Consider the following 144179-nt stretch of genomic DNA (forward strand, 5'->3'; position numbering starts at 1 on the left):
GTCTGATCTGTCCATTAATGGTGGAAACTATGGCCGAAGGTGGTCCACATTAAACACTAGGTGCAGACCAAGCAATGGGGGAATGATGATCTAAAAAGCGTCACCTCCCACAAACTTGGTAATGGTGTAAGGCCCATATGGGAGTGGTCTGAGATTCCGATGACGTTCTTTATGAAAATGAAACCAAACTTTGTTACCCACTTGAAAATTGTGTGGCACCCAATGTTGATCATGTCACTGCTTGTACTTGGCATTGGACTTCTCCAAGATGTCATGAACCTGATGGTGGATGTGTTGGGTGCATTCAATAAATCTGGTTTTTTTATCAGCCTTAGACTATACATATGTGGATTTTGTCTGTGTAGTCGCATGAGGCATCGAAACATCAATCGTACACAATGGTTGAAATCCTAGATCCACTTGAAAGGGACTACGACCAGTTGAGCTATGGAGAACTTTGTTATAACTATGTTTCACATAGGGAAGGCTCTCATCCTATGTTCATGGATGCTTGGAGTTGTACATGTGGAGTATGTGCACTATCATCCTACTGACGACCTCTTTATGTCCATCAGTTTGGGGATGGAATGCAGTTGACTGGTGAGATTGGTGTCTGATAGTGTCCAGAGGCTTGACTAGAATGTGCTCAAGAACCTACTATCCTGATTTGATATAATTTTTTGTGGAATCCCAAAATGTACCCACACTCGTTCAAATAATAGTTTGATAGTGTCGTTTGCTATGATACTCTTTTTGCAGGTCATCAATATAGCCATCTTAGAAAATATGTACACGACCAAAAATACACAGTCATTACCATGCTTGGTCAGACGGAGGCCAGATAGATAGTCCATGGAGAAGGATTTCAAAGGCTAGTAGGGGAATAGAAAGAGGAGTGTATAAGACTATCTTCTTGATGGTTGGCTTGGCAATGATGTAGACAGTGCGGGATTTGATATATTTCCCAATATCCTATAGAAGTTTCATCCAATAAAAGTAATTTTGTAATAAAACTACAATTTTCTCCACACCAAAGTGTCGTGCGACCCGACTATAGTGCGCCTCCCAAATCAGCTTGGCACACTCTCTTGAAGGAACAAAAAGGTGGCCCAGGTAGCATAACGATGTGTCATGGAGGTGGAAATTAGGAACTTGCTTGACATCCACTAGCAGTTGATATGTGAAGGTGAACTTTAGATCATTTTTGTATAGTTGTGGCCATCGAGAGGTCTCATGGCCACAAGAGTTGAGAATAGTAGCCAGTGCTGCAACTGGGGGCCGGCTAAGGCAGTATGAAACATGATCAGTGCTACCGTTTTTGTATTCAATGCCCAAGTGGAATTGTTGCATATATGTAGACCACATATGATGGTGATCATTCTGTAACTTCCCTTGTGTCTGTATAAACTGAAGAATTTGGCGATCAGTGTGGATGACCATCTCCTTCCCCAAAATGTGATTCTTTCATTGTCAGTAAGCCTGCACGAAGGAATACATCTATTTATCATAGGTGGGGTACTTCCGATTTGTATCCGAAAATGTCTCACTATGATAGGCCACTGGATGCCCGTGTTGGGTGAGAACTACACCAGTAACATAGTTAGAGGCATCTGTCTCAATTTTAAATGGTTTCCGCAGGTCTGGAAATGTGAGTATTGGTGCAGAGAAGAGGCGGTGCTTCGACCCAACAAATGCCTTCTGTTGGGACTTGGACCAGGAAATATTTTCTTTTGCTCTTCCCTTGGTAATATGACTCAAAGGCCAAGTGATATGGGAGAATCCCAACACAAATATCCGATAAAAATTTGCAAGGCCCAAAAAGGTGCGAAGCTCTATTAGACTGTTAGAGTGGTCGGCGATGGCAAAACCCAGATTACTTGGAACTTAGTTGAATCCACATGCATGCCTTACTCATCTATGATGTAACCAAGATATTGGACTTGGCTCATGCCAAAGGTGCATTTCTCCAAGTTGGGACATAGTTTGAGTTGTCGTAGGGTTTGAAGTACCTACTGAATGTGTTGCAAGTGTTCTTCCCAACTCTTGGTGAAGATGAGGATGTTTTCTAGATAAAAAAACCATGAATGAGTTGGTGAAGGGTGACAATATGTCTTCCATTAGCCTCATAAAGTTAGAAGGGAATTTTTCAACCCAAAGGGCATAACCAACCATTCAAAAAGTGCTTCCTTAGATTTGAAGGCAATATTCTATACATTTGTGGGCTCTATTGGAATCTGGTGATAGCCAAACTTCAGATCAGTCTTGCTGAAATACTTGGACCCCTTGATTTGGTCTATAAGGTCATCAATCTATGGGATTGGATACCTATTCTTGATAGTCATTTTTTTTAGTGCCTGATAATCAATGCAGAGGCTCTAAGTCCCATCCTTCTTTTGTACAAGTACAATTGGGCTCCCACAAGGAGAGGAAATTGGTCGGATGTGCCCTTTTTGTAGAAAATCATGTATTTTCCTCTTGATCTCTTCACTTTATATAATGGAAAGATGATATATTGGCTCGTTGGATAGATGTGCTCCAGGAGTCAGATCGATTGAATGCTTGACCTAAAAGTGCAAGGGTACCCCCGTGGGTGAGAAGAAGATGTCCCTGTATTCTTCCATGACTCTATCCACCTGTTTCTATTGTGTGGAGGAACCCTTCCTAAGGGTCATGGATGTGGCTACGATCTTCCCCTTACTTTGTGAGCGAATAAAAAAGAAAACAAATTTCCTGATCTTGGGGATGATCTTACTGCATTACTTAGCAAAGATCAAAGAGATGACAGTAGATGGGGCTACCTTTGGTATCTTGTATAACTTATTTCATAAAGAAATAATAATAGTGTGAGACCTCGACTCATACACGAAATGATGCTTCCACAAGTATGTTTGGATTAATAATACATCACAAACTTCAAGACGAGCAACATCACAAAATACCTCATCCGTGAAGGGCTTCATGCTATAGGGAAGGCAAAACTATTGGATGATGCAAATATCTAGTTCTTGGTGAAGACACATAATGATGTATGACTACAGGTGTGGTGTGGTTGATAGGCCCAACCGCTTCACAACCTCTGCTAAAATTAGGTTCTTTTGGCTCCTGTCGTCGACAATGAATTGTAGCGGTGAACCCTTCACCCACATCTGTGAGTGGAAGAGACACTCCCCATCCTCTGGATCTCACTAGGGGATTTTTGAGGTCTAAAATGGGCCTCCTAAGGAAATTATAAAATAATAGTGGAAGTAATAAAATAAGATTAGATTACATCATCAAATTTTAGAGGGAAAAAAGGAAAAACTATTTTTTCAACTCGTATTTTCAACTTATCACCCTATGGGTTTACTTAAATTTCGAGCAGAAAAGCTTGTTGGATGCATAATTTGATTCCTCATCCAAGGAGTACCCATGTTGCATACTTTTGATGGACCCTATTACATGAAAAATGAGAAATACATTAAAAATGTGATTGCAATCACGTTTTTCATGTATTTCTCATTTTTCGTGTAGCAGGGTCCATCAAAAGTATGCAACATGGGTACTCTTTGGATGGGGAATTAAATTTTGTATCCAACGAGTACTCCCGCTCGAAATTTGATCAACACCTTAGGGAGATAAGTTGAAAATACGAGTTGAAAAAGCAGTTTTATTATTTTATTATTTTTTAATCTTTTTAATTTTTTACTCCAAAAATGGTGAATCATCTGCCATGGTGGACATTATCATCTTGAATCCTATTGGTTCTTATAAAGTTTGGTTTTACATTTTTCTTAGGATCTTGGTGGTGGGAACAGTGGCGCTATGTTCCACATCAATAATCTGTTTTCCTTTGTCATTCCCCTTGTCGGGTTCTGAATTTGAGTAAGAACATGTATCTGACTCTAAAACATTCAGCTCAAACACCTCTAATTGCTTGACTTGACACTCACTTTTGTTGTGAGTGGGGCTCTTACAGAACTCACACCCCTTTCTTGTGTCCTTTGTCTTCGTGGTGTTGTTCTTTTCTTGTGGCTTTGACAGTTTCTCTTGGGTCACCTTGCCTTGGATTTGTCCTTTGTTCTATCGTTTGGGGGCACCTTTCCCTTGCTTCGGATTCACATATACAAAGTCTCACTTCTTCTATTTAAGATTTTGCTCGATCTTCACAATGTATAGGTCGGCGATACCAAGCAAGGATATGTCAAGGAACTTCATCTTGTCCTGGATGTATTTGTGTAGACAATTGCAGTACTTGAGTACCAGATGTTGCTCAGAATCCCTGATACCTAACTTGGTACGAAGGGCATGAAAAATATTTGTGAACTCTGACACGTCTTGGTCTCTTCCTTGCCACAATTGGGTCTATGTTATGTACTTATCTTCATAACTCTCAATAGGGTAATACTGCTCCTTGATGACTTCTCAAAAGGAGTTCCAAGTGCGTGTGGCAGAAAACAGTAAGGGTTCCCTCTCTTCCCTCTACTCACAGTAGGTTTCCCACTAGCCCTTGATGTGGGGGGCGACTTTGAGGAGTGAAAAAGTAATCTTTTCCTTATTGGAAAAATCATGAAATGAAAAATACCCTTCCAACACTTTTAACCATCTATCTACGATGTCTACATCTATCCAACCTTCAAATATGGGAATGTCAAAGTGGACTTATACCTTGAAGGGAGTGGTGCCTCCAGAGTGGCTGCTGGATGAAGATGCCCCACCTGTGGGCATTCACTGAAGGATCTGGGAAAAGTTGTCTATCATCGCGTTCCTTTATAGCTCGAGGGAAATTTTGAGCAACATTTTGAAAGGATGTCATCCTCTCTTGTCATTATTTTCTTCATTTGGGGTTTGTGAGGCTGGTCCTGCAAAGGTTCAACTTGTTCGAGCCCTAAGTCCTTATACCCCGACCTCGTTGGGGACATGTAGAGAAAGAAGAAAGAAATAGCACATCACTCTAATACAACTGACCCAAACTTATGCAAGAACAAAACAAAATACATATGTAAACATAAACACATATATGAAACAGAAATAAATCTTCATTTCATTAATATGAAGGAATTGAAAGATGCTTACATACAAAATGGAAATAGATTGGCTCAGGCGATGATAACTTTTCTTTGAGAAGAGATGTGGTGGATACATGCTTATGAACTCTGTTGAAATGAGGCTTGAAGGCCTATTTATTATTGAGAAATAATGGAAAACCCTAAACATCCAAAAACCTAACCCTAGGAGATGAAACACCAAAACTATGGGCCTTGTTGGGGTAAGTTGGTACATCAATGTCCCGGGGTTGTACCTTTGGTATACAATCTTCATTTGACGCGCACAATACCTCATTAGAAATATCTATTTGAGGACTATAACTTTCAACTGTAAACATTAATGAATAAATTATGTTTGGCCGTTTTCCAAAAAAATGATGTTTAGGGCCTCAAAATAGATCTAGAAGTTTAGGACTTGAAAAACTCCCAAAAAAATTAAACTATGCTACAATTACGGAAACTAAAAGAAATAATGGTACAATGGTGGGAGTCCAAATGAAATAGGCGGGTGACCACTAATATCCACCTCGATCATTACTCATATTTATTGCCCCTTTAGAGACCTTTGTTTATGAGGTTGAAAGAAATATATTGCTTTAATACTAACGAGTAACATCAAAGTGAGATAATATACCTCTCATGCGTGTCATCTTCAACTATCCAGCCATGTCAATTAATTAACCAATTGCCTACCAAGTTGGGTCTCTCTAGTATTAATACTTAGTTTACTTCATAAGTCTGAAATCTTCATTAGTTTGAAAGCGTAATTCCCTAGGGTCACTGCAAGTAGTGGAGATCTACTCCCCACACCTTTTAGAAGATTCTTTAATAGAACGTTAAAAGATTCTTCAGCGAAAAGTTGGTGCAAAGTGCCAAAACACTATGTGCTTCACACAACTTAATTGTGTACCAAGTAAATCTACAACGCACAACACATTCTATGGTGCACTTTAAAGTTGCCATCTATGGTGCAAAGAAAAGGAAATAAACACATTAATGATGCCATCATCTCAATGATGCTGTGGAAACTTAATGATGTCGACAACAAGAAACATTAAATAATCATCGAATTTATTATTATATCACTCTCTATTCAAGGAAACGAAAAGATTCCACGTTCCTTTATGTGACAGCTGAGAGGGAATGGATTCCAGTTGAACGAACTGTGTCCAACACTCCTCTTATATATACATAAAAATATATGTACAAAATTCCTTTTAGCTAAGTGTTTAGGATGGTCGACAACCAGTATTATATCACTTTGGGTAGATGTTTATAGAAAATGAAAAGATTTAATGTGTGCAAAGTACGTGAAGAAATGAATTTTACTGGAAAGATTTTGAGGTTATAAACTTATAGTGAATATTAAATATATAGAGAATGTTAAAGGTCTTTTAAATATAAAAACACACTAAATTTATTTAATTATAAATTAAAAAAAAAAAAACAATAAACTTATTTAAATATAAATTCAGTTTATTTAATTAGATGTGATCTTTTTGCCTATTTATTAAGAATTAGTTTGGTTGACTATTTGAAAATAGAGATATTTATGGTTGCAGATGATATTGTATATTTCTTTGTAAATAATTGGGTAGTGTTTACGAAACTATTGACATTTCTGGTGATTACTTCACGTAGGATTATACTATTGATGTTTCACGTGATTTCTGGTTAATGTAAAACTGAGTAGGAAAGAATGAAGGAAGGATTAACAGTTAAAAATAATGTAGGAGAAATGGTTAAATTGGATTGCAATTAAAGAACTTAATAATAATTAAATGGTAATACTGTGATTGGAGTCGACTAAATCTAATAAAGATTAAAAGGAAAATGGAGACAAATTTAACAATAAAATTGTCATTGGTGTTCTATTAGGACAGTTGGCCAAAACATATTGTTTCATAATAATATACAAATGAGTAGTATTCTTGTTATTAATTTATTATGAAAATATCAAAATTATATATCATCATGTAAAATAAATATATTCTATTATTAATTATGTTAAACGAAAGAAATTAAAAACAAATTATTATAAATATTTATTAATCATATAATATTATAATAAAATTAATTTAGATGTATTTTAATTTTAAATCTATTTCTTAGAGGGATTAAACTGTTTTTAGCTCTAAAAGAGGTTTGCATGCGAAGATATTTCATCCTAGTGGGCTCTTCATAGATCGAGAGTTAAGATGGATGTAGGTTGGTTTAATTTTCCTCTTTAAATAACCTATATTCTTTTGCAGTTCTTCTTGTGAATATGCTAGGTAGTGATGGATTGTAGTTGGGCCTTTCTTCCTTTATTCAGAATATGAAGAAGAGATTATTTTTAGTTTCTTATTTCTTCTAGGGCTTTTCTTCAGTACTTGCACTTGTCATTGCTTTTGTTATTCTATTTCCAATGTCTTCTTCTATTATTTTACATCCTCTTGAAGTGAATATGACTACATGTCTTTTGTCAATCATTTGACCCATACTCAATATGTTGTGCTCTAACCCTTCAACTAGTAAGACATCAACAACTTTTGTATTTTTGACATAAAGGTTGGATTTAAATTTTTCTATCACCTTCGTTGGTGCATTATTTCCAAGAATAATGTCACCGCCCTTGGTTTTCTTGAAAGGGATACATTTGCTCTTGCCTCGAGACATGTGATGAGAGCTTCCACTATCTATGTACCAATGGTTATCTTCTTCAAATGCACATAGTACAAGGCCACACTTCACTTGTTGTTTTTCCTTTTTCTTCCATATTTTGGTTTGATGATTGCTAATGGAGGCATCTTCTTCAAGCCTTTCGATGAATGATTTTTTTTTTAGTTGCCTGTCTTGATAAGTTCTACCTATTGCCTGAAATGTCTAAAATAGTTCATTAAATTTCCCCTACACTCTTTTGCTACATGTCCAATTTTATTGCATGTATAGCACCTTATGTGACTAGAGAAGGGGGAAAAATAATCGTAGAACTTTTTCTTCATCTTCTTTTCATACGACCTATAGTCTATAGCCTTATGACCAAATAAATTGCATGTGAAGCAATAGCCTTGAAAGAAACTTGAATACATGGGAACTTATGATCTTCTTGTGGAGAGCTTATTTGTTTCAGGTCTGAATAAGTTGTTTCTACAATTAGATGCAATATGTCCCAAGTCGTGACATATAAAACACTCAATATAATCTATTGATGGAGAAAATGAATTGCCATTCCTTCTTTGTATATCATCATTTCCACCATACTCATTCCTAGGAGCAAATGATTTTCTTTAAAAAATCACTTTCCTTGGTTGTTAGTTCAACTCCTTACCAGGTTTTTTAGAATTTTCTTTATTGACCCTAGATTATCCCTTAGTTGTTTCATGAAAGCCAAGGCCTAGTTTAATGGAGAGAGACCTTTGAATGCTGAGAAGATTGTCCAACATTTTGGTATTGTCTTCAAATATCAAATGTTTGTCCTTTTTTTCTAATTTATTTTTTAGTGACTCTACCTCTATTTCTAATTTGTCACATTCATTTCCTTTTTCATTTAATTGGTTGGCTATTATTTTTTCAACTTTTTCCAACTGGATTCTCAACTTGATAATTTCCTTTTTAAGCCCATTTTCTTGTTCTTCAAATAATGAAGTGTTGTGTTATTTTGTTCATTTGACTTTTCTAGATCAACCTTCAGAGAGATGATCTCAACTTCAAGTCCTTCACAATGTCTTTTCCTTTCATTAGGTTGTTTATTCACTGCTTCATTTGTTTCTTTAACTTCCTTTGGTTGTGCTTGTAGGACTATTGTAGTTTTCTATGATTCATCATGGTGCCTGTTTTCGTATACATGCAAGTTTTCCTTGAGTATATCAATTCTTTTCAAAGAAGAAACAAATTTTGTTCTAGGATTAAATTTACTATCTAACCTTTCTTCTTTTGAATTTGTAAGTTCACCCGATATGAAAGAACTTAATTCATGGATACACTCTTCTTCAGATTGAGTACTATTTCCTTCTTCAAATATACTAAATGTTTCATCATTGTTGTTCTCTTGATCTCAAAACATAAATAAGCACTATTGTTTATCCTTTTACAAATCATCTTACTTTGTGATTGTTATCCCACACATCCTTTGCATATTCGTAGTGCATGAATTTCTCAAGTTCTGAATTGGGTATGCTATAGTAAATTGCATTTATTGACTAATAATTCTCTTGTAGTTCTTAACTTGATGGGGGATATTTAGAATAGCCATTACATACTAAATTCTAAATATTAGATCCAAGTGATATTAATGTAGTCTTCATCCTATATTTCCATACCTAATAGTTTTCATCATTGAGAAGAAGAATACCTTGATTATCTATAGTTTCATATATGACTTGTTCAGTTACTGATTGTCCTTGATCGAAAATTGTTGATACTGGCACTACATTTGACACATCACTTGCATAGTCACAGTTCTCCTCAATTGACTTCTTATTTTAAGCTATCTTCTTCTTTTGCTTACTTGCCATAATCCCTCAGATCTCATTCCAACCGTTAAACTGATTCCTAAAGGAATTGGCTATGATACTAATTATTAGAAATACTAGGGCGGGGGGGAGGGTGGGGTGAATCAACATTTCGTGATAATTCAACCTTTTCCCGGTTTTTACTCTTCTTTACAAATCACTAACTATATTATTTATTAATCAGTAGCATACATATCATGAGAAATTAAGAGAATCCATCAATACATAAACATTATCAATCATGAGCCATGAGTAGCAACATAACAAGTAAACATCAACAAATGCATAAGAAAACCATCAAGCACACATAGATGCTAAATATTAGGTGGAAAACCCAAATGGGAAAAACGATTGTTGTGGTTGTATTTGTCTTATTATTAATATTGAAAATCTTCTTTTACATCAAATGCTTGCTACTACAAGTGCGCAAGCTCCTACCTACTAGAGGCCACCACCTCCAATTGTTTCTCCATCTACCATTAGAAGGAAGCCACCACATAATGATCATGTTCTATGGTCACCAATGGAAGGAAGCTACTACTCCATTAGCAAGTTCTTTGGCTACCATAAGAAGGAAGCCACCAATCCCTAATCAAGTTCTTTGGCCACATAGAAAGGAAGCTACCACTCCTTGTGCAATTTCTTTGGCTAGCATAGGAAGAAAGCTACTACTCCCTTACTAAATGATCTATCCCTTAGACTCTTATGGACATTGTTTTAGAATATTTAACACTCGATCCACCTACAAAAAACTCAAAATACTATAGGCCATGTTTCATCCATTTTCATACCAGACCCACATATAAATTTATTCTCAAAAACGTAAAACCAAAATGCAATACAATATTTATTTAACAATCAAATATGATTCTTCTCAACATGTACATCCTAGTAACAGACATCAATGGTTGATTCTATGCTCATCATTAGTCTTACAATAACATATATTAATTAGGAAATCTTATTACCAATGCTAGGTACAAACCCTCTATGTTCCCAATAACATCAAGTTGTTAGTAATATAATATATTTTCCGTAAGTAACTATACTCTTTCATAAAAATCAATAACCAATCTAATCTTAGCGAAAAAAATCCTAGTAGTAACCTATACCAATTTCATTTAATCTCAAAATCTATCATAAACCTATGACCATTAATAACATCAAGTCCTATGTAATATAGTAATTCTATCAATCTTCTGTCAAACCCATTAAACAACAAACATAGCCATCACTGACATACTCTGGAAGCTATACAAAAGATACATTACATGACACCAACAACAATAATAACTCATACATACACCTCTACATACATCAATAATTTTGGTCAAACATACATATGTCATACCATAGACAACAAAATGAGAATAATATTTTCCCAACGAAGCATTTCTTGCAAGAACAACTTTGTTACATTAATCATTCAATTTCTACCCATACTCTATCACTACTCTCTGCCCAAAGATCTTTGCAACAAACAATATTCTGATTTCCAAGTAACAATGGCATATAACTTATATAGCCTTGTAATAATACATGCGAAGACAATCCCTGCACTCATACACTACTAGTCCTGCAATAGTAGCTCATCATAAGAAAAATACCCAACATATTTACGACATCCAATCCATCTCTATCTCACAAGTGTTATAATTAATCAACTTGCATTGAATATCTGCCAATAGTAGCATATAATGGCTCATAAACATTAAATTCCTTCACAAACCAAACAACTCAGAGTAGCACCAATATCCACTAAACATATAAAAATTTTCTTAGCATTAACAAGACTCATGGCCACATCACTCTTACTTTCCAACACATTCATCCATAACACTCTAGTTATCAACACAATTCTTAGAACACAAGCTCATCAAAATTCACAGACACCCATACATTCTTTGTTCATCAAAACCATACTATCAAAGCCACTTAATAATGACAATAACCACACTAATATACTTGCTCACACTCAACTACAGAAATTAATACATCAATAAACCAATGGTGTCATTCTGCAATAAGCATATTAGTAACCCCAAGACATCAAACTTACAATAACAATAATGTTAGCACTGCAATACACTTCTAGTATTCAGTAATAAATCTCTACACAAAGTGTTTGAAGAAAATAAGCTCTTATCATCTCTGTGAAATGTACAATCACCTACTCACTAAAGAGGATACTAACACTATCACACTTGACCAAATACATTAGATAAACATGAACCCTCACAATCAAGCCAAATTGGGTATCATGCCTTTATAGTCTATCATAAATCCAAATAAGGTTCATCATGTGGTACCACTCAAGAAAAATGTGATTACATAAGCTTTTATACACACACCATAATGCACGACCATATATTTCAACACCTAGACATCAACACTTAGGTTTCCAGACTTAGTTGTGTGTTGCATTATTATCAATCACCATGGAATCACTCAGAACTAAGGAAGAGTATTCATTATAAGTTGTATTATCCTCACACTAGTTCGAAAATCAGAAGAAATTAATCGTATTCCTTTGATCACTCATAATACATCATCATTTTAATTTAAGAAAGGGAATAAAATATATATTTTTTTAACGTGATTACTTTGTCACATAACTCCTTTGTGCACATCAGAGGAGACTCTAACTTATAATTAATCACACCAGATAATCAGTAGTGAGAAGTAAACATTGTACCCAAATATATAAACAATTTAAGAACACATTCACCATATCTATTATAGAACTAGCTCTCATGGCTCCATCATACCTATGCCAAAACATAGAATAATCAATTCAATGCATCACATCTCTGCACTATGAAATCCAAATGAAACATCCTTCCTCAAATCACTCCATTGCAAAAATCAAACACTCAACCATGCACTCCTTCGAGCATGAGAAAAGACATAATCAAAGCAAATAGATACACAAGATATATTTGACAAGTGGTGGTGCCAAATCAGAATTCTCAAGTGCACACACTATGTCACATCATCTTTCTAATTTATAACTCTCAACCCTTCAATTACCATGGGAAAAAAACCATATATTCATTTGTTGATATTTTGTTAAAATTTGACTATAAGCTTTACCTTGAGAAATTCGATGGTTCAACCCTTGGTTTTTATTTTTCTTCACCTATAGGTGTGATGCAAATTTTCCATACCTTACATGGGTTGCGGATGCAGATTTGCAACCATGAATATGGGTTGTAAGACTTTCATATGTGGGTTTTCCTCCTTTAATTAGAATTTTCACCTCTTTGTAGGGAAAATCATAAAATATCTGCCCAGATTTGAAGTTATTTCCTCAATGTGATATCCCTTGTCTTGAATCTTTTGTTTTGAATTTATATATATGGTTAGGTGTAATTGTGTTTTAACTTTAAAATAATTATTTGAAAATAGTTTATCAGTGTGTTGAATTGATAAAGGTTAAATGTAAATCTTGCATTTATAATGCTATCAATAAAATAAATATATAGAAACTAATGTTGAAGTTACATCTGGCTGAACGAGTTATGGTTGCAAGTTAATTATTGGTATTGATTACCACTCATTAAGTCCTAGGAATTTAATATAAATGATTAAATTATAAATGATCATGAAAGTAATTGATCATTAACCTCCCAAAAAGACAGGAAATTGTTTTGGAAAGTGGGGAAGTGGAGCTCATAAATGAGTTGAGGTGGACGTAGTTACCAACTACCAATTAAATGGTGGAGAGGGTAATCTAGTTTTGCTATGTTGCTGGAAAAAGGAGCCACATAAAGCTAATATGGGTGAGGCAAGATAGAGGAAAAAAGTAATACATAAAGAGATCTTCCAGTCTTAGTGGTCGGGGTGGCACTCTTGTGAATAATGTCAAAGGTTGTGTAGAGTTGGTGATATTCTACAATAGTTTCTAGGTATAAATATTTCAATTCAGGTTTTTGAACTTCTCCCATATGCACATTATCTTATGAATTATGGTATCCAAGAATATTTCAAATTAAATACACGCAGAAAAACCATCCATAATTAAATTACATAGGCAAGCATGAAATCCCAATGGCTATAAACTTCAAAAAATTAGAAGAAAAATTAACAATATAAGTAAAAAATTGTAACAAATGACAGAATCGCGAAGTTTTTTCTTAAACCCAGAAACCTTTTGCAAGATGGTAAGGTACATGAACATTTGACCTCGAAAGGGACAATGGATGTCCTGTGAGTCAAGTGAAGTGTTCTGGACTGGAAACATTGAAGGAAAAAAAGAGTTGAAAGAAAACATGATACCTGCACATACATGAGGACAAAATAGAAATTATATTAATATTCTTAAAAACAATTAACAAGAGGAATGAAGGAAAGAAAATAAGCTAAAATAATGTTGTTACTACTTGAAGGAGGGCTAAACTTTGCGGTCTCTCAAAACCCTTTGCAACAAGGTAATTATAAATTAGTAAGTAGCACAATTATTTATTGAGCGCTTGAAGGAAGAAATTAGGAAGACAAACTGATATATACAATGTTGAAAATTTTGTAAAACTACTTTCAAATGAGGATGAGAGAGAAGTAATGAATTCCGACCAGAAAATATATATAAACCCTAAAAAGGAACAAAAATCATAAATATTGTGGAAATGAGGACTAGTATACTGACAATAAAATATAGTTATGTTAGCAAAAGGGCCATAATAAGAGGGTTTGCAGACAATCCATTTATGTTTACTACTAAAAGGTCATATTTTCATGCCAAATAACCCAATTGTAATTGGAATAATCTCAATTCAATACAATGGTTATTTACAAAATCAAAAACTATTTTTACACAACTGAATTTCAAAAAAACACAAAAGGGTTTTTTTTTCCAAAAGAAGGAAAATAATTTGGATAAGTCGTAGAAGGGAAAAATCCCAAATTCTGAAACTTATACAACTTATATATGTATATAATTCCAAACCGAAAATTTGTAGCTAAAAAACTAGGACTCTATATGCACACAAGAAGAAATATGAATTAAGGTTTTATTTTTGTGACTAGCCGCAAAGGTTGTCCTCCAAATCTGCTATACAATAAAGACCATAATGATAAAGAATTTAGATGAGCTCATAACTAGAGTGTAAACACTATCAAACCAAGAAAATCCCTACATTCAAATGAAAATACAAATGTTATTTTTTCTTGGAGAAATTATATACATGAACAAAGGGATGGTGTATAACTTAATTTCAAGAAGAAAATTCACAAAAAGAGAGAAATATTACCTATGTATTAAAAAATCTGGGAACTGAGAAATAAATTATGGGTACAAGAAATAGAAACTGAAATCATTTGAGCTAGACTTCTAAGACCTTGGATTCATTTACAATTAAAGGAAAATGAGTTCTAAAAGGTGGAATCGAAACTGGTACTATCAGATATAGTAGAAGACAAGTAAGGGAAGTATGTTATGAGGAGGAGAATTTTTCATGACCGTAACAAATTACAAGAAAAAATGGAGTAGCATTGGCATCATGGCCTCCGGGGAAGACTTTGTCGGGATTACGAAAGGAGAGTCTGTCAATATCATAGGAAGGTGTAGGAATAGTTGGAGAAGCATTGACATCATGGTCTCAGGAGGATACTTTGTCAGTTGAACAAGATAGTGAAAGAACAATTTTCGCAGCATGGTATCAAGGGGAGACTTTGACTAGGTCCATAAGAAAGCATAGGAAAAACATTGGAAGCATGCTCACAGGGAAATACTTTATCACATTTAGGAACAATTTTTGAAATTAGGATAGACACATTTGCAGACGTTGAAAATTATGATAGAAAAAATAATATAAACAATGAAACTTCAAAAGACCAACCATGACACTCTACCATTCATGTCAAAGGGGGAGATAATGTAAACATTGATGCAGGTTGACTTTGAGTAAAAGTAGAGGGAGGATTGTGTTGGAAATAATACTAAGAGGGGGGGTGAATCAGTATTATCAAATTCTTTTCAATATATCTTCCTTATTTATACTTTGAATAATTCTTCAAATATTGATCATTACTTTGTATGTGAGTATCATAAAATAATGAGCAGGAACAAGAAAAGCAAATAGTCACACAAAAGAACACCAGATATAAGGTGGAAACCCAATGTGGGTGAAAACCACCTGCTGCAATATGTCTCTATCTTCTTTTAATAAGAAAATCCTTTTACAATGATTTTGTACTGGTGCAGTCCTTTACTAGTACGCAGGCTACAACCTGCAGAGAGCTACAACCCTCTTAGCTCTTGTACTAGCCAAGATACTAGTACGTAGGTGCTGGCCTACGGAAGGCTACAACCTTCTCTTTCTTCCAGGGACCACGTTTCATAAATTTTCAGACTGGATCCATGAACATCAATCAATCATCAAGTATATCTGCATCAAACAATCTCCTTTTCCCAATTAGCACTGAATCAAGTAAACACTTCTTTGACAGCTGTACCCAGAACACAGTAACAGTAACCACACACCAAATTCTAAACCCAGAATACTGCAGCAATAGACAGAGGCAGCTAGATCATAATTTAAAGATATACGCTACTTCAACAACCTGAAACCTGCGTGTAGATCTATAAAGGATAATTCCTTCTTTCAAATATTCAGACACTAATTAACCTAGATTGTCAGATTTATAGATCAAGCATGCGCCTCATATAACATATCAAAATCATGCAAAGATACTATTATTCAAGCATAAAGATTATGACCCATCAAAAGAACTTATCCTTCTTTATGCGCTAAGGTTCCTCCTTCATTCAGATCCAGATCTGCACCATAACCCAATCACAAATATTTCAGATCTAGCACTTATTAGATATTCAATTCATTCGATGATGCTTTGCCAAATGATCTCCTTCCTCTTTTATAGTCTTAGGCCTTCCACAATACCACGGTCCAAAACCATAGGATCAAAAAACTGTTGGACTAATACCATGAACCAACCATGAAAGTGCGTGAGATCAACACTTTTGGATGCAATACCACGGGCCAAAACCATAGGATCAAAAACTGTCGAACTAATACCATGAACCAACCATGAAAGTGCGTGAGATCAACACTTTTGGATGCAATACCACGGGCCAAAACCATAGGATCAAAAACTGTCGAACTAATACCATGAACCAACCATGAAAGTGCGTGAGATCAAACCTTTTCTCTACATGAAATAAACTTTTCTCTGCATAAAAGTGCATGAACTTTTCTCTCCATGAAATAAACTTTTCTCTTCATAAAAGTGTGTGAAATTTTCCCTACATGAAATAAACTTTTCTCTGCATAAAAGTGCGTGAACTTTTCTCTACATGAAATAAACTTTTCTCTGCATAAAAGTGCATGAACCTTTCTCTACATGAAATAAACTTTTCTCTGCATAAAAGTGCGTGAACTTTTCTCTACATGAAATAAACTTTTCTCTGCATAAAAGTGCGTGAACTTTTCTCTACATGAAATAAACTTTTCTCTGCATAAAAGTGCGTGAACTTTTCTCTACATGAAAGAAACTTTTATCTTCATGAAAGTGCGTGAACTTTACTGCAATATAATTTATCATCTTAGATGAGTGGGTTGCCATCAAGTACAACATATGTATCATAATGCCAACAATCTCCCCCTTTGGACTTGATGGCAACAACAACCAATCACTTTCCCCCTTTGACATCAAGGGCAAAGGGTTATGCTCCCCCTAAGAACATGCTCCCCCTGACTATAAACCAGATCTGCAAAGAAGAAACATAATCCATCAAACACCATAAATGACCATGAAAGAGAGATAGAGACGTACTGCAACAATATTTAGACCAGCATCCATGATCTCCTTCTGTACTTCCTCCATAATGCCAACAATGCATGATATGCTTCCCCTAAACTTGTGCCATTCGATCTTTGACCAATCCACAACCCAGCACATGTACGCATATACTTCAGATGAACCTTGCGTACAACCAACAATCAGAAGAGATTCAACAACAAGATGATGCATCAACAACCCCCAGCTTTTGCCTGAGGTATTCAAAGGTCTCCCTAGGCAATGGTTTGGTGAGTATATCAGCAACCTGTTCCTTAGAAGGAACATACTCCAACTTGACCTTTTGTTCAAGCACTTGTTCCCGGAGAAAGTGATACTTGATTGGTATGTGCTTGGTTTTTGAATGCATGACTGGGTTCTTTGAAATGCTGATTGCACTTGTATTATCACATAAGATGGAGATGGGTGGTGTACAAGTGATTTGAAAATCCTGCAAGGTCTGCATCATCCAAAGGAGTTGAGTGCAGCAAGATGCAGCAGCAACATATTCTGCTTCAGCTGTAGACAAGGCAATCGAACTCTGTTTCTTGCTGAACCAAGATACTAATCTGGAACCCATAAAGAATGCACCACCACTTGTGCTCTTCCTGTCATCCACGCTTCCGGCCCAATCTGCATCAGTATAAGCATGAAGTGTGAGATCTGTATCTCTAGGATACCATAAGCCATAATTTTGAGTCCCTTGAAGATATTTGAAGATTCTCTTTACTTCCTGAAGATGAGTTTCCTTTGGATTTGCCTGAAATCTTCCAACTATTCCCACTGCATGCATGATGTCTGGTCGGGTACCTGTCAAATAAAGTAGACTTCCAATCATAGATCTGTAGCTTGGTTGATGTACTACTGCTGATTCATCATTTGCACTGAGGCTACATCCTGTGACCATGGGTGTACATCCTGGTTTTGCATCTTCCATGCCATATTTCTTCAAAATCTGCTTGAGATACTTGGTTTGAGACAAGAAGATCCCTCCTTCATTTTGTTGGATTTGCAGGCCAAGAAAATATGTCAATTCTCCAAGCAAGGACATTTCGAATTCTTTCTGCATCACCAAGGCAAAGCTTTGACTCATAGATTCTTCATTGCTGCCAAAGATAATGTCATCTACATACACAACAAGTATTAGCAATTTGTCATTTTCAATTTTTATATAAAGATTGCTATCTGCTGATCCTTTTGAAAAACCTTGTTGATGAAGATATTTGTCCAAACGATAGTACCAAGCCCTTGGAGCTTGTTTAAGACCATAGAGAGCCTTTTTCAGTCTGCATACAAGATTTGGATCATTTCCAAGAATGAAACCATCTGGCTGCTCAATGTATACTTCTTCTTCTAAGTCTCCATTCAGAAAGGTTGATTTCACGTCCATTTGAAATACTTTGAACTTTTGAAAGCTTGAGAGAGCAAGGAACATTCGGATGGCCTCAAGTCTTGCAACAGGAGCAAAATTTTCCTCAAAATCTATTCCTTCTTGCTGCGCATACCCTTTACAAACAAGTCTTGCCTTGTTTCTAATTACTTCCGCATTTTCATTCAACTTATTTTTGAAGACCCATTTTGTCCCTATAACATTCTTATCCTTTGGTCTAGGAACCAACTCCCAAGTGTTGTTCTTTTCGATCTGCTCAAGTTCTTCATCCATTTCTTTGACCCAACATTCATCTTTGCATGCCTCTTTTACATTTTGTGGTTCAGTGGAGGAGAGTAATGCCAAATAGCTTGAAGCTTCTGCAATTGTTCTTCTTGTTTGTACACCTGCTTCTTTCTGCCCCAAAATCTAAGATTCTGGATGATTCTTCTGAACATACCGGGATGGAGTCTTCTCTTCTATCCTTATCTGTTCCTCTGGTGCTTCTTGAGGTTCTTCTTCTTCATCATTCTGTCTTTGAGGGTAGTCTTCATCTTCCTCGATATTTTCATGATTTACTTGCCTAGGAATGTATCCCTTTTCATCAACCACTACATCAATGCTGTCAACAATTCTTCCAAGTCTTTTATTGTAGCACTTATATGCTTTGCTATGTGGAGAATAACCAAGAAGAATGCCTTCATCTGCTCTAGGTTCAAGTTTGCCAAGTTGCTCATCAATATTCTTAATATAGCATTTGCTCCCAAAGATTTTGAAGTGCTTTACCGAAGGAGTCTCACCATACCAGAGCTCATGAGGAGTTTGAGTGCTGTTCACTCGGATATTTGTTTTGTTGAGAATAACAACCGCAGCATATGCAGCTTCACCCCAGAAAGTTGCGGGAGTTCCAGACTCATCAAGCATAGCACGGGCCATTTGTTGGACTATTCTGTTCATCCTTTCCACCACTCCATTTTGCTGAGGAGTTCTAGCTGTAGAGAATTCCCTTCTTATCCCATGTTCTTCACAGAAATCGAAAAATTCATTTGTGGTAAACTCCCCACCTCTGTCAGACCTGAGGCACTTAATTTTGTAACCTGATTCATTTTCAACCAAGGCTTTGAAGGATTTGAATTTCTCGAATGCTTCGTCTTTGTGCTTCATAAGTCCTAACCAAACAAACCTGGAGAAATCGTCAATGAATAATATCAAGTATTCTTCTCCTCGAGGTGTCCTTTTCCTAAATGGACCACATACATCTGTATGGACTAGCTCAAGAGGCATGCTAGCTGATCCTTCCTTCTCTGGAAAGTTAGTTCTGGTTTGCTTTCCAAACTGACATGATTTGCATATGGTGTTGTCTGGAATTTTGATATCTGGAAGACCACGAACAGCCTGATATTTGCATGCTTTCCTTATTTGTGAAAAGCTTAGATGCCCCAACCTCCAGTGCCATAACCAGTGTTCATCATCCTTGCTCAAATAGCATTGTTGTTGTCCTTCTTCAAATATGTATAGATTATTTGGAGTTCTTCTACCTTTGATCACTGTTTCACCTGTATCAAGATCACGAACACGACATTCGTTTGATCTAAATATCACCTTGGTTCCTTGATCACACATCTGGCTGACACTTAGAAGATTATGCTTCAATCCATCAACATACAAAATATTTCCAGCTTTGACCTTTTCTTTTAACTGAGCAGTGCCTTTTCATTTTATAGCTGCAGGAGTATCATTTCCAAAAGAAACTTTCTTTCCCTTTTCTAAAGTAGAATATGATTCAAGTTTTTCTTTATCACCTGTCATATGTTTTGAACATCCACTGTCAATGTACCATAGATTTTCTTGTCCTTCTGCATAAAATGCTATCCCACATCTTTCTGTTTGTGGTTCCTTTATTCTCCATGTTCTGGTGCTTGAGGGTTGTTCCTTTGTTTGCTGAAACCTGCTCCTGCATTCAGAATCTTCATGACCAAAGTTATTGCAAATAGAACATTCAACTTCATTTTCAAGAGCCGAAAAGTTGTTATAGGTCCTTTTTGTAATCCTGATCATACTTCTTTGTTTTTGAGCTTCTCTAGTCATGATTGTTTTATATGCAACACATTGAGCTGCTTTGTGACCAAAGTTATGGCAAGAGAAACATTGCCCATTGAAGAAACTTCTGCGATTATCAAATCTACCAGCCAAATGATTGTAATTTCTATTGTCATCCATTCTTGAAGCAAATTGAGAAGATTTTACCTGTGGCTGGTTGTAGCTTTTGTTCATCCTTAAGACAGATTGCCCCTGGTTTACCTGATAGTCTTTGCTCGGTCTTGATGTAATTCTTCCCTGCTTTACCTGGTGATCTCCATTGTGCTTTTGCTCATTCCTTCTTGCTGCATCAAGATAACTCTTTGAGGTGGATGCTTGAGATGTTTCTCCATTATACCCCAGACCTGTCTTGTTTAGCGGAGAACGTTGTACATTGATGATCTCATCCAGAGTTTCAGATCCTTTGACAAACTTAAGATTAATAGCCTTTGTTTTCTCAATTTCTTTTCTAAGGCCAACAATTTCACCTTCTAACTTTTCAAGATATTTTTCTTTTTCATCAATTTGAAATTGTAGAGTATCAATGATCATATTCTTTTCTTATATACATGTCTTAAGTCTAGAAATCTCATCATAAAAACTATCCACATCTATAGCATCCATGTAATCATCATCTTCAAATGCCATTAAAAGTTTATAGTCATTACCTCGTTCATCTTCATCACTATTTGATAGACCATCACTGTCTTCATGAGTGTAGTAGCTTTTCTTATTTGCAATCTGTTTCTTGTTCCATCTAGTAGGTTCCTTTCCTTTTTCAATCTTATCCTTATGAGGACATTTGGCATCATAATGTCCTACTCTTCCACAAGCAAAACATTTAAAAGGTAGCTTACCTCTGAACCTTCCAGTACCTCGTTGAAGATTTCTGACAAAATTTGATTCTTCTTCTTCTTCTGGCACGTGACTTGATTCATAGTAGTCTCCTTTGCCTGAAGCCTTAAAAGCAGCTTCTCTCCTGTCTGATGGACCTCCTTTTCTCATTTCATAAGCAGTTAGAATTCCGTGTAGCTGAGACATAGTAAGAGTTCGTAGATTTTCCTTTTCTTCTATTGCAGATACTTTAGATTCAAACTTGGGGGACAATGATCTTAGGACTTTTTCAACCACAACAGCCTCTTTTATTTCTTCACCCAAGTTTTTCATACAATTAACAATCTCATCTACCCGAAGGAAATAGTTAGCCACACTTTCATCATTATACATTCTGAGATTCTCATACTGAATCCTGAGGGTTTGAAGTTTTGCATGTTTTACCTGTTCATCTCCTTCGTAGATCAAAACAATCTTGTCCCATATTTCTTTTGCGGATTTATATTGCATAACCTTCACGAATTCAGATTGAGATAGACATCCTAGAAGAGTATTAACCGCCTTTGCATTTGTTTCATATTTCTTCTTCTCAGCTGAATCTGTAGGAGTAGCTGATGGAAAAGTATACCCTGTTTCTATAATGTCCCATACTTCTGTACCCAAAGATTGAACATAGGCAGTAACTCTTACCTTCTAATATACGAAGTTTGTCCCATCAAAAATCGGTGGCCTGATTGATGCTTCCCTCTCGTAGTTGCTCATGATGTTAGATCTTCCTTCAAGCGATCAAGCTTCTTCAGAAGGACCTGCTCTGATACCAATTGTTGGAAATAATACTGAGAGGGGGGGTGAATCAGTATTATCAAATTCTTTTCAATATATCTTCCTTATTTATACTTTGAATAATTCTTCAAATATTGATCATTACTTTGTATGTCAGTATCATAAAATAATGAGCAGGAACAAGAAAAGCAAATAGTCACACAAAATAACACCAGATATAAGGTGGAAACCCAATGTGGGTGAAAACCACCTGCTGCAATATGTCTCTATCTTCTTTTAATAAGAAACTCCTTTTACAATGATTTTGTACTGGTGCAGTCCTTTACCAGTACACAGGCTACAACCTGTAGAGAGCTACAACCCTCTTAGCTCTTGTACTAGCCAAGATACTAGTACATAGGTGCTAGACTACTGAAGGCTACAACCTTCTCTTTCTTCGAGGGACCACGTTTCATAAATTTTCAGACTGGATCCATGAACATCAATCAATCATCAAGTATATCTGCATCAAACAATCTCCTTTTCTCAATTAGCACTGAATCAAGTAAACACTTCTTTGACAGTTGTACCCAGAACACAGTAACAGTAACCACACACCAAATTCTGAACCCAGAATACTGTAGCAATAGACAGAGGCAACTAGATCATAATTTAAAGATATACGCTACTTCAACAACCTGAAACCTGCGTGCAGATCTATAAAGGATAATTCCTTCTTTCAAATATTCAGACACTAATTAACCCAGATTGTCAGATTTATAGATCAAGCATGCGCCTCATATAACAGATCAAAATCATGCAAAGATACTATTATTCAAGCATAAAGATTATGACCCATCAAAAGAACTTATCCTTCTTTATGCGCTAAGGTTCCTCCTTCATTCAGATCCAGATCTGCACCATAACCCAATCACAAATATTTCAGATCTAGCACTTATTAGATATTCAATTCATTCGATGATGCTTTGCCAAATGATCTCCTTCCTCTTTTATAGTCTTAGGCCTTCCACAATACCACGGTCCAAAACCATAGGATCAAAAAACTGTTGGACTAATACCATGAACCAACCATGAAAGTGCGTTAGATCAACACTTTTGGATGCAATACCACGCGCCAAAACCATAGGATCAAAAACTGTCGAACTAATACCATGAACCAACCATGAAAGTGCGTGAGATCAACACTTTTGGATGCAATACCATGGGCCAAAACCATAGGATCAAAAACTGTCGAACTAATACCATGAACCGATGATGGAAGTGCGTGAGATCAAACCTTTTCTCTACATGAAATAAACTTTTCTCTGCATAAAAGTGCGTGAACTTTTCTCTCCATGAAATAAACTTTTCTCTTCATAAAAGTGCGTGAAATTTTCTCTACATGAAATAAACTTTTCTCTGCATAAAAGTGCGTGAACTTTTCTCTGCATAAAAGTGCGTGAACCTTTCTCTACATGAAATAAACTTTTCTCTGCATAAAAGTGCGTGAACTTTTCTCTACATGAAATAAACTTTTCTCTGCATAAAAGTGCGTGAACTTTTCTCTACATGAAATAAACTTTTCTCTGCATAAAAGTGCGTGAACTTTTCTCTACATGAAAGAAACTTTTATCTTCATGAAAGTGTGTGAACTTTGCTGCACTATAATTTATCATATTAGATGAGTGGGTTTCCATCAAGTACAAGATATGTATCATAATGCCAACAGATTGGAGAGAATGAAGGTATTGATATAAGGAAGGCAATAAAGAAGGAAACATATTTGCAGTTAGATAGGGGGATTCCTCAACACTATGACATGAGTAGTTGGATACATATCAGGGCTTGGCTTATTGACATCAATGAACATCAATGTCTAATGGTGTTTCCATCGATGAAAATGGGGAATATTGTTGCACATAGTGTTGTTATTTATGAAAATAAGTGTATTAATGTTAAATAAGATTTCTCAAACAAAAACAACATCGTTCATAAGGTAGTATGAAAACTAGATATATTTCATTCTCTCAACAGGTGAAGTCAAAGGAATATTTAAGTTTATGGAGTTTTTGATCTAAACAATATAGATCTTCTGGAAAATCTAAAGTGAATAATGGCCCAACATGCATGAAGGTTAATGAAACTAATGTTCAATCATTTTTTCTCTAATAAGATCAGTCTAGTAGCTGAATGATAAATTGGATGGTAGATGATGCCTCAACTGACACCAATTTTAACACGAGATGTTGCATGTCATGCAATGACATGTGACAACCATCTATTGGCTGGAAATGATGAAATAGAAGTAATGGAATGGAGCCCTGGTTAAATGACACATGGTAGCATATTACAAGAAATGATTTTGGGTGGCATGAAATTTAATTTGATGATGTCAGTGAAATGACATGGTGCCACTAGGGCTTGCCACGTGGCAAGTACACTTGAAAATCTTTTATTGGAAAGAAGCCCAAATTTAGGTGACATGTGACACCCCTCACAGGATTTTGCATGACATGATGATTTCGTTCTAACATCATCATGTTGATGACTAGAGACCCCTAAGGACCCAATCATAAGGAATGGTCATATGGGGGACATGACATAAATATTAATTACATGCAGTTGGGTGTTGCATCATATGAAATGGTCATATGGTTCACACAAAATGGGGGCCTCAAATTTTGATTTTTTGGCACCAATGATCATAAAATCATCAGCCTTGTTGAAATGCACAATTATAGGATTGAACCACAAGCGTACGGTCGAATCCCCATATTCCCAAGACAACACACACACACACACATATATGCGCACAACCATTCATTCCAAAGGACAAGAGATGAACTTCAATGCAATCAAGTTTATACATAGGTTTTTTAGTTCAATGCAGGTTGAGTTTCTATGGAAAAGGTAAGATATTTGATTAATCCGAGCTCATTTCATGGTGGTTCATTGAACAATTAATTTCTAGCTCTTCTATTCAAGGTCAACATTTTGGTTCATTGAACAATTGATATCTTGCTCTTCTGGTCATGGCCATGATGTTTTGGTTTGTTGAACTTTCATAGTGAAGGTGTTTTATTGAAGCATGTTTATGGTTGATGAATACATGACATTTATAGTTGGTAGGTTCACCATAACCTAATTGCGAAGTACCATGGAATGAAGAACTGGTCATCGATTACATATCATACACAAATTCATGCGGGGTTGGTTGTTGATTACATGCCATACACAGTTGGTGAGGTCAACTATAACACCAAGGATTGGTAATTGATTACATATCATACATAGTTGGAAGGGTTGCCTATGGAAAAATAGATTGGTTATTAGTTACATGTCATACAAAGTTGTAGAGTCACCTATGGCATAATGGACTGGTCAACGAATACACAATTGACAAGGTCACCACAACTTGGCACATTGAATTAGTCAACAAAAGTCTGATTGGGGATGATTATGACACGTCCATCTGAAATATAGATACATAATAAAACATTTTGAGTGGTTATTGGCTCATGTCTAGCCACACCAAATAACACAATGTATATATGGTTGGTTGTTTGCTGACAAATACATTGGGCTCCATGCCCCCAACTTTGTATTAAGTCCTATTAAAAAGAACAAAGTGAGAAGGATAATGTGACAAGTCATATCACATAGCTTGATTGGTAATAGTTTGGTGGTAATTTGCTTGAGACCTGGGTTCAAGCCCTAGTGTCATCAGGTGAAAGATTATTTTTTATTCTTCCTCATAAAGTTTCTTTTTGTCGAATTATTAGTGGTCGAAACTGCACATTTTGTAGAAAATATTTTAGGAAAATGGGAATTTTGTAGAATTCATCTTGAAAGGGTCTATTTGTAGAACATATATTTGAATATGTGGTTTTATATGGTTTTTGGGAGATTTTGGGCTCATTCTTGAGCCAAATTTGATTCCAGGAGGAGCACAATTTTTAGTGTTCATAGGTGAACACTTCTAAGTGCATGAAAATCCTTTTTGATATATATTTTGATGACAAAAGTATATTTTATGTGATTTGGGGGCTTGAATGTAGGTTGCAATTGGTTTTGGGTATTTGACATGAATATGTTGTTTTATGACCAGATTGATGGGCAGGTTGAAACAAATTTTTTAGAAGGTATAACAAGATGTATACAACAATATGAAAATAGAAATTTATTCAATTTGAAGATTTATATCTTGAAAAGAGGGCCACAAGAAATCAAATAAGGAGTTGGATGCCTCTACTAAGGTTGGTGCCTCAATCGGGTTGGAGTCTAGAGCAAGTTGGAGCTTGGTAATCATTGTGGTTGGTGTCTCAATTAGAGTGTAGTATATAATGAGTTGTTTCTTGCACATTTTCAAGGATAGTGCCTCAATCAAGTTTTAGCCTACTATAAGTAGAAACTTTCATATTTTGAGGTTAGGTTCCTCCTCCAGGTCGGTGCCTACAAACCTACATAATGAATTGAGGAAGAATAAGAAAAATAATTTGTCGTTTTATCCTGTATGGGTTTCCACATAAAATTGTGTTTCCTCTTGTGTTGATATGATGACTTATTGATGTTTTATTGATGTAATGATAGCTTCATGATGCATTGTTTTATTTTTTGATATGCTACAAATTGTTATGATTCATTGGTACATAATTATTGATTGATGAAAAGTTATGAATTGATAAAATTATTTCCACATTGATTCACCCCCCATTAATATGATCTTATGTCCAACATGTTCTTGTGTAATAGAAAGGGGTTTCCTTTCCTCCGTTGGATCAAGATCTATGCTATTTGCAATAGTATCTTCCTTTTTTGAGGATTTCATCCCCTTTTTCTTGGGACTGGTCATGTGATAGAATCCTTTAGTCCCTCATTTCCTCATGTGTGAAACTCTTCTAGTCGGGGGAAGAATATTAGCGATCTCGATGTCACTATCATTATAGGTTTCTCATTGTTATATTTCCTTTGGCCATAGTGTTACAACACTTATTCTCACACTTATTTTGGTGTTACAACACTTGGCCCTTGAATCCATACAATGTCTCTCCTTGCTTCCCATTCTAGTAGCGATGGTAGAAGGATTATGAGCTCATCCCAATGGTCACCCATCTTTTCTAACACATGCACGATGAAAAGATTGACAAGACAATGGTGCGAGAGGTATTCCATCAATTGTTTTACCTTTTGTATGCTTACACATCTACTATGAAATATTCTAGAAATAAGTGGTTTGAAATATTTAATAAATACTAGCAAACAATATCATCTTTTCTTCCACATGTAAAATATTTTTTCACAAAGCATGTTATGTCATCTCATGGTTGTGGTAGATATTTTTGGTCAAAACCATTTATTCTCTTTATTAAAACCCGTCCTCCTTCTAAAAACTCATCCTTTACTTCTAGTAGCGATGATTTTTGAAAAAAACATTATTCTTACATAGGATATAACCCTTTTACCATTGTAATTGTGTCCTCATAAACTATAATTAACACACCTAAAAATTCAAGGATAATTCCAAGGATACCTCATCATTGAAGCCCTGCAACCTCTTTGCATAGATAGACCACCATAATTCTTGAAATATCCTCTAGAATTCACCATGCAATTCCTAGGCAATGGCATAGTAGGGTCATCGTAGATTAATAAGTCATCCATGGTTCTCAACATAACAATGTAGCAAAAATTTAATAGTCTAACTCTATAATGGGTAAAATATGGAAATATCTAATCCGAAGAGAAAATGGCATCAAGCCATGGTATTCATCAACCCATGGAATTTACCCATGGTATTATAAGTGGCATCAACCCATGGTATTTATCCACCCATGGTATTGTAAGTGCCATCCACTCATGGTATTAATTCACCCGTGGTATTTTCCCATGGTATTGTCACATCCACCCGTGGTATTGTAACCGAAAACGACTATAAGTAACAAGTCACATTTTGTAAAAGGACAAATTTTCCACCACAATGTAGTCTTATAGTTATTAGTCATTACAATTTTTTTTTATTAAAACACATAATAACTGTAAGGACTACATTGTGGTGGAAAATATATCCTTTTACAAAATGTGACTTGTTACTTATAGTGCTTTTCGGTTATAATACCACAGGTAAATTCCATGGGTGAATGAATACCATGGGTGGATGTGACAATACCATGGGAAAATACCATGGGTGGGTGGAACTTACAATAACATGGGTGGATTCCACTTATAATACCATGGGTTGATGCCATTTTCTCTTCAAATCAATATCGAGCTTTAAAATGCCACCATTTGAAAATGGAAAGACAATTTCAATAAATATTATGGATGGAATTAATTCCATATTCTCTGGGATGATCATGGCTATATTGTAGATAAAACATGGAAGATGTGAGGTGGTGACACAATTATGGTGTATTCCTTGTCAAATTTGACATCTAATAATTTTAGGGGGGGAAATGAAGTGATGTTTGGGTCATGTTGTTAATTATGCTACTTAAAAAAACTATAGATTGCCTTTAAATGCTTACTTATGCGGAAATGCCACTTTAGGTCCAAGATGGTGTTCATAGTGTTATGGAGTGGCCTCACGATAATAGTTTGATTCACATCCTACTATCAACATTTAATGAAAAATATGTGTTGTGTTACATGGCTTGTTATCTTGCATTGTCATAACAACAACATGTCATACATATAAAGGTGCCACAACATCAAAATGTAGCAGTTCAAGAGGTATTATAGACATCGCCTAGGTGTCACAATATTAGTGGTACCAATATTGCAAGGTGTTGTAGCTTGGCCATCACTAGAGATCTCTAGGTGTTGCAGTATCAACTTTGTGTGGGAGTTCCTCAATTAGTGTAACATCAATCCATCAAAAGATGTTGTAGCTATCGGTGTTGTAGAAACTCATCAGGAAGTGTAATAGTGGCAAGGGTTGTAGCAACAAAAGGTGCTAGAACACTTAGTTTTGCTACACTTTTTAAATTTACAATATCATTATGATTATGGTCTCTCGAATCCCTAAAACCAAAAAATAATTAGAGAAATTATATATTTTTTTTCTTTTTTTTTGAAGTATCATATGTTAGTAAGCTATTTTTCACATGATACCTGTCCAACTGTGCCCAAACAAGATTGGATCTTTATTTAGTTATTTCTTTTCCCTTTTTTATTATGACGATCCATCAAGATGAAAAATATAAATATTGTTTTTGGCCCAACGATTGCGAAGGATCTACGGATATAAAAACATCTTCAAATATTCCTTCTATTTTGATGGTGGAACAATTAGCAAGATGTAGGATAATGGGGGTATGTATTAGGCTTAATAATCCTAACATTTCCATAGACACCTGAGTCATGACATTAATGGCCACCCTTAAGTTTATCAATGTGTTAGGGACAAATATGTTATTAAATTTCATATTGACAATAGGAATACTGGGATTTTGGTATTTGGTAGTGAGAACTCCCCAACATCAAGTTTGCTAACTTTGAAATCACATAGATTGTATGTGGATCCTTCTTCTTCCTACTTATCTTTTCTAAACATAATTTCCTAACTACCCTAGAGTATATGGGAAAAACTTTAATAGTTTAAAATATTGGGATTTTGGCACACATATTTTTGGGTTTTCCTAAAAAATAAAATTTAGGATGAGTAGTAGGCTTCCCTAAGATTAATATTTTTGGATAAGGAGGAACTAAAAATTCATTGTTAAGTTTTTCAAGTACTATTAGAGTTTCATGATATTGTTTGAGTGATGTAATTTATAGAACTTCCCCATCATAATCTTCAGTTATAACAAAGGGAGGTACTTTAATTAAAGTATTCCCTAATATAAGTGTATATCCTAACATTCAAGGGAATACATAATAAGTAGGGTAATTTTTAAGGAAAAAAACATGTTTTTGAGGTGTTGGATTATTATTATTGGGGTTAGGAATTAACTGTTAAGAAGATGTGGTCTATAAGGAGTTGAGGATGATAGCTACATTTGGGATTGGGGAGGAATTGGAATTTTTGGCTATGGTGTAGATTATTGGGGTCCTCCAAAATATGGATTTGTCAATCCCTGTTGCCAAGGATAGGCTTGAGGGGGAGGAACCATACATTGAGGTTTCAATGCAAACCAACCTGGAGAATAACACTACGTAGAAGGGCAATCCCAATAAGAATTTCAATATTAAGACTAGTATGAAACCATACCTTGAGGCTAAGGCTACTACGATCATTTTTATTCAATGAAATGCAAATATTCTACTTCACCACTTGCTTCTTGGTAGAATTTCCTTAATCCCAGGAAGGATGGATAGATAGTAGTGCCATGTCCTTGTTCACCTATAACTAAAACTCATCCATATATAGCTCTTATACCCACAAGTCGCGTGCCCTTTACCCCATACAATCTCTAACTTCTTTCACCCCTAACCCATTATTAATGTAGCATTTATAATGCCTAGCACACCTACTTAACCACTATCAACTCTAACCTAATCATGCTTAACCAATATATCCACCTTAAAATATTATAATGATTAACCCTTATATTCCATCTAATCAGCATAAACCACTACAATCATTGTCTACATCCCATAACTCCTAAATCATAATCAAAGCATTCCACCACCTCTCACTTTGGATTTTTCTCTAATTCTTGAGGTGTCTATCACAAAGAATTCACATTGGGGTATAAACATTTTTCATCATTTTCTATGGCCCTTGGGCCTTATGTTAAGGCCCTAATAAGCATTCATTATTATTTTAAATGTTATAATAGGAAGTTGGCTAGAACCTTTCATGGTCCCATTATATTATAATTGTACCCTTAGTCTCCTATATATACTAAGGATTCCTATTCTTAGGATCATCAAATCATCTCTCATTCATTGTATTCATTGTAAACATTGGTTATCCCCTTGACATGGGCTATAATTATTGGTTTCTTATCACTTTTAAGGTGCAAGGTTCATAACATTATTGAAGTTGACTAATTTTTTTTATTGTTCTTGAACCCTTTCCCATAAGATTGTTGATAGGTTACAATTACCAATTATAAATGACATGATAGCTACATATGGATTGAATTATAATGATCACAAAGAAAATGTATTTTATTATGAAAAATTGTAGTCCAATAGATGAAATGGTAGATAAAGCATTATTGTAAAGATGATTTTGATGCTAGAAAAAATATGGAAAATAACATTAATACTTGTTCTTAAACTAGTTTCCATAAGGAATATAAGAAATAGTAAGAATTCAAATACCTTGGCATTTATTTATTTTCAACATATTTTTTTAGGTCTAATTTAATCATATTCTGAACATATTTGTATAGCAATAAAAAATAAGGTTGGGAAGAGAAGTTAAGTAACTAATCACTTTTATAGATATATAAATTTAAGTACAAGGGAAAGTTGTTCAATAAGAGTATAAGAAGGAAAATTTTCAATTCATATATCATTTAATACAGTTTTTAAAGGAGATTACTTTCTCTTTGTTTCATGTTGACATAATATACCAAAAATAATTATAAATAGACTCCTAAAGAAAAGGAATTGGAGCCCCTAAGCTTAATAACTTCATCCTATAATATATATAACCTATAAGCATTATGTTTACTATAATGGTTTTAAACAACAAACCCTAATTTATATAACTATTAAACCATAACCCTTGACCATGCCCAGACATCAGCCTTCATCCCTATACATTTCACAAACATTAACCATTCAACCTCTTAATCCTAACACATATAACTGCAACACATACCTCTATAGCCCCTAAACCCATAAATTGTATGCACTTTACCCTCTACAATATATAACTCTTTTAACCCTTAACCAATTGTCAATGTAACATTGATAATTCCTAATACCCTTACTTAAGCACTATCAACCATAACCCAATCATCCTTAACCAATACATCCACTCTAAAATATTATAATGATTAACCTATATAATCCATCTAATCAACATAAACCCCTATCATCATCATCACAATGCACTTGCACAACCCATAACACTTAAATCATAATCAAAGTTTTTTCCACCTCTATTTGTATTTCCCCCCTAATCCCTATATTATAATAAAATATTCCTACCACCTCCCACTCTAGCTTTCTTCCCTAACCCCTAAATCATAATCAAATCTTCCCACCACCTCCCGCTTTGTCTTTCCCCCCTAACCTATAAATCATAATCAAATATTACCACCACCTCCCACTTTGGCCTTTTCTCTAATCTTGCAGGTATTTACCACAATTAATTCTCATTGTAATGCCGCCTCCTCTCACATCTACCCACTTTCACCAACTTACCTGGGGTAAACATGAGATGAGGGTTTACTATGATATGACTCAACCTCCTAAATGAACTTAAGAAAACGGAGTCGACACAACTAGACCTTACTGACTTCTCTTAGGTGCCATAGGACCTCTAGGAGTAACCTAACCCCTCCAAGTGTCTAATTCTTGAGACAAATCACCTTTTTCCCTGACCTAGAGCCCCATTCACTCCCATAGGCTTGCATTAGTGCGATTGTGGCCTTTTTCTTCCAGTGTTATGCCAGGGACTGTGTGAATTAAGGCTACTTTCCAGGGCTGGGGCTTAGCCTCTTCCCAAAAAGCTATGAAACTTCCAGAACTCATAAAATCCATGAAGACAGTGTTTGTAGGCTGAAAAATGGAACCAGGACTTGACTTAACCATCCCCTATGGGGAATGACATTCTGTCAAACACTTGGTAGATATGCCACCTATAGGTCATGAATTCAAGTATGAAAATAAGGGACTGAAAGCTAATCTAAGGTTTAATAAGAAGGGTGTGTACATACTCACATTAGCTGTCATAATATCAATTAGGTCATACATTCATTATTTATTCAGTTCTGAGTGAAAACACAAAAAGAGACATGACTAAGATTTGTCATACAACCACGCTTATAACCAACATATAACAAAATAAATAACCATAAGATAACAATCATTAAATCCACATAATAACCAATACATTTCCTTACCAAAATCAAGATAAACTTATATTTTATTAACCATAGGTAATTACCAACTTGGTTCTAGACTCCCATGTTCTAGCCAAGCATAGATTGGCTGAACCAGATCTTTCTTTCAGCCAATCACCCCTGTGCCATATTCCAAGCATGGATGTGGGATCTCATAAGATAAACCAATCCAAAGAAAACTAAGGGAATTCAAAGGTGAAACCACCTCCACCCTCTCCATATCGTGATCACACCTAATCTGGTATCAAGGTCAAAAAACCAAATCAAGATTGGATGCCTCATAATTTCTTCCACATCATTGAGGAATTTTCCTATCTCTATGCTCAGGATTTACTGTGTATCCCACCATTACTGGTCAAGGGATTCTGTTATGAAACCAACTCACAAAAAGATAGAAAATATAGTTGAACGCCTTAGAATTCAGCCTCTTCGAGGGGGCAACCTCCTTTACATTACACAAAAGAACAATTCTTGGATGATTCAAATGATAAAACCTCCTTTCTATATATAGGAGTCTAAGGGGTCACAATATAACCAAGCCGACCTAACAATAATAATATAAAGGCATAAAAATAACAATAGAGGGATTCTATGGGGCACAATAATAACAATATGGGGACAATAGGGGCACAAAAATATTAATAAGGGATACAACTACAATATTAATGGGGGCATCACTAGTATTATAGGGACGTAACATTCCCCTCTCCTTCAAAAAAGTGTTGCCCTCAACACTTGAGTAGTTCTGGATGCTTCTATATAAAATTCTCATCCTCCCAGGTGGAATCTTCAGCTGATAAGTTCTTCCACTTGATGAGATACTCTGAAATGGATTGATTTCATAGTTATCGAGTTCTTGTTTCTATGACCGCTTCTGGTTCCCATATAATTTTTCCTTCCTCGTCAAGTTCTGGCAATATTGTTTGAATTGGGAGCTTGTCGCTTATAACCTTCATTAAACATGAAACATGGAAAACTGGGTGCACTCGAGAAGTTGCTGGAAGCTCCAATTTGTATGACATAGTACCAATCTTTTGTAACACCTTGTATGGACCATAATACTTTGGTGACAATTTTTTATCCTTCTTAGCTTGCTTGAGGGACATTTGTTTATATGGTTGTAGCCGTAGGAATAACCAATCACCTACATCAAAACTTCTTCCATTGTGATGTTGATCTACTTGTTATTTCATTCTATTCTACACCAACACGAGGTTATCCTTTAAGAGTTGGAGAACTTGTTGATGCTCGATGTGATGTTCCACTGCTTGAACCTTAGAATTTTCTCTTAAATATGATGTGATGGATGGTGGCCGATATCCATAAAGTGCCATAAATGGGGTCATTTTTGTTGCAGTATGGAAGGAAGTGTTATACCACCATTCAGCCAAAGGCAACCATTTGACCCATTGTGTCTGTTTATCAGATACAAAGAAATAAAGATATCCTTCCAAACATTTGTTTCCTATCTCCATTTGCCCATCAGATTGAGGATGATAAGATGAGCTATGAGCTAACTAAGTACTAAGACAAGATAATAATTTTGTCCAAAAATTTCCTGTAAAAATGGGATCTTTGTCACTTACAATAATCTTTGGGTTTCCATGTAGCTTTTGAATTGTTTTCATAAATGTCGTAGAAACTGTACTAGCTTAAATGGATGTAATAATGCACAAAAGTGTGCATACTTGGTAAGTTTGTCAACTACCACCATGATGACACTCTTTCCCTCAGACTTGGGTAAACCTGTGATAAAATCCATTGAAACCTCCTGCCAACGTTGGCTTGGAATGGATAAAGGTTGTAATAGACCTGGTGTCTTAATTGTTTCAGCTTTATTTTGTTGGCATACCAAACATTCCGCCACAAACTTTTGAATATCCGATTTAAGGCCATCCCAAAAAAATTCCTTCTTAACCCTGTGGTAAGTTTTTAAAAATCCTGAGTGCCCTCCTAAGGGAGAAGCGTGCAATTCCAGAAGAATCTTTTGTTTGAGTTGGGAATTCTTACAAAGGTATAAGCGATCTTTGTACCATAACGAATCATTTTTCCAGCTAAATGTATCAGATGTACTGGAATCTTGTTGTAACTTTCGAATAAGTTCCCACACTTCTTCATCATTCTTCCATTCCTCCCTTGCTTCGTTTATCTAATCTGGTCGGATAATAGAAATGGCGCACAATAATGCTTCCAAATCCTCATCCTTTCTTGAGAGTGCATCTGCCACAACATTTTGCTTCCCTTTTTTGTATATGATTTCAAAGTCATAACCCAACGTCTTTGTGACCCATATTTGTTGTTCTTCAGAGGATAATATTTGTTCTAAAAATTATTTAAGGCTATCATGATCTGTTTTTACGTTGAAGTGTCTTCCCATTAGGTAGGGTCGCCATTTATTAAGTGCATGTAGTATTGCCAACATTTCCTTCTCATAAATAGCTTTGTGTAAATACTTTCCCTTGATTGGACGACTTTCGAAAGCAATGGGTCTTTCATCTTGCATTAAAACAACACCAATTCCATTTCTGGAAGCATCACATTCCATAACAAAGGTTTTTGTGAAGTCTGGTGTAGCTAAGACCGGTGCTTGGCACATCCCCTCTTTAAGATATTCGAAGGCCTTTGTTGCTTCTGGAGTCCATGAAAATGTGTCTTTCTTCAACAATGTTGTTAGAGGTGTTGCTATTTTCCCATAATTCTTAACAAACTTGGGATAATACCCTGTCAACCCAAGAAATGCTCGCAAATTCTTTATGGATGTGGGGATTTCCCATTCCTTAATGGCTTTAATTTTGCTAGGGTCTACCTTAATTCCATGAGATACAATATGACCCAGATATTCCACCTCTTGTACTCCAAAGAAACATTTGGATATTTTTGCATATAATTGTTTCTCCTCCAATAGTTGTAGCACCCTGTAAACGTGTTCAACATGATCCTTCCAAGACTTGTTGTAGATTAGTATATCATCAAAAAATACTAACACAAATTTTCTAAGGAAGGGTTTGAAATTGGAATTCATCAAACCTTGAAATGTAGAAGGTGCATTGGTAAGGCCAAAAGGCATGACCAAAAACTCATAGTGACCCTCATGAATTCTAAATGTTGTTTTCAGAATGTCTTGAGTCTTCATTCTGATTTGATGATATCCTGAACGAAGATCTAACTTGGTGAAGTAAATTGATCCATGCAATTCATCCAATAATTCATCAATGACAGGGATGTGAAACTTATCTTTAATAGTGAGCTTGTTGAGCTCCCTATAATCCGAACACACGCGCCATGATCCATCCTTCTTGTGCACCAATACTACTAGAGAAGAAAAAGAACTTTGGCTAGGTTGAATTATACCAGCCTCAAGCATTTATGCAACCATATGTTCAATTTCACTCTTTTGGGCATAGGGATATCTGTACGACCTGATGTTTGGAGGAACACTTCCTGGAATCAAATGAATAGCACGATCATGATCACGAATAGGTGGGAGACCTTTGGGAGTCTCAAATGCCTTGGAATGATTGTCCAAGACATTTTGGAGATCTAGAGAAATATATGATTTCGATGTGGAAACATCTAGCAAACATAATTGTGCATTTAGACCTCGTTGTTCCTTTTTTAGAAGCCTTGTCATACCGTTAGAGCTTATTATCTTTCCCGGTTTCCCTACAATACCCCTTAATTCAACTTCCTTTCCTTCTGCATAAAATTTCATGAAAAATTCTTGAAAGTTAAAAGCTATTGTACCCAAGGATTGTAGCCATTGGACTCCTAGTACAAAATCAGCACCTCCCATTGGAATGGAAAGCATTGGGCTTTTCAATACATATTCTCCCATGGATAGCTTGATATTATGGCACTTTCTAGAGAAATTTATCATTCCTCCATTTGCAACCATCACCTGACACTCCGGTGCTGGATATAGGAAGCAATTCAGTTCTTTTGCTATCTTACAATGAATAAAATTGTGGGTAATTCCTGAATCAATCAACACTATTACCTTTTTCTTCTTGATTTGTCCTTCTATCTTGAAGGTTTGAGGAGTGGTAATTCCAGCAAATGCATTACAAGATATGGTCGGATTCATTTCTTCTTTATATAGGCTTTATTCCTGGAGTATATCCTCTTCTTTTGACCTTTCTTGCTCCCTTTCTTCTTCCTCTTCACAATCTATGTAGAATAATTTATTCTTAGCACACTTATGACCGTTAGTGTATTTTCTATCACAACTGTAACAAAGCCCTTTTGCTCTTTTTTCTTCCAATTTTTGTGGTGTCAACCTTATTGGTTGTGGAAGGCTAGGGGCAACAACACTTCCATCTTTATAGTTGTGAGTGTTATGCTTCCTGGTTGCCATAATCTTGCTTTCCATTTTTCTTGCTAACCTGAATGCCTTCTCTAATGAATCAGGTTCCCAAAGGAAAACATCATGTTGGATATTATCCTTTAAAGTCCCTATGAACACATCAATCCTATGCTCCTCTGGAATATTTTTTACCCTTATGTTCAATTTTTGGAACATCTCAATGTGCTCCATTATTGAACCCTTTTGTTTGAGACTCATCAATTGGCTAAAAAAAGTGTTGCTTTTTGTATCCTCATAATGTGCTGTCAATTCTACGGTAAAAATTGCCCAAGTGATAATTTGTTTACGAGAGCAAAGCCATTGATACCATACAAACTGATTTGGTTCCAAATATAAAGTTGCAATACATACCTTTTGTGTGTTTCGCACATTATTGAGATCGAAAAATTGCTCCATCTGTAATATCCATGTTGAGGGATCCTTGTCATCAAACTTCCTCATATCGATTTTTGAAATATGGTGGGTCTTCGATCCAACATTAGAGTCTACGGAATCATGATTAACATTTCTTTTGTTCTCATCATGAGTTTCCTTTACTACCATTTCACCATTAGTGACCATTTCTTGTAGCAACTTATTCAAATTTATCTTCAATTCTTCCATCTTATCATCCATGCCATCCATTTTAGCATCCACGCCATTCATCTTAGCATCCATGCCATTCATCTTAGTTTCCATGCCATCCATCTTAGCTTCTACGCATTTCTTTAAACAATCCATCTTGGCTTATACACCTTTCTTTAAACCATCCATCTTAGCCTCTACATCTTTCTTTAAACCATCCATCTTAGATTCTGTCACTTTTTGTGCAAGTGACACTTGTTACACTTGGTCTTCTAATTTTGATATATCATGTTGCATTTCTTCCTCTTCTTCATGAGTCATGCTAGAGCTTTCAGGTTTCTTACTAGGTGTTTGCATTTTCTTTCCTCGGGGCATCAATTACTGATAATAATGCTTTACTATGCCCTTTTAATTCCTTCAAACTAATTTTTGAAACCAAGCTTATGCTAAGATTTAAAAAAAACTACACATTTTTTTTCACTTTGTAGGAGCTTGATATTTAATCTGATGTATCTCTATAATTTCAGATCATCCAATTCTGAAATTGCGACCTGTAGTAGCCCTTTGCGTCCTCTTTCCAATGTCACTAGTCTAATCCAAATTGTATTCTCCAAGGAAGAGTTATGCACAATCTTCCAAGATGACCTGATTATAGACCTTTCCAGAAGAGCGAACTTGTATGAAGTGTGACGTGTCACTGTTTCGACCTTTGGTTCCAAAAAATATATACAAGAAACTACAGTTCGTCCTCTCTCTGTACCTTCTTACAAAATTTCAATCCGATGCTCAAAGAGAAAGTTATGATGATTTTCCCCAGGTCACCTGTTTGGAATGTAATTTAGGAGTCTGCAAAAAGACCAACTTCCTCAGATCATATCTCCGCCAATATAGCACAAAAAGCTCTGAAATTTGGACCCAAGGTTCAGAGTAATTTTGTCTCAAATGGGTTTTTTTTGCTTCTAAAACGTCGTAGAAAAAATTTATAGCGAAAATGCCACAATGACCTATTTGGAGTAGTAAAACCCTAGAATCCAAAGCTCTGATACCAAATGTTATGAAACCAGCTCACAAAAAGATAGAAAATATAGTTGAACACCTTAGAATTCAGCCTCTTTGAGGGGGCAACCTCCTTTACATTACACAGAAGAACAATTCTTGGATGATTCAAATGACAAAACCTCCTTTCTATATATAGGAGTCTAAAGGGTCACAATATAACCAAGCCGACCTAACAATAATAATATAAAGGCACAAAAATAACAATAGAGGGATTCTATGGGGCATAGTAATAACAATATGGGGACAATAGGGGCACAACAATATTAATAAGGGATACAACTACAATATTAATGGGGGCGTCACTAGTATTATAGGGACCTAACATATTCCTAGGCTTTTGGGAATTTTCCTGAGACTGCTTCACCCCAGATTTCGAAACCATCCGAGAATCCAAAGATCAAACTGAGAAAAATACCATCACACCATGTCTATTTGAAAATGGAAAGGCTAGGATAAAATCCACAACTGAATCCTAGAAAAATCCATGTCAATGATAGCAAAAGAATCATATACCAACATGCACATACAATGCATGTCAAAACTAGCTAGGAAATCACACATGCAATCTTTTACCTACAATTGTTCCTGCTAAAGCTCCTTGATCCTTTCCTTTGCTTTCCTTTTCCTTATTTTTGTTTCCCTTCCCTTCCTTTCCTTTCTTGTTCTTTTCATTTTTTTACTTTCTTACTTTCTTTCTCTTCTTGGTGATTACTCCTCTTTGAGACAAACTCTAACACTAAACTGAAAAATGCTGACAAAAGCTACCAATTGATTCTTTGAGGTCCTTTTATTGATTAGGCCTCTAATTCTTCAAATTTCCAATATTTTCCTTCATTTTCCTCCTCACATGAAACTTGTGATCATACACCTTCCTTTTCTCCTAATTTCCATTATTTTCATAAATAATGTGCGAAAAATACATTTTTTCCCTTCCAAAGCCTTAACCATTTCCTTTTTCAATTTCGCCTTAGCCATAAAACACAACAAGTGATACCCACTAGGATATTTTTCCCAACATTCAACTTGGAATAAGTGTCCCTTTCCCATGGTCTTATTTTACCTTTATTAACTTTTATTACATGAAATTTTAACCTGAGGCTATTACAGACCCCTCCCGCATAGGGGAACACTGTCCTTAGTGTTAATCCACCCCTAGACCCAAAAAAAATGTTGAAGAGAAAAAACACACTACCTATGGAAAAACATAATGTAAAACATGACAACATGAAAACCATACCGCTTATTGGAGCTTTATATATTAGCTCATTATGGTATTTAAAATAGAAAAAATACATAAATATGTATGAATACTAAGACTCATTTGCCTTCACCAACAAACAATGAAGGATAAATAGCCCACATGAGTTGTTTCTGCTACAATATGCACTGAGGTTCCTGCTAGAATTTGCCTTCCGGTTGCACCTGAAATACATACCAATCAATAACATGATCAACATCTTTCACATGTATTTTAAGTAATGAAACATGGAAAACATCATGGACTTTCACTTTCGGAGGCAATGCATGTTTGTAGGCCACTGGTCCATTCCTCTCAAGATCTCAAAAGGCACGTAATACCATGGTGCCAACTTAGCACATGATCGGATCCTTAAGGAGATATTCTTGGGCTTCATGAGAAAATACACATGCTCCCCAACCTGAAACTCCTTAAATTCCCTGCGTTAGTCTGCATAACTTTTATGCATGTCTTGTGCTGCCTTTAGATTCTTCTTTATAACCTACATTTCTTGGTCCATGTTTTCCAACATGTCCGGTCTAATAAGTACCCCATTCACTAGATCACTCCAACCGATGGGAGTATTGCAACTCCGCCAATACAGTTCCTTAAACAAACTCATCCTTAGTGAATCCTGAAACTATTGTTGTAAGTAAACTCAACCAATGGAAGGTACTCCTCCCATCTCCTCTGTTGATGCATGGAATACATCCTCAACAAATCCTCCAATATCTTGTTGACCCTCTCTATATTTCCATTTGTCTGTGGATGATAAGATGTGCTAAAGGCCAACTCTATCCCCAATCCTCCAAACAACTCCTTCCAAAACTTGGAAGTGAACTTGGCATCCATATCCAACACAATCTTCTTTGGAACACCATGTAATCTCATGATCTCCCTGATGAAGACCTATGCTACCTCACTAGCTGAATAGGTAGTATTTACTGGAATGAAGTGAGCTACCTTAATCAACCTATCTACCTAAACCATTATAGAATCATGTTTCCTTGATGTACTTTGAACTCTTGTAATGAAATCCATGGAAATGACCTCCCATTTCCACTATGGAATTGGAATCGTCTGAAGCAACCCACATGGATGCTTACACTCTGCTTTGACCTGATGACAGTCCAAACATATCACCACGAACTCTGTCACTTCCTTCTTCAGATTCAGCTAGTATTAGAACTTATTCATTACTGTCAATGTCTTCTAGTATTATGGGTGACCTGAATATGGTTTTAAATGAAACTCCCTCAAGATAAGATCCTTCAGTTCACTGTCATTCGACACATAGATCATGTCCCTAAATCTCAATAATCCATCTGTTGTAAGATGATAATCCACATCCTGATCACTTTTACCATGTTTTAATGTGAGCATAAGATCGTTGTTCCTCTCATCTTGCTATCTTGCCTGTAAGATCTGATCTTGTAAATCTATCCCATATGAGCTGACTGATGCAACATGGTTCAACTACACTTTTTTGCTGAGAGAATCCATAACCATGTTCTCCTTACCCTTGATGTATCTTATCTTAAAGTAAAACTCACTAAGGGTAGGCAACAATCTAGCTTACCTGGAATTCGAATTCAGCTGGTCAAACAAATATCTTAGTCCACTATGATCGCTCATCAACAAAAACCTCCTTCCAAGAAGATAATGTCTCCACATATTCAACGCATGAATAATACTTGTGAACTCAAGATCACGAGTCACATATTTCTGCTTGTTCTCATTCAATTTCCTGGACTCATAGCATATCACTTGTCCTTCTTGCATCAGAACTTCACCAAGCCTTCTTTTGTAAGCATATGTACATATTGCAAACTCTTTATCCAGATCTGCAATATTTAACACTCGAGCATTTTTGAACAACTACTTCAACTTCTCAAAATTGGTTGCACACTCCTCAGTCCATTCAAACTTCCTACCTTTCCTCTGTAATGATGTAATATGATATGCAATGTGTGAGAATTTTTGGATGAACCTCCTGTAGTAACCTAATAAGCCCATGAATGATCTGAATTCCTCCACATTTCTATGAGCTTCCCACTCCATGATAGCCTTTATCTTTTTCGGATCTACTTCTATGCCATTCTTGGAAACAACATGTCCCAAGTAGTGTACTTTTGTTTGAAAGAAAATGCAATTGCTAAGCTTAGCATACAACTAATGCTCTCTTAGCAATCTCAACACTGCTGCTAAATTCTCAACCTGCTCTTCCTCATTCTTAGAAAATATCAACATGTCATCAATGAATACAATAAAAAAAAAATTTAGATAATGAAACAACACACTATTCTTCAAACACATAAAAATAGTTAGGGCATTAGTCAAACTGAATGGAACTATAACAAACTCATAATTCCCATACCTGGTCCTGAAGACAGTCTTGTAGATATGTTCTTCTTTGATGCATACTTAATGGTATCTTGATCATAGATCTATCTTTGAGAACACTGCTTATCCCTTCAACTTATCAAATAAGTCATCAATCCTCGACAATGGATAGATGTTATTGATCATTACCTTGTTCAGCTCCCTATAATCAATGCACAATCTGAGAGTACCATCTTTCTTCTTTACGAACAATACTAGTGCACCCCAAGGGGATGCAATTGGCATAATGGATCCCTTGTCAAGAATTTCCTTCAACTGCAACTTTAACTCTACTAATTCTAAAGTGCTCATCCTATAAGGTGCCTTTGATGCTGGTGATGCCCTTGGTACTAATTCAATAGAAAATTCTACTTCCTTGTGTAGAGGAAACTCCAGAATATCTGTTACAAACACATCTTGAAACTGATGCTATACAGAGTACCTCTTGAATATTTTTGCATCCTCAACATCCTTACCTTTGTCACTGGAAATATGAACTACAAACATCACAAACCATTTTTTGCAACAACGCTTAGCCTGCATAGCTGTGACCATCCTCACTGATGTAGGCTTCTTCTCCCCCTATAATATTCTCTTCTCTCCATTATCAACCAAGAATTCAATAACCTTGTCATAGCAATCTACCTTGGTCCTATGAAGATACAACCAATCCATATTAAAGGCATACTGTGTGATCCCAATGGTAGTACATTCAAATGTGATGTTGTAGGCATACCGCTAAGCTCAAATGCACAAGATCTTACCTAGTGATGAACTCTCTTCTTTGTACCTATAGCCAATTGCACCACCAAGAGTCTACATGCACTTCTTTTCTCAAGCCACACTTATCCACCAGGTCAGGATTAACATAAATCTATTAGATTAGGATCAATCAAAATATAAATAACTTGATCATAAAGCTTACCATCCATCTCAATCATAGATGTCTGGTGATATGCCTACCTATTTTACACAGCCGCATAAATCCGAGGAATATTATGACCAACATCCCAAACTTTCTGCACCTCTTGAGACCTATAGATATGAGGCCTACCTCCTTGGTACAATGGACAATCCTTATTATGATGATCTTTTCCACATATCCAACACTACAATGGTGCTCTACTGATCACCTCTAGTATGCTTCTCTCCAGGTTGTGACACGTGTCCCTTCTCAACCACACTGAACTTCTTGTAAGGAGTAATATTTCCTTTCTCACTTGCATCTTGAGGTCTTCCTCACTTTGGTGGCCATTTTACCTTTTCTTTCTCATTTCCCTTCCAGTCACGTTTAGGCTCATATTTTCGATTTGACTGCTCATAACAATGCTTTAATTTACATATGGCTTCCTCTAATGATCTAGGCTTATCAACTCAATCTTGTCTTTATATGTTGTTGGAAATCGACTGATGAACCTATGAATATTATCCTTCTCATCCTTGAGATATGGAACATACCTCAACAGCTCCAAGAATTTGCTAGTGTACTCGTCATTTGTCATAGAACCGACCTATAGCTCATAAAACTCCTTAGCTCTATCATCATAGTACCTCTTCGATAATTACTTCTTCTTGAATAGCCTCTTGAACTCATCCCAAATTAGGTCCTCTTCATGAATTCCCTTGGCATTCCTCACATCTTCCCACCAGATATTTTATTTCCCTTTAAGACTGAAGGTGGTTATCTTGGCTTTCATGTTCTCTGAATAGCTATGCAATCTGAAGATTTTTTTCATTCCAAGCAACCATGCCTCTACATATTATGACTTATTCTTCTCTCCATCAAATGTGGGAGGCTTCACCCTATTGAACTCCTCAGCTAAATACTCCCTCCTCATATAAGGATGATGACAGTAATGACTGTAATGATGTCTCCTGGATGAGGAACTAGAATGATGCCCATACATACTAGTCTTCATGTGAGGTGTATCCATTGATCTGCCACCTTTAACTATGTCTCCTCTATCCAACCTGTATCAGGATGGAGACCTGCTACCATAGGCTCCATTAGTTTTCTCTTCCTGCTCTTGACTGATCCTCAGTCGTCCTTGTCTCTGTAACTCTAACAATATTTGAAGGATTGTTGCATTAACCTCTACCTTCTTCTCCTAAGCAATTACAAGTCTTCCTTGAGCCTCAACCAACTTATCATTATATTCTTTGCAACTTTTGATTTCTACCCTCAAGCTCCTTAATGTATCTTCTATACCAGGAGAATACACTTCTCCTTGATACCCAACTGATCTATAGGGAGAGTCACAGGAATTGTAGTCTACCATCTTGATTTTCATCTTGAATTTTCTTCTTCTTCCAAGTATACCATGTCAGATAAACTAAATAGATACCAAATCCATAACTTAGTGATGTTCATGGGATGCTTATCTCATCTGCAAGATCATTCCACATTAGCATGTACATGTATAATCATAAACATATATGTGTAATAATATAAAATCAAAACAACATCATGCATGATCATACCAACTCCATACACTCATCCCATGCATGACAACCATAATGTTGACAACATCAGACTTACCTAAAGAGAGTGACACCACACTCTGATACCATCCTGTGGTATCGGATATGACACAAAGAGAGTGTAACTCTCTCTAATACCACCCTGTAACATCGCCTCCTCTCACATCTACTCACTTTCACCATCTTACCCGGGGTAAACATGAGTTGAGGGGTTACTATGCTATGACTCAACCTCCTAGATGACCTTAAGAAAATGGAGTCAACACAATTAGACCTTACTGACTTCCCTAAGGTGCCACAAGACCCCCAAGAGTAACCCAACCCCTCCAGGTGTCCAATACCTAAGACAAATCACCTTTCTCCCTAACCTAGAGCCCTAGTTGATCCCTTGCCAAGGCCTCCATGCAACTATGGATATCCAGTCGCTCCCACAAGCTTGTATCATTGCGATTGTGGCCTTTTTCTGCTAGTGTTGTGCTAGAAACTGCGAGAACCAAGGCTACTTTCCAAGACTAGGGCTTATCCTCTACCCAAAAAGTTATGAAACTTCTAGAACTCATAAAAGACATGAAAAATTCTTATAGACCAAAAACTAGAACCAGGACGTGACTTGACCATCCCCAACTGGGATTGACATTCTGTCAACACTTAGTAGATATGCCACCTACAAGTCATGAATGTAAGTCTGAAGATAAGGGACTAAAAACTTTTCTAAGGTTTAACAAGAAGGGTGTCTAGATTCTCACATTAGCCTTCATAACATCAATTAGGTCTTTCATTCATTATTTATTCAGTTATGAGTGAAAACATGAAAAGAGCCATGACCAATATTTGTCATACAACCATGCTTATAACCAACATATAATTGAATAAATAACCATAAGATAACAACCATTAAAGAAAAATAATAACCAGTACAATTCCTTACCAAAAGAAAGAGAAACTTATGTTTTATTAACCATACGAAATTACCAACCAGGTTCAGGACTTCCATGTTCCACTCGACCATGGATTGAATAAACCAAATCTTTCTTTCATCCAATCACCCCCACGCCATATTCCAAGAATGAATGTGGGATCTTATGCGATAAACCAATCCAAATACAAGCAAGGGAATCTAAAGGTTAAACCACCTCCACCCTCTCCATACTAATCACACCTAAACCAATACTAAGATCAGATAACCAAATCGAGCTTGGATGCCTCAGAATTTATTCACCATCCTTGAGTAGTTTTCATGTCTCCACCCTTCAGGGAAAATTTTAAGGATGCAAATTTATCTTAAAGTTTAGAAACCTTAGTGAATCCCACTAGTCCATAATATGTAATCTATAAAATGTTTGGAGATATTTTTGTAAAAATATTCAAATTTATAATATTTTTATATAGTATATATATAATTTTTTGGCGATTTTTAGGGTAAAATAATTTCTTTCTATAAAATTTGGGCGAATCATTTTTACAAAAAAATGGAAATTAGTGAATCTTGTTTTTTGGAAAAAGTATAGAAAATTAGCCCATGGGCAAATATTAGACCCTAAAATTTTCCCTACCACCCTTAGGCTTTACCGTGTATCTTGCCATTACCAGTCAAGGGATTCCTAGGCCTTTGGGAATTTTCCTAAGACCACCTCACCCCAGATTTCAAAACCATCCAACAATCCAAATCTCAAACTGAGAACAATCCCATCACACCATGGCTATCCAGAAATGGAAAGGCTAGGATAAAATCCATTGTCGAATCCCGACAAAATCCATGCCAATGACAAAAAAAGAACCATATACCAACATGCACATACTATGCATGTCCAAACCAGCTAGGAAATCAGACATGCAATTCGCTACCTACAAGTACTCCCACTGAAGTTGCTTGATCCTTGCCTTCCTTTGCTTTCCTTGTCCTTCTTTGATTTTCCCTTCCTTTCCTTTCGTTGCTTTCTTACTTTCGTTCTCCTCTTGGTGCTTCCTCCTCTTTGAGACAAACTCTAACACTAAACTGACAAAAAGGCTGACAAAAGCTACCAACTGATTCTTTGTTGGATTTTTATTGATGATGCCTCTAATTTCTTCAATTTTCCATTGTTTTCCTCCTCACATGCAACCTGTGACCTTTCACCTTCATTTTCTCCTAATTTCCATTATTTTCATAAATAATGTGCCAAAAATACCTTTTTTTCCCTTCCAAAGCCTTAGCCATTTCCTTTTCCAATTTCCCCTTAGCCATAAAACACAACAAGTGATTCCCACTAGGATATTTTTCCCAAAATTAAGCTTGGAACAAGTGTCCCTTGCCCATGGTCTTATTTTTACCTTTATTCAATTTTATTACACGAACTTTTAACCCGGGGCTATTACACTCATCATTTTTCTCAATGGAAGGAATTCTCTTCAAGGTGTATACCTTGCTCATTGAACCCAACTGAACGCCTACACAATCTTTGAACCTCTGCTTGGAAGATTCTTGTAGCTTGGAGGATTTGTACCAATTGATGACATGAATTCAATTATTAACCACTTTTTTGGTTTAATTTTTAGACAATTTGGTTATGAAGGTTTTATCTTGTGATATATTATTTCTCTAGTCTTGGCATATTTTAGGTCAAATAATGGTGCAATTTTTCTAATTATGCATGTGGTTATGTTTACATTTTTAGGCTTCATCTATTTTTAATCTACTATTTTATTCATGTATAAATCATCATCTTAATCTAGAATTTCATTCTCAGAATCAATATTAAATGTGGTTTTATTTATGTGAATTATTAAAGGAGGTTATTCAAATACATATGTTCAATAGCTATTTCTAATCATTTATTTGCCCAGATATTCTGTCATCATCTCGTTCATTATCATGTCAAGTTCTCAAATATTCTTTTGATTGATTCCTTCATTATCATTATGTACAAATTGCCACCATTTTCTTGGATACTCGTTCCATGTTAAAAATCTTCTTAGGTTCCCTAATGAGCTTGTTATGCCCTTTGAACATTTTTAAATTCGATTCCCTCACAAGAGAACCAAATAAAAAAAATTATTTTTTCTTTTATTAATATTGGAGAGTAAGATTAAAGATAGTTTTCACATAATGTTATCTTGGGCCTAATATATATTAATTATCTATTCTCCTAGAGTTTATCCAATAAATGTGGTTCTTCCATAGAATTTCAAACTTTGAGAGGCTTCATCAAAGATAACTATGACAAAATAGATCATATAATTTGTATTCTAGACTAGATTTTCAGTGCGTGAACCATTTTTAAAAGAAAAAACATTTCTTTGATTTCAAACTTTTGTGATCCATATTGAATTTTTGAAATTTACTTTCAGATTAATCACATAATCACTATTTGTTAGTTGACGCTTCAAACCCTCTAATGTGGTTCTAGAGTTAGCCATTAAGAAATATAAAATATTTTAATCAAAATCAGAACGTTAAGGAAGAGTTTAGGTCAATATTTAATAAAATATTAAAAAGTTGGTCAATATATAAGAAAAATTAAAAAAGGACTAAAGAGGTTAGGGAAACTAAAAATACAAAAATCAAGAAATAGGGAAAATTAATAAATTAAAAATAAGAAAGGATAAAAAAGTCTTACCTAAATTAATAAGAAACTATTATATTATATAATAAATTAAGGACAATAATGGCCCAAAAATAATAATTTTAATGTTAAATTAGCATAAATAATTATATAATATTATTACATAAATTTTTAAATTCTAAAGAAAGGATTAATAATTTTACTACGGTCAAAAAATATTTTGGTTAATTTAGAGATATATAAGATTAATAGGTAAATATAATTCTTAAGGGTTAAAATAAAATATATTATGTTCATTAAAAATAAATTATAACAAACCCATAAAATAATGAAAAGAGTTAGAGATAGAAAACTTGTAGGGGAATAAAATAGTAAAATATTTAGGTCAATAATCTATATGAAAGTGTCAAGAAATTTTTTAATGAAATTTTCATGGAAGGAGTTACTGCTCCATGATCTCTTTTCTGAATAAGATCACTAGACAAGAAAAGAAAAATGATCGATGGATGGACAACCAAATCCCAACCCAATGATCATGCATGCAGCAAGAAAGTGGCTTTAGATGCTATAAAGGAAAGAGTGTGCACTTGGCCTCCTTGCATGTCGGTGAAGGGTTTTCAATTCGTAGCAGAACTCTCGTGCTCCACTCAAATGATCTGCTTCATCTTCACTAAATATCAACATCTATACACAACCACAAACACTCAAGGAAGACAAATGATCTTCCTTAGAAGATCGTCAACTCAAACATCATAGAATTAACATATATAACCACTGCAAACATGTAAATATAGGGAAGGAACTATTGTATTAGCTACAAGACCCTCCAAAATTTTGGCCTACATTCAAATTTTGAAGCCTACTATGGATCTTGTGATCAATCGTTCCCTAGTCACTTATTCATAAGCTGATGATCTCAAGCTCCCCTTTTTTTATCTTAAGAGTCATGCATGCTTTTATCTTTCTATAACATGTGCCATCTTCCAGCATGGGGTTTATCGCTTGTCATGCAAGGGGAAGTTTGTTTTTCTTCAAGGGGAAATATTTGTGAGAATGAGTTTGTCTCATCATATGGACATGTTTCTCACTCATTTCAAAAGTTTCACGCACTATTACAAAAGTATCGCCATTATCCTTACAAAGCCTATCGTTGGAGACATACTTATCGTAAGCTGCCACAAAGGTTGTTGCATTAAGAAAAGTATGTTTTCATATGTTTTGGATGGTCTAGGTTGTAACACTAAGTATTCAATTGTATGATCATAGTCAAGTTCTATCACTGTTCACATCGGTTGCACTGATCTCACACTTAGCCAAATTCTAGAGTATTCCTAGCAACCTAGCCTCATTCAGCTTTCCTGAACTGTGCACCTCACATCTGCAACCCTCAAGACTGTTACTTGCCTGATAGAACTGCATAATGTCCAGGAATCCCAACCTCCCTAGCATTCAAAACTGAACAGATGCTTCCTCCATGTCCTTCCCTCAGCCAAAACCCACTATCTCTAAGAACCATGCAATTTTGTCCCTCAAGCATTTCAGTTGCCCAGCCCATCTTGCCTCCTTAAACTACAGATAGTTTTCCTCCTAGGGCCTTATCCCGTAGAAACCACTTCCTTCTTAAACTGTGCAATTTTGTCTCTTAGTGGCCACTACACAATTCTTTCCCTTAGTGAGGATTGTGCAAAAATTTCCCTCAATCTGGCCCGAGTTGCGCACTGCACAGTATTACTGATCAAGCATGACCCTTGACTATTTGAACTATGAAATTGCATAGTCACTAAGCCTTCTCCCCTAACTCGTCACTAATTCCCAACCCAATTTATGAATCCAAGTGCAGCATCTCAGACTAGGGGTTTATCAGACTGATATCGTCTTGTCAAGAGTAGGTTACAAATATAAAAATTCTAACAGCCTATGACAAGATGATGAAGAAGCATATCAAGAAGGATGACATGCTAGACGACTCTCAAGGAACTAAGGAGAAAATATAGTTATCAGGTAAGAAGACCAAGGAACCCATGGTATGTTAGAATATTGGGACCGCATGAAGACTCCATTTGATGCATAGACCTTTGGAGGGTAGGTATGGAAAAAATGCACATCTCTTTTCAAATACACCTCTTAGTGTAGCATGAAGAACCACTTATCACTGTCATATCATTATGTGTTGGGTCCCTATAATATTAGTGATTACCCCATTACTATTGTAGTTGTACCCCTTATTAATATTGTTGTGCCCCTATTGTCCCCATATTGTTATTACTGTGCCCCATAGAATCCCTCTATTGTTATTTTTGTGGCTTTATATTATTATTGTTAGGTCAGTTGGGTTATATTGTGACTCCTTAGACTCCTATATATAGAAAGGAGGTTTTGTCATTTTAATCATCCAAGAATTGTTCATTTATGTAATGTAAAAGAGGTTGACCCCTCGAAGAGGCTGAATTTTAAGGTGTTGATCTATCTTTTCTATCTTTTTCTTTAGCTGGTTTCATAACATTTGGTATCAAAGCTTTGGATTCTAGGGTTTTGCTGCTCCAAACAGGTCATCGTGGCATTTTCGCTATAACTTTTTTTCTGCGACATTTCATAAGCTAAAAAAAACCCATTTGAGAAGACATCGTGCTGAAGCTCGGGTCTGAATTTTAGAGTTTTTCGCGCTATATTTGCAGAGATATGATCTAAGGAAGTTGGTATTTTTGCAGACTCCTGAATTAAATTCCAAAAAGGTGACGTGGGGAAAAACATCATAACTTTCTCTATGCGCATCGGATTGAAATTTTGTAAGAAGGTACAGAAATAGGATGGAATTTAGTTTCTTGTAGATATTTTTCAGAGCCAAAGGTCAAAATAGGGACACGTGGCACGTCGTACAAGTTCGCTCTACTGAATTAGTCTATAATCAGGTCACTATGGGAGATTTGGCATAACTCTTCATTGGAGAATCCAATTGGGGTCAGATTGGTGGCATTGGAAAGAGGATACAGAGGGCTACCATAGGACACAATTTCAGAATTGGATGATCCAAAATTACAGAGATACATCAGAGGCAATATCGAGCTCCTGCAAAGTGAAAAAAGGTGTGTAGATTTTTTAAATTTTTGCTTAAGCTTGGTTTGAAAAGTTATTTTGAAGGAATTCAAAGGGCATAGTAGAGCATTAGTATTGGTAACTGATGCCCCGAGGAAAGAAAATGCAAACACCTAGTAAGCAATTTGAAAGCTCTAGCATGACTCATGAAGAAGAGGAAGAAATGCTACATGACATATCAAAATTACAAGACCAAGTGCAACAAATTTCACTCTCACAAAAGCTAAGATAAATGGATTGGAATCTAAGATAAAGGGCGTGGAAGCCAAGATTGACGATTTGTAGATAGATTTGAAGGCAGATTTGACAAATTTTCTACAAGAAATACTTACTAATGGTGAAAGGGGAGGAAAGGAAACTCATGATGCAAACAAAGGAAATGTTAATCATGATTTCATAGACTCTAATGTTGGATCGAAGACGCATCATATCCCAAAAATCGATATGAGGAAGTTTGATGGCAAGGATCCCACAACATGGATATTATAGATGGAGCAATTTTTTGATCTCAATAATGTGCAAAACACACAAAAGGTACGTATTGCAACTTTATATTTGGAACCAAATCAGTTTGTATGGTATCAATGGCTTTGCTCTCGTAAACAATTTATCACTTGGGCAATTTTTATGGAAGAATTGATAGCACATTATGAGGATACAAAAAGCAACACTTTTTTTAGCCAATTGATAAGTCTCAAACAAAAGGGTTCAATAATGGAGCACATTGAGGAGTTCCAAAAATTGAACATAAGGGTAAAAAATATTCCAGAGGAGCATAGGATTGATGTGTTCATAGGGTCTTTAAAGGATAATATCCAACATGATGTTCGCCTTTGGGAACCTGATTCGTTAGAGAAGGCATTCAGGTTAGCAAGAAAAATGGAAAGCAAAATTATGGCAACCAGGAAGAATACCACTCACAACTATAAAGACGGAAGTGTTGTTGCCGCTAGTCTTTCACAACCTATAAGGTTGACACCACAACAATTGGAAGAAAAAAGAGCAAAAGGGCTTTGTTACAGTTGTGATAGCAAATACACTAAAGGTCATAAGTGTGCTGAGAAGAAATTATTCTACATAGATTGTGAAGAGGAAGAAGAAAAGGAGCAAGAAAGGTCAAAAGATGAGGATATACTCCATGAACAATGCCTAGATGAATAAAAATGAATCCGACGATATCTTGTAATTCATTGGCGGGAATTACCACTCCTCAAACCATCAAGATAGAAGGAAAAATCAAGAAGAAAAAGGTAATAGTGTTGATTGATTCAGGAAGTACCCACAATTTTATTCATTGTAAGGTAGCAAAAGAATTGAATTGCTTCTTATATCCAGCACCAGAGTGTCAAGTGATGGTTGAAAATGGAGGAACAATAAATTGCTCTGGAAAGTGCCATAATATCAAGCTATCCATGGGAGAATATGTATTGACTAGCCCAATGCTTTCCATTCCAATGGGAGGTGCTGATGTTGTATTAGGAGTCCAATGGATACAATCCTTGGGTACAATAGCTTTTAATTTTCAAGAACTTTTCATGAAATTTTCTGTGGAAGGAAAGGAAGTTGAATTAAGGGGTATTGTAGGGAAACCAGGAAAGATAATCAGCTCTAACGGTATAACAAAGCTTCTAAAAAAGGAATGAAAAGGTGTAATTGCACAATTATGTTCGCTAGATATTTCCACATCGGAATCATCTATTTCTCCAGATCTCCAAAAAGTCTTGGACAATCATTCCAAGGTATTTGAGACTCCCAAAGGTCTCCCACTTATTTGTGATCATGATCATGCTATTCATCTGATTCCAAGAAGTGTTCCTCCAAACATCAGGCCATACAAATATCCCTATGCCCAAAAGAGTGAAATTGAACGTATGGTTGCAAAAATGCTAGAGGCTGGTATAATTCAACCGATTCAAAGTTCTTTCTCTACTCCAGTAGTATTGGTGCACAAGAAGGATGGATCATGGCGCATGTGTCCGGATTATAGGGAGCTCAACAAGCTCACTATTAAAGATAAGTTTCCCATTCCTGTCATTGATGAATTACTGGATGAATTGCATGGATCAATTTACTTCACCAAGTTGGATCTTCATTCAGGATATCATCAAATCAGAATGAAGACTGAAGACATTTTGAAAACAACATTTAAAACTCATGAGGGTCATTATGAATTTTTGGTCATGCCTTTTGGCCTTACCAATGCACCCTCAACATTTCAAGGTTTGATGAATTCAATTTTCAAACCATTCCTTAGAAAATTTGTGTTAGTATTTTTTGATGATATACTAATCTACAGCAAGTCTTGGAAGGATAATGTTGAACATGTTGACAGGGTGCTACAACTATTAGAGGAGAAACAATTATATGCAAAAAGATCCAAATGTTTCTTTGGAGTACAAGAGGTGGAATATCTGGGTCATATTGTATCTCATGAAGGAGTAAAGGTAGACCCTAGCAAAATTAAAGCCATTAAGGAATGGAAAATCCCCACATCCATAAAGCATCTACGAGGATTTCTCGGGTTGACGGGGTATTATCGCAAGTTTTTTAAGAATTATGGGAGAATAGCAGCACCTCTAACAACACTATTGAAGAAAGATGCATTTTCATTCACTCCAGAAGCAACAAAGGCCTTCGAACATCTTAATGAGGCAATGTGCCAAGCTCCTATCTTAGCTACACCAGACTTCACAAAAACCTTTATTGTGGAATGTGATGCTTCAGGAAATGGAATTGGTGTTTTTTTAATGCAAGATGAAATACCCATTGCTTTTGAAAGTCGTCCAATCAAGGGAAAGTTTTTACACAAAGCTATTTATGAGAAGGAAATGCTGGCAATACTCCATGCACTTAAGAAATGGCGACCCTACCTAATGGGAAGACACTTCAAGGTAAAAATGGATCATGATAGCCTTAAATACTTTTTACAACAAAGATTATCCTCTGAAGAGCAAAAAAAGTGGGTCATAAAGATGTTGGGTTATGACTTTGAAATCATCTACTAAAAAGGGAAGCAAAATGTGGTGGCAGATGCACTCTCAAGAAAGGATGCGGATGTGGAAGCATTGTTGTGCGCCATTTTTATTATCCAACCAGATTGGATAAACAAAGGAAGGGAGGAATGGAAGAATGACGAAGAAGTGTTAGCACTTATTTGAAAGTTACAACAAGATTCCAGTACGTCGAATACATTGAGCTGGAAAAATGATTCGTTATGGTACAAAGATCGCTTATACCTCTATAAGAATTCCTAGCTAAAACAAAATATTCTTATGGAATTGCACACTTCTCCCTTAGGAGGGCACTCGGGATTTTTAAAAACTTACCACAGGGTTAAGAAGGAATTTTTTTGGGATGGCCTTAAATCAGATATTCAAAAGTTTGTGGTGGAATGTTTGGTTTGCCAAGAAAATAAAGTTGAAACAATTAAGACACTAGGTCTATTACAACCTTTATCCATTCCAAGCCAACGTTGGGAGGAGGTTTCAATGGATTTTATCACAGGTTTACCCAAGTTTGAGGGAAAGAGTGTCATCATGGTGATAGTTGACAGACTTACCAAGTATGCACACTTTTTTGCATTATCACATCCATTTAAAGTGAGTACAGTTTCTACTGCATTTATGGAAACAATTCAAAAGCTACATGGAAACCCAAAGATTATTGTAAGTGACAGAGATCCCATTCTCACTGGAAATTTTTGGACAAAATTATTTTCTTGTCTTTTACTCAGTTAGCTGATAGCTCATCTTATCATCCTCAATCTTATAGGCAAACTGAGATAGTAAACAAATGTTTGGAAGGATATTTTTGTTGCTTTGTATCTGATAAACGGACACAATGGGTCAAATGGTTGCCTCTGGCTGAATGGTGGTATAACACTTCCTTCCATACAGCAACAAAAATGACCCCATTTATGGCACTTTATGGGTATCAGCCACCATCCATCACATCATATTTAAGAGAAAATTCTAAGGTTTAAGCAGTGGAACATCACATCGAACATCAACAACAAGTCCTCCAACTCTTAAAGGATAACCTCGTGTTGGCACAAAATAGAATGAAACAACAGGTAGATCAGCATCGCAACGAAAGAAGTTTTGATGTAGGTGATTGGGTATTCCTACGGCTACAACCATATAAGCAAATGTCCCTCAAGCAAGCTAGGAAGGATAATAAATTATCACCAAAGTATTATGGTCTGTACAAGGTGTTGCAAAAGATTGGTACTATGGCATACAAATTGGAGCTTCCTGCAACTTCTCGATTGCACCTAGTTTTCCATGTTTCATGTTTAAAGAAGGTTATAGGTGATAAGCTCCCAGTTCAAACAATATTTCCAGAACTTGACGAGGAAGGAAAAATTATATTGGAACCAGAACCAGTCACAGAAACAATAACTCGACAGCTACGAAATCGATCAATTTCAGAGTATCTTATCAAGTGGAAGAACTTATCTGCTGAAGATTCTACATGGGAGGATGAGAATTTTATACAGAAGCATCCAGAACTACTCAAGCATTGAGGACAACACTTTTTTGAAGGAGAGGGGCATGTTGGGTCCCTATAATACTAGTGATTACCCCACTACTATTGTAGTTGTACCCCTTATTAATATTGTTGTGCCCCTATTGTCCCCATATTGTTATTACTGTGCCCCCTAGAATCCCTCTATTGTTATTTTTGTGGCTTTATATTATTATTGTTAGGTTGGCTGGGTTATATTGTGACTCCTTAGACTCCTATATATAGAAAGGAGGTTTTGTCATTTGAATCATCCAAGAATTGTTCATTTATGTAATGTAAAGGAGGTTGCCCCCTCGAAGAGGCTGAATTTTAAGGCGTTGATCTATCTTTTCTATCTTTTTCTTGAGCTGGTTTCATAACATTATGTATTCAATGACATGCATGGTTTCAGGCACTGAAAGTCATTCCATATGTTTCCTCTAAGTGTTTCTCTGCCTTTCGCTTATTGGCTCAATTGTCATCTTTGGCATGTTTGGCTATTATGTCCTATTTGCGAACCTTTTCTGGTGATCTAGAAGGTTGGTATTCATGTATACGAGTTTTCCTAGCCATGTAAACACCTTTCACACTCATATACAAAGTCTTGAATGTTTTCGCACAAGTGTCGTCACAATCGTCCTAAAGTCTATCTCAAGTGTCACACTTGTCATTTCTTGTCATGAGATAGTCACTCAGAGGGAAATGCTTTGTTGTTTATCTAGGTGGTCTATGTTGTCATATCATCAAAGTATGTTAAGTGTATGATCATAGTTCAAGTTCATCACAAGTACATCCTCCTCTCACACTTAGCCCTCAATGATGTATTGTAGCCCCGACTCAATCATGAACTGTGCAATATCAACCTCAATGTTGTGACTTGGCTAACTGGAACTGCATAGTGCATAGTCACTGACCTCTAGGGAAGTTGTACTACATAATTCCAAAGTTTCGCAACCTTCATTGACTCCTAGGACTACTTAGCAGTTCATTTCAATCTGTTTTGAACTACAGATTGTGCACTTTCAACCCTCGAGATTTCCCCTTGCCTATTGGAATCTCATAATGTGCAGAGAGACCAAACTCCCCTAGCCTCCAGAACTATGTAGAGGTGTCCCCCAATGTCCTCCCTTAGCTAGAGCTCACTGTCCTCAAGAACTGCGGAATTTTGGCTTTTAGGCCTCTCTGCTGCCTGGTCGTCCTTTCCTTTGAAAACTGTATAGAAATGACATCCCTTTGAATCACCTTGCACTAGCCACTACTAACTTGAACTACACAATCCTATCTCATAGTGGCCACTGTGCAATTTTTTCCTCAGTGAGGACTATGCTCAAAAGTTCCTCAATCAAGTCTACGCTGTGCTCTGTGTGGTCTCAATGATCAAGCTCTCTCCCTGCCAATTGGAACTCCGCAATGTGTAGTCACTGAGCCCTATCTCCCAGCCTGTGACTTATCCCAAGCTTAGTCCATGGATGATAATGCACCATCTTAGAGTAGGGAGTTTCTGGATTTATGTCATCTCGTCATGAGTAAAATGCAGGAACATGTACATTCTCAATTCATGGCGAGATGATGAAGAAGGAAAAGTAGTAGGGAAGCATGCACAGAGACGCACTTGTATATGAACCATTGGGTGAACCTATCAAGAGAAAGAAAAGAAACACAAATTTGCAACCATCACCCAATACCAAATATCATTGAAGATCCTACACCATTAAGCTATGTGGGGAATAAAGGAAAGCACATCTAAGAACACATCTATCACTCAAAAGAACCAACGGCTTAACATTTCCACCTCAACAAGCCAGTCCATGTGAACAATGTCATGTCAAGTCATGTCATGAGTTTTCAAAGGCCACATCACCATTATGAGCCATGTATATTGTAAATAAAATGTAATGTAAAGTGGAAGTCCAATGGACACACATGAATATGAAGAGTCATGTCAGTTGAAAAGTCATAGGAAGTTGAACAATCATGAGGGTATTCAAAGAGTCACAAGGTTCAAGCATGACCCTTTCGTTAATATACCTACCTTATTGTATGAGCAAAGGCATTTTCACCTTGGCTCCTCCCACAAAGCATAGAGAGTTTCAGTCAGTTCTTTGAGGAGAAAGGAGTGGCTCCAATGCCCCACTATTGGGGCTAGTAATGTACAATGTAAATATGCATCTTGGATCTTTTGGTTAATTACAAAAGAATTTTCAGGCCAACATGTTTCCATGCATGACTTATGGATGTTAGTAAGACTATTGTATGAGAATTTATATTTCATGTTTGTTTTCACATGTACTAGGATAGATGAAGTATTTCGATTGTTTTAATGCTTATCTTGTTGGGAATGTGTTATAATAGTTGTCACTACTGTCTCATCGTTATGGATTATTCCATAGGATACTAGAAATACCTTTCCTTATTGTTTATAATGACTGTCACAGCCACTGTGGACTATTCCACTAGATGTTAGATGAATCTTGCCTTGTTCATTGGTTGTAATGAGTGCCAAATCCGTTATGGACTATTCCGCTGGATGCTGGACAAGACTTTCTAGTTCATGTGTGTCTCTTCCTCGGTGATACTATTACCTCTCACTTAGAGGCTCACTTTTCTCCCCCCTTTTGCAGTAAGAAAACTTAGACACAGTTGCATTGCACACTCACCAAGCACACTCACATTATTGTTCAAAGACACCATTGCATTACTCTATTGTGTTGACATCTAGAGCCAAGGCATATCTTTGAGAACTTGGCAACTGGGTCTTTATACTGGATGATACTCCTACACCAAATGGTGTGAGGTATAATTGGGATTTCATATCGAGGAGATCCCCTTAGTTGATGGATTTCGATCACCTTCAACTAAATGGTGCTAGAAGGAGGGCTAGATGATAGGTTGTTCCCGTATATTTTGGTTTGAGTCTTCTATTTAAAATTAATCTTCCCCAAATCATAATTCAAGAATTTTTTTCTAAAGAGCTTAATTGTACCATCCTTGCGGAAGTTATTCATGACCTGTCCGAATTTATGTTCGATGGTGAGGGTGAATCAACTTTTCATGAACATTTGTTTCAAGTTATTTGGCTTTGTGTTTGTCACGGAATATGTTCCAAAGATGTCATTGCTAGATTACTCACCCTCACATTTGAATTTTTTGTTAGTCAATGGTGTCATACGTTACCCATTACTTCTATCCATTCATTCGATCACCGTGACAAGATGATGCATAAATCTTTTGATAAGTATAACCACCAAGATTTCTTCGAAAGAATCAATCATTTAAGAATGAAGCTTGATGAATCAATTGAGGATTTTTCTCATCAGTTCCTTCACCTCTATTGCAAAATTCTTGAAAAAAAATTGAACTCGTATTTCTTGAAATGAGAGTTTGAATGCTTGGTTCATGTCTCCTTATATGGTCAGCCTAAACCTCCTGTTTTCCCTTCTCTCCCAACTCTTGTGGCTCATGAGGCACCTAAAATTGTGGAGGAGGAGCCTACTACCCATTTTTTTCTTTGTCCTCCTCTTTTTTCAGTCCCAATGTGGGTGCCTCCTTGCGGTGATCGTAAGACTAGGAAATCTGCGAATCAAATCTCCAACCCATATTCTCATTATTATCTCACTTCAATGGAGGAAATTTCAGAATGGTTCATGAATGCTACAATGAAGATTCACTCCATTTCACAAGAGAATGTCACCATTCACAACTCTAATCTCAAGGCCGATCCATATTTCTATTATCCTCTATCTTCTTCACATTATGACTCTTTTTACCATGACCTGCTTGATCAATTTGCTTCACCAGCTAGTTCTTTGCATTCTCTTATTTATCAAATTGTTCGCTCAAATAGTGATCAGGTACAAGGAAATCATATTATGCAAGTAAATGAGAATAAAGATGAGGACACTTTCAATATTTTCTCTCTGCTTCAAAATATTTGGTGTTAAAACAATGAGTTTCCATTCTTGAATGACTCTTAATCTTCTAAGCTAGGTGGAAAATCCAGTACAATCAATTATTTCAATCAACCCCCAACCTTGGGCAGTAATCATTCCAATTATGATAAATTTATTTCTATATGTCGTGCAAATTCCCAAGCATATCATATGATCTTCCAGTTTTTGATAAAGATTTTAATTTAGATCTAGAATATACTTCGGTCAAAGAAGATGTTCATATTGAAACTTTCCCTACACTTCACTATCCCTTGTGTCCTACCATTCACAAGACAACTACTTGTGACAGATATACTCCATGCTCTTTAGTTTCTTCATCTGATGAGTTATCCCCTCGATTGACAGAAGATGGAGAGGTTTTCCATGACAAAATTTAAAATAGTCAAATCATAGATAACTCTTCCCACCCCTCATCATATCTTCTTTTACATGATTACAACTCTTCAAATCAGCTTATTCATGACATCTCACCAATGCATTTATCTTTGAATGTGATATTAGAAGAGCCTCTTCAATTGATTAATTTGATTGCTAAAGCTGAAAATTCCAGTGAAACCTGAGAGATGGTTGCCATCTTGTAAGAAGTTTTGAAATTAGCAACAATAGTTATCCTCAAACCATGCATGATCTAGTTCAATCTTGAAAATGTGATTTTACAATCTTGGAAAGTTCCAGGACCTGCCAGGGAGTCGAGGCACTTCAACTTCTGTTGATGGTTATGTTAGGATCTTGTGACTTTGGTAAGCCCACCGAAATAAATTAGATTTTGTTTCTCTCACACAATCTGTCTATCGGCATGGTTTCACTCGATGTGGATTTTTGTGTGGAAAATGTTTGGTATTTCGGGTGTAGTCTTTTGTGTTTTCAAGATTTTACTTCTAACTGAATTCAAGAATCTGTCACAGTTCATTCATCTTCATGCAAATCTATCACATCAAACTTGGGTTGGGAATGTCCATCTCTCATGAAGTCATGGAGTTGTGAAGTCGATCATCTCAAGGACTATCTTTGCCTGCAAGAATCATAATTATCAAATTTCTTCCTTAATGGTTAGCTTCGTGGTCTTCTTATGAATCTTGTATTGAAAACTTTTCCTCTCATCACACCTGAAATCTCCCTATGTGATAATGAATGCACAAGTTGTCACACGAATCAAGTTCTTCTCCATTCACCATGCCTCAACTGGTTTCATGCATTCATGGTGCTAGCATCCTTTTTAAACTCTTTTGATGACTATGATTCTTGCACAATTTGTCACTAGTTGCAGGAAGGTGGTCTGTCATATCTAGCTCGCAAGGAACTTGGTTCAATTGTTCAGAGAATTCTCAAGATTGTTCAAATTGGTTTTTCTTTGTTTATTGCAAATTGGTAATTTGATGCTTCAAGAAACTCATCTGACCAATTCTCTATCTTTGGTGACTATCATTCGGCTTATCATTTTCCCATTAGCACATCCAATGATAGTTGTTTCACACTCTTTGATATTCATTATTCAACATCTCTCTATTCAGATTTATGTCTAGCAGGTGAGGAACTTCAGCCTTTGCTAATGGTTATGGCAAGTCCTCATTATCTTGGCATGACTGCCAAGAATGATTATATCTATTTTCCCTTACAAGATTCCCATTGCGATCTTTCTTCTCAAATAAAAAAAATTATCTTTTCAAAGATCGTGAGGTTTCCAAGAGGGCCATCATGAATTTTATGATCTAATTGCTGAATGGCTGGAACGATATTACTTGGTAAGATCTGGCAAACAACAATTTTGTATTTGTCCTTGTGCTTTCCAAGGAGCTTAATGTAGATGAATACATATTCACAAGAGGCTTCCGAGGTTTGTTGAAAAATGGTATTCATAAAAAAGATAAGCATGTGAATTGGATAATAGTAGTGGGTGTGACACACCTGTCCACCCACAAGAAATGCCTTCCTTTTCTTGTGTAAGTTTTTCAAGTTTTTGTATCTCTTGTATCACATCACCTTACATCTATTTTAATCAATCTTATCTTTGTGGATGCAGGTCAGGAAAGACTAGGGTGGATTCACAAGAAATTTCATTACATGTAACCCCAACTTTCTAGCTGTTAGGTTAGGAGTAGGATTAGGTGCATCATTATATTTCCTTTTCTTGCACTCATTCTGTACTCATTTTCCATATTCTATCCTTGTTTCCTTATTCTGATTCCACAACGTGTTCCCTTTAGCCATTTTATTTTCTTGTCTTCTAGTTTTGTTTCCCTGTTGCGTGTTTCTTTCTTCCCATCTTGTTTCCCTTTCTTGTTTAGTTTTCTTTGTGATTTATACACATGAATAAGTGTTGTTCCTAGACTTGTGTTGGCTTCTTAGTGTGTGTGTGTGCCTCAATTTTAAATATTCTTGCGACACTTCAACGTTTGGCCAGTCTTGTGTCTATCTTCATTGTAATTGGTTGTATCTTCTGGCCGATGAAGTTCTGACGGAAAATATGATCCATCTGTAAGGATATCTTTGGTCCAACCATGAACCTGTGTCCAATCTAAGAACCTCATGCCTATACTTAGTTTTCTGCTTTGGTGTTCTCAAGCTTATCCTACTAATAAATATGTAGAAGGGGAAAATCTAAATGAGAAAACCTAAATCAAATGTCTTTATATGCTTCTCTGAAGGAACAACCTCTCCTGATCTCAATAAGTTGGGATCCCTCTTCCACCCCAAAATAAATAAGTGTCGATTCACAGTTCTCTTTAAATAAATATATAAATAAAGGCGAAATAAGAGAAAGGATTCCTGCATAGAGAGGTGAACCAGGTAGCTCCACTGGGGTACTGTCCAGGCTTGCTGGCAGTGAAGCAATGCTTGTGTTTCTACATGACTCTATCGGGGTAATATCCAGGCCTTCTGGCAGTGGAGCAACATGAGAGATGTGAAACTATACTATGAAAATCTTAAGCTCACGAGCTAAACTACCCTTCCCAATTCGAAACACTATGAGTATGTTGAATCTTATGCCATGTTCAACTGAAAAGGTACAGAGGGGACCGTGTCTACCCATGGGGTAAGTGGGGAAGGAAAAGTGATCTACATGATGATTCAATATGCCCTAAATGCCCAAGGCCCTGCACTAAAAAATAACCAAGACAAAGAAGTTGGAATTCAACCAGTGTGTCACCAAGTGTTGTAGCAACTGCAACACCCTCCAAAATTTTGGCCTAGATTTAAATTTTGGAGGCTACTATGGATCTTGTGATCGATCGTTCCCTAGTCACTTATTGGTAAGACGATGATTTCAAGATCCCTTATTATCGTAAGAATTGTTCACGCTTTTATCCTTATATAGTGTGTATCATCTCCGGGCATGGGGATTATCGCTTGTCATGCAAAGGGAAGTTTATTTTTATTCAAGGGGAGATATTTGTGAGAATGAGTTTTTCTCATCATATAGACATGTTTCACACTCATTTCAAAAGGTCCATGCACTATTACCCAAGTGTTGCCATTATCCTCACAAAGTCTATCATTGGAGCCACACTTGTTGTAAGATGCCACAAAGGTTGCTGAATTAATAAAAGTATGTTTTCATATGTTATGGATGGTCTATGTTGTATCACTAAGTGTTCAAGTGTGTGATCGTAGTCAAGTTCTATCACTATTCACATCGGTTCCACTGATATCACACTTAACCAAATTATCGAGTATTCCTAGCAACCTAACCAAATCCAGCTTTCCTAAACTGTGCATTTCACATTTGCAACCCTCATGAATTTTTCTTTCTTGCTGGAACTACATAATGCATAGGAAGACAAGGCTCCCTTGGCATCTAAAACTACACAGATTCTTCCTCCAGTGTCCTTCCCTCATCCAAAACCCACTGTCTCCAAAAGCTGCATAGCTTTGTCCCTCAAGCATCTCATCTACCCAATCCACCTTGCGTCCTGTAACTATGCAAATTTATCCTCCTAGGGCCTTACCTTATAGCAGCCACTGCCTACTTAAACTACATAATTTTTTCTCTCATTGGCCACTGCACAATTCTTTCCCTTAGTGAGGACTGTGCATAAATTTCCCTTAGTCTGGCTTGAGCTGTGCACTGCGCAATATCTGTGATTAAGCTTGACCCTTGAATTCTTGAATTACTCAATTGTGTAGTCACTAGGCCTTGTCACCTGATCTGTCACTAAGTCCCAACCCAGTTTATGAATCCAAGTGCAACATCTTAGACTAGGGGTTTATCGGACTGATATCATCTTGTCATAAGTAGATTGCAAATATAGGAATTCTACAAGTCTATGAAAAGATGATGAAGAGGGAGATCAAGAAGGATGTCATGCAAGATGACTCTCAAGGAGTTGAGGTGAAAATATAATTATCAAATAAGAAGACCAAGGAACCCAGGGTATGATAGAAGATCGAGACCACATGAACACTCCATGTGATGTATAACCCTTTGGAGGGTAGGTATGGAAAAAAAAGCACATTTATTTTGAAATACACCTCTTAGTGTAGCACGAAGGACCACTTATCATTGTCATATCATTATGTCTTCAATGACATGCATGGTTGCAAGCACTAAAAGTCATTCAATTTGTTTCCTTTAAGTGTCTTGCTCCCTTTCACTTGTTGGATCAATTGTCGTCTTTTGACATGTTTGCTAGATGTTATGTCATGCTTTTAAACCTTTTCAGGTGATCTCAAAGGTTGGTCTTCATGTATATGAGTTTTCCTAGACATGTAAATGTTTTTCACACTCATACACAAAGCCTTGAGCGCTGTCTTACAAGTGTCGTCACGATCGTCCTAAAATCTATCTCAAGTGTCACACTTGTCATTTCTTGTTATGAGACAGTCAATCAAAAGGAAATGATTTTTTTTTGTCCCAATATTCTATGTTTTCATTTCATCGAAGTATGCTAAGTGTGTGATCATAGTTCAAGTTCATCAAAAGTACATCCTCCTCCCGCACTTAGCCATTTTCAGAAAATCATCCCAACTAGGAAACTCAACTTCATCGGGCCCCAACTGAGTTGTGCATTGTGTAGTCTCAACCATCAATGATATGACCTTGCTGACTAGAACTGCACAGTGCACAATCACTGTCCTCCAGGGTAGTTTTACTACGCAATTCCAAAGTTCAACAACCTTCCTTGACTCCCAGAACTACATAGCAGTTCCTTCTAGTCTAGTTTGAACTTCGCATTTTGTACTTTCAATTGTCAATATTTTCCTTTACTTGTTCGAACCCTGCAGTGCTTAGAGATCCCAACCTCCCTTGGCCTCTAGAAATACATAGAGGTTCCCCTAGTGTCCTCCCTTAGCTAGAGATCATTTTCCTCAAGAACTATGCAGTTTTTGCTTCTAGGCCTGTCTACTACCCAGTCTCCTTGTGTCTAAAAATTGTACAAAACTAAGCTCCCATTGCTTGAACTTGCACTATCCACTACTGACTTGAACTACCCAATCCTGTCTCCCAGTGGCCACTATGAATTTTTTCTCCTCAGTGAGGAATGTGCTCAAAAGTTCCTCAATCAAGTATGAGCTACGCTCTTCACAGTCTCAGTGATCAAGCTCTCTCGCTGGCAACTAGAACTGAAAAATTTGTAGTCAATGAGCTCTGTCTCTTAGCATGCAACTTGTCCCAAGCTCAGTCCATGGATGATAATGCACCATCTTAGAGTAGGGAGTTTTCATATTGATATCATCTTGTGATGAGTGAATTGCAAGAACATGTATTCTCTCAATTCATGGTGAGATGATGAAGAAGGAAAAGTAGCAGGGAAGCATCCCTAGATACTCACTTGTAGATGAACCGATGGGTGAACCTATTGACAGCAAGAAAAGGGACACAATTTTTCAACCACTGCCAAAGACCGAAGATCATTGAAGATACTGCACCATAAATATATGCAGAGGAGAAGAGAAAGAACATCCAAGAATACATCTATCATTCAGTAGAAACAACGACTTGACATTGCCATGTTAGCAATTGAGCCCATGTCAGCAATGTCATGTCAAGTAGTGTCATGAGTTTTCAAAGACCAAATCACTATTATGAGCCATGTATATTTTAAATCAAATGTAATGTAAAGTGAAATTCCAATGGACACAGATGAATATGAAGAGTCATGTGAGTTGAACAGTCATGAGGGTAGTCAAAGAGTCACAAGGGTCAAGCATCACTCTTTGGTTATATATACTGCCCTCATTGTATGAACAAAGGAATTTTTACCTTGGCTCCTCCCGCAAAGCATAAAGAGTTTTAATCAGTTCTTTGAGGAGCAAGGAGTGGTTCCAATGCCCCACTACTGAGGCTAGTGATGTACAATGTAAATATGTGTCCTGGAAAATTTTCTTAATTACAGAAGCCTTTTCAGGCCAACGCGTTTCCATGCATGACTTATGGATGTTTGTAAGACTATTCGGTGAGCATTTATATTTCATATTTGTTTTCACATGTACTAAGATAGTTGAAGTATTTCAGTTATTTTAGTGCTTATCATGTTGGGAATGTGCTATAACGATTGTCACTGTTGTCTCATCCTTGTGGACTATTCGACAGGATACTAGACAAACCTTTCCGTACTTATCATTTATAATGACCATCATATCCGTCGTGGACTATTCCTCTAGATATTATATGGATCTTCCTTTGTTCATTGGTTGTAATGATTTTCGAATCCGCTATGGACTATTCCACTGGATGTTGGATAGGCATTTCTGGTTCATGTATGTCACTTCGTAGGTGGTACTATTACCTCTCTCTTAGAGGCTCATGTTTCTCCCCCCCTCTTGTAGTAAGAGAACCTAGACATACTTGTGTTGCACACTCACCAGGCACACTCACATTGTTGTTTGAAGACACCATTACATTACTCTCTTGTGCTGAAAGCTAGAGCCAAGGAAAATCATTGATAACTTGGAAATCTAGCCTTTATACCAGATGGGACTCCTACACCAAACAGTGTGAGGTCTAATTGGGACTTCATATCGGGGACATCCCATTGGTTGATGGATTTCCAACACAGTCAACAGGAACATAAATTTATTTTAATCCAGAATCAAAGTACAAGTATACCTTCGCCAAGTCGCCTCTCGAAATCTTGGTAGAGTCTCCCCACTACAACAGGAAATTATCCATGAAGAAAAATAACTCTAGCAACATGTCACTCATAAATTTTGTCTCTCAACAAAAATCTGATGCCAAAGCATACACTCCATATCCAAAAACTACTCTCACCCTCTCAAGTGGTCCAGTATAAATAGGGTGAAGAGAGATCCCAGGAGGATGAATGTATATGCTCAAGATGACGGGAATATATTTAATCTTTGCAATGATAAGTCATGTATATCTTGAATAGGTGATTAGTTGAATTGATCTCCTAGGAACCACAAAATTCTAGAAATATTCCCTTGTCACAGGCACAAAATAGGGAAAACTTAGCTGCAGTCACATGCATAAGGCATGCTGCCATTGACCAGAAGGCTCCCATTGCATGTATAAGCCATCATCCATGCGACTAGGTGTATTGAGTGGAAAAAATATGGTCTGAGACCCAGCAAAAGGTCAACCTACACAGTGTCTTAGAATTACTAGCCCTAGGGAGAAAAATAGGTTGATAATAAATGCCCCCTAATGTATGAGTTTAAAAGAGAAGTTGATGACCGGAATACATTACAACATAGATCAAAGTTCAAAACAAGAGTGAGGAGACAAACCCAAAGACTTAGATCAGAAGACACTAGACCTCAAGTCTCATATGTGTTGATAACACCCCCAAGGTGGGCATACCCATGCTTGGTGACAAGAAGATACTAAGCATCGATGGCATAAAATACAATGTGGATCCATGACATGAAATGTTAGAAGATGGCCATGAAGACATACATAGTGGATCCATGTGACTCAATAGATAGAGCATAGCCACCAGCAAATACAATGTGGATCTATGTCATTGTATACATCAGTAGGAATATTGACACATGATAGATAGAGAAGTTTCTTAGATAGCCCTCAAAGTACATAAATGATACATAAATCCAATGCAGCCTAGGAAGGATTCCTTATAAGAGTGATATGTCCCTAAGCCAGGGTCTTCGACATAACCCAATTGTACAAATCTACGACATGAGAATAGATGAGATGATGTAGAGCATGGTAGAAACCACCTTACTACTGTCCAATGAGGCAAACCAGAAACAAATGTGAGGGAATCCACCAATGAGGAAAATGGACCCCAAGGTACCTAGTATAGTCCAACAAGTGTGACTAAATGAGCTAACATCAAACATCAGTGAACTCAACCAATCAAGAGCCAATGATATAAACCCAATGTCGATTGTGAGGAATCCTTCCACTAAGGTTTGCGAGCTCCAAGGTACTACTAGTTCGTAGATCAGCCTACTGGATAATGAGCTAAAGTTGACAGGAGAATATTCAAAGGAGGGCATTGATGTATCCCCCATCAGTTGACATAGAACATGATATGATGATGTGATGTATGGATGAAGTCATGAAGTGATGAAATACAACTAACAAAAGGATGGCCAACTCAAAAAGGTCAATAGACTACCACAGACGGCAAACATAGGCGAAGACTTCCCTTAAACACATAGCAAAATGACACAAGAGTGACTTGGAAACATGACTAATGAGCACCATATGATATCATGGAATGATGCAAGATCCATTGAAAGACACTCCATATGACTGGAAGAGTAACCAGTGAGAAGAGTGAATAGACATATGTATGGTATGACTCTTAGGCAAACTAAAACCCAACTTTGAGATAATGAAACATACAGGTGTTGTGTTTAAGGGAGATGCAATGGATGCTATCATTTGATGATTAATGGAAATAGATGTTCCCCCCATTATCTTTTTATAAGTTCCTTTTTCATAGAGTTGTCCCCCAAGCCCAAAAAGAGATAAAAGCTTACAAGGGAGAACCTCCTATCTGTAGTAGACTAGGGTATTCCTTTTTTGTAACTAGTCTATCTCAGTGTGGAAAATGGTTAAAATTATACTAGGTATACAACCCTTTAGGTAATTTTACGAGTGTGAAGGAGACAACTTCACTCAACAATCTTTTCTAATTTAAGGAGTCTTAAAAGAGCTTAAGGGAAACTCCTTCTGAAGGAAAAAGTGGTATAGAGGATAGCAAATGGTTCTAGTAATGATGGAACTTCTCATGACATAATGAGGACAAGAGATTGGCTAATAAGACCACTCATCATAACAGTTCCTCTAAGAAAGTGTAAAACACAAAGTGAAAGAGAATGATAGGCCAAGTAGATGATGACAATGGAATAGAGAAACCAAGGCTCATCCTATAAAAAGATGCCAATAAAATGTGGCAATCGCAAGGGATAAATATTGTGGAATCCCCCTGGGGTATAGCTAGAAAAGAGATGAAGAAGAGGACATGAGGATTAGATTCTAATTCATGGTGGGTCAGAAGGAGGGATTCCAAAGAGACTAAAATTGACTAAATGAAAATCATGACAAAATGGTGCTAGCTAGGGTATCCATGATCAGATAAGTTCTACCTCCAAGCTACAACATGCATAGAGAAGAGATGGCTAAAGTTTCAACTTGATGGGGTCAAACCTAAGGCATTAAAGTGGCACTAAAGGTCATAATGAAATATGATGGCAATAATGAACTACCCCTATATGTCAGTAGATGAATCATACCTCATGCCCATTTTGTTGTAAACAGGGCCCCTGAAAATGATACTAAAAGATCTCATCAACCTCCTGAAAAAAGTAAACTAGAAAAAAATTATAAAATAAAAACCCTTTCAAGCCCAAAAATTAAAAATGGAATATTCTCAAAGACACTATTTTTTATTATAAAAGCAACCGATACCACCTCAGGTAGTCATTGTGCTTTGGGGAAGAGAGAAGGAAATAACTTCCAAGCTTGTTGGTGTTAGGGTAAGGAGGAGAAAGAGGAGCCAAGGAAGGACCATCTACATCAAGGTAAGTTGAGCTCATCCCTCTATTAAGTAATAGAACCGATGGTTTCTCTAGCCGTGGTATAATTGTAGGGATTTTTTTAAAAAAATTTGTGTAAAAACACCCTTAGTCGCATGCATACAATGGGGAATTTTCGACTATAAGTGGTTGGTCACACACATGCCACAACATTCCTGTGACCATGGCTAAACTTTCTTAGTTACAAGGGCATGGTCAGGATCAAGATTTTAATTTTTTGCTTGAGGTTGATTTTCATGTTTTTACAGGGATTTCGTTGTTTAAATGTTGCGACCATGATTGGTACTTTTAGCTTGTGGATGTAGGAGAAACCATCTTGGAATGGAGGGAGACATACCATGACCTAAATGAGATTTAGGAAATGGGACATAAACTAACACTAAATTCCCTTAGGAATTATGGATTCTTAAAATTATACACTCTTCCTAGTTTGATAAACCAACCCTTTATGCTAGGTAAAATCATTTGATGGTGGGACGTAGACACTTAATGGTTCATTGTGGGGCCAAAGTCATTTTCCATAAGAGTGGATGAAATTTATTTCCTCACAGGGTTATCAAGGAGAGGTGCCCCAGTGGTGTTGTCAGGGGCATGCAGTACCAGCGGAGAGAGTTAAAATTTTTATGGAGTAGCACAACAGGATAGAAAATGAAGAGATAAAGATAAAATTCATATTGAGGACCTCGAAGACCTGACTTTTTAGACATTGGCATACACTATAACTTGGGTAGCTAGCACCAAATATCCCCATATTATGACTAAACCACATATGTAGCTGTGTATAAGATGTTTGGAACCCACCATGTTTAACTAGTGTGGAGGGATGCTGACTAATTGCAAAGATCAACTTACAAAGATAAAGAGAGGGAGAAAAAAAACTTTGGATATGGGAGTATGATTTTGTTATTTTTCTTGGAGAAGACCCCGACCATGTGGCCAACATCACTTGACTATGTGGTGTATCTGCCACCAACAAAGCTTCACATGATAACGCGATGTTTGACCATGCCTAGAGAGGATGGAGTTCATAGTAGTTACTAGTTTCTAGCCTCACAGTTCAAATGTTTGAACACAACACCATTAGTTGTGGAAGACTACCCATATGATGGAGTAGATTTCTATGGAGATATAGACAAGGTCTTACCCTCTGGCATGGATTTTGATGATTGAGGTAAAAAAATTTTTGGTTTATGCCTTTTTTGATATTTTGTTTTTTTTTTTATGGGTACATGGTTAATAACAGATATTGTGTATGGTATGCAAATATGGGACCAATAGACCCTGTAGGATATTCCCCACTTAGGAGAGGCATACCACTGGCTATGGCTCAAGTGACAATGGAGGACAAGGGTGAGGAGCTACATGATTTTACACGCAATGTCAAGGTATTGAAATTAGGGGTTCCTTTGAGGAGTATTTTAGATACCCATCGACATATGCAGATGAACATCTTCAGAGTCACTTCAACCCGTCGTCGGAGCCTTCTCTGTCGCTTTCTCAATTTAGTTTTATGCTGTCACAAGAATCACTAAGCTGAGACAATGGTGTATATAGGGATATTTGTTTTTGATGGTCTAAATATGTATTTTGTGTAGTCAGGGCCTCTGATGCCTGAATTTAGAAATATGTACCCAATTTCTTAAAATGATGTGTTTATTGTATCATGCATGGTTAAAACTATTGATGTGACAAATGCCAATCTAACAAATAGTTAGCTAATGAATCAACCAACATGTTTTTCTCTCGGGGAATATTAACATAAGAAATATAATCAAATGAATGTTCCAAGAGATGTAACCTCCAAAAATAGTGTAGAATAGTAGAGTTCCTTATAGAATAGAGATAGTTGAGCTGAGACACTACACGATGGGAGTCAAATTAAACAACTAAGTAGCATATACCAAGGCAACTAGCCTTGTCAAGAGCTCAATCATAGCACTATATTCAGCCACATTGTTGGTAACTGGGGGAAGGCAGATACCTCCTGAACTCACAATCTTGTCAGTGGGAGAAAATATGAGCCAAGCAATGGAAGCAACATTCCGAGTGTAATTGCCTTCACCATCAACAAAGACTCTATAAGGAAGCGAGGGTGTCGACATATGTGCATCAAATACCATAAACATGAGTCACACATAGAGACTGTAAAATAACAAAATAAGTAAAGACACATAATGTATGGACACCTATATCACGAGGGCTTCACTCAATAAACCTCTGACATATCACGTGTGTTCATGGAATGCTAAAAAATACCCATAATTTGACTACATACTGGAAAATACCTCTTAAAGTCACATTATTTAACCCCCTACCAATATGAACCCAATATACCAAACCAATTTAAAAAACCCCTACATTCACTAGATATTGCAAGTATCCATTTTTTCATTAACTTTGACCTCCATTTTTTGTACCTGCCAATATAAAAACCATTAACCTCCTAATATATGCTCAATATATTGTATCATTTTCTCCTCAATATATATTCCCCAATATGAACACATGTGGTATGTTATTTCTCCCTCAGTTAAGCCCCCGTGACCTATATGCATTATGTACAAGCACCATGCAATGAAACAAAGCATAATAGCATTTTAGATAGAGCCTATTGTTACATAGTAATTTGTCACTCTCTTGTCACTCCTTGTTCCTGATCCCATAGAACCCTAGTACTGACTACTATGTTATACTTTCACCATGAAACCTAATCTCTTGCATCCCTTGAATTTTGAAGAAAGTAGTCCCCACTCCCTTCAGAACATTTCCAGAGAATCCTTCTTGAAACCCAGTTTTTAATATCAAATCTCTTTCCCAGTGTGCCACCCGCGTCGATGGTAGAGTTTTGCACTGTGAACCCCACTGATTAGTGCTACTTTTAACCCAACACCCATGCCAGTATACTTCTGGAAAGTTTTTATAAGAGGAAACGAAGTTTCACAGCTAGAAACTTCTAGTGGCGATGTGCTTGATATTCGCTTGGTTGGATAAGGGTTGAGAACTCCATATGAGGTTCTTTCCCACTTAAAAGTGGACCTTTTCAAGGAGATAAGACCTTCTTCCCCCTTGAGTGGATCTCATTCTTATCCTCCTCTCCCTATATAAACCACTTCCTCTTACCCTTTTTGGTTAGACAGTACAACAAATAGTGAAAGTGGTGGAGAGATAGAACCAGCTGAAAAAATTCTAAAATCTTTAGCTTTTAATAGAAGAAGATTAGTATTAGATGACAAAAGACTAGTATTTGGTAGCTAAAGCATGAGGAGAGAGAGTTAGATATTGGAAGCCATTTCATGTCAAGCTAGAGGAAGAAAAGAGTGTTGAAAAGGCGTGTAGCAAGGCTTGGATGCTGCAAAGTAGATCTCCAACATCAAGACTTCGGTTGTATTTCTCTTCAATTTTATCTTAATACAACTAATGGTTTATTTCATATATCGGGTGTAATATTACATTTGATAGCTTAGAATGCCTTGATCTTTTAAGTAGATTGGATTTGATTTTATGCTATCATGTTTGTTGTTGTTTCTTGCATGTTTGTTTCAGGTACTTGAACAAAAGGAAGTTGGAGCAAGGAAGCAACATCACTATCAAGTGGATTAGCATTATAAGAGGTAGGCCCTCTTATTCGATTCTAATCTAAGGAAATTTACATTAGATTGTCTAGTTTGTGGCTAGACCCATTCTCTTGGGCTAGAGGGATCGTCTTTGTCCGCAGAGAGGATATTCCTACTCAACACCTATTATGTGGATCTGGCAACAGAGTCCCCTCACAATTGACTAACTCATAGGCCCCTTTCTTGAGAACATGTTTAAAAATATAGGGTCCATTCCACATGCGTTTGAGTTTACCTACCCCTAGCTTGTCATGGTCTTAGTCATAAACCAAAACGAGAGCACCTTCAGAAAAGTTACGAGGTCAAATGGATCTATCATATTGGGCTTGTTGATGGTGTTGAAAATCCGTCAACCAAGGGGATCTCCCTGATATGTCCCAACTAGACCTCACACTGTTTGGTGTAGGAGTCCCTTCTAGTATAAAGGCACGGTCGTTGAATTCTCAAATATATGCTTTGGCTATAGCTATTAACACGGGAGAGTGATGCAATGGGATCTTCGAATAGCAAGGTAAGTGTGCTTGGTGAGTGTGCAACACAACTGTGTCAAGGTTCTCTTATAGAAAAAGGGGGAAGAAAAGTGATCCTCTAAGTGAGAGGTAATATTACCACCAAGGAAGAGACACACACGAACCAACAAGTTCTATCCAACATCCAGCTGAATAGTCCACAATGGATGTGGCAGTTGTTAAAACCAAAGTACAGGGAAAGATATCTCCACCATCCAATAGAATAATCCACAACGGATGTGCCGGTCATTATAACCAATGAGCGAGAAAGGTTTGTCTAGTATCCTGCGGAGTAGTCCACAAGGATGAGACAACAACGATAACGAATACAACACATTCCCAATAAGGTAAGAACTAAAAGAACCAAAGTAGTTCAAATATCTTAGTACATGTGAAAAAAACTTGAATTACAAATTCTCAATGAATAGTCTTACAAACATCCATAAGTCATGCGTGGAAACGTGCTGGCCTAAAAAAGGTTCTGTATTAAGCCCTAGTAGTAGGACATTGGAGCCACTCCTTGCTGCTCAAAGAATTTATTGAACCTATGATCCAGGTGGATGTTGGTGGCCACCCACCTATCCCACTTGGACCGCCATAACTATCTCTCTCAGTTTTTCATTTTCCTTATTTGTAGCACAATTTACTATTTTTAGCAGTTTTTCGGGTCCTGAACTTCCAGAGACGTTTTGAGGCCCTAAATGATGTTTTTTGGGAAACCTGGGAGCAACATGGGTACTTGGATTGATTTTTCTCTAACCAAAGTTGTAGTCATCAGATAGATCTTTCTAACGAGCTATGATGCACGTTAAACGAAGATCGTATGCCAAAGTTACGACCCCGAGAAGTTGATGTACGAATTTACCCAAATGGGGCCCATAGTTTGGAATTTCACCTCCTAGGGTTAGGTTTTTGGATGTTTAGGGTTTTCCATTGATTCTCAATAATAAATAGGCCTTCGAGCCTCATTGTAACACAGTTCAGAGGCATGTAGCCATCACATCTCTTCTCAGAGATAAGCTACCATCGCCCTAGCTGGTTTATTTCCATTTCTGTTTGTAAGCATATTTCAATATTTTACATTAATGAAATGAAGTATTATTTTTGCTACATCTCTATATTTATGATTATTTCTATAATTTTTCGTGTTCTTGTATAAATCCAGATCAGTGGTATCAAAGCGGTTTGCTCTTTCTCTGTCTTTCTTTGCATGTCCCCAACAAGGTCGGGATATAAGGAGTTAGGGCTTGAACTGGTCGAACCTTTGCAAGACCAGCCTCACAAATCCCGATGGCCTCCCATGGTGGATGAAAAAAAGATGAGTGGGCTGGAGATCCTATCAAAATCTTGCTTGAAGAAGCCCTTGTTATAGACATTTTTGTGCCTTACAGCTCTAAGCATGAAATGTCCATAATCCAAGGGATCCAAAGTCCCTAAAAGTGTTGTTCCTGCCCCTAAAGGAACAAGGTCAACCAATGACAACTTCTCCCAGAAGTTCTCCACCAGAAACTGCTCAAAACTAGTCAAATCAGGATCAATTCAGAAGCTCCACTAGCTGCATGCGTTTCAAAGCACCCAAATACACTAGCTAGGTGCATTGCAACGCACTTGAATGCACTACCTAGGTGCGTTGAGTGGGAAATGACAAGTGGCAGAGTCATTCAACGAGGTGGAGAGACAATGGAAGCTTCCAGAATCTTCTCCAATGACACTTGCCTCACTGAATTCGACCAGTGATGAGTAAGAGGCTCTCAGTCTCCAAGTGGAAGCAAGAACTGACAGAGAGAGGCCACAAGTCAAAACATAGGCTGACTCATCCTCTCTGCTTACATCTATATATGGATCCCTCATCCCAGAGATCTAGAGGCTGTAATTTTGTACTTTGCAGAGAATTGTTGTTGGTTTGAGATTGAGATTAGCACATTGGGTGATTTATGCTTTGTTGGAGGTGAGGAAGGGATTCCTTTGCTGGGAGGTAGATGCTGGATCGGGACTCACTTGGTTGTATCTCCTCTTGGACTTTCTTATCATATCAATAAAACTATTTGAGTTTCTCCTACATGCTGTGTATCAATGATGTTTTGTTATATTTGCATGTTTAGCTTAATCTGATCCTAAGCTTTTTATGAATGTAAATCTATATCTTCGTGTAGTTTCTCTCTTCTGTGATCTTGCAGGAATTTGGTGAAGCTGGGCCGGTAAGGGAGCAGGGAACTAGGAGCTATTGAAGAGAGGAGCGATTGGATCAACAAACTAGTGCAAGACACAAGTTAGTTTATCCTTCCTCTTTGTTTACATTTCATAAAGAAGAATACTCAAGTAGTTTTCCTTGTTTGTTGCTAAGGCACTATCACACCTTAGAGTGGGATAGGGGCATTCTGAATAGATACTTTTCCCAACAACAAATTGGCGACTCCGCTGGGGATCGTGTCTACTTAGTTTTTTTGTGTTTCTATTGTTGTTCTTCTCATAAACTTAGGAGTGGCGAATCGAACTGCATTTGCCATTTACAAATGCAAAGTAGAGATCTGCTACTCTAGTCCATTCACTAGGCCTGTTTATGATCTGAACAGCTGATCCAAAAATGCTCTAACTGCCCTTTGTGATAGCTCTTAGTCCTCCTTTAAATCATCCCTCTAATTGTACCTTACTGATAGCTTTTATCTGGCCAAAAACCATAGATTAAACTGCAAACCGTGACCCAGAACCTAGAGAAAATTCTTGTTTCTGCTTCAGCGCAGGCTCTGTGAAGAGGTTCTGCATTTCAACGCAGGTCCCGAGAGGGCTACCTGCGCTGCAATTCAGTTTCTCTATGCAACAGGTGCGCTGATCAGCCCTTGCCCTGTGCAGCTGAGGTTCTTTGCTTCTTTTTGTTCAGTTTTATCTCTGATTTTTGCAGCCTGTTATCAGTGTGTGTACCTATCTGAAAACCCCTTTTCTTTGCCTTAATTTCACCTCAGTTGTATAAAAGAAACTGTATTTGTTTTTGTGTATTTGTTACATCATTTGCAGTTTCCCATTACAAAAGTAAACTAGTCATACTGTCGCCCTTAGATCTAGACCTATTGTAAGTGTCGTTTTGATCTTAGGAGTAAGTGTGTTTGCTGTTGACAATTGATTGCGCTTTTAATTTTGTCTTTTGGATTGAATTTGTGAATTTCTAGTGTCGAAACAAGTGTTTACTTCGAAATCATAAAGTGTCGTAATCATCTTTTTGATTTCGAAAAGAAGCTTGTTTGTGTTTTTCACTTGAAATCGAATTCAAATTTGTACAACAACTTTCTTTTTAGGCATCAATATTAAGAAAGTGAAAACAAATACATGCACAAGTGCATTTGCATTTTGACAGTTTGTATGGTTTGATTTAGGAAAAGTGCATTTACAGTGTGCTCTTTTCTCTTTGAGAAAAGATTGTGTCTTTCTTTTCCCCTTGTAGCCAGGATTTTCATTGTTGAAAAGAGATAAAAGCTTGCTTATCATCTTTAGACTGCATTTAGGAAGTATATCTACATCTCGTGGTGATCCAAAAAGGAAAACTTCTAAGAAATATCAACCTAAAATAAATTGAATGAACTTAACAATGCTTTGTAACTTAACGCACAACATAGAGGTCTAGGCTAGAGACGTGTTCTGGCGTCGTAAAACCTGGTGACTGTCGGCCTCACTGATGGTTGGGTGATTCCTCCTGAGAGACGATAAGTGCCAGTACGGATTGTGCTCCCACGTACCGTCGATTATATATTGGGAGACCCCTATAGGCATAAAACCTTTATCCATAGGAAGCCGTGTCGGCCGCCCTACTGATCGCAATGCACTGAACACAGCATTCGAGAAGATTGACCGCCCGTACCCTAAAAAGTATTCTGCGGTTTTGCGATTGGTTTGGCACACCCTCTACCTAGATCTCCATAGTAGTCCCTTTCGTTCCTTTTCAGACTCCTTAACGGAAAAGGTCCATCTGAGCACTTGTCACTTCAGGCTCATTAAAAATCGAAGGAGACTAGAGTCATCTTTTGTTTTTTCTCGACTCTTAAAAACTGAAAAAACAAGTTGTGTCTAAAGCGTCTAAAATTCATTTAATTCGGAAACATATTTCCCCTTTTGTATTTTAGTTGATCGAGTAATCCGCAATCGTGGAAGAAAGTCAATTGAAACCCCGTCGTTCGCGGAGGCTTACGAGTCAACCGTCTTTGTCTCCGGAATCGAAAATAGTACGGACAAAGCGAACTCATTTAACCGGCTCGAAATCTCCTATTAAAGTTAGAACAAGTGTTCCAACAACATCCGAGATTCCGGTTACTCCAAACATTTCTGGAAACCCTGCCTCTACAGAAGAAGTTCAACAGCCACAGAGGGACAGTGATACTGATCCTAGTCTGAGAGCAAACACTTGTGTTACTGAACCAGTTCCATCTGCAACTAGTTCGAAGAGTCTTGCTCCTCAAACATCTGTCGCTGTCGATTCAACCCCTTCTTCGGCACCAGAAATATTTTACGGACCTGACGGTCTTCCCCTTCCACCTGGTTTGATTGCGATAGAGGAAATTGTAGAAGATCCGCAAGCAAGTACTCCAACACATTTTGGAGTCGGGGTCACTCTATTTCCTTCGACATCAGAAGTTAGTCTACCACCAGTGGAAGTTCCTGTAGAATCGCTAGGTAATATTTTGGATAGACTCAAAATGTCTGAACAACCGTCAACATCTAGGACTGTGTCGATTGACACAGCGACAGCAGAACTCCCTGCCGTCACTCCGACAATGTTTGCCGGCGTACCATCTGTCCCGACTAGCTCACAACCGCTAGAAGGAGTCCATCCAGGGGCTATTTCGACAGTATGGTCCGTTCCTGTTTGTTCCTCCAGAATAATATCCGGTAACTCTTATGTTGAGACTCGCCAAATTGATCCATTTGGAGGTCAATTTGGGCAATCCAGTCCCTAAGGGCAGACAATCCCCTTGAGTTCCGGATTACCACCGTATGGGGGGCAGTATGCCCTTTCATTACCCCCTTCGGGAGGATATCCATACGGGAGTTCACAACAATATTCAGGTTATCCTGGAATAACCTCAAGTGGTTGGGTACCTATGCTACCTCAACAACCAAGAGTTGTATATTCAATGCAACAATGTGTACCTATGTCGAACATCTCGACTACACCAGCTATTGTGACGGTGTCACAAGTTCAAACGTTGCCTGTTGTATGCCAACCTCAGATTTCTCAGGTTGTAATGCAACAGCCCCTTGACCCTCTAAATCAACCACAATCGCCAACTAGTGGGGCGACACAGGTCCAGACGGGTACAATTACCCCACACTTTGGTCCAACGGTTAGTATAGCGCAACAGAACATGGCTTCACAACCGTGGCTGGTGCAATACCAACAACCACAATTCCAACAAGTATACCAAGGTTTTGAGCAGCAGATCTTTGCGAACAGTGGACAGTCGTACATTCAAAACGGTCAAAATCAACCATTTTACAATGGTCATGCCCACCAACTGTATCAGTCATACCAGCATCAACTGCATTATGCTGGTATGTAAAGGTCGATTGCTCAGGCGATTCCATCGTATCCTGGGTATGCTTCACCTAACCTGAATCAACAGTTACCATTCGTGGCAACCTTAGAGTTACCTGATTTACACCGGTTAACAAACGATCCAATTGCTTACGCCCCTTGGTGGCCAGCGATTCCACACAAACTTCCATCAGATATTCCTAAATTTAATGGAAATCCGGGTGAAGATCCATCGAATCACGTGATGACATTTCATCTATGGTGTTCATCAAACACACTGAATGATGATTCGATAAGGCTTCGCCTCTTTCAGAGGACGTTAACGGGTCCAGCGGCAAAATGGTATATTGAATTGCCTAGAGCTTCGTTCGACAACTTCAGTACCTTAGCCACAACCTTTTTAACCCATTTTCAATTACCGATAAGGTATGAAACGGGAACAGAACTCCTTACCAACTTCAAACAGACAACGGCCACTCACATATCTGATCATATACATGAGTGGCGACGTCGTCGCAGGATGGTAAAAACGTACGTTCCCGATCAGCTATTAGCTGAATGGTTTATCAAGTCTTTACTTCCTACCATCACGGAAGATGTGGAAAAGGGGGGAGTCGTAACGGAAGAGCAAGTTATCGCTCATGCGCAATATCTGGACTTGGTCTATACTCAGTCCGGCACGCTCTACGACAAAATACCTGATGCCCCTAGACCAGAATTCTCAGTTCCTCCTCCTCCTAAATCGAATAATGACTCTCACACCGGCGATGGCGTGATTGGAAAAACAGACACGAAATCGACAAAGGCTACATCTAAGAAGGCCCGTAAGATTTCAGATCAAAATGCAAAAGACGAACTTCTTGCTTTGGAAGTAAATGCCGTATCGACAGATAAGGGCAAAGAAACCAAACAACCAGGAAGCAAGAAGAAACAAGGCAAAGGGAAGAAGAAGAAACAGGATGAGTCATCTCCTGAAAAACCTTCTTCAAATCCTCCTGGAAATAGGAAACCCCCTTCAGGGTGTCAAATATGTGATGACGATCACTGGACAAAAGAATGTCCATACAAAGCTGAGATTAAGAAATTCTTTAAAAGTTCGAAAACCTCAGCAGTGTTAACTGATCCGTTTCCAAATCCAAGAACAAATCTGGTTGATAGTGGAAATGCTTCCCCATCTCAAGTACTAATGTTGTCGGTTTCAAAACAGCAAAATGATGCTTTGATTTCGACAAGGAACAAAGATTATGGGAATCCGCAGCTGTCGAACGGCAAGGATAAAGATCAACCAAGTAGTTTGACAACAACTTCGACAGAAGTTGTACCACCCATCATTCCTGAATTAACAATAAAACCGCCAAAGGGAGTAGTACACAAGTCGATGTTTAATCCCCACGCTAGAGCGGCGCAGCATTATAACATAGTGGAAGATTTGGCCCAATCGCCATCCGCTATGTCGACTCTTGAAGTACTACAAAATTGCCCATCCCAAAGGCAGGCTTTGTTATCAGCCATTGGTGGGGTTGATCCTAAGGATTCCAATCTTGTATCCTTTGACCACAAAGGATACGATCCTCAGTTACCAGCCCAACTAGCTTTCCTTATTCAAGTGAAGGCCCTCAACAAAACTATTCATCCAACAATTATTGATGAGGGGGCATCTACATGTATTATGTCGATGAGTTGCTAGAAAACTTTAGGATCTCCAACCTTGTCGCGATCTTCGACGACATTAAAAGCATTCGACGGAAGGACATATACCCCATACGGTATCCTAAATAACTTGAAGGTTGAACTAGGGGGAAAAACAGTAGAAATAGACGTTGAAGTCATCGATGGAAATCTTGATTACAACATCCTACTAGGAAGACCATGGATATATGCCATGGCGGCTGTTGTGTCGACCTATTTTAGAAAGATTGCATTTCCCTTTCAAGGAGGGATTACAATCGTCGATCAACAAAACTTCCTCCCCAATGGTTCTCAAGTTACATGAAACATTCCCATGATCCATGGAAGCCCCCATTCGCTTCAGGATATCGGAGTAGGCCTACTAAAAGATCCTATACTAATGGGAACTTTCGCTCTTCCACCTCCAATCAACTTGGCGGAAGTAGCGTCGATAGGAACCTGCAATATGATATCTTCCACAAAGATCTCAGAAAACGATATCAACATGGATCATGCAATGGTTTTGCCCCCAAGCCCAATAGAAATATTGTAGCAATCAATGTTTCTAGCATGGGAGGCAAACCCAAATCAACGCTCATCAAGCGTTTGGGTAGATAGGTCTAGAGAATATGGTACCCCTTCAGATCCTTGGTCGCGAGTGCATGGAACCGACGAAGGAATTGTAAAGTCAATGTTGATTGAAGGGGCACCATGGAGTGATTGCCACCATTGTTCCCTTCTTCCGGATTATGAAGAAGATACTCAAGATGACCTTTATCATCCTTCAGTTTTTGAATTCCTATCAAATACTGTAAATACGGTGGATTCCGAGCGAAACTTATCCAACATTGAAGAGACTATAGCCATAAATATCTCGACTAAAACAGCTGTTGTAGAGAATATTTATGTTGGCAAATGTTGTTCTCCTTCAGAACTGGAAATATATAATGCTCTTTTTCGCGAATTCAGAGATGTCTTTGCTTGGTCATATAATGAAATGCCGGGCATTGACTCGAGTATCGTTGAACACGAAATTAAGATGTATCCAGATGTCAAACCGGTACGACAACGGCTCAGGCAGGTGCACCCCAAGAAAGCCGCTGCCATTAAGGCAGAAGTTGAAAAACTTCTCCATGCTGGTTTCATCTACCCGGTTCCTCTAACCGATTGGGTATCGAATATTGTCCCTGTTATGAAGAAACAAGGGACAATTAGAGTGTGTGTCGATTATAGGGATGTAAATCAAGCTTGTCCAAAAGACAACTACCCTACACCCTTCATCGACCAGATAATTGATGAATGTGCCGGATGCGAAATCTTTTCATTCATGGATGGATTTTCCGGGTATAATCAAATAAATATCCGCCCATAAGACCAGTCAAAGACTGCATTCATTTGTCCGTGGGGCACATTCGCATATCGAAAATTACCCTTTGGTTTAAAGAACGTAGGGGCGACGTTTCAGAGGGCAATGAATTATGCCTTCAACGACATCAAAAACATCGTTCAACCATACCTCGACGACCTTCCGGCTCATTCGCGAAAGCGGACTGATCATCCGCAACATTTAAGAGCGATATTTCTACATTGCCGACACTACAAGATACAACTCAATCCACACAAATGTGTATTTTGCGTCGGTTCTGGTCGTTTACTTGGCTTTGTAGTCTCCAAGGATGGGATTCGTCTCGACCCTTGTAAGGTCCAGGCAATCATAGATTTGCCTCCACCTTCGAATTTGCTTCAGATTCAGAAACTCCAAGGGAAAGCAAACTTTCTGAGGGGGTTCATTCCAAATTACGCCGAACTAGCTAAAGGTTATACACGTCTTTTGAAAAAGGAGGTACCCTTCATCTGGGATCAGGTTGCGCAAGCTTCCTTTGATGCTTTAAAAGATTCCTTAGTAAAAGCATCATTAATGTACGGCCCCGATTATCAAAGAGATTTTAACCTGTATCTGGCTGCAGCAAATCGAACCATCGCAATGGTTTTAGTTCAAGAAGTCGATGGAATTGAACACCCTATATATTATTTAAGTAGAAACTTAAATGATACAGAAAGAAAATATTCTTATGTTGAAAAACTAGCGCTTGCAGCTGTTCAAGCGATACAAAGATTTCGACACTATGTCCTCTTTTGGAAAACTACCATTCTATCAGATTGCAACCCCATGACTTATATATTGTCGCGACAGTTGCTGGGGGGAAAATATTCAAAATGGATAGAAATCCTTCAAGAGTTTGATCTGGAATTTGTAAAATCCAAATCAAAGAAAGCTCTAGTTTTTACAGAATTATTATGTGATCTCCCATCGTCGTCCAACGATGAAACATCCGAAGAATCAATCGTGGACGGGAATTTGTTTCTGATATCCACAAGAAATGAGTGGTATGGAGATATAATAATTTATCTCCAAACCCAAAAGTTTAGGCCTAACACCTCTCACTCTGAAAAGAAATGTATACGGTACCAAGCAAAAGACTACATGATCGTCGGTGATACGCTTTACCGTCGTGGTATAGATACGGTTCTGAGAAGGTGCCTCACCCATGAGGAGGCCGAAAAAGCCCTGAATGAGTGTCATTCAGGCGCGTGTGGAGGGCATCAATCTGGATATGCTACAACGCAAAAAATCTTACGAGCAGGATACTTCTGGCCAACAATGTTCAAAGATTGCATAGCTGCATTCAGAAGTTGCCATGCTTGTCAAATTTTTGATAGCAAAACCAGAAGACCACCCGCACCTCTACAGCCAATAGTTGCTGTCGGGCCATTCGCCAAATGGGGCATCGATTTCATTACATGTAACCCCACCTCGATCAGGGGGCATGGGTATATTATAGTCGCCGTTGACTATTTTACCAAATGGGCCGAGGCGATGCCTACATTAGATAACAATGGTGAAACAGCTGCCCTTTTCTTTTTCAATCATGTAGTCGCCAGATTCGGCGTACCACAGGCTATAGTCACGGATCATGGATCACATTTTCGCAATCACATCATGGATCACATTTTCGCAATCACATGATGATCGAATTAGCTGCCAAACTAGGATTGTCTCACGACAGCTCTACTCCGTATTATCCGCAAGCCAATGGACAAGTTGAAGTGATCAACAAGGTCCTGAAGCGCATGTTGCAAAGGATGATCGGAGTTCACAAAAGAAGGTGGCACCTAATCCTGTACTCAGCTTTGTGGGCTTACCGAACATCGGTAAGGAATTTGACCGGGTTCACACCCTTTCAACTGGTATATGGCCTGGAAGCAGTCCTATCAGTCCAGTGCGAAATCTCGTCTCTTAAACTCGCAATCGATCTCCTCCCCGGAACTTCAGAAGAAGAGGCCCGTTTCTTGGAATTAATACAATTGGATGAAACCCATCGTGATGCCGCTTTGGCTAACGAAGCCCATAAGAAACGAGTCTAGGCGCAGTTCGACAAAAATGTCAAACCCCGTGTCTTCTCAGAAGGTGACTTGGTCTTGCTTTACGACCAAGAATTCGATAAATTGGGAGCAGGTAAATTTAATTCTTTATGGATGGGCCCCTATATTGTTAAACGAGTGTTAGCAAAAGGAGCCTACGAGTTAATGGATTATGACGGAATTCCACTGGCGCAACCTCGTAATGGGTTGTACCTCAAGTGTTACTATGCTTAAATAGTGACCATGCTTTTGTTGTATTTTGTTTTCGCTAAAGTGTTCGTTTTGGTTGAGTAATCCACCTTTTTACATTTATTGCAGATGTCAAACCTTTTGGAGACATGTGTTGGATATGCCGACGGAGCGAGTCGTAGTTCGCGGAACCTGTCCTCCGCAGCCTGGACCATTTTTGATCCAAGCGGCGAGTTAGTAAGTTTCAGAGGTGCATGTATTGGTCAATCAATGAATAACATCGCTGAGTATAGCGCGTTGATAGAACTTCTCTCTGATGCCATCACCCATGGTATACGCCGACTAATCGTCAGGCTAGACTCACAACTCATAATACTACAACTCAATGGTATATATTCCGTCCGAAACCCAGCTATTTATCGCATGTTCCTAAGGGTTAAGATTTTGGAAAGACAATTTGATTTTATTCAATACCAACATATTTCCAGAAACTTAAACACATTAACCGACTCATTAGCAAACTATGTGTTAGATAGACATTTGCAACATTTGTAAAAAGAAACACATCATCAATGTTTTACATGTGGATCATATAGCTCAACCAGAATAAAACCCGAAAATCAAAATATATATATAGCTGTTTATGGTTTACATATAATGTTCTGTAACCAAGACAAAATCGGTCACATGACCCAAAAACTCAAAATGCTAGGGGGCACCCTAGTCTAATGATGCTCGTGATAGCAAGTCACAGCCTGTGCGATCATGCGTAAGAGACGAGTCCATCGTCTAGGCACACCAGTAGTATGCCACTGTAACTGCAAAGGTAGCTCATTGATCCTCACATCGGGAATACTGAGAGTAAGGCTCTCAACCTGCTCCTGCACAGTTGTGAGAGTCTCGGCCACATCAAGGTCATGAAGAATAACCCGAGGCTGCTGGGGCAGCGACTGGCACTCTCAAACGGACTACTAGACGAACAGGACCAACACCTGCATGTACACATGAGTTTGATTAAAAGTCTTGATAGAATAAATCACAAGGACATTATAAATAAAAACAATAAATAGTGATATGGTCAAAGATTTTACCAATAGCGCCCCACTGCTCGCCATCCGGCAGTACTAAATCCGGATCACCCCGGAAGTCCATGCCAGCATATGGATACTCGGCATAAGCCATCTCCTACTGATCAAACCACCTGAAGAAGGTATCAGAAAACGAAATCTGAGACTGACCAGCATGCCTAGACATATGGTCAACCCATCTCTGCATACGTGGTTCAGTAGGAGGAGGTATGTCGAGTGCAATATACTGCGGCTGCATCAGTGGTATCTTCTCCAAGGCAAAGGCGTCAAAATAGAACCGAAACCAAAGTTCTTCAACCTCCCGTCCTTTATCTTGGTCAACTGACTCTTCATCACAAGAAGTACTGCATCACACCAGTTGAATATTTTCGGTTGAAGGCATTCCAAGGCATGCTGCATATAGGATCTATTGGCTACATGAAGAGATGCACTCCCGGCCATCCTACCAAAAGTAAACAGGATAGACCTAAGGGACCTGTCAGCGACATCCCGAATGATGATCTTGCCGTCTTTACTCGGCTGAGATCCTTCCCTGCAATACTGGCAGACATAATCACTCCCTCGGGCCGAACCTGACAAAGAAATGGGGGCACCCCGCCTCGACAAGCCAGTCAAGAAGTAAATTTCTACTGTGGTCAAGGGGATAGATTTGCCCCTAATCTGGAAAACTTGATTGATAGGATGCCAAGCATCGAGCAAATACTGCAATAGGTTGATCTACTGTCTCATGCTAGAGATGCGGAAGAACTTCAGCAAACCACAGTTCCGCAGAGCGTTCACTGTAACAGGATCATGTAGGGCAATCATGTCCTCTTCTTCATGTTCTCGTTCTCGCCATGTAAGGGTCATTTTGCTCCAATATCTCTGCAAAAACAAGCAAGAGAGGAGATTAAATCCTAATTTTGATGAGAAACAAGGAAAAATTCCATTAAAAACTGTGCAACAACTTTCCTTTCTGCACCCAACGCACCTACACATGTGTTATGGGTGCGTTGAATGTCAAGTTACCTTCATGATGACCCACATTCAGCGCAGGTTTTGATATGCCCAGGGTGCGTTGATGGCAGAACGAGCCCATCAAACCCCAGGGGCTCAAAAAAGTAGGGACTGAAGCACAGAATGCAGAAAGGAAACCATGAAATGAAAGAGCTCAGGTTTAGCTCCTACCTGGTCCAGACAGCGCCGAGAATCGTCCACAGAATCTCCTGAAATCAACTGATGAAAATCAAGGGGGAAGAGGCACCTCCAAAGCTCCAAAAAACCAAGTTCAAATGAAATGGTAAAATGAGAGGTAAAAACACTTTTTAATTGCTTTTTACGTAGTTCAAAGTAAAATATTAGCGTTTTAATCTCATTTCCAAGCAAATGTTGTCCATTTCTAACTAGTTTGATGTAGCAATTGAAGATACAGTACTATCTTTGAAAAGCAAAGCTATTTATGGTAAAAAATCAAAACAAGACCATCTTATCGAGCAGTTTTAGCACATAGTTCATGCTCGTTAAAAAATAAACATAAGATCGAGCAAGTGTTTCAACCCGCATTTAAGCTCGTTAAAAAATGAACTATCCTCCGGTAAATAACCACCGTGAATGTAACATTATCAGCCATTAAAGCCTTGGTCGTGTTTGCACCGTCACCTCCACTTTTCCATTGGCCGATCATTCACCTCCATATGATTGTTTACCCATTTTGAGGAACAGCTACGAAGAGTGATTTCACTAGCCATCCTTGTGACACTGCCGTGATTGGAAAATTCCAACCCTTACCTGGAATCAACTGCTACCCGTTTTATCACTCGTTCCTCAAAAGACGAGTCTTCTTTAAGCTCTTTTCATCTGACTCGTAAAAAATGAAAAGATTGCCGAGTTTTGGCCTTCCAGCTCGTTAAAGCGACAGGAAGAGCTATCCCTCCTCTAGATTTTAATCTTTTTTGACTTGAGGGATTATTGCACAAAAAGATCGAGCACTTGTTTTGTTTGGCTCGTTAAAACTATCGAAAATTCATCCCTTCTATATTGTTTTATACTTTTTCGGACTTAAGGGATTAGATGACGAAAAAGGACTTCCGGAGTTACTTTTACGTTCCTTTTCAGACTCCCTAAAAAAGAAAAGGACCGAGTTATCTTTGTCGTTAAACTCGTTAAAAAACATTAATAGCGACAAACTTGTCTTTAGACGAGAACGAGTTTCACTATCGCTAGGCTCGTTAAAACATAGCGATGGGTTTGCCCAAAGGAAAAATTATAGAACAAGCATATGTTATCCTCCTCAAGCTTGACAAAAATAAAGAGGTACTGGTCAGCAATGACTGGGGAAAAATTGGGAAGAAACTCAAAGAACCGTTATTGGTAGCAAGTCGCTCTTGAACATGACACTTCCACTCCGTGCCTGAGTCGGGTTGGGTTGTTTCATTCACCGGTCGCATCACCATGGTCTTGCCATACCATCCACCTTTGGGGTAAATGCTACCGATCCATCGCATAAGTGTCACCGACATGTTCAAGAGAAGTCATCCAGAGAAGTCACCTGTGTCCCATCCACTACCATACATTATACTTCATTCTTTCATGACCGCCACCCAGAACCATATATCATCAGATCATTTTCACCTCCATCAAAATCATTTACTCCGTTCCGTGTCATTGATGTGGGATACATCAAGGCCCTCCTTTGACGGATCGCTTCTTGTCGACATCAGCTCATTATCCAAGAAGTTGATCTAGGAACACCCCCTTCAGTACTTTGAAGCTTGCATGCCTCAATGGCAAGTTTCTCACTTCCGGCGATAGGTATACATCAATGACCTTCGACCGAAAGATTTTGCGTGGTGTTCGACGCCAAGTCCTTTATTCACAACACGTGAATTGTACTGCAGTACCTTGAGGGTCATCATCCTTATTGGTGATTCCTCTCGCACTTGTTAACAATTTACATCATCGACTGGTAATCAAGCGATGTCTTTCCATGTTCGACTTCAAAACATTTCTCATATGGACCGACTTGTACTCAGAGTGAAGATCGGACGAGATTGAAGACCCCGGATCTAGTTTCATCCATCCAGCTGCGATATATATTCGGGAAAAATAAAGACATTGACATGTACAACATTGCAGAACAGATAATCATCCTACCAAAAGGATGATGACTTCATCAAAATCATCAGTCTACCATCAGACGATTGTCTGTCCTGTGTACATAAAAAATGAATTTATAAAGTTGAGCATGGGAATGCCCGCCTCAGCGAGATCATGAAAACAGTATGAAAACAATGTATTGTATTGTATCTTATTACAGGTCTCCTCCCAGCATTGAATGAACTTCGGATCCTCCTAATAAAGCATTTCACCCGATAAACGGCCTCATACTTTAGGGGGCAACTGTTAGAGACATTTTTGTGCCTTACAGCTCTAAGCATGAAATGTCCATAATCCAAGGGATCCAAAGTCCCTAAAAGTGTTGTTCTTGCCCCTAAAGGAACAAGGTCAACCAATGACAGCTTCTCCCAGAAGTTCTCCATCAGAAACTGCTCAAAACTAGTCAAATCAGGATCAATTCAGAAGCTCCACTAGCTGCCTGCGTTGCAAAGCACCCAAATACACTGGCTAGGTGCGTTGCAACGCACTTGAATGCACTACCCAGGTGCGTTGAGCGGGAAATGACAAGTGGCAGAGTCATTCAACGAGGTGGAGAGACAATGGAAGCTTCCAGAATCTTCTCCAATGACACTTGCCTCACTGAATTCGACCAGTGATGAGTAAGAGGCTCTCAGTCTCCAAGTGGAAGCAAGAACTGAAAGAGAGAGGCCACAAGTCAAAACATAAGCTGACTCATCCTCTCTGCTTACATCTATATATGGATCCCTCATCCCAGAGATCCAGAGGCTAGAATTTTGTACTTTGCAGAGAATTGCTGTTGGTTTGAGATTGAGATTAGTACATTGGGTGATTTATGCTTTGTTGGAGGTGAGGAAGGGATTCCTTTGCTGGGAGGTAGATGCTGGATCGGGACTCACTTGGTTGTATCTCCTCTTGGACTTTCTTATCATATCAATAAAAATATTTGAGTTTCTCCTACATGTTGTGTACCAATGATGTTTTGTTATATTTGCATGTTTAGCTTAATCTTGATCCTAAGCTTTTTATGAATGTAAATCTATATCTTCGTGTAGTTTCTCTCTTCTGTGATCTTGCAGGAATTTGGTGAAGCTGGGCTGGTAAGGGAGCAGGGAGCTGGGAGCTATTGAAGAGAGGAGCGATTGGATCAACAAACTAGCGCAAGACACAGGTTAGTTTATCCTTCCTCTTTGTTTACATTTCATAAAGAAGAATACTCAAGTAGTTTTCCTTGTTTGTTGCTAAGGCACTATCACACCTTAGAGTGGGATAGGGGCGTTCTGAATAGATACTTTTTCCAACAACAGCCCTCGAGCAACAAAGGAACGTCATAATGGAAAACTTTACCCAGATCCTTCAGCGGCTACCCAGGGGTGACGTATTGGCTTCCAACAGCTACTCTGGAAACACCACACCATTTAAGGTACAAGTTAACTTTGAAATCACCATATTTGAGGGTCGAATAGATGAAGATGCCATAGATAAATGGTTAAATCTACTAGAAGGGTATTTTTCTATTCATGACTTTTCCAGTTGGGAAAAGATTATTTTCGCTCTTCTCAAACAAGCCCGCCACATCAAGGACTAGTGGGAAACCTACTGCGAGCAGAAGGATGAAAGTATGGGCTCACTATTTTCAGCCACACCCACTTGGAATTCATTCCGAGATGCCATCAAGGAGAAGTACTACCCTGTCAAAAGCTATGAGGACAAATACATAAAGTGGACCACGTTGTGGTAGGGAAGGGACCAAGATGTGCCAGAGTTCACAAACATTTTTCATACCCTTTGCACATAGTTGAGTATCAAGGACTCTGAGCTAAATTTGGTACTCAAATACCATGGTTTCCTACGAAGATACATCGAGGATGAGATGGAGTTGTTGAACATCTCCTTGCTCGGCATGACGTACTAATATGCTGTCAAAATCGAGCAGAAGTTTAAACAAAAGAAGCGAGACTTTGGATCTGCGAATCCAAAGAACAAAGGACAAATCCAAGGCGGGGTGATCCAAGAAAACCCATCGAAGCCACAAGAAAAGAACAACACCACGAAGTCAAAGAAGAACACAGGAAAGTGGTGTGAGTTCCATAAGAGCCCCACTCACATCATAAGTGAGTTTCGGACCAAGCAGTTGCTGGTGGCCAAGTTGAAGGCTTTAGAATCAGATGCATGTTTCGACCCTTAGTCAGAACCTGACAAGGGGAATGACAAAGGGAAGCAAATCATTGATGCGGAGCCCAACCCTACTATGGCCACCACCAAGGTCCAGAAGAATGAGCATGAATATCTAGAGGGGGGGAGTGTCTTTTCGACTCACAGATGTGGGTGAAGGGTTCGCCACTGCAATTCATTGTCAACAGTGGCAGCAAAAAGAAACTCATTCTAGCAGAGGTCATGAAGTGGTTGGGCCTACCGAATACACCACACCCACAACCATATAGTATCAGGTGGCTTCACGAAGGATGAGATCTCCGAGTCCACCAGCAGTGTCTCCTTCCCTACAGCATCAAGCCCCTCATGGATGAGGTGTTGTGTGATCGTGCACCTCTGGATGTTTGTGATGTATTATTAGGCCAACCATATGGAGGTGACATGTTGTGTATGAGTCAAGGCCTTGTGCTATTATTATTTCTTGGTGTGATTCATTATACAGGATACCGGAGGTAGCCCCACCTACCGCCACTTCTTTGATCTCTGCTAAGAAATGCAGCAAGATCATCTCCCAGAATTGGAAATTCATTTTCTGTCTGGTTTTCTCCCAAAGTAAGGGGAAGATATTTGCCACATCCATGACCCCTACAAAGGGTTCCTCCATGCAGCAGCAACAACAGATGGATACGATCAGATAAGAACATGGGAACATCTTCTCCTCACCCACAGGGGTACCGTTGCATTGTCAGGTCCAACATTCATTCGATCTGACTCTGAGAGAACCTCTACCCAACGGGCTGATCTATCGGCACTCCACTCTGGAAAGTTCTAAGTACAAGTAGTGACATGATCAACATTGGGTACCACACAAGTTTCAGGTGGGCAACAAAGTCTGGTTGCATCTACAGAAAGAACGCCTTACAAGAGCCCATCAGAAGCTCAGACCACTCCGATATGGTCCTTACACTAGTACCAAGTCTGTGGGAAACAATGCTTTGGAGTACAACATTCCCCAATGCCTTCGCTTACACTGAGTGTTCAATGTGGACCGCCCTCGACCATGCTTCCCACTATTGCTAGACACATCAGAGGTTGCAAAACAACTCACCAACGACCAAGTTCAACAGAAGCTTCCTCATCTCATGGAGGAACTGAATGCAATGGGGACCATTGCTTTCTAAGGGGGGAGGAATGATCCAGGTGGATGTTGGTGGCCACCCACCTATCCCACTTGGACTCCCATAACTGTCTCTCTTAGTTTTTAAGTTTCCTTATTTGTAGCACAATTTACTATTTTTAGCAGTTTTTTGGGTCCTGAAGTTTAGGAGCCGTTTTGAGGCCCTAAACGATGTTTTTTTTTGAAACAATGGGAGCAACATGGGTCCATGGACTGATGTTCCTCTTCCCAAAGATGCAGTCCTCGGATAGATCTTTCTAATGAGCTATGGTGTGTGTTAAACGAAGATCGTATGCCAAAGTTACGACCTCAGGAAGTTGATGTACCAATTTACCCAAACAGGGCCCATAGTTTGGCATTTCATCTCCTAGGGTTAGGTTTTTGGATGTTTAGGGCTTTCCATTGTTTCTCAACAATAAATAGGCCTTCAAGCCTCATTGTAACACAGTTTAGAGGCATGTAGCTGTCACATCTCTTCTCAGAGATAAGCTACCATCGCCATAGCTGGTTTATTTCCATTTTTGTTTGTAAGCATATTTTAGTATTTTACATTAATGAAATGAAGTATTATTTCTGCTACATCCATTTATTTATGGTTATTTATGTAATTTGTCATATCTATGCCTTGTGGGAGGAGCCAAGGTGAAAATTCCTTTGCAAATACAATGAGGGGGTATATATAACCAAGGGGTGATGCTTGACCCTTGTGACTATTTGACTACCCTCATGAGTTTTCAACTTCCTATGACTTTTCAATTGATATGACTCTTCATATTTATGTTTGTCCATTGGACTTCCACTTTACATTACATTCGATTTACAATATACATGGCTCATAATAGTGATGTTGCCTTTGAAAAATCATGACACGACTTGACGTGACACTATTGACATGGAATAGTTCGCTGAGGTGGTGATGTCAATTCGTTGTTGTTGCTAAGTGATATATGTGTTCTTGGATGTCCTTTCTCTTCTCCTAAGCATAGCTTGATGATGCGAGGTCTTCAATGATATTTGTTCTTGAGAGGTGGTTGTAGGCATGCATTCTATTTGCTTGTACTTTATAAGCTTCTTTTTCGGTCAATTTGTAAATGAGTCTTCTAGCATGTTCGGTCCTTCTTCTCCTTGTTCATCGTCTTACCATGATCTAATAGTGTACCTGTTCCCGTAATTCAATTGTGATGGGATGACATCAGATCCAAAAACTCCCTAGTCTAGAATGATGCATTGTTATCCATGGGCTGATCCTGGGAAAGAGGGCCTAATAACTACGCATTGCATAATTCCAGGTCATAGGGAGGGAGACTAGTCACTGAGATTACACAGAGCATAACTCAGGCTTATCTTAGTGGTACAGGATGGATATTGTTTGATTCTAGTCGAAGTTTGCTCTGTAATGTTTGAAGACCAAGATGGTTGTAGATAGCAACATTTCTCGACATGCTCTGAATATTTCTTTCTTGGATTCTTATAAAATTAGCACCAAGTCGAAGAGCTCATTGCGTTGATTCTGGTGGTATATCCAGTTTAAAAAATGGCCTCCATATGAGAAGAAAATGTGTTTTTGAAGTTTTCCTCCTACAAGTACAAAAGTCAAAGTCAATGTAGGTGGCAGTCAAAGTCAAAAGGTTAATGGCCAAAGCTCATGGTTCTAGTTTGACACTTGGTGCACTCAGATTCCACCAAGTGGCTACTTCTGGTTTGTCGAGTTTTGGTGTTTATGATTGATTAGTTGAATTTTAATTTGACCAATAATGGAGCACCACATGCGCCAATGATTGGCTGCCACGTGGCCTCCTCATGGCATATTAAAAATTTGTTATGAGTTGTAGGGTCGTCGAGGAGATTTGAACTTGTGACCAGCACCAAGAATCTCTAGTTCTCTATTGTCACACCACCACATGTCCCTTGGTATACATTGGGCACATGCATTTATTTAAAGTTTTAGTGGTGGCAAGTTGAGGTAAGGGTTGGCAGAGCCCACCAACCTAGTTGCCCCGCCAAAACCACATTTTTATTATCGGCATAATAACAAACTCGTGGAGTGCTCCGAATTTGGTGCATATAATAAAACAACATCAAATTAAATGGAATCATCACATGTGACAGTGCCACGGGTCGACATTTACATGATCACTGGGGAGCAGGTCACCACTAGGGAGTCAAATCTATCCCATGGAAATAGTCATGCCATGTGTCGATCTGTTACCCACCGGAGTATGATATGCCATGATGTTCATAATGGAGGATATGTGGTGCCAACACAACACGAAGTTGTTATTCCATGTCAACGCCACGAAATCACCGATCGTTGCAATTTTTATGATGTGGAGGTCAACTCATTAAGCACCACGAGGAGTGTACATGAATGCCAATGCCACAGGCTGCCAAGAGATGTGACCATACCATCACTACCAGGGATAGTTTAATCGCCAGAGCCAAGTTTTAATAGTGCGGTCCGGTCACAAGGCAACATCAGATGCCACGATGCAAAGTCAACGAAGTAAATATGTAGAGTAAATGATATAGCAATGTCATTTAACATATATGCCATGTTTAATGTTTGTTGCAACCATATGATATGGTTTGGGTAGAAGGTTCACAATAGGTTAATGTAATCTATATATCATACCACCACACAGGGAGTAAGTATATGATTAGACTTTGTTTGAAAATATATGCCAAAACTCATCCAAAGTCCAATGGCGCAGAAGCTATATTAAGACTTTGTTTTATGCGGACCAATAGTTCATTGCCACCGGTCCATATGATTTATTTGTATGGTGGTTGCACCATATTAAACACATTGTTATGTTTGGATAACAAGCAAATTAAATATTTGCTATGATTACAATGTTGTTGCGACCAAGCTCCAAACTTAGAATTTCGAAAACCTTATAAAAGTTGGTTAATGAACCAAAGAGAGGACAAGAAATTCAAAGTCACAGGCCATTTGAAGTCAGAGGCAAGTGAAGCCTACAGTGGTGTCGAAGTCTAGATTTGTGAGCTAGAAGGTGTTGAGCCATCAGAACGACAAGGGCATTAGTGCAGCTTAGAGTCGTCGGTGTCAGCCATGTTATAAGCTCATTTTGTAATTGGCATTCTAAAGTCATTCAAAGTCCAAATTGGGCGCTTGAAGAACCGAAACAAGGGTTTTGGTGCTCTCTGGACTCATCGACAGAGCCTGTTCAACCGTTGAAGTAGCTAATTCATTAGAAATCAGTACATGAACTATTGTCTCTCCAAGTTAAGATGAGACATGTAATGAATGATGTATTGTTTATTCATGATTGCTCAATTTTAGCTGAGGTCTAGAATCCTTGCAAAAGACTCTTTGTTTTGCTATAGATGACATGTTGATTGTAGATTTTCAAGTATATTGTGAGAGTTCTTTGTACGAGAACATTTCCTTTTAGGGGAAATACCCACAATTGTAAATAGAAAATTGATGTACCTCTTTTGGAATACTAAAGTATGAGTGGCGTAGCCTTTTGAGTAGGGTCCGGAGACATAGCCCAGGAGGGGTGAACTCCATCATCAATCTTGATGTCATTGTTCCTCATGTTTGCATGCTTATCTGTGTTATGTTCTTAATAGTTAAATTTTCACATGGGAATTAATTCGTGCTTGAAGGAAAAACAAATTAACATGATGTTTTAAAGACCCATTTTCAATCTTGTCAAATGTTAGAGAATGATTTTCTTCTGCAATTTTCGGATCTTTTTGTTATCGGAGTAGGTTCTCACCAAAGTGCATAAATGGGTAAAAGCACGAAGAAGATTCAATTGAAAGAGCTAGAAGAGTTTGAATATAAATATCAATAGGAGAACGCTGCATTGTGACGCATGATGCAAGCTTTGTAGGAAGACAAACACAGCCTACAAGCAAAGATCGAAGCCTTGTAGATGAATCGGAAAAGGAGAAGTCATTTAATTCAAAGCCCATCCATTGTAGGAGAGAATGAATTACCTCCACTTCATCAAGAAGATGAAGAAATTTCATCTCTATCTACCACTCCAAAAGTACAATGAGTGGAAGAAGCTAATGGTACTCTTTCCTCATATTCAGAGGAATTTCCTTATGTACCATCCTTTGAGAAAATTGTTTTAGAAACAGAGTCTTCCAACGATCCTGAGATTGGAGCATTCAAGAAGAATACCAAAGGAATGGGTATGATGTTGATGAACAAGATGGGATATCAGCGAGGAAAAGGCCTCGAAAAGCATGGACAATGTAGACTCCAGCTAATCACAGTGCAGGAAAGGCCTAAATGCGAAGGATCAGGATATGACCAATTAACATGTGACTACTACAGGAAAAGAGGTCACATAAAAGACCGGTTTTGGTCCTTACATCAAGAGATAATGCCAAAGAAGATTCAGGGTTAGAAAGGTAAGCAAACGAATCATTCTAGCAATGATTCAAAAGGTGAGTCTTCCAATCAAAATGTTATTATGAAAGTTATTAAAAGGATATACCTATGTACTTTTTATGGGAGTAACATCCATTGTGTAGAGGAATGCTGGAAGTAGAAGGTTTACTACAAGAAGGTGGATGCTACAAAGAGTCATCCACAAAAGGATGACGCAACCCTACAGGTAAAGAAAAATTTGGGAAAGACTATGATACAATCAGGCAAAAGCTCGACCTCATCGAAACAGAGCTCGAAAAGGTCCAACAAAAAGACGACTAGTACAAACTCAAGAGAAAATGTTGTCCACAATGTAAGCTGAGGGGACATTCGAAGAGAACATGTTTGATGCTACCATGTGAGTCGACACCAACACGAGTAGGACAAGAGGCAGCAAAGAAAATTAGGGAAGAAGAATGTAAGTCTCCAGGGAAATCTCCTACTTGGAACTGGGCAGATTTCATGTCGTATGTGTAATTGTGTGTCTATGAATTGTCATTGTATCAATAGACCTATTTGAGTCTGCAGTAGTATCTAGACAGTTTTTATATTGATTCTTGAATGCAATAAATTCATGATTGTAATAAACTTTTGGAGGTCCAAAAGTTATTTTTGTTGGGAAGTATGATCGAGGATGGATCTTATTTGAGTCTAATTGAAGTTTGTTATGTAATGTTTGAAGACCAAGATGGTCGTAGATAGAAATAGTTCTCGACATGCTTAGAATTTTGCAGTCTCAGATGCTCATGAAATTAATGGCAAGTCAAAGAGATCATCGTGATGATTTCGGTGGTATATCTAGTTTCGAAAATGGCCTCCGTATGAGGAATAAAATTTGTTTTGAAGTTTTCCTCCTACATGTAAAAAAGTCAAAGTCAATGGTCAAAGCTCATGGTTCCAATTTTCCACTTGGCGTGCTTAGATTCCGCAAAGTGGCTCATTTTGGTTTATCAAGTTTTGGTGTTTATGATTGGTTAGTTGAATTTTAATTTGACCAATAATGGAGCGCCATGTGGGCCAATGATTGGCTACCATGTGGCCTCCTCATGGAATATTAAATTTTTCTTATGAGTTACAAGGTCGTCGGGGAGATTAGAACTCGTGACCAACACCGAGAAAATCCAATTCTCTACCATCACACCACTGCATGACCCTTGGTATAAATTGGGTGCATGCATTTATTTAAAGTTTTAGTGGTGACAAGTTGGGGTAAGGGTTGGCAAAGCCTACCAACCTAGCGAACCTACCAAACCCATAGTTGTGGAATACTAAAAAACTAGCAGAGCACTCCAAATTTGGTGCATATAATAGAACAATGTTAAATTAAATGCCATCACCGCAGTGACATGTCATGGTGCCACAGGTTGATAGTTATGTGACCACTAGGGAGCAGGTCACCACCAGGGAGTTAGACTTATCCCATAGCAATGGTCATGCCATAGGTCAACATGTTACCCGCTAGAGTATGACATTCCATGATGAGTCAACGTAGAGGATATGCAGTGCCAACACAAAACATAGTTGTTATGCCATGTCAGCGCCATGGGACTACCGATCGTTGCAATTGTTATGATGTGGAGGTTGACTTGTTAAGCACCATGGGGAGAGTACATGACTGCCAATGCTACAGGTTTCCAAGAGATGTGATCATACAATCACCACCAAGGATAGTTTAACCATTAGAGACAAGTTCAGATAGTGCAATCCAATCACATGGAAACGTCAGATTCCATCGTGCAAAGTCAACGCAGTAAATATGCGGAGTTAATGGTACGGCAATGTCGTTTAACATATATGCCATGTTTATTATTACAACCATATGATATGGTTTGGGCAGAAGGTTCAAAATAGGTTAATATAATCTATATATCATACCGTCGCGTGAGGATTAAATCTATGATTAGAATTTGTTTGAAACCCTGTGCTAAAACTCATCCAAATCCCGATGGCATAGAAGCTATATTAAGAGTTTAGTTTATGCAGTCCAATAGTTCATCACCATTGGTCCATACGTTATATTTGTATGGTGGTTGCGCCATATTAAACATATTGTTATGTTTGGATAACAAGAAAATTAAATATTTTCTATGATTACAAAGTTGTTGCGACCAAGCTACAAACTTAGAATTTCAAAAACCTTATAAAAATTGGTAAATGAACCAAAGAGAGGACAAGAAATTCAAAGTCATAGGCCATTCAAAGTTAGAGGCAAGTGAAGCCCATAATGGTGTCAAAGTCTTGCTTTGTGAGCTAGAAGGTGTTGAGCCATTGTGCCATTGGAACGAGAAGGGTGTTAGTGCAACTTGAAGTTGTTGGTGTGAGCCATGTTATAAGCTCATTTTGTAATTGGCATTCCAAAGTCATTGAAAGTCCAAATTGGGCACTTGAGAAATCGAAACAAGGATTTTGGTTTCCTCTGGACTCATTGGCAAAGCCTATTTGACAGTTGAAGTAACTAATTATTCAAAAATTGGTACATGAATTGTTGTCCCTATAAGTCAAGTTGAGATAGGTAATGAATGATGTATCATTGATGCATGATTGCCCAATTTCAGCTGAGGTCTAGAGTCCTTGCATGAGATTCTTTGTTTTGCTGTAGATGACACATTGATTGCAGATTGCCAAGTATATTGTTAGAGTTATTTATAGTAGAACATTTCCTTGCAGGGGAAATAGCCAAAATTGTAAACAACAAATTGATATACCTATTTTTAAATATTGAAATATGAGTCGCCTAGCCTTTTCAGCAGGGCCCAGAGACATAGCCCAGGAGGGGTGAACTATGTCATCAATCTTGGTGTTTTTGTTCCTCATGTTTGCGTGATTATCTATGTTATGTTCTTAATAGTTGAATTTTCACATGTGAATTAATTCGTTCTTGAAGGAATGACAAATTAAAATGATGTTTTAAAGACCCATTTTCAATCTTGTCAAGTGTCAGAGAACAATATTCTTTCACAATTTTCAGATCACTTATGAACTCCTGAACACATTCTTTACTGTCAGAGAAAATTATGTAGAGATCACTGGGAGCCAGGATTGTGCAGATGAGACATCAATGGTTGGTTCATGATGGGGCCCTGGGAGGTAGGTCTACGCAATTTTCAGAGGTTAGGTAGGACTGGGTAGTAGAGGGGCCTGGGAGGACATGTCTATGCAGTTCTGGAAATCAATGAGTCTTGGTTGAGGGAGGACACTAGGGAGACACTTCTGTAAAGTTTTGGAAGGAAAGGTAGGCTTGGTTCTCTATACATTATGGGGTTCTAGTAGACACGAAGGAATATTGATGACTAATCTTGTGAAATGTGCAGTTTAGGTTAGGCTAGGAGAGGCTACTAAAAAATTTTGGGGAGGAAGGGAGTTTGCTCAACTCTAGAATTGTGTATTATAATTGCCTTGGAGGACAATGACTACGCATTATGTAGTTCCAAGGAGTAGGGTTGCATAGCTGAGGGTTGAGACTGTGTAGTGCGCAGTTCATTTGGGGTTCAGTGAAAGAGATTTGCCGCGTTGGGAGGATTTTCGGAAAAATGGCTAAGTGTGGGAGGCAGGTGAACTTGTGAGGAACTTGAGATTGTGATCACAAACTTAGAATACTTCAACGGCATGACAACATAAGCTACCAGAGCAAGAATACAAAGCATTACCATCATTGAGACTTTCTAGAGCAAAAACTGAAAAGTGCAACACTTGACGTAGGCCTTAGGATGACCATGACGACACTTGTACAATAGTGCTTAAAACTTTTTGTATGAGTGTGATAGATGTTTACATAGCTAGGAAAACTCGAATACACAAATACCAACCTTTGAGGTCACTAGAAAGGTTCACAAACATGACATAACAACCAAACATGCCAAAAGATGAAAATAGATTGAATAAGTGAAAGGGAGCAAGACACTTAGGGGAAACACATGGAATGACTTTCAATTCCTGCAACTATGCATGTCATTGAAGACATAATGATATGACAATGATAAGCATCCCTTCATGCTACACTAAGAGGTGTATTTCAAAAGATGTACTTTTTTTCGATACCTACCCTCTAAAGGGTTATACATCAGATGAAGTATTCATGCCGTGCTCATCTCATATCATAGCTTATGTTCCTTGGTCTCATCTTTTCTCCTCAACTCAATGAGAGTCATCTAGCATGTCATCCTTCTTAGTGGCCACTGAGAGGCAAAATTGTGTAGTTTAAGAGGACAATAACTACTGTGGGATAAGGCCCTGTGAAGATAGATCTACGCGGTTTTAGGATGCAAGGTGGTTTGGGTAGCTGATTTTCCTACGGGAAAACAGTGCGCAGTTCCTAGATACAGTGGGTTCCAGCTGAGGGAAGGAGACTGGATGAAGCCACTGCACAGTTTCTGGAGATAGTGGGTTCCGACTAAGGGAAGGGCACTAGAGGAACCCACTACACATTTTTGGATGCCAAGGTAGGCTGGGCTTTTTGCGCATTACGTAGTTCCAATAGGTAAGGGAGAAGCTTGATGGTTGCAAATGCGAAGTGCACAGTTTAAGAAAGATGTATCAGGCTAGGTTGCTAGGGAAACTCCAGAATTTGGCTAAGTGTGGGATTAGTAGAACTAATGTGAACAATGATAGAACTTGACTACAATCACACACTTGAACACTTAGTGATACAACATATACCATTCAGAACATATAAAAACATACTTTTCTTGATGCAACAACATTTGTGGCACCTTACGACAAGTTTGGCTTCGATGATAGACGTTGGGAGGATAAAGGTGACACTTGTGCAAGAAAGTGTGAAATGAGGGCAACAAATTTATATGTGATGAGAACAACCCATTCTCACAAAGATTTCCCCTTGAAGAAAAAAAAACTTCCCTTTCCATGACAAGAGGTGATCCCCATGCCCAATGATGACACATACTATATAAAGATAAAAGCATGAACGAATCTTAATATTTAGGAAGGGAGATTGAAATCATGAGCTTACCAATAAGTGACTATGGAATGACCAATCATAGGATCCACAGTAGGCTCCAAAATATGACTGCGGGCCAAAATTTTGGAGGGTGTTGAAGCCTCTACAACACTTGGCAAGATATTGGTTGAATTGTAGCTTCTCTATCTTGGTTCATTTTCAGTGTAGGGCCTTGGTCCTTCAGGGAGTATTGATTCATTATGAAGATTAATTTGGCTTCCCCAGTTACCCCATGGGAAGACATGGTCCCCCCTATACCTTCTCATTTGAATAAAACATAAGATTTAGCTAGATCATAGTGTTTCAAATTGGGAAGGGTAGTTTAGCTCGCAAACTTAAGAATTTTAGAGTATAGTTTTCATCTCTTGTGTTGCTTCATTGCCAGCAGGCCCGGACAGTACCTTGACAGAGTCACATAGGAACATAAGCATTGCTCCACTGCTAGTGAGCTTGGATAGTACCTTGGTGGAGTTGCTTGCTTCACCTCTTTGTGCAAGAAGCCTTTCACTTCTTTCACCTTCATTTATTTATTTTGCATTGGCACTTATTTATTTTGGGGTAGATGAAGGATCCTAACTTATTGAGAGCATGAGAGGGTTTTCCTTTAGAGAAACATATAAAGATCTCTGATTTATATTCTCTCATTTTTTTCCCCCTTCTCCATTTCTACTAGTTGGATAAGCTTGAAAACACCAAAGCAGAAAATTGAGTGTAGGCATGAGTTTCCAGATTGGGAATAGGTTTATGGTTGGACCAAAGTTCTCCTCACAGACGATCATATTTTATGCCAGAACTTCATTAGCCAAAAGATACAACCAATTACAAGGAAGTCAGACACAGGACCGTCCAAATGTTGAAGTGTCACTAGGCTCTTTGAAATTTTGCCACATACACACATGGAAACCACAAAGAAGCAAGGCACAACACTCATTCGCATGTAGAAACTGAAAAATAACTCAACACAAAAGGAAAAACAAGATGAGAGGAAAGAAATACACAACAAGGAAACAAAACTAGGAGACAAGAAAACAAAATGGCCAAAGCAAACATGATGTAGAACTAGAATAAGAAAACCAGGACAAACTATAGGGAATGAGTGAGATGGGTGCAAGGAAAGGAAATCTAAAATTAAACTAATCCTACCTTATCCTAACAGCAAGAAGGTCATGGTTATGTGTAATAAAATTTCCATTGAATCCACCATAGTCATTCTTGACCTGCATCCACAAAGATATGATCGATTAAAATAGATATAAAGTGATGTGAAAAAGAAAATACAAAAACTTGAAAAAATTGCACAAGAGAAGGAAGGCCTTGTTTGTGGGCAGAAAGGTGAGTCACACCCATTGCTCTTATCCAATTCACATGCTTATCTTTTCGATGAATACCATTTTTCAACAAACCTCAGAAACCTCTAGCAGATGTGTCCTTAGCTACACTGAGATTCTTAGCAAGCGTGAGGAAGGATTGAAACTTCTTGTCTGCAACAAAGTTTTCCAGGTAAGATTGTTCCATCGATTCAGTGATTGGATCATAAAATTCATGATGGCCCTCTTTAAAAACTCGTGATCTTTGAAAAGATGAATTTTCAATTCAAGAAGCGAGACCGTAATGGGAATTTGGTAAGGAAAAAGAGATCTGATCATTCTCTGCAGTCATTCCAAGACAGTGAGGGTCTACCATAACCATCAACGAAGGTTGAAGTGCCTCACCTACTTGAAAAAGGTATGAATAGAGAGATGTTGAAAAATGAAGATCATAGAGTGCGAAAAAAATGTCATTAAATGTGTTAATGGGAAAATGATAAGCTGAATGATAGTCACTGAAGACAGAGAATTGGTTAGATGAGATGATTGAAATATCAATTCTTTGTTTACAATGAACAAATAAAAATCAAATTGAACAATCTTGTGAATTCTCTGAACAATCGAACCAAGTTCCTTGCAAGCCAGATATGATAGACAACCTTCCTACAACTAGTGACCACTTATACAAGCACCATATTCATCAAAAGAGTTTAAAGGGATGTTAGCACCATGAATGCATGAAACCAATTAAGGCTTGGTGAATGGAGGAGAACTTGGTTTCTGTGACAACTTGTGCATTGATTGTCACTCAAGAGGTATTCTTGTGCGATGAGAGGATACATTTACAATGTAAGGTTCACAAGAAGACTGAGGAGCTGATCATTAAGGGAGAAATTCGATAAGTATGATTCTTGTGAGAAACGATAGTCTTTGAGATGATCAAATTCACTATTCCATGACTTCATGAGAGCTACAAATTCGCAACCTAAGTTTGATGAGAGAGATTTGCATGAAGACGCATGGACTACAACAGATTCGTGAATTCAGTCATAGGAAAAATCTTGGAAATTTGAGAGGTCACACCCGGAATACCAAACATTTTTTACATAGGAATTCACATCAAGTGAAACCACGCATATGGATGGATTGTGCATAAGAAACCATATCTAATTTATTACTGGGGGCTTACTGGAGTTGCAAGATCTTGACATAACAATCAACAAAAGTTGAAGTGCCTCGACTCCCTGTTACGTCCCAAAACTTTCCAGGATTGTGGTATCACATTTTGAAGCTTGAACCAGATCATGCATGGTTTAAGGGTGGCTTCTGTTGCTAATTTCAAAACTGCTCTCCATATGGTAACCATCTTTATCACAAGTTTCACCATATTTTTTAGCTTCAACAATAATCAGATTACTCAATTGAGGAGCCTCTTTTGATAGTACATTAAACGATAAATGCATTGGTGATATATCATGAGTAATATGATTTGAAGAGTTGTCTTCATGCAAAATAAGAGATGATGAGGGGTGGGAAGATTTCTCTGTGCTTTGAATTTTCTCAGTTTTATCATGGACAACCTCATCACCTTGTGTCAATCATGAAGATAACTCATCGAATGAAGAAACTGAAGAGCATGGAGTATCTCCATCACAAGTGGATGTGTTGTTAATGGTAGGAAACAAGGCATAGTGAGGTGAAGGGGAAGTTTCGAAATAAATCTCTTCCTTGACCAAAGCCGATTCTAGATCCAAATTAAAATATTCATGAGGAAATGAAAGATCATATGATGTGCTTGGGAATTCGTCATGACACAAAGAATAGAATTATCGTAATTGGAATGATTGTTTCCCAAGGCTAGGGGTTGATTGAAAGAATTGATTACACTAGAGTTTCGAATGAGATTAGAAGATTGAGAATCGTTCAAAGATAGAAACTTGTTGTTTTGATGCAGAATATTTTGAAACAAAGAGGAAAAATTGAAAGTTTCCTCACCATTCTGCTCCTTTACCTACGTGATGTGACTACCTTGTACCTGATCATAGTTTGAGCCAGTAGCTTAAGAATCAAGAAAATGTGAAGAACTAGTTGGTGAAGCAAATTGATCAAGTGGGTCAAGGTACAAAGAGTCAGACTTTGAGGAAGATAGAAGATAACTAAAATCTGGATCAACCTTGAGAATAGTTTTGTTAACATGGCATCCTCTTGCGGAATGGAGGAGTGAGTCTTCATTGTAGGCTTCATGGGCCATTTTGGAATTTCCTCCATTGAAGCAGGAGAAGAATGAGAAGATGGGTTGGAGACTTGATTTGCAGATTTCCCATTTTTACAATCACCATAAGGAGGCACCCACATTGGGACTGAAAAGGGAGGAGGACAAGGAATAAAAGAGCTAGTAGGCTCCTCCTCTCTGATTTGAGGTGCCTCATGATTCACAAGAGTTGGGGAAGCAGAAAAACTGGGACGTTGATGTTCACCATATGAAGAGAGAAGAACCAAGTGCCCAAACTATTATTTCAATAAATCCTAGTTCAAATCTTCTTCTGGAATTTCAGAGCCAAGGTGAAGGAATTGGTCAGAAAAATTCACAAATGATTTGTTAGGATCCATTCTTAAGAGATTGATTCTTCCATAAACATCTCGGTAGTTATACTTATCGAAGGCTTGATGGATCTTCCTAAGGAACTAATGAAGGGAATGGATGGAAGCACGTGGCAAGGTATGGCACCACTAATTAACACGACCTTCAAGGTTGAGGAAGAAAAGCACACAAGAAAACTCTTCATCATCGATTTCGTTGAGGTTCGGAAAATTGAAGAAAATTGGAAATGTTATTGGTCATGGACGTTCCATCCTCACCATCAAACTTTAATTGGGACAAGTGATTGAGAAGCTTATTGAGGAACGAAAATTGATAAAGGGAAAAACTAGAGACACACTATGGGAGTATGATTTGTGTATGATCCATTTTAGATAAGAGATGAAACCAGATGCAATGGGGTCAAATTATCATTTGGCCCTCCTTTTAGCACCATTTTTTTGAAAGTGTTGGAAATCTATCAACCAAGGGGATCTCCCCTATATTAAGTCCCAACTATACCTCACACCATTTGGTGTACGAGTCCCATTTGGTATAAAGTCCTGGTTTCCAAATCCTCAGAGATCTGCCTTGGCTCTAACTATTAGAATGGGAGAGCGATGCAATGGGATCTTTGAAAAACAAATTAATTGTGCCTAATGAGTGTGAAATGCAACTATGTCAATGTTCTCTTACTGTAAAAGGTGGAATAAAAGTGAGCCTCTAAGTGAGAGGTAATAGTACCACCAAGGAACAGACACACACGAACTAGGAAGGTCTTTGCAGCATCCAGCAAAATATTCCACAGTGGATGCGACAGTCGTTAAAACCAAAGTACAGGGAAAGATATGTCCACCATCTAGTGGAATAGTCCACAATAGATGTGATGTTCATTATAACCAATGAGTGAGAAATGTATTTCTAGTATCCCACGAAGTAGTCCATAAGGATGAGACATCAATGGTAACCAATACAACACATTCCCAACAAGGTAAGCACTAAAACAACCGAAATAATTCAACTATCTTAGTACATGTGAAACAAACATGAATTAAAAATACTCAAAGAATAGTCTAACAAACATCCATAACTCATGCATGGAAACATGTTGGCCTAAACAAGCTTCTATATTAAGAAAAAGTTCCAAGACACATTTACATCATAAATCACTAGCCCCAGTAGTGGGACATTAGAGCCACTCCTTACTCCTCAAATAATTGACTAAATCTCTCGATGCTCCTATAATGAGGGGGTATATATAACCAAGGGGTGATGCTTGACCCTTGTGACTCTTTGACTACCCTCATGACTTTTCAGCTTCCTATGACTTTTCAACTAACATGACTCTTCATATTCATGTGTGCCCATTGTACTTCCACTTTACATTACATTCAATTTATAATAGACATGGCTCATAATAGTGATGTGGGCTTTGAAAATTCATGACACAAATTGACATGACACTGCTAATATGGACTAGCTCATTGAGGTGGCAATGTCAAGCCATTGTTGCTATTGAGTGACAGATGTGTTCTTAGATGTGCTTTCTCTTCTCCTCGACATAGCTTGATGATGCGGGGTCTTCAATGGTATTTTTTCTTGATAGGTGGTTGCATGCACGTGTTCCCTTTTCTTGTACTTTATAAGATTCTTTTATGTCTAGTTGTAAGTGAGTCTTCTAGCTTGTTCACTCATTCCTCTCCTTATTCATTGCCTGACCATGTCCTAACAATGTACCTATTCCTACAATTCACTCATGACAAGACAACATCAAATCCAAAAAATCCCTAGTCTAGAATGATGTACTGTTATCAATGGGTTGAGCTCGAGATAGGTGATAGATTGGGAAAGAGGGCCTAGTAACTGTGCATTGGGTAGTTATAGGTGACAGGGAGGGAGACTAGTCACTGAGATTGTGCAGAGTGTAGCTCAGGCTTAGCTGAGGAACTCCTGAGCATAGTATTTATTGCTGGGAAAAATTGCATAGAGGGTAGAGATAGGATTACACAATTGAGACCATCAATGGTTGCTTCAAGATGGGACCCTAGGAGGAAGGTATATGCATTTTTCAGAGGAAAGACAGGATTTGGCAGCAGAGGAGCCTTGGAGGACATGTCTGCGCAGTGCTGGAGATCTGTGAGTCCTGGCTGAGGGAGGACCCCGGATAGACACTTCTGTGCAGTTTTGGAAGGCAAGTCAGGCTTGGTTCTCTATGCATTGTGGGGTTCCAGCAGGCAGGAAGGAAGCTTGCTAATTGATCTTACTAAATGCGTAGTTTAGGTTAGGGTAGGAGAAGGTACTATGCAACTCTAGGGATGAAGGAAGTATGATCAGCTTTGGAATTACACAGTGAAATTATCCTGGGGGACGGTGAGTGTGCAATCCATAGTTCTATTTAGCAGGGTTGCATCACTGAGGGCTGAGCCTACACAGTTCGTAGTTCAGTCGGGGTCAGGTGAAAGAGAGTTGCCCATTTAGGAGGATTTTTGGAAAAATGTTTAAGTGTGGGAGGTAGTTGAACTTGTGAGGAACTTGAGATTGTGATCACACAACATGCGACACGACAACATAGGCCATCATAACAACAAGAAAAATCATTACCCTCTGTGAGACTATCTAGAAGAAAAAGCGATAAGTACAACACTTGAGGTAGGCCTTAGGACGACTATGATGACACTTGTGCAACAATGCCTAAATCTTTATGTATGAGTGTGACAAATGCTTACATATCTAGGAAAACTCAAAAAATACACAAACAACAACTTTCAAGGTCACTAGAAAGGTTCGAAGACATGAAATAATAACCAAACATGCCAAAATATAGAGATTGATCCAACAAGCGAAAGTGAGCAAGACACTTAGAGGAAACACATGGAATGAATTTCAGTGCTTGCAACCATGCATGTCGTTGAAGACATAATGATATGAAATTGATAAGTTGTCTTTCATGCTACACTAAGAGGTGTATTTCAAAAGATGTAATTTGTTTTCCGTACCTACCCTCTAGAGGGTTATGCATCAGATGGAGTCTTCATGTGTTCCTAACCTCCTATCATACCTTGGGTTCCTTGGTCTCCTTATCTTTTCTTCTCATCTCCTTGAGAGCCATCTAAGATATCATCCTTCATAGTAGCCACTGAGAGAAAAAATTAGAGGGTAGTGACTGTTGTGGGATAAGGCTATAGGAGGACACATATGCACAATTTCAGGATGCATGGTGGACAGGGCAACTGAGATGTCCGAGGGACAAAACTATGTAGTTTATGGAGACAGTGGGTTTTGGTTGAGGAAAGGACATTGGAGGAAGCCACTGCATAGTTTTGGATGCCAAGGGAGGCTAGTATTTATGCACATTGTGAAGTTCCAGCAAGCAAGGGAAAATATTTAGGGTTGCAGATGCAAAGTGCACAGTTCAGGAAAGCTGGATGAGGCTAGGTTGCTAGGGAAATTCCGAAATTTGGCTAAGTGTGGGATTAATGGAATTGATGTGAACAATGATAGAAGTTTACTACAATCACACACTTGAAAACTTACTGATACAAAATAAACCATCCAGAACATATAAAAACATACTTCGCTTGATGCAATAACCTTTGTAGAATCTTACGACTAGTGCAGATCCAATTATAGACTTTGGGAGGATAAAGGTGACACTTGTGCAAGAGTGCATGAAATGAGTGCGAAACATTTCTATGTGATGAGAACAACCCATTATCACGAAGATTTCCTCTTGAATCATAACAAGCTTCCCTTTGCATGGAAAGTGATAATCCCAATGCCCAAAGATGACACATACTATATAAAGATAAAAACATGAATGATTCTTAAGATTTAGGAAGGGAGCTTTAAATCATGAGCTTACCAATAAGTGACTAAGGAACGAACGATCATAGGATCCACAGTAGGCTCCAAAATTTTAGTGCAGGACAAAAATTTGGATGGTGTTGTAGCCACTACAACAGGGCCTTAACACATTTCCTATGATTTTCGTTGTTGACTAGAGCGAGAAGGAGTTGTTCATATAGATGGGAAATTTGTAAAAGGGGAATGTTGTAAAAGGTGTTCTTCCTCAGGTGAAGTTTGATGGAGTAACTCGATTACTAGATGAAGGGAAGACATTTCACAATGGATAGGTAGAACTAACTTCATGTCGTAAACCAAATGAAAAGGAATAAATCCAGTGACATATTTCACCGAGGTTTGATATGCCCATAAAGATGAAAAATAGCATAAGGTACCAATTTGACTTGTGATTCCCTACCATAAATTGAAACATGGTTTTCAAAGTTTTATTGATAGCCTTAACTTGGTCATTGGCTTGAGGATAATAGGGGGTTGAGTCTTCATGATGAAAAACACAACTTGGCAGTTGGTTCCTGCATCATATGGTTTTTAAAATGTTTACCATGACTTGTGGTGATGAATTTAGGCACACCAAACCCAACAATAATGTGGTTGAAAAGGAATGAGACGGAATTAGAAATTTTGTTTAAATGTGAAGGCATAACCTCAACCCACTTAGTAAAATAGTGAACAACCACAATGATGAAGTGGTGAGCCTGGGCTAAGGGTGGGTTACATTTCATAAATTCAAGACCCCACTACACAAAAGGTCTAATGACAAATACCAAATGTAAATGGGTAGGATGAGTGAGCATTTTTCGATAAAATATTCAACAAGGATGGCACTATTGGACCGCAACTATATAATATTTGAAAAGTGAAGGCCAAACTTACCTAGCACGCAGATTTTTTTGAGACGTGTCAAGCCTAGATAAATGACCACCACACACCCCAACATGGAAATCATTTAAAATGTGTTTGGCTTCTTCATGTGTAAGGCATCGACGTTGCACAGTGTCAACACCCCAAAGATATAAGGTATCATCGATAATGAGATAGTGTTGAGGCAGATGGAATATGCATTGATGATCATTACGAGATAATTCTAGCAGTAAATGTTGGGTTTGAAGGTACAAGAGAATGTATCCATACCAAGGGTTAGATGTGCTAATGAGGAAAAACAAAGTTTCCATGGCCACTGTTTCCTCATCATAAAGAGGCAATTCAGTAAGAAGCTCAATGAAATCTAAATATTTCTTAGATTTAACAATGACAAACTCTAAATCAAACTCCTAAAGGATAACGGTCAATTTGGAATACTTGTCCCCAATAATTTTTTGACTAAGGATATGTTTCATGGGGCTGGATTGAGAAATAACGATAGTCTTTCATAATAGGATATAATGCCTCAATCTTTGTACAAAAATAATAGCTACAAGGGCCAACTTCTCAACATGGGAATAACAAAGCTCAAGACCTAACAGTCCTTTGCTAAGATAATATATAGGGTGTTCATTGCACATATCATCTTCCTAGATGAGAACCATACCAAGGGAATATTTTGAGGCTACGATATATAACAAAAAATCTCAGTTGATGTTAGGTGAGCTCGATAAAGGTGCAGATAGAAAAGGCTACTTAAGAGCATCGAAATATCGTAGGGCTTTGTCGTACCAAATGGAAGGTACTCCTTTATTCAATAGACACATAAAGAATTGGGTAAGATAAGTGTAGTTGGTAATGAATCGCCATAAAAAGTTAGCTTTCCCCTAAAGCTTTTGAAGTTGATGAACAATATAATGTGGAGGAATGTTAAGAATGGCCTCAATCCTAGAGGGATCCACTCAGATCCCATCTTGTGAGACAATGAAACCGAGAAATTATCCATATCGTACATAAATCAACCACTTGTGCAAATTATGCTGATTTTGTAATAAAGACATTAGATAAAAACTTCTCGAAGATCAGCAAGATTATTCTCATGGAGTAGAGAATGAGTAGTAAGGTCATCAAGATAGAATTCAACGATGTGTTTGATATCGTGAAACACATAATAAATGGCCTGCTAGAAAGTAGCATCGGTATTTTTAAGACCAAAAGGAAATTTTCGATAAGAAAAAGTTCTCCATGGGTAGATAAAAGCAGTTTTGTGCTAGTCTTTGGGTTTGATTTCAATCTGGTTAGAGGAAAATCCATCCATAAAAGAAAAGAAAACATTACTAGCACACACATCAAGGATCTGGTCAATACAAGGAATATGATAATTATCTTTGGGACAAGCCAGGTTCAAGTCATGGTAATCAGCACAAACTCAAATAGTTCCTTATTTTTTTACAACTAGAACAAGATTAGAAACCCATTCCGACAAGGGTACTAGATAGATAAAGGCAACATCAAACAATTTTTGAACTTCAACTTTAATAACAACTACCTTACGTGGGTTGACCAGATGGATATTTTACAAAATAGGTTTGGCTCTAGGATAAGTCTTAATCTCATGTTCTACAATTTGGGGATCAACACCAGGAATTTTGTCATAAGACCAAGAGAATACGCCATGAAATTTCTTGAAAAGAGAAGTGTATATATCGATATCATAAGGAGTAAAATTGGCCCTGATCAAAACATTTTCTCAATGACGTAGGGCTTCATGAAAATATTGATAGGAATAATAGAAGAAATATTATCCAAGTTTCCATCGAAGGATATGGTGAAAATACAATTAAGGTTCAGGGAAACATTGGTATCTCTAGAGGAAACCATGATTTGACTAGACTCATCCAAGTTCTCTACTTATCGAAGGAAATACTAGAAATGATGCAGATCCCCCCAAGGATGGCCAAAGATTGACATGAATTATCAAATAGCTTCATTAGATAGCAATCGGAAGTTGAGAAAGTCATATGTTAGGCCCTTACTAATAACAATAAGGGGTTACACTAGTAGTATAGGGGCCTAACATCATAAGAGAGAGGATGGTCCAAGTCCTAGGAAGGTGAGGGATAATCATTAAGTGGTACCAAAATGGCATTACTCGACTTAGCAAAAGAAGAAGCTAGCTAGATAGCTTGATAGGAAAGCTGTGCTAGGCCCAGAGGCATATTCTCGCCATATTGATCCATATAAGATTCATATGCCACCACCTAAGGATCATAAAGGACCTGGGGTCCATAGGTGTGAAAGGAGATCATATCGACATGAGAAAAAGTAGATGTGAAAGGAGAGGTAGGCACTGACATTTGAGGAAATACCCCAATAAAAGATGAAATTTTAAATAGCCCTACGCCAACACTTTGATATTGACTAGGGTTATCTCCCACAAGTGGGACGAAAGCTCCGGTAGTGGAAAGTTGAGCCGATGGAACACAACACTCAAGTTGGTCGATAGCAACAATTTTTCCTTCATGACAAAAGAAAAGTACACAGAATATAGATGAGACATCGATGGTCATGGCATAAAACAAACTACGACCAAGGAGTATATTATAGTATAAAGTAGCGTCGATGAATTCAACATCGACATAAATGGTTTTCCCCCCTATCTCAATGGAAAATTTAGGGAGGACCACTTTCGGTACAAAATTGTGTGTGTCAAATGTTTGGAGTGTTGTTTGAGGTTTCCCAAGAAAGAGGGCTAAGGGATTTCTAGGAGTATGCAGACATCATGCCAGTGGAGGATCCTTTATCCACCAAAGTGTGATGGATATTATTGTGGAACACACACATGGTAATATGGAAAGTGATTTGATGGAAAATTCTAAAGAAAACCTTCTCGACATTGAAGGTGATGAGATTAGAGTCTTAATAGTATACTCCACCAATTGTAGACAAAAAGGCCTTGCACTGCTAAGGACAACTTTTCAAAACCTCCAAAGTGGACATGGCACAAGGAGCCTGGGTAAGATCTTCAACAATAGTGTAATGTTGAGTGGCCCAGGTAGATGGGTTGTGTGTTGTCTTATGAACAAAACCCTTAGGTGTGTGATAGACAGGTTCCAAAGGCTTATCTAAAGTGAGAGGTCCAGTGGAAGTAGGTGAGTCCTTAGGAGAAGAACTCGACTCAAGAACATCATAAGATTTAGCTCATGTATTCACATTAAAAATATCTTGGTACATAAGGATAGACAAGCCATTTCTAGGATTGAAGCAAGGCCCCTCATTGCCCCTTGCGGAGGTGGAGGAGGTCGAGCAACCATTTTTTGCTGAGGTTGTGTAGTGAATCAATGAGTTAAAACAATAACCTATTGTGTAGACTACAGTGGTGAGAGAAGCCTATGAAATTCATCCATTCGAGGGAATTCGTGAGTAAGGTTTTCTCCTTAATAGATTTTGCAAGGGAATTTAATCTTCTGACAACACTCACTGGTGTCCCCTCCCTCATTCTGAGGGTTTGGTTGTGATTCATAAGTAGGTTAGTTTTTGTATTTGTTCTTTTTGTTATTTTTACCACCAGTTTGTTGGTTGTTCTTAGGTGTTGTGGACTTTAGCATAAGAATGTCGATGGAATGCTCAAGAGAGGGTTATTTAGTAGAGCCAAATGTACTTGTTGGGGATTACGATGTATCGATCAATTTCCCAAGTTGGGCAGCATTGGCTCATAGAATCGAAAAATGACCCAACCACGTCATCAACATGTGGGTCGGAAACAGGTTTTGGTTGGTCAATGGGATTCCTAGGAGTGTTAGGGAGAACTTTGTATAATTTTTTTGACTGGGAATAAATAAGATCTAACTGTTGGGTAGCTAAATTTTCTCACACCTCAGTAACGTCTTGGAACATAGACACATCCTTGGCAATTTGATTTCTTAGAGATCGAATGAACCATTTGCATAAAATATCATCAGGAAGCTTGGTCTTAAGAAACCTCTTGTGACAATTCCATCTATGAATATGTTTAGAGATCAAGGTGGTATCATCTTGTTTGAAGTTTGACAAGAGGTCAAAATCAACATCATATATCGTAGGCAGCTAGAAGTGTGTCAAAAATGTTTGAGCTAAAGATGAGAAATCCATGCAGGATGAAGTATCCAATTCGACATAACATTTGGTAGCATCCCCAGTTAATATACATTAGAACATGAATAACTTAATGGAATTGTCCATGAGAGAATTGGATGAACACAATAAGTGATACGTGGTAATATGAGTGGATGGGTTTTCTCCAGGTTTTCCTTCAAACTTGGGAATATTAGATGGAAATTTAGTGTGCATAGGTTGCCACCAGGGATTGTGTCTAATGGGGTCATTATTCAACTTAGCCAAATATGGTAAATCTAGAGAAGATAAAAATGGATTATGAAGTTGGCTAAATGGATCATAGGTAAGAGAAGCCTCGAACCAACCTTGTGGTCCCGTTATATAAGGATTATGATGCATGGTTTGTTGGTTAAGGTATGAGTTCACCCCGACATATGGTTGTTACAGTTATAGATGACTGATGAAAGGATTCTGCCCCCAAGGTATGGACCCCTAGAGAGAAAAGGAACCCCAATAACAGGACTTCTCACAGGTTGGTACCTGGCAGGAAAATATGTACTAGCTTGTGTAGTAGTATCGATATAAGGAGCATAAATCATAGTAGAAGTGATAATAGCAACGAGGTTTCCCCCAGGTAAACTGGTCCCTCCAAGAAAAGTGTTGGTAGTCGGCATGCCTCCAAACAATGAACTATAACAAGTTTGTGACATTCTAGAAGTGACGTTGCCCCGAGGATGACTAGGAACAACTGATGATCCCCCCCACAAATTTCTAGAAGTGACCACGCTTGACTAAGGAACATGAATCATAGGTTGAGAAAAGTAAGGGTTATAGAATCCCCATCCTATAGGTTAACTAGTGTTTACACCCATAACAGACATAGAATAAATGGGCATGGAGAGACTAGGGAAATTTGTGGCAGCCAAAGAAGAGACTGGTGGAAATCCCCAAGAAGACATGAGAGGTGTGGACAAAGGAGTAGGTATGGCCCCACTAATAGGTGATAATGATGAAAAATTATAAATTAAAACAATTATGTTAGTGAAAACACCCTAAGGCCAAGAATAATGGTGCAAACCAAACAACATGAACTAGAAAAGTCTTATAAGGTAAACAAAAACATAAACCAATCCTATATTATGTTTCAGATGGCTTTCTAGGAGACTTCTTACTTGTGGGGTCCCAATTCCATAAGTAGAGATGTCTAGAGGAAGGTAAGGAAGAGGCATGATTTCCTCCCACAATGACCACGTATAGGGTAGTTTCCTAGGAATGGCCACTATGGTACCTCTTTCCCATGGGGGCGAACAAATCTTGAGCTTCTTGGTGATCAGCGATAACACATGAGTCCCTACCACGAGGTGGGTGGCACTGAGGAGAACCGATTGCTCTGTGACCTAGCCTAACCCCCTCTAAACTGGGTTTCTAATGCACTCCAGATTTTTTTTGTGGGATGATGAAGGATTTTGACTCCTTAACTTAGGCTTTCTAAGTTTGTTTTGTAGTCTTGGAGTAGTTGACTGACACTACTATCTTTAAGACCCTAGCCTAAGCTAATGCTGTTGTGCTACCAACAAAAATAAAAGAAGTTGTTTTTATTATCATGTTAATTTAAGTGGTTTTTGTTTACACAGTTGGGATGTTGGATGAAACTTTAGATGGTGTGAATGACTCTTGTTAGTAACCTTGATGCAATTACATGCAACTTATTCTTTTCGTTTCGATGGATTCTGATTATAGGAGGCAAAGAGTTTTCCACCAGTGCCTATTATAATTCACCTCTCACTAATTTCTTTAAATCCAAATCCACAAATTTATAAATATATTAACATAAAAACAAACCAAAAGAACAATGTAAACTTTGAAACGGGAACTAATACAATTACTCGTTTCTTTGAGGTAGAAAAAAAATCAACTGATTTTGAAAAGTAGTGATTCAGAATACACATATTTTGTTTTAGCATAGTTTTTGACACTTTATTTTTTATTATGTACATTAGTTTTTAGAATGTTAGTGATTTGCAAGTTGATTTTAAAAAGTGTTGATTCTGCATCAGGCCCTTTTTTTAAAAAACCTATTTTTTGACTTTAAATTTTCTAATGTATTAAATGTGAATAATTATGTCTTAAATTTAACAATTTTTTAAGTGGTCTTCTTCTTCATATGTTCTTGTTTTCTTTTATGTTTTATTTTTTTTGCAGTGAGGTTTTTATTTTTTTGCATAGTTTAAGAAGGTGGTCGATATTTTAAAATTTTGATATTAATTAATTTATATATCGTTAATTAATTTTTCAATTCACATCAAATAAGTGTCTCTAAAAAACAATATTTTTTAACAATTGACATAAAAATAACCATTTTGAACATAAATATAACTAAAAAATTACATATTTTGATAATTTTTTGCTAGAAATGACATGTCAAAATCACAATTTTTATAGGAAAAATTTAACAAAAAATGGTTAAATAATAGTTTTTTTTTTAATGAATTTCATGTCAAAAAATAATAATAATCATTTTTTTTTCAAAAAGTAATGATTCACATTAAAATCAAAGCGAAAATCACATAATACAAATATTAAACACATAACAACATTAATTGAATGCTTATTCTTCTCATAAAATGTCAAAGTCAACACATTACAAGTATAACTAATTAATAGTTACAAAAAATGAGTTTGATTTGCAGGTATAACTTAAATTTAATCAACAATATCATGTAATCCAAACTATTCATCCTCTAGAGTTTCATCATTGTCTTCTTCCACAATATTTCCTGCTTCATTTTGCTCATTTTCCTCTTCTAATGGATCTTTGATGTCCATGAATCTCCCAATGTATGTCTTTCCATTCATTCCATGTAATGGTGGTTGAGGTTCCTTTTCCTTTTTTTCCACACGTGATTCACTAAAATCCCCTTTCTTCAACCCAATTTTTTGCATTGCATCTGGAAGAAATTGAAGAGAATTAATTCTTTGCTGAATAAATTTGCATTGTACTAGATCTTTTTCAATGACAATGCAATTTCTTCCTTTTTGTAGGCAACATGCTAGTGTTGTACCTAATTATCAAGAACAAAAGAAATAATGAAGTAAATTAACATAATGGCATATAAATTAAGAAAGAAGATATTGAAATTCAATTCTATATAATAAAACTTACTTGAACTAGAAAATAAATCCAAAACCCAATCTCCTTCATTTGAACATAAGTCTATAAGATAGTTAATCAATGACTGTGGTTTTTGATAAATGATAACTATCTCTCCTTTTTCTTCTTTATATTCATATGTCAGTTTTTTCACAATGGCATCATAAACCAGTAGTTGGCTATGACTCTTTCCATCTACCCGATTAAAAAGCATAAACATATAGTTATCATATTTTGTCCAACTATCAATATGGATGAAATCACAATCATTTATAATTGGTTGATCTTCACAGTTAAGAAGATTTGACTTTTTCCAGTAACATGAAATAGTAAAAGTTCAATTAACTTGTACATAAATGATTCTTTTAACATTAATCAAACATACATTTTCAACGTCTTACAGTGTAAGTTGCATCCTTCAGTTTGTTTTCCCCTTGAAGCTTGACAACAAAATTGCCAATTGTGTGTTTGAATGTAATGTTGCAAATCCCCATAATGATGATGATGTTACTTTTACAAATCCCACAACCACTTTACTAGGAGCTTGATAAGTATAAGGGTCACTATCATAGTCAATGTTTGGGATATTGAAACCATGGAGAATATCTACAATAACTAGGGAATAATCCATTTTAGGTATGATTTTGAACAATTTATTCACAATCACCTTATATTACTTGATATTGAATAGTTTCAAGCCGATTCCAAATGAAATGAGTAAGAGTTGGATGAAGTTCAACATTCCTAAGATGCTTCTTTTTCAGTCTTTCGATCTTAATTTTTTCAATAAAGGTTCTGAAACTATCTCTTGCAGATTTGCATCCTTCCTCATCTTTAATGAAATAAACAAATATTTGTATAAGTTATAAAATATAAATAAAATAAAAATAGAATACAGATGAATAAAAATGAATGTATAAATCAACATACCTTTTTAAATGGAAGATAAAATCTTTTAGTGTTGATGTAGAATTTAAATCTGGATAGTTCCATACAACATCATCCCAACTATATTCATTTAACAATTTAACTATTTGTTCTTGTAATTTCATGTAAACTTTGTGACTGAATAGATAAAGTAAAAAAAAATAATATAATGATATGTATAACAAATACTACTAAAAAAATATGTTATATTTAAAAGAAAATTATAATCTAGAAATAAGTAAAAATAATTCAACAAACTTAGTTTTGAAATTCTTCGGACATTTCCTCTAATGATAATTTCCCCGACTTCACATGAGATAATCTTGCTTTGACAAGTTTTTCATCCTTCACTTCTTACAATGCTCTCCAAGGTGTGATAGTCATATCTTCTGGAAGCTACTTCATTTTAGGACATAATTTACTCTTGCTACATATCAATGGTTTAGACCTTTTGACCTTCTAGATTTTAATGCCAATGTTCTCCCATATACTAAAAGTATCATTAATCAATTCCCATATCTCTCCAGTTCTAAATGCCAACTGGAAATGTTATCAATACTTTTTAATATATCAATATTTACTTTGCCACCTTTTGAACTGGTTTTCTCCTCAATTTGATAGCCCATTTCCATACAACATTCCTTTCAGAATTCTATAGTAACAATTATCTTATCCCCACCACATTTTTCTTCAAATTCATTATGAATAAATCTTACCCTTTGGATGAAAGTCATAGACATCCTATATTCATTATTTGAATTATGATCCCATGCCAATGAATTTTCTTATGTATCTGATAAACTAGCATAAATGATACATTTCATTGTTTCAAAACGTGGTATGTTGGATATTCCTCCATCAGTTGCCTTTGAGCTTCTACAGAATGGTTCCCCCCAAGCACATAATAATTGTATTCAAAACAATTTGACTTATCAAATGCTTCTTTGCTGGGAACTTGAACTGGATCAACAAGAAGAACATAATTAACCACATGAGCATATGGATTGTACCTCATCAATGTCTTCAAGTTGTGAACATGTAGGTGGTGCAGCTTTCTGATTTGATATTTAAATTGTCCTTCACTTGACTTATATATTTGTCTCACATGAGTTGAAATGTACGACCACCCTCAATTAAGTTTTTCTTTGTCAAGTTATGTCGAGTGACATTTTGTTTTGTTTTAATAATTCCATCCTATAAATCAGCTACTCGTATAATGATTTCCCTACTTTCTTTTGAATTTTCACTGGGATCTTCATTGTTGGCAATGACTACTTGAGAATGTTAAACTTTAATTTTCTTACTCCTAACATTCTCATCATTAACTAGAACAAATACATTCCTGGGCATTATTAATTTTAGTATTTTATGTATCTTCTCCTTTCTAACATCAATTCTAATGTCTTCCTCAGTAATGGCAACATATTCTTCAGTGTCAGTTTCAACTACCTCATCTCCAAAAGTAACTTGTCTACCTTTGCTAGATTTATCCACCAAAGACATTTTTTCTGGTCCATTGGATGTAGTTTTGTAGCATTATGAATTACTACTTTTTCCTTGTTTTCCATATCTTCTTCTGAGCCTGAGTAGAAACTGCTGACAACATTCATAATATCTTACCAACGAAATGAATGCCTTCCAACATAATTGAAAGATTTTCAATAAAATTATGTCAAACAAAATATCATATGTCAATAAAAACTAAGTTATAAAAATATAATGAGACAATTGCAATAACACAAAACACAAATATAAATAACGATACTTACCATATCTTATGCAATGTCATTTATAATTTGTTTACACAACTTTGTAGATTCCTCTATCATGTCATACAATGACAATGAGAGCTGATATTTAATCTTGTCATGTGACTTGAGCGGTTTTGTAAGTACATACATAACTTCAGTCTCTGCTATCAAATGGATGTCTATGACTTTTCCCAACTCCTCATAAATTCCACTATCGTTAGGGATGCCAACATATAGATATATATGCACATGTTCACCTTCTCTATCTTTCACATACCATACATTTTCTGTAAGCTTCACTTCTTTTGATTTCTTCTAGTATGAAGTCGTCTTCTTATCATTAGAGGAACTTAATAGATTTGTAGTTATTAGTTTAGGTTTGCTTCCTTCAACAGTGTTTTTTGAGGATCCACCTTAAATTTTAGCAGTATTTGGTCCAGAAAGATTAACAAAAATCTTCTTTGATGCCATTTTCCTACAAAAAAACACACATATATATAAATCAGTAAATTACGAAAACACAATGGTTTAAATAAACAAAAAAAACGATAAATGATAAATAATTTTGTAAAACATAACATTTTAATTTTATTTTATTTTAAATAAGAAATTAAAAAATTGCGGTCCCCTCCCGCCCTTCCCCACAACCTAATTGGCCTATCGGGTGGAGGTATGATTCTCATCATCATGCCTCCACCCCCACGGCTCTCCCACAGACCTCCAGACCCACAGAATCAAGCATCCACCCCTAGCAGTCCATTGGGCCATGATGGTGGGATGGAGGGGCTGGGCGCTAGCCCCTCCCCTCCACCCACACCAACCCCTTTGCCCGACCCCCGTGGCTTAACGAACCTGTTGGGCCACTGGGTGGGACGGGAGGGGCTACATTTAGCCCCCTCTTGCCCCTCCCTCACGACACAACAGGCTCATGAGGGTGGAGACCCGATTCTCATAATCGACCTTCACCTTTGGTGGGGTGGGCCGCAGGGGTCAATTCCCCTGATGAGCATGCTCGGGTCCCCCATGACCATTGCATACGTAGTGGCCTTCTGCCTGCCATGAGAATGTTGGGTAAACATAGCTCATTTAAATTTTTAATTTATAAAAAAAATCTAAATTTCATTAAACCTATTGAATTTTAAAACTTGCAAATATCAAAGGGAAACTACCCTTCAAATGCGACAATCTTTCATTGAATATGTTGTCGATAACAATGTAGCTGCTCCACAAATTCACTCCAAGTATTTTAACAAACCTCAAAAAGCCTTGATGTGATGTGAGGAATATTGATAATAAAATTTATGATATAAAGGAAATTACAGAATTTTTTTTACTGTACGGTTAATGTGGGATTTATTTGTTTTAATAAAAGATTTAACATATAAATCTTGTTATGGTGATATAGTAAATTTTGATATAGCGAACATTATGGAATTGTTTTACCGCATGGTGAATGTGGTATTAATTTGTTTTTATAAATACTTTAACATATAAATTTTGTTATGGTGATATAGTAAATTATGATAAAGCGAACATTACGGAATTGTTTTACCAAATGGTGAATCTCATATTTTTTTATTATTATATAAAATTAACATATAAACCGTGTTATTGAGATATAAAAATTTAATTTTAATGTGTGATAGAAGATATAATAAAAATTAAAAGAGACATTCAATTGTCTAGTAAATTCTATATAGTTTAAGTAAAAAATTAATTTAGGTAAAAGAACTAGTTTTCAATTTTAATTTAAAGGTTTATTTTAAAAGATTAATTTCATAAGAAAAGTTTAGTTAAATTTTTCAATAATTTGTAGAAGAAAATTATGGAGGAAAATACATGAAACAAAACTTTTGTAGGGAAAAATTTTGGCGAAATTTTTTAGAGGGAAACTTTGGAGGGAAATTTTAATTCTTTAAGCTATATATTATCATTAGGAGAGAGTGAATTTATATCATTCAACCTCTTTTGTTTGAAAGTCACGGATTTTTTTGATAGAGAGGTTTCGCTTTATGAAGCATCAACATCTTCATTGCGTAACAACTCTATTCATATTGATGAATATAAAGAAAATTATTCCACTATGAATAGAGAGTGAAATCTTCCACTTAGTCCTGATCCTAAGGAATATGAGAGCAAAACGGATGAAAAATAGGATGAATAATTTCAAATATATAAAGAGTCACGATTTCCACTTAGTCCTAATCCTATGGACTATGAGAGTAGAAGTGATGAAGATCATGATGAAGATTTTCAAATAAATAAAGGGTCGTAGTTCCACTTAGTCGTAATCCTATGGACTATGAGAGCAACAATGATGAGGAGCATGATGAAGAATTTCAAATGAATAGAGTGTCATGGTTTCCACTTAGTCCTAATCCTATGGATTATGAGAGAAGCAGTGATTAAGAGCATGATGAATAATTTCAAATGAATAGAGTGTCACATTGTCCACTTAGTCCTAATCCTATGGAATATGAGAGTAGTAGTGATGAAGAACATGATGAATAATTTCAAATGAATAGAGTGTCATGGTGTTGGAAACTTAGTCCTAATCCTATGGACTATGAGAGCAGCAGTGATGAAGAGTATGATGAAGAATTTCAAATGAATAGTGTCATAGTGTCCACTTAGTCCTAATCCTATTGACTATGAGAGCATCAATGATGAATAATTTCAAATGAATAGAGAGTCACGTTCTCCACTTAGTCCTAATCCCATGGACTATGAGAGCAACAGTGATGAAGGCCATGATGAAGAATTTACAATAAATTGAGAGTCACATTTTCCACCTAGTCCTAATCCTAAGGACTATGAGAGTAGTATTGATGAAGGACATGATGAAGCACTTAGCCCTAATCCTAAGGAATATGAGAGAAACAATGACGAAGTTCAAGATGAAGAATTTTTAGTAATTAAAGAGTCACATTTTCGACATAGTGCTAATCTTATGGACTATGATATCGACAATGGCAATGCACATGATGAAGAATATCCAATAAACATCGAGTGAAATTTTCCATTTAGTCCTAATTATAAGGAATATGAGAGTAGTACTGAAGAAGGGAAAGATGAAGAATACCCTCCAAGTCAGTATTTCAAAATCACAGATGATCATAGTGAGGACAACATTCCTCATAATGATGATGAAAATGCTTATACAGATGTTGATCCAATGATGGAGATGTTTGCAGGAAATATTGTATCGGGGAGTAGGAGAAGACATTTTCATATCAATCCAAGATGTTCTAGTTATACAAGGGGTAGAGTAGAATATCTGATGAGAAGAAGTTATATCAGTGCTATCATTTCAAGTGAATTCTGTCAAAAATATTTCTTGAAACATATGGATTTCAAATTTTCATTAGAGAAAAGGAGGAGATATTTGTCAATGAATAAAAGCATGAAAAATTCATATTTAGTGGGGTGCATGAAATCTACATTATCAGGTTAAGATTATCTTTTTGGGTCTTTATTTATCTGTAGAAAGGCTTTCAAAATGTTTCATTCAATGGGTAATTTTTGTCTGTCAAGAATCCAAGAAAATTTGGAAAAGGATCCCACATTTTATTCAGAAGTACATCATAAATGACAGTTTGAGCCATTATCAGATACTATAATTTCATGGATGAAATATTTATTTTCAAAGCATGGAGAGTGTATCCCAAATAGAAAGACAATACATATTCCAGATAATTTCTCAGGACGAGAAATCTACAACTTATACAAAGAATATGCAAAAGGTGTTGAAGGACACGGTTGATTTATTACATATCAATATTTTGTGAAGATATGGAAGAAATAATTCAACAATGTCCATATTCCTAATAAGAAAAGGATGGGGATTTGCATTACATGTGCTTCTCTTAAATAAAAAAGGGATAAATTTGAAGGGTCAGAAATAGGTAAGCATTCATAAATTTAACCTTTAAAATTGTATAGTCATCAACTATGAAAACATATTTCTTAATTACTTTATTTTATGTTGTGTAGATTCCATTGTCAAAGCACTTCAAGAGCATCACGAACAACAAACAAGCGAAAGGAAAAAATTGTACAAGCATCGAAAGAAGTGTTATGATAATCCAAATAAATATTTGGGTTTGATAATTAATGGTATGGACCAGACGAAAACAATTCTACCACATTTTGTTCGCACATCCAAAAATTTACAAGTTAAAAATTTTATTCAGTATCACTTGGTTGGCTGTATGGTATTCAATGGGAAAATGTTTCCAAGGGTATACTTCATAGCTCCAAATATTCATAATGATGTAAATCTAACAATAAACATAATTCATGTTGCGATTTCTCATTGGTCTAGTAATCTTCCTGAAGTTTTGTATCTACAATTGGACAACACTTGTCGTGAAAAGAAAAATCAGATTATTTTTGGATATCTAAACATGCTTGTTGAATTGAGAATTTTTCAGAAGGTAAAGGTTGGTTTCCTTCTTGTTGGGCACACTCATGACCATATTGATCAGATGTTTAGTCATTTTTCAATCACATTGAGGAGGAAGGAAGTTGGGAGCTTGCCATGATTAATTGAATGTATTAAGAAATCATACATGCTAGAGCCTATTTTTTATGTGTTGGAAGAAACTGTTGACATGCGAAGATTTATTCTTGGATCGCATGGTGAGGAGAAATGCATTGAAAAACTTAATGACATTAGCTTCCAACATCAATTTCGTATAAAAAAAAATGATGGGAAAACACTAAAATGGGGCAAGAAGTATTCAACTACTGTAGAATGGGTGTCATCATCAGGTTTGGCATTTTTGAAGTTCATTCTAGATCATCCAATATTTGCATCAAATATATTGTTATTACAATCAATTGCTGAAGTTCATAATGCACACTTGTAGAATAGAGATATAAATTATTTTGATTTCCTAGAAGAAATTAAAAAATGTATTAGATATACATATGAGTACTTTGATATTGTTGATTCAATTTGGTGGGAGTCTTTTTTCAATAATCAAAGTGATATCATTTCAAGAACAACAAGTGAAGAGATACAGTTGAAAAATCCATTTATTTGGCCACAAAATGTGTCAAATCAACATGAGGAAAGAAACATTGTTGAACAACAACATTCTCAAGGTACTAGTAATTCTTCACACGTAGAGGAAGGAGAAATGTATATTGGTTCCAGAATATCTCATGCAAAACGTGAAGCCATGGAAGACCTTTATAGGGGTTAGTACAGGATATTAAGGAGGGTTTCATGATCGCAGTGCTAGCAGTTGGAGATCCCAATGGTTATCCTTTCTGGGTTTCTAAGGTTAGAAAGTTCCTTACAAAAATGAAGATGTTGTAGGTGTTGAAGTACATTGGTATGCCACAAATACACACCCATTCAATGGTGTGTATAATCTAGAGATGGTAGTGGATAAAAAAATTGGCGGAAAGAGAAAAAGAAAGGGTAAAAATATAAATTGTCACCCCACAGACCTCTTAAAATTGGAGGATGTTGACATACTTGTCTATGACTTCAATTTAACAAAGAGAGGAACTCTTCACTTCAAGACGATAGAGATTCTGAAGAGGTTGTTACAAAAAGGAACAGTGTTGAGATGGCAGTCTATTGAAACCAGTCATTGATCCAGAAGAATTTTGAAACCTGAAATGGTGGGCATGCATGTGGACTTAGATGGGGAACTAGTTGATGAAAGAGAAGATTATGGAACATTGAGAAGCATGCTAACAATATCAATAGGGATGATGGGTGGAAATTGAGTAAAAGTTGGATTCCTGATATTTTATCCTAAATTATATCTATCTATCTATCTATCTATCTATCTATCTATCTATCTATCTATCTATATATATATATATATATATATATATATATATATATATAGATATATTAATGAGTCATTTTCTTATGTAATAGAAATTAGGTTAGTTAGTGTAGAATTAAAAATGATTATTTATTTATAAAATAAACATTAGGTTAGTTAAATAATAATAATAATAATAATTTTAATTTTAATAATTAATAAATAATTAGATATTATAATTAATGGTTAATTTTATAACAGTTAGTCTTTTGAACAGAATTTAAAAATAAAAATATATAATTTATTAATTAAATAACTAATTTCCTACTGCCTAATTCTAGACTCTCATGCATCCTTGCTATTTATTCATTAGGATCTATAGATTTTTTCATCTTTGTCTCAAGGATGAACCACATTAGCTGGTTCAAAACATCAACCAAATAATACTGATGTGATTAATCCGAAAGACATGCTTACTATACTATGGAACATCTTCATCTGCATCCAGTCATTCATCTGAAGATGTGAATTCTGATGGTGTGCAAGAAAATATGAGTGATTTTGAATAATTGTCTAAGACAATTTATATAACTGATGTTTGCATCGTATCTTGAAACAAAAATTTTGATTTCCATATGGTCTTAAATGAATTTCATTTTTATGTTTGTTCGATTATATTTTTAATTATGATGATTTTTATTGTTTAGAATATCTAGATTGCAACAATAACTTAGAGATTTAATTTATGTTTCATTCAATCTACAAGTAATGACATTTTCATTAATTTAGTCATTTAATTTTTTCATAATGTCATGGTTTTCTAATTTTATGGTTGAAAGTTTTCCAAATGTTTTTGTATCTTTAATGTTATGGTTGAAAACAATTATAATTTTAGCAATCTTTAGTGTCATGTTATCATATGTTTAACAACATGGATGAAAATTGATAGAATTTTAATGTGTTTCAGATCCCATTATTTTATATTTATCGTCATTCCTAAAAAATGTTGAAATTATACCTAGGAAAGAAAAATGTTATTCTACCAAAAACATTAGTGTGTTTTTTTCCTCAAAAACAACTGTTTTTTGCACAAAAAAAATCAGTTTTACTACCATTTTTTAAAAATGTTGAAAATTGACCCTAAAAGAAAAACATTGTTCTAGTATACACACTTCTCACTTTTAGCACTGTTTTTTATTTTTTTGGGGGGTTTTTTGGCTAGAGTTCTCATTTTGAGCTTCCCATTTCAAATTTTACATTATTAAAGGAAAATCAACTGAAAAGAGGCCAAAGAAAAGTCCCCAAGCTAGAACGTAAATAACTTCAAAAGCGTCAAAGCTAGGAAAACAAAGGTAAAGAAAAATGTACACTCAAGCAATCAATGTGAAAGGTAAAAGCGAGAAAGGAAGACAATGTCAACAAGATAGGGTTGTAGAACAATGACTCAATAAGATCCAATGTTCTACAAAGGTAAAAACTAAACCTTAGAGGCAGGAAGGCCTAAATAATATTAAAAGGGAGTGATACTAGGGAAAAAAACCAAATAAAATTTTCTAGATGACAACTGCACAACCAAACACAACACCACAAATTGTGATCAAAAGCAAGCAAGAAAAAAGAAAATCAGTCAAATCCAAGTGATGAAAGCCAAACATAGGTAACAAGGTTGAAAATATGAAATGAAAATAAGATTTTAGTTTTTACGTGATAAAATAAATAGATCTGAAAAATTGAATCCAAAAAATGAGGACAATAGCCCCAGCCAAATCACATCAAACCTCTAATGAAAACCTTAGAGTAGCACCAAAGGAAGGATCCAACACAAACCAACAAGAGTACACCCCGATCTGATATGTTTCACAGTTGCAAACAATAGTAGAAAATACATCCAACAAATAACAACAAATTTTGAAGAAAAATACTTGAAGAATCAAGCAAATAAGCTGAAAGAAAAGCCCTAAAATTGGAAAAAACAAACAGAAAATAGGCTGACTTTTCAATTAGCCATACCTTACTCATACGAACTTCATTTTAGGTAGTTTTTTCTTAGAGGAAATTTTTTAAGAGGATTACAGATCTATGGTTAGTTTTACTAAATTGTATACAAAAAAGAAGATAAACAAACACAAAAAAAAAAAATCAGTTAGGCATGAGGGCAGAGGAAAAACAGACTAGTCAATTTTTAGTTGGTCATAACTTCCTCATACAAATTACGTTTTTAGTTATTTTTTTGTTTTGGGATAGAATTTTGAGAGGAATCCAAATATGTTGTTATTTTCACCAAATTATGTATAAATAAGAATATAAAATGATAAAATAGGTATGGTTTGTTAGTATCTCATAAAAAAAAAAACATAAACAAATTCTCCATATCAAAGATCAACTCAGATTTGATGCAAGTAAAACCAATGGAGATCAAAATGAATAAAAAAGACCATAGAGAACTCAATAGGATACCCAAAAAAACATATCCAAGGAAAGAGAGAAGAGATATAAGGACAAATAGGGCAAACTATCATTATAAGCACTGGTTCAGTTACAAGAAAATTTCATGAGAGCAAGTATCCGAACTATAGTGCGAGAACTCTGTTGTATTGGGAGAGAAGACCATACCAAAATATTGAGGAGAGGATATCTTGTTCTAGAAGGTATACATTTGTTTTAATTTCATTTTGGATTAATATTTACATGTTCCTTTTCTATGTCCATGTTTTTTATATGTTTTATGCTTGCATATGTTGGTTTTAAGCTGACTCGCCCTCCAAAGAAATGCCATTGTTTGATTGTTTGGTGGTGTTATGTGTAGGGTATTATTTTATTATAGGTGTAATGAGATATTAACTGTAAATGTGCTTCCTCTACATTAGAATCAAGAAACTTCACTGGTCTGTGAGGATATTAGGTTTCATCTTATGATATCCATCTTATCATGTGCAAGTGTTGAATATATTTGTTTTTATAACAAAGGATTGGGGGTTGAATCTTTGATCTTTTTCATGATCACATCAAAATTTGGGTAGATCATTTTTTGATATACTTGGTTAAAAGTAATCATCTTCATCTTGTGAAATTTTCCAATAACAAAGAAAAAATAGGATTAATAAGGGACAATTACAACAAGAATAAATATATCGAAAAAAAAAAAGAAAAAAAGAAAAAAAGAGGAAAAACTCAAACAATCAAGAGGAGAGTGTAGGAATCCAACTCTTATTCAATTTCCAATCATCTTACTTGTTCATATTTTTCACATGTTTCTCAATTTCAATTGCCTCTCTCAACTTCCTATGGTGGAAATGATTAATCCTTGCGATGACCTTGAAATCCTCAATGCAAACATGGTGCTTAATTTTATCTTCATGTTCAACAATAGATAAGGAGTAGGAACAAGTTTTCTTAATGTCTATTTCATACTCTTGAATTCTTAGATTAATGGAGTGACCAATTTCCCCAATGTAGGGAATCCCACAGGAGCAAGGGATTGAGTGAACCCCTTTGATGTCCCGAGGGTTCACAGGGTCCTTAATAGATCTAAGGGAGCTTCTAATGGTATTATGGGTCTTGAAGGTGGTAGAGACATTATTATTTTTAATAATATGATAAATATTATTAGTGGTCCATGGATGAATGGAAGTTTAACATTAGAAATATGTTCATCACAAGCTTTTTTAATATTTCAACCCTTACTAGCTTTTTGAAAAGCTACAAGGCCTTGATGTTTACTATAGCCATTATATTCAAAACCTATTAGAAGATGGGATTTCTCTTCTTCTAGGTGATTAATATCAGAGATCCTTAGAGCTTGGGTACCAATAGTATTAAGAACTCTAAATTTCTATGCCAGAAAATGGTGAGAATTGGCATGAAGATATTGTTCTGTGTGATTTTTTTGTGAGACACTTGGTGGAATAAAGAACCATTTTCCATTCTAGAAAGGAAAGAATCAAAGAAAGGAATAATAACATCTACCTCAATCTCCATTGTGAATTTGATGGAGTCATATTGAGAATTAAGATGAAAAAGGAACAAATCTAACTTCTCGCGACCATGGAGCCAGACAACAGAGGTATCATAAACAACCTTTTCTAGAGTTTGGGTTGAAATTTAGTAGAAGTGAAAGCTTTGGTCTCAAAATATTCCATGAATAAGTTGGAAATGATATGGGAGAGTGGAGAACCCATGGCTACTCCACATGTTTGTTCATAAAATTCACCCTGGACGCTGAAAAATGTAGATGTTAGGCAAAGACCCACTAATTTGGTTCTGTCCTCATCTTTAGTCCGATTTATGACATTGATGGCCTCATTAATAGGGATTTTAGTGAAAAGTGAAAGAACGTCAAATGTTTCGGACAAATCCCCAGGGTCTAGCTTAACACCTTTTAACTCCTTGACAAAGGAAGAAGAGTCCTTACAAAAGGAGTCAATGTGACAAACCAAAGGCTTGCGATTCTATGAAAAACAATTAGCAAGAACATAAGTAGGTCCACCTATTATGTTAAAAATAGGTCTTAAGGGGGGAATATATTTATGAATCTTTGGAAGACCATAAATTCTGGTGGTGAGAGGGTTGATCTCAATAAGTTTCTTACTGAGGGGGTTAAGAGAAATATTAGATTTTACGGCATAAATGACTTCCCTAGAAACTTTTTTAATAGGATTATTATTGAGTTTCTTGTAACTGTCACTATTATAAAGGTGGTATAATATTTTTCTAACATAGTCAAATTTATCCAAAATAATGAAAACCCCACCTTTGTTGGCCTTAAGAACGACGATGTCAGGGTTCTTTCTTAAGGATTTAAGGGCAAAAAACTCATTTTTTCTAATGTTTCTCTTAGGAGGCTTACATCTCCTAAGAACAAAAGTGTAATATTGCCTAATAACTTCCTTAATATTATTAGGAAGGTCCCTAATCCCATACTCAATGTTGCAAATAATGTTATCAATGGGAATCTTTCTTGGAGCTAGGGAAAAAGTTTACCGTTTTTCCAAGAGGAAAAAAACTTGAGGGTTCAAATTAACACTAGATAAATTAATAACATTATTATGAGAGCGGTGAGAGGAGTTGTTATTATTATTATTAGTGTTCAATCTTAAGCTGTTTACAATGTGTAAATACCAACAAGTCTATCCAAAACGAAAATTCCTTTTATATTTATGTGCTTCCATGTACTTATTGCATCTAGTATACTTCAAATAAAAGGTAATATAAAAGGACTACATAACTAACATTCCTATCTCCATGATCGTGCCATTTGTTGAAGTTTGGGAGCCTTGAAATTTTTACTAATGAACTATTCAAAACCAACATTCTTATTGTTGATTCGTCTAAGGTGCCCCACACCTTTATATAGAAGATAGTTGATCATGTTTTTTTGTTGCTATATGCTTCTCCAAAGCTTGAAGTTTTTGAGGACATAAGAGCCTTCTTGTCATCTAGAGTAGTGGGTTCAAGTTCTTTTTCCTTCAAACGTGATCTAGAGCTGAAGCTTATAATTATTCCTTTACCTAGAACATACTTTACACCCATCATATGAAAAATATATTAGCCATGATTTTCTATGCTTCCATATGGTACTTCAAAAGGTGATGCTCATTGAGGACCTATAAACATTCCTTTTGTAGGACAATGGGTTCGGGATATTTTTTGTTGTAGGCCTTGGAAAAATCTTAAACTTTTATTTTAATTTATAGCATATACTGGTTAGATCATCTATCATACCTTCTAGTGCTATCAATCCCTTCACCAACCACCCTAGGTACATTGTAACACCAACACTATAACAAAGGTGTTACAACAACACTATATAGGGGTGTTGTAAAAAAGTAACAACACATTATTAGCGTTGTTGTACAAATGCTACAAGGATGTAGCAGGAATTTACACTGATACTATTACACCCTTATAGGGTTGTTGCAACACCCTATACAATGTTGTTGTTATACCCCTATAGCATTGTTTCAACACCCATATAGCATTACTATTACTTATTTGACGGAAATATCAATCAATGATAATCTAGATCCTCTAAAATAGAGAATGATGACATGGTAAAAATAAATGAGCATGACTTTCTCCAATTTATTTATAAGTAAGTTATTTCTTTCTTTCTTGTCACATAGATACACAATTCTTTGTCTTCTTATTTTTCTATGGATTTCATTTTTTGACAAAGTTTCTAGACTACTTGCTTCCTTTGCTCTTCAAACATTGAAAACCTTAAGCTTTAGGGTGATGAGAAGACATGAAAAGGTAAGTTTCTCATTTCCTCCATTTTCTTATCCATCAAAATGATATTTTGCAAAATTAATGATGTTTCTTGATCCAGGTGGCTCCAGACACATGCAGAAGTCCCAGATATCTCAAAAAGGGGAAAAATTCAAAGTGGTCAGATTGCTCCCAAACTAGAACTAGGTCGAAGTGCTCATCGTCCTGATTCCAATGGTGCAAATGTTACTCAAATCCGAGCTTGTATGAGGGAGAAAGAGCCAGTTAAAGTTTTTGTCAAAGTTGGGTAGTGGGCTTCCTACAAATTCACCATCAACCAACGTGGGAACCTAGCTCTCGAAAGCAGGCAAATTTGTTGGATACTTAATTTTTCTAATATCCCTTATATTAGACAAAATCAAAACTGTCTATTATTAATTCAAAAAATCAAAAATTATATAAAATATGGGTGGCGGGCCACCACTCCCACCACCCACCGGTCGATTTGAATATACATTATAAAACACATTTTTATTATTAATGGGTCGGTAGCCATGACCCCGCCGGACTGTCCAACTATCCCAACTCTTATATATACCATGTTGAACGGGTTGGGCAGGCCACCTCTGATGGGCCCAACCCACACCCCAACCACACCCAACCACCATGTTTTATATTTAATACAATGCATTGTGGAGTCGGCAGGGATTGAACCTGCCCAGTCCATGTGGGCTGGTCCCCACTGGGTGGCCCCATATGGCACCACACCGTAACCAACCCATGTGTCACACCAAACCAAACACTGCCGATAGTTAATCAATGACATACCAAAATCAACAAACCACACCCTAATAAAAAATTTACACACAAATTTTATGGGGAGGCGGGATTTGATCCCCCAACCTCCCCTTAACAAATTGACCATTTTACCAATGCACCAGTGGCGCTCCTTTGTAAAACTCTGCCCAACCATGTTTATAAAAAGCCTTCTTTTTAGTGCGACTGGAAGAGGAGTGGAATTGAGAGAGGAGAAGCCAACACAAAAATCGACATATTAATATTTTATTGCAGAACCATGAGCAATGGAACTAGGAGAAGAACTCTGACACCCTTTTTGAAACAATTTTTTAATTATTAATTATAGGTGGAACCATGAGCATGGAGCAGAGGCAGGTGGAACCATGATTACGCCCAATTTTCAGGAGGGCAAAATTTTGCTAATGTCCAAATTGGACAAAAATTATGCTAATCCTACACCTCTCAGCGATAAGAATCTGATGGCACAGATGGAATTTTGATCTGAGCAACAGATCTTTAGATGACCTAGAGGAGGGAATCTTTAAGGAATCTAGGGGGAATCTAAAAGATTCCTGTAGTCCTAGATTTTCACTTTGCCAGAATTCAAAAATTTGACAGTCGATTTTACATTATTCAATGCCATGAATCTGATGGTGCAATCATATTTTCCATTTGATCATTCCGTTTTTTGGCCACTTTTCAAAGTGGAGTGCAGGTGTTAGCATTCAATGTGCAAGCAATCATGTCCATGATGCTTGATGTCACTTGATTGATGGTATAGACAGATCTAGCAGTTTATCATCCTCTTCTTCAGATAACTCCTTTATGTGAGGTATGTGCAATGTGATCATGTACTTCTTTGTCTCTTTTCTTGAGATGCCTTGTGTTGTATAGATCCCTGTTTGATGTTTGATGCGGGATCTTGTTTTGTTCTTGATGTGAGATGTACTTCTTGTCATGTTGTTATTGAGATCCCTTTGTCTCCATGTTTACGGGATACTCATGTGTCGCCATGTATGTTTGAGTTGAGATCCATTTGATGCAATGATTTTCGAGATGCTCATTATTATCATATGTGGAATTATGTCATGCTGATAGGAGTCCTTTTGGTGAATGAGAGTTCCTGTAGCAGAACATCTCGTGGAGACACTCCTGCGTGAGGGCATATTCCTTGCATGATAGAGGAAACACATGCATGTACATCATCACTTTTCCAACACTTAATGCAATAGCCTACACCATCTTGACACTGGGGCCGGGAGACGTAGTCCTCCTGGACAAACACTGTTATCAACATCTTTTGTTTTATGTTGATGATTATTGTCATGTTCCTTCCTCTTTATAGCATGCATATACATTCCTTTATGCTCTTTTAAATGAAATTCTAACAACATCACAGAAGTAAAAGATCTTGGTTAAATTCGGGAGTTGAGTCAACTTAGATCGTTTCCCCAGTCTTTGAGTTACAACTAGGAAATATTCTATATTTTCTTGTATATTTGGAACATATGAGCGATTACCATCTTCCTTGTTATCTTGTAGTTACTAATACTAGTGATATATCATGCTTCTTATATTGACACATGGTGATCGTTCGAATGCAACAACCTCATAATAGGTAAAGGAAAAACAATATCCATATCCATTTAATGTGAACTTCATTAGGGTTTTCAAAATTAAATTAAGTTTTTTTTGTTGATAAATGTAGTCCACACCTAATGTTGATGATGTTGGAAATATTGATGTCAAGGAAGATGAATATTTTTAAATATGCCTTAAATTTATGGAGATATTCATAAAGGCACCAAAAAAGGAAAATAGGAAGCTTACTGAATTTCTTAAGTGTGAAACCACTATGATACTTAAAAAAGGTGGAGAGTTTTGACACAATGGACACATAATTTGTGGTAAGCACAATTAAAAAAAAAGGTATCATATATATTCATTTTTGAAATTTTGTTTGATAAATTTATATGATCTAAATAATTACTTTTTTTGTTTATATAGGATTATTTGGAACATATGCATACCCCTTCTCGTGATCTGGGTGTTGGTTGCAACAATGCAGTGTCAATGCCACAACATCCTAGTGGGAGGAACATGCCCAAAAGGCTATTTTCATCTCTACCTAAGGGTCATACCCCCATGACTATGGTGACTCAACCTCCTCATGGGCCCAAAGAAATTCCCACCTGGGGCAAGGCACTATACATTGGAAATGATGGCGAAGATGACCATTTATGTTATTATATGGATTTCTTTCGTAGATCAACACATGTAACCAACAAGGGAACAATTTTGACTACATTTTGGGGGATAAGAACCTTCTTCCAATCAAGATACCAAATATCCTTGGTAATTATGAATTCCTTAATTATTTCATATTATATAATCCAAATGTACATCTCTTCAATTATTTTAAATTACTAATCAAATCATTTTACGGGAAACAACATATTTATAGGTATTTTAATGAGAAAGTCATATATATATATATATATATAGATATATATATATATATATATATATTGGCTCATCATATGCACACAGTGGAAAGCTGAAAATACAAATTTTAAAAAACATCTTATGGAATATTTGGAAGGCATTCTTGGTGATATCTTCAAAAAATCAAAGTCACTTTAGTATCTGGAAATTACTTAAAATGTCTAAGGGATGAATATAGTATTCGTTTGCCAAAAAAAACATAAGCATGGCCATCCTCTAATGGTTCTACGGTGGAAATGGAAGAAACAATTGGAGGATTCAAAGGAGAAGAGAATGAGAAAATAGGGAAAGATCCCACCTCATCTAGAAAGGTATATGAAATTTTGAATATTGTATAACTTCCTTTAGTTCTACCTAAAAATTTCAATATGCAACCTGTTTCAATTTTTTTGTAGGATCCCAAACACCTCAAAAGAAACCAAGGAAAGAATAAAAAAACATGGCAATCAAAAAATTAGTTAGGGAGGTTAAATTAACTAAAAGAATATATTGTAAGTATCAAAACATTAAATCATATAATTCCTATAATAATTCAATTTTTTTTATTATTGCATCCATTAAGAAAATTTTGTGATCTTATGAAATTTAGGGGGGTTCAACTCAACATTGTAACCACCAAAGAAGACCTTTGGTTTGGTTTCAAGCTTGAATCTCAAGATATGGTTGAATGTTAATGAAGCATGGGGTGAAAAAATATTCCCCTATAAATGAAATTGTAATGAAATTAATAGAATTTAATTGTTGATTACTTGTAAAATTTATTTATTATTGGTTTTTCCCATAAATTAATGTGACCATTATTTAAGCAGGAGATAAACAATTCTAGTGAGCTTAATTATCAGAAACAACCCCATGATAGTGGAGTGCAACCCAACGATGATGGTATTATTGATATAAAATCATAGCTATGGATAAACAATATTAATATTTACTTGCAAGTGGTGTAGTTATACCTTTTCTTATTTCAATGGCAGAGCATGTAAATGAGGATGCTTGGAGAGAAGAGGAACATATCCAAACTAATGGATTCATCTAGTTGATCAAGTAAATACATATTATAATGATATTTATATTAATATTTTCTTGCAAATTATGTCCTTATAACTTTTGTTATTTCAGTGGTAGAGCATGTAAATCAGGATCCTTGGTGAGAAGAGGGACATGTCATAACCAAACTAATCGATTCATCTAGTTCATCAAGTAAAGAAACATTGTAATGACACTTGTATTAATATTTACTTGTAGATGGTGTACTTATAACTTGTATAGCTTCAATGACAGAGCATGCAGATGAGGATGCTCTAGAAGAAGAAGGACATGTGGTAGTCAAGACAAATGTTTTTGACTAGTCTATCAAGAAAAGAAAATTATAATTATATTTTTATTAATGAACTCTATCGATGAACAATAATTAATTATATTAATCTAACCTTTTTTACTATTTTAGTCGATTCTCCTTTGAAGTAGCTTACACATCATCCCAAGTCCGGGACTACACATTAAACACATAAGGGCTTAAAAACTGAAGAGTATTGAGGCATGGATGAGCCAATCATAAAATATATAGAAGAAAAGAAACCAAAAAGAAATTAACTATATATATTATGATAAACATGTATAATGGAAACATATTTTGTAATATAGGTTTTTTCTTACTATATTCTTATATGGTTTATATGTACAAAAAGACATATTTGGAGACATGCATTCTTTGTTCACCTAATTTAAATTTTGTTTTTCTACTTTCTATGCATAGTTTGAATTATTTTTTGATAGATGAATCGGTTATGGGGAATTGATAGTGATGTGAGGGCGCTTAGGGAGGGGGAAGATGTGCTTCCACTTTCATGTGGTTGGCCCTATTTGATAGAGAATAAAATATTCTTGAAACAAAGAGAATCGCATTCATGTATTCCACAATAAACTTTCTAGATTTCCGTACATGTTGATATATTTGTTTACTTTTCTAATTAATATTTAGTCACATAAAATTTTATTCTCTAATGATTTATGTAGGAATTAAAAAGGAAATAGAATTTGTGTGTACAAAAAATAAGGAGGTGAGACAATGTTCTTCTTACATGAATAAAGTTGAATAATACAATCCCATCCATGGTGCGTTCACCTTATGTTTTCTATAATTATTGGTGATTCCACAAGAGTTGACAATTGTTGACATCTAGTATGTATGTATCATTCATTTTTCATTTTTCTCATTTTTTATCTAGATTCCTATATGTTTTATTCATAATATCATCATTTGATTGACCGTTCTTCTCATTATAGTGAGTATTTTTCATAGAATTTCTAGCTTTATTATTAAGGGTGGTGATGATTTGTCTATTAGAGATGTCATAGTTGGAGATCCAATCTATGGAAATAAAGTTTTTGGTGAGAAATTCAAACTCAGGAATCCCTGACCATGTATGCTAATTTACATTTTCCTTTTATTGTGGCATATTTTTGTTACTGGGTGAGTACATAGTTAGGCAGTAATTTCTCCTAGAACTTCCAAGGTGATGTTCGCAAAAGGCTTAATGTCTTTTATTAGGATTCTTACAATATTTAATTTTAAATTCCACATTATCAAATTTAATATGAAAATTATCAAGCTACCTTCTGCATAGGAAAAATTTTGTCATATGAAATTGTAATCGAATTTAAATGCAAACACAGACCAGTTGAATTGTCCAACAATAAGGATCCCCCTTATTAGCTCCATTCATCCCCTTAAAACATTCCTCTTACAATTGTATGGATGAATCCACTTTCAATTCATGAAAATATTTCTAAATTAACTAATTCCACTTATTTAATTAACTAAGAAATCAATTTTTTGGTGGCTTGGCATATTTGCACATTGTTAGTGAATCAAAAGTGATTGGGCCTTTGGGATGTAAGTGATCAAGCTAGAGTTGATATAAGGGATCAAGGAGTTGGAAATTCATCTCTTTAAAATAAAACTCCATAATTTAGGTCAATTATGTAGGGATTTGGTATGGCATTAGTGTAATGTGCCATTTTTCTTTAGCTTCTTTATTTAGTTCTCCTATTAGTTATTGTGTGGCATCAAAGCTATTTAAGGTGTTTTCAAAGCTGTTGGAATTCTCATTAGTGTTACAATTGTTGCAACATTGGATACAATTGTTGTAATTATATATGCAAAACACTATAACTGTAAAACACCCCAGTGTGGTAGAGTCAATGCAAAACCACCCATGAATTTCTATAACACCCATGTCGCAATTTTTGTAGCACCTATGTTGCAGCTCTTATAGAATATGTTGTTATAACACCTGTTCCATTTTCTATAACATATCCTTCCTCTATTGAAAAATTCTATGAGGATTCTCTGTCATGTGTTAGATGAAGATGATCAATGAGAAGATGGATACATTGTAGCTAAAAAAATGGTTGTCACTAGTCCATCAATGAAAGAACATTGAAATGAGATACTTTTTATTACATGAATAAAGGTGAATAATTCCATTCCATTCTTAGTTGGTTCCCCTTATGCTTTTTAGCATTGATGGTTCCATAGGAGTTGACAATTTTCAATTTTGAGTAGTTATTTATCATTCATTCATCAATTTGTTTATTTGTTAATTAGATTCTTATACAATTTAGTCATAATATCATCATGAACTTGATTAATTTTCTCATTGGGGTGATTCATTAACATTGTACAGTCTATGAAGGTTGAGGGATGAAGATGCCTTCTTAATGTAAGTAGAAAGGAATGATGGATTTACATTTAAATTTTTTAGGTGAGAAAGGCATGGAAAAATGTGGAAAGCCACTCCATTACCACCACCAAAATATGTAAGAAACTACTTGTGGTAGGATACAACCTGATTGAGGAACCAACCTCGAAAATATGCAAGTAGCTATTGGCTATAGGCTATAAACCATTTGAGGAAAAAATCTCAGAAATTAGCAAGATTGAACTTGGTATAGGCTTCAAATTTATTGAGGCTTCAACCTTAGTGGAGGCACCCACCTCCTTCTTCAATTTCATGTGAACCATTTTTCAGAAGATTTCAAACTAGATCCAGTTTATCTTCAATCAATATAAATAAATTGCTATTTTAATATTGTTGTCAATAACCTATGATGTATTTTACATATCCTTATCCAACCTATTTATCAATCTGGTCACATAAAAGCCTTCTCAGAAATTATTTTTTTGATGTACCCAAAACCAATTGCAACCTACTCATAAGCTCCCAAGACACATAATAATGATTCTGATCATAAAAAAATAGATCATCAAAACCGTTATTCCTTTAGAATTATTCACCATTGGAAACTAATAATCATGCTTCTGGATGAATCTATTTTGGATTAGAAATGAACCCTGAAACAACAAAAAACTACATAAAATCAAATATTAAATTAAACATTCTACAGAATGACCCTTGCAAGGTGTTTTCTACAAAGTGGTCAATTCTCAGAAATATTTCTACAAAATGTATGATTTTGGATTCTTAATCATTTAACAAAATGTGAGTTTCAGGAAAAAAATAAAAAAGTTTTTGACCCAATAACTATCAGGATTTGAACTAGTGACATTGGCTACGTTATACAAACCCATTACCAATTGTGCTCTCTATTGTTTCTTGTTATATCATCTTCTCAAATTTTGAATATGATAATTCAACCAATATTAGTGGGGTATGATTCCATGACCATCAACCATACAAAAAAACCACTCAATAGTCAAGTTTTTCGAACCAAATAGGTACGGCTCAACCTCCATAAACAGTGGTGGATCTTAACCACCAATGATACCAATCATATAGATATGGAACTTGGGAACTACCTTTTTTAATAAATTTATGAGCCTCTACATCTATCAATGATCCCAAGAAAACAATGAAACTTGGTCTCTGAAATGTGTGTGTATGTGTGTTAATTGATGGAGCTTGACTACTAGCCAATGATCTCAATTATGTAATGATGGAGATCAACCATGACTCTCTTCTCAATGATAAAAAAATAGTGAATATCTAACAAAGTATTTCGTCATTTATCCCAAACAAATGATAGAAATGCTTGACCACTCAATTCTTGTCATCAATCAAACATTAATGGATCTAGGCCTTGAGCCTCTTTGTCAAATGATCAAACACACAATGGTGGCACTTGGCCATAGACTAGTTATCAATCATTAAAAAATATTAGAAATTGACCACAACCTTTTATAAATCAATAGTGGAGCTCAACCACATGCCTCCAATTAGTATAACTTGGTCATAGACCTCCAATCAATTAACAATGGAACTTGACCATGAAATTTTATCAATCAATAATGGAGCTCAGCCATAGGCCTATGATCCATTTACAATGGAACTCAGACATAGAAATCCAACCAATTAATAATGGAACTCGACCATAGGTCTTTGACGTCCATAAATCTCCAAAAAATCAACTGTGGAAATTTGACATAGACCTTTGATAAGTGAAACTCAACCACAAACTTTGATCAAGTAAAAATGGAACTCAACCAAAACCTTCAATTAATCAATAGTGAAGCTCATCCATAGACCTCCAATCAATCAATAGTGGAATTCATCTAGAAACCTCTGTCTATGTTCAAACCATAATGGGGATGCTCAACAATTGGTCCATGTCTACAATCAAACAATATTGGAGCTTGAATATATAACTATGTATAAATTGAAACCATAATGGTGATGCTTGGCCATTGTTTTTTTTTTATAACGAAACAATGGTGGAGTTCAACTATAGATCTTTGTCTATGTTCAAATAATAATGGTGATGCTTAACCATCAATATTTGTCTATGAAAAATGGTAGAGCTTGGTCACCAATGTCCAATCAAACAAAAGTGATTCTCGACTACAAGCCTTTAATCAAACAACAACGAAACTTGATCTCTCAAATAGTAGTGAGACTTGAACATAAACCTTTATCAAAGAAAAATAATAATGGTGGATTCCACCACTTTAAACATTGGAAATTGGCAATAAACCTTTATCCAAGAATAAACAAAATTTGGAGCTCAACCACCAGTCTATGTTAAATTTACAAACAAACAATAATTAGAGATCAACCTCCCTACTATTCACAACCAAACTTGAAATCAATTAACTCGAACCAATATCAAACTCAGAACCAATGATCGTAGTACATGTAATGATTTCCATTACTCTTGCACGAGTTGATTCCATTCTCTTCCATGGAGTGTGTATTTTTATTTATATTTGGTGGATCAAAACTCATGGGAATCTATCATGGGTTGGTGGAAATTCCTAAAAAACTATAGGTTCAACCATAAGCTCATGATATTTCCATCAATATTGTAGCACTATCCCTAACTTTCACCCTAGAATTTTGGGCCTAACTTTTAAGAGTCCATATGACCATGCCCCATGACTTGCTCTTGGGGTTTAAATGGCCTTTGGCATGGTGATGTCAACATGATGTTGTCATTCCATGTGGTTCACCAATCGTAAGATCCACATGTCATAGTGGGATAGGCTCATACCTTGGATAACCTTTAGACAATTTAATAAGATATCCTTATTCAATTTCTCATATGGCTATCAAAGACATCTAATTTGAGGAAACATGCTCAAGCTTTAACAATGTTAAATTTCATCCACTTTTCATCATTATTCACCATCAATCATATCATTGACCCTTAATATGCAGTCATTTAAACAACTTTGGTGGTTGTGGTTTTTTCCCCATAGTTTGGGTCTTGTACTACTGTTGTTTTTTAAATGGTCATAACAGTTTCCCATCTGGGAAGAGTTTTTCATAGTGTGATATACTATTGGAAAAGTATCATTGAGGACTATCCAACCATATTATCCATAGGATCATTAGGAAATCATAACTTCATAAAAATATCAATAAATTAATGTTATAAACAATTGAAACCAAGACACTATTGAGAATGGGGTGAATCAGTAGTGTGTCCAAATTATACAATTCTTCACAAATTTCAGTTTTTAATATATTTAACAATTATTTATGGATCAAAAACACAACTCAATCATGTATAACATCATAAACGTCAAGAACATGAGAAACATATACACAAGACATCAATCTTCTTTTTATTACAAGCTTCAACTTGATTACATTATGGCCATGCAAGCTACCACTTGGAGGTTTATCAAATGCTACTGAAAGGAACTTCAATCCCTTCTCATTTATCAGCTACCACTAAAAGGGAACGATATCTCTTCTTCTTTACCGATAATCACTAGAAGTGGTTCTTTCCCTTTCTCGTTTATCAATCTCTGTTGAAAGGGATTGTTGCACTGAAAATTTACTAGCGCCCACTAGAAGGAACTTCAACCCCTGATATGAAAGTTACCACTTGTTGTCCCTGGTGATTCATCTTTCATTTGTTTTCATACTAGAACCAAGAGACCACTTACCTCGCAAAAAAACAAATATTCTTAATACAACTTCTCACCAAAGCCACCTTAAACACCTTCAAAAATCTCTGGTTGCTGAACAAATCACCAATACGTTCAACAATTTTCCATTACTGAACACACCTACTCTAGTAGCACTTTGTTTCTCTCTCTCATGCAACCACCAGTAGCCCTTTGCTGCTCTCGAATTCTACTGCACACTGCACAATTTGTTGCTTGAATTCTCATTCAACACCCCAACCCTTTCATCCACTTACTACTTCTCACCACTGCAACAACTCAACTTGCTACTCAAATTCTACTTATAATGAACTATGGACTAATATTTTGAATTGAACTTTAGTTATCTTGCTATTCAAATCTTGCTGCATGAATTTCTCTATTTAGCCTTTGTCTTGTTCAATTTAGTCATGTTAATTCTTCTCTTCAAGTTCTCATTCTCTAATCTATAGTTCTGGGCTCATTAGCCGAGTTAAACTGTTTTTTTCTCTGTTATTTGGATTTTTAACAAAATTTAGCTAAGCTTCTACTACTCTAGTGAATTTCCAAACTTGATCTTATTGCCAAAACTACGTCTAAATT

The sequence above is a fragment of the Pinus tabuliformis genome, chromosome J (genome assembly GCF_031772625.1).
Source record: "Pinus tabuliformis cultivar Carrire ecotype Pingquan chromosome J, CPIR1, whole genome shotgun sequence".
In the NCBI taxonomy this organism is placed as follows: domain Eukaryota; kingdom Viridiplantae; phylum Streptophyta; class Pinopsida; order Pinales; family Pinaceae; genus Pinus; species Pinus tabuliformis.